General features: G+C 39.9%; 4 protein-coding genes and 1 long non-coding RNA gene across 8 annotated transcripts; 1 reads left to right on the forward strand and 4 right to left on the reverse strand.

Annotated features, from left to right (window-relative positions):
* Positions 1–10489: 10489 nt before the first annotated feature.
* LOC135463649 (double-strand-break repair protein rad21 homolog) lies at positions 10490–23962 on the reverse strand. 4 transcript variants are annotated; one of them, XM_064741011.1, is made up of 13 exons: positions 23818–23962; positions 23022–23188; positions 21116–21345; positions 20285–20391; positions 19117–19497; positions 17065–17274; positions 15611–15679; positions 14919–15026; positions 14396–14569; positions 13752–13975; positions 13360–13474; positions 12671–13023; positions 10490–12025 (listed from the first exon to the last, which is right to left on the reverse strand). In XM_064741011.1, the coding sequence occupies exons 2-13, from the start codon at positions 23163–23165 to the stop codon at positions 11729–11731; spliced, it is 2412 nt and encodes an 803-aa protein (XP_064597081.1). In that variant the 5' UTR covers positions 23166–23188; positions 23818–23962; the 3' UTR covers positions 10490–11728. The 4 variants fall into 4 exon arrangements, with proteins under 4 accessions (XP_064597081.1, XP_064597083.1, XP_064597082.1 ...); XM_064741013.1 differs by lacking the exon at positions 19117–19497; XM_064741012.1 differs by lacking the exon at positions 15611–15679.
* A 548-nt stretch (positions 23963–24510) lies between these two features.
* Positions 24511–46210, forward strand: LOC135463348 (uncharacterized). The gene is made up of 12 exons (XM_064740608.1): positions 24511–24668; positions 27632–27741; positions 28584–28730; positions 34370–34440; positions 35833–35934; positions 36522–36606; positions 38252–38348; positions 39970–40138; positions 40892–41028; positions 41502–41629; positions 42437–42553; positions 44512–46210. Exons 1-12 carry the CDS (start codon positions 24611–24613, stop codon positions 45397–45399), a joined length of 2109 nt encoding a protein of 702 aa, XP_064596678.1. The 5' UTR covers positions 24511–24610; the 3' UTR covers positions 45400–46210.
* Positions 46211–53468: 7258 nt separating this feature from the next.
* On the reverse strand, positions 53469–88232 carry LOC135463349 (uncharacterized). Its single transcript, XM_064740609.1, has 27 exons — positions 87845–88232; positions 86395–86496; positions 85531–85896; positions 84767–84889; positions 82073–82168; positions 81136–81292; positions 79378–79562; positions 78115–78492; positions 77428–77514; positions 76716–76889; positions 74419–74736; positions 72932–73057; positions 72223–72330; positions 70969–71091; positions 69576–69704; positions 68771–68884; positions 68289–68408; positions 67224–67349; positions 66218–66328; positions 65341–65448; positions 64490–64603; positions 62976–63111; positions 62576–62683; positions 60450–60890; positions 59412–59716; positions 57828–57970; positions 53469–56444 (listed from the first exon to the last, which is right to left on the reverse strand). The coding sequence occupies exons 1-27, from the start codon at positions 88230–88232 to the stop codon at positions 56259–56261; spliced, it is 4872 nt and encodes a 1623-aa protein (XP_064596679.1). The 3' UTR covers positions 53469–56258.
* Positions 88233–88364: 132 nt separating this feature from the next.
* Positions 88365–105847, reverse strand: LOC135463350 (uncharacterized). The gene is made up of 10 exons (XM_064740610.1): positions 105137–105847; positions 99122–99467; positions 98052–98382; positions 96475–96593; positions 92438–92505; positions 91834–92024; positions 90821–90979; positions 89656–89715; positions 89011–89169; positions 88365–88387 (listed from the first exon to the last, which is right to left on the reverse strand). Exons 2-10 carry the CDS (start codon positions 99155–99157, stop codon positions 88365–88367), a joined length of 1146 nt encoding a protein of 381 aa, XP_064596680.1. The 5' UTR covers positions 99158–99467; positions 105137–105847.
* A 21161-nt stretch (positions 105848–127008) lies between these two features.
* On the reverse strand, positions 127009–129714 carry LOC135463621 (uncharacterized). Its single transcript, XR_010443562.1, has 3 exons — positions 129639–129714; positions 128231–128293; positions 127009–127257 (listed from the first exon to the last, which is right to left on the reverse strand). It is a non-coding gene; the product is annotated as an uncharacterized LOC135463621 (long non-coding RNA).
* Positions 129715–144179: the final 14465 nt, after the last annotated feature.

The raw sequence follows: 144179 nt of genomic DNA on the forward strand, positions 1-144179 counted from the left end.
ATTATAACATAGGGCGTGCGTTATTTCGAGAGATTATACTATTAGAAAAACTCGTATGTTGTCTAAACGCCGCTTATTTTTATTCCTCTTGTCGAAATTGCTTCGTGTAAGCGCCTCTTTATGTATTATCACGGAACACGGACCGCGAAGATGTGTTACCTCTCCATCTCCGATTTGGTCTGATACTACAGACCGAGCTAAGGTAACTCAAGCTAATACATCTTCACGGATCACATATTCATGCACGCTCATTCGACGGCTATTTTTAAACATATGTAGACACATAACAAGCGTAGAGATCTGAACGTGTATCGTTAGATCAACGTTTTAAAGCTAACGGCATCCAATGCGTAGGTTTTGTCCTGTGCTTAGAACTCTTGATAAAACAGCTGATTGTAATAAAGTCTCATTCCAAGTGGAACGGACCGTGACATATAGCAAAAAAAAAGAAAGTCAACGACATATTGTTCACTGGTGCCTAAGTACTGTGACTACTGTTAACGTGTATTCCAAGTTGAGGCATTAAGTAGTCGTCATTAAGTGAGTGTACATATGTTGTGTAATACTGTATGATTTATAATTGTGTTCAGACAAGTGGATACAAGTTAGCAGTTACCAACAGACCAAGTCCTATGCGTAAAAGCGAAAATATTTTATTTTATTTATTTATTTGATTGGTGTTTTACGCCGTACTCAAGAATATTTCACATCCGACGGCGGCCAGCTTTATGGTGGGAAGAAACCGGGCAGAGCCCGGGGGAAAAGAGAAACGACCATCCACAGGCTGCTGTCAGACCTTCCCACTTACAGCCTCTGAGGAAGCCAGCAGGTGTTGGACTTGAACTCACAGCGACCGCATAGGTGAGAGTCTTCTGGGTCATTATACTGCGCTAGCGCGCTAACCAGCTGAGCCACGGAGCCCCCACCCCAACCACTCAGGACATTTCGAACTATCGACCAGTATCTCTACAACCTTCGCTTTCTAAAGCACTGAAGAAAGTTGTGTATAAACACCTGTATGAATATTGTGTCAATAATGATCTTCTAATACCGAATAACTCTGGATTCAAACAAGGGGACTCTACCATACATCATTTACTGAAGATAGTACATAAAATATATCAAAGCCTTGACAACTGAAATGACAGGTGTACGGTCATTTGATAAAGTCTCGCATAAAGGTCCTGTGTTTAAGTTGGAGCAATTTGGTACTGGAGATTCATTACTTTCTTGGCTGAATGACTACCTGACAGATAGAAAAACCAAGGTCTGTATTAATGGTACTGAATCAGATGCCAAACCTATTTTCTGTGGACTACCTCAGGGTTCTGTACTAGGTCCATTACTTTACTTAATATTTGTAAATGATATTATTACAAACATTGAAAGTGATATTAACATTTTTGCCAACGACACGTCACTGTTGGAAGAGATCAGTAATTTCAATGAACCAGAGGCTAAACTAAATCGAGACCTTGATCGTTTATCAAAATGGGCAAGTGAATGGGTTGTTAACTTCAACGCTCTTAAGACTGTTTACTTGATTATGTCCTTAAAATGTAACCCTTGTCATCCTAACTTGTATTTAGACGGTGTTAATCTAAAGAGCGTTCGCTCCCACAAACACTTCGGCATTATTCTGCAATATAATGGTAAGGGGAACGAACACATTCGAGCTGTAGTAAAGAAATCAAAAAGGACATTAAGCACTTTCTACAGAGCAAAGAAAACCAGAAAAGATCTTGTCAGTCTGTTCAAAAGCATAGTAAGATCGTCAATCGAATATGGCAATGTTCTGTATGACAAGTGTAGCCTTAAACTAACAAACTCTCTTGAAGCTATCCAAAGACGCGTGGCATTACTCTGTGCTAGAGGATTACGTCAGACGTCATATAATGGTTGATTAAATGACCTCAAATGGGAATCTTTACATAGTCGACGTCGATGAAATATAATTCTATTCTTCCATAAAATTGTAAATGGACTTTCTGCGCCTTATCTATAAAGGATATCTGATGGCAGAAATATCAATGATACAAACACATACAACCTTCGAAACAGGGACAATGTTCGACTTTTTTTAAAAAAATCGCATTCAATTATTTTCCTCGTCTTTCTTCCCCAAAACTGTCAAAGATTGGAACATTTTCCCTTCTCATATCTGCAATGCCTCAGATGGAATAATAAAGCAATTTCTATTTTTCAAGAAAAATAAAGGACTCGCTCAACTGTACAACATGTTTGATTCCTACCACTCTGTTATTCAATTCCGAATGAGAATGTTTCATCTTTTAGACGATTTTTTAACCGATGACAGGCCAGATAATAAAGATGAACGCTTCCGGGCACTGTTATCACTTTTATTCAACAGATATAGCATACCCATAGCTACACACAAAACATTCGGTCCTATGCACCAATGTCCGACACGGCGCAAATGCAATCAAAGTTAAGATTAGACAAAGTATCGGAGATAATTCACATTTTAGAGAGTTTTATACCTCATGTCAGGTCAGCAGAGCCCCGTGCTCCACCAGAGCACTTGTCCGTCCTGTAGCGTACCTGAGACGATGCTACAACTATATACCACCCTGTTGTGTTTGCTACACATTAAATGTGCTGTAGGCCTACATACGCTCCAGATATAAACATTAGTTGGAGGACGGGTGTTTGTGGAACACCCTTTATGCCAAAAAATCGTTAAAAATTTATTCCTTCAGTTTGTTGTCTTTAGAATAGATTAATTAAATATGAAATATTCTTGAGTATGGCGTAAAAAAGAAAACAAATATATGAATCCAATAAACATATAAAATATAAGGCGGCAAGATTGTTAAATTTTTCTTGCGCTGGTCTCATGTACAGGTTTCCTTCGAATATCCTCTCACGATCGGAGAATACAAAGCAAGTTGAGTTCGACTGCAGCTGAACACATCCTGACAATTTCTCAAGTGTGAATTTAAAAGTTATAGCTTCGTCAGGTGTACAAATACACGCTATGAATATTATTTTATGCATCACTAATTTTAAGAACTGCGCAGTGAAGATTTTGTTTTCCAAGTTATTTTGTTGGTTAAACATGTTTACCATAATATTCAGGCCATATATTTTTATACACCGGTAACTCCACAGACCGCACACGTAGTTTAATCTGCATACCGTTAAGGAGACATACCAATTAAATTATCCATGTGTAGCCTGTACAACATGTTCTCCTCCAGACTCGCTCAACAATAAAGTTTCGAGGATGTTCTCTCTTTAGACTTGCTCACTGGTCAGGCTTTGAGAATATTGTTCGTACAAACTGGCTGTCTCGTCGAGCTTTGAGATTATTGTTTGTACAGACTGGATCACCAGTCGAGCTTTCAGAATATTGTTCATTCAAAGCTCCTCACCCATAAAGCTTCGAGGATATTGTGCATTTAGGCTTTCTCACTATTCAAGCTTTGAGAATATTCTTCCTACAGACTGGTTCGCTAAGTCGAACCAATCAAGCTTTGAGAACATTGTTCATACAGATTGGCTCTATTGGCTTTCATATAGACTGGCTGACTAAATTGAGTTTTGAGAATGTTTTTCATTCAGACTTGCTCAATAGTAAAGCTTTGGGGATATTGTGCATTGTGCTAATGCGGCCTGTTTGAACAATATCCACAAAGCTCGATCAGTGGGCCATACAGTCTTTTCGAACAATATCCACAAAGCTCGATTAGTGGGCCATACAGTCTTTTTGAACAAAATCCATAAAGCTCGATTAGTGAGCCATACACTCTGTTTAAACAATATCCACAAAGCTCGATTAGTGGGCCATACAGTCTTTTTGAACAATACCCCCAAAGCTCTAATAGGGAGCCATGCAGTCTGTTTGAACAATATCCACAAAGCTCTAATAGTGAGCCATACAGTCTGTTTGAACAATATCCACAAAGCTCGATTAGTGGGCCATACAGTCTTTTTGAACAAAATCCATAAAGCTCGATTAGTGAGCCATGCAGTCTGTTTGAACAATATCCACAAAGCTCGATTAGTGGGCTATACAGTCTTTTTGAGGAAAATCCACAAAGCTCGATTAGAGAGCCATGCAGTCTGTTTGAACAATATCCACAAAGCTCTAATAGTGAGCCATGCAGTCTGTTTGAACAATATCCACAAAGCTCTAATAGTGAGCCATACAGTCTGTTTGAACATCCCCAAAGCTCGATTAGTGGGCCATACGGTCTGTTTGAACGATATCCACAAAGCTCTAATAGTGAACCATGCAGTCTGTTTGAACGATATCCACAAAGCTCGATTAGTGGGCCATACAGTCTGTTTGAACAATATCCACAAAGCTCTAATAGTGGGCCATGCAGTCTGTATGAACAATATCTTCAAAGCTCCATTGGTAAGTTGCTTTGTATAAACATTATCTTACAATTAGTGAGACAGACTATATGAACAATATCCTCAAATCTCGATTATTGAGTCAATATGTATAAACAGTATGCTCAAAGGTGGATTAGTGAGCCTTTCTGTATGAACAATATGCTCAAAACTTGATTAGTAAGCTTGTGTGTTAGGAACATTATACTCTAAGCTGGATTAGTGAGCTTATCTGTATGAACAATACACTAAAAGCTCGATCAGTGACCTTGTCTATACCAACATTATACTCAAAGCTCGATTAGTGAGCTTATCTGTATGAACAATGTACCCAAAGATCGATTATGAGCTTGTCTGCATGAAGAATATACTCAAATCTCGATTAGTGAGCTTGTCTCTATGTACAATATACTCAAAGATCGATTAGTGAGCTTATCTGTATGAACAATATACTATATATATATATATATATATATATATATATATATATATATATATATATATATATATATATATATATATATATATATATATATGGAATATAAAGAATATATTAATAGCTCGATTAGTGAGCTTGTCTGTATGAACAATATACTCAAAGCTCGATTAGTGAGTACGCCTTATGTACAATACACTACAGCTCAGTTGGTGTAATGGTGTGCAAAATTGATGTGAACAATATCTTGGGATGCCAGTGCTAATTTTTTAAATGGCTCCACTTCACTAACACTTGTGTTCATACATGCATGGATATAAGCATTCTTTTTAATAAGTCGGAAAAATAAAGGAACCCAACACTGAAGTGTGAAGCATATTTTAACTTACATAAGAATATCGATATAAGAATGGTACAGTCTTTGAGATTGGTTGTGTTGGACTCTTCCAGACTGAATAGGTAGACCGTGCTATGCGAAAATGGAAAATGACATTCGAGTTCTTAGACATGGATCGACATGGCTTCCTCAACACAGCAGAATTTATGGAATTCCCTACCGAGCTTATCGAACGTGGAAAAGTTGACTTTGGCTCACATTTGGCTAAAGTCTACAAAAGCGACTTGAACAAAATTTGTCAGGCTGTAAATCTTCCACAAGACCAACAGAAGGTTTATCAAGACGATTGGATAAAGGGATTCCATTTGATGAGCAAATCGAATTGGTTTCAAAATGAATTTATACCATGCAACCCCGTCTAAAGCTTTCTTTGAAACCAGGGACGCGAACGGGGACGATCTGATCTCACTGGATGAATGGAGGAAGTATTTATCAGTTACAGGATACAAACGATGAGGAGTTCACTGAGACGGTGAAATATCCAGGGAGGAAGTTGATGACCCCATGAGCTGGTTAAATAACTATCACGGCCCAGACAAGGACTTTTCCTTTCTTTACCACAAATTTATGTAGACGGAGAGTTTGATATCAGCCTGCGTTTTATAATGTGATCCAGAAAATAGGAACCTAGATCAGCCCCCCCCCCCCCCGCCCTCCTCCCCCACAACCCTCTGATGCTGTTTTGAATAATGTCTCGGACAATATTTCTGTTGAGGTATTTCCCTTAAAAGAAGTAGTTAATATGTGGAGAAAGCAAATATAAGAGAAATTGATCGCCTCTCCAGCAGCGGAGTTTCGAGTTCAACCACTTTTGTCGCTAAAGATAAAAATAAATTTTGCGTATCATGTGATATGTCAAAATGTTACATTAGTTTAGCGATTACCTGTCTCGCCGTGCTTTTTTTATCGTTTTCCTTCAGAAACTTCCCAAGTTCAACACCTCAATTCGTCTACTGTTCGATTTCAAATAAAATTTGGATTTGTTGATTTGAATGTTGTCTTTGGTTTAACGACACTATTAAAAGTTAACAAATGCTGTTTATACGCGATCCGTTTGGTAAGAGCTGGATTCTAACACGCGTTCTTCTCCACGAGCTAATAATACTTTAAATGGATGTAAAACTCTCGATCAGTGAGTTCCACTTTCTCAACACTTCGTAGAAAATTCTTTCGTGGCTTTCCTTGTAAAGCACTATATTCATACAGATCGTGATGTTATATTACCAATTCAAGAATTGTTTACCTCAGAAGGATTTCTTCAACTAGATCGCTGTTAGTTCTTCCAGCTCATTCTGGCTTCCTTTACGGTCGTCTGTCAGCAACTTCTACGGGTACTTTTGCGGGATGATAATAAATATTTCCAAATCTGACGCAAGGACTTCCAAGCTTTGCTGGTACAGTGATCTTCAATCCACAAACCCAGAAAGCCAGGAGTTCGGAGCGCCGTTCATCGCTCGTTGTCGCTAAGTGCAAGCAGGGGAGTGTAGAAGCTGCTTATCCAAAGCCCGCGTCGAGTTCTGGGCTGGAATCCCTTCTATATTCTTTGAATTTGATAGTTGCATGGCCTGTCTGTTCATATCATAGTTAACAGGTTATGAGTGTTAAACATCGACTGTCCCATTCTGGTGCATGTGTCTGATTTTGCCCTGCAAGCCAAACGTTTAAAGATATAGTACAATATTTTTCTCCAAGAGCACCCATTTTAGCTTTATATGACTGCCTGCATGGCGTTCTTCTCTTAACAGTTTTGGTAAATGGTTTTTACGCGAATAAGGAGGCCTACATCAGTAATTTTGGTAAAAAAAAAAATACCGCTATCTTCAAAACCATTTTATATCTTAAAGCGGAGGCTGCAGAAGTTCTTTTATACCTCTACATGTTGCGACATGACAAAAGACGACGTGCCAAATTCGAACTGTATAATTAAAATAGTACACGTGCTTTTTCGTAAGATTGTATCATTCGAAACATCGTATGTTGTCTGAACGCGACCTATTTTCATTCCACGTGCCGAATTCAACAAGTGGATATGACAAACTGCATTGTGGAAACGCAGTTTAATGGTTAATCATAGCGGTGTGTGCAGTCCGCCAAGCTGTATCTGCTCTCCATTTTGGCTGATACGACAGGCAGAGCTATGAGACTTCTCCAACTGATACATCCTCAGGGATCACAGATGCAGGACTGCTCCAAAGCGCATGTACGCATACCGCGCGCAGTGGTCTGAAACTAAGTGTATCGCCAAACGAACGTGTTAAAGCTAACGGCATCTAAGGTATATTCTGTCCTTTGCTTTGAACTGTTGATAAAGCAGCTGAACATATATGACAGTGCAACCGAGTGCAACACACCATGACATATAAAAGCGAAAAAAAAATCAACGACATGAATAGTGACTTTCAGTCAGTAGCAAAGGCATGCATATCGTACAGTGGTAAACAACTGCTGCGACGCTTAGTGTTAACGCTAGTGTATTGGAAGGTTAGGAAGTTAATTATCTGTCACACACATATTGCACATATCAGTGTACATATGCCGTGTATTACTGTGCGATTTAGACAGATTTTCAATTAAGTGGTTGTAAGTTACCAATAGACTATGACCGACAGGTTTCAAGTCTTCTACCTAGAGGCTTTGGCAGGAAAAAATAAGCGAGACCACCATCGAGCTTCACCAAGGATGTCCGTCGTTGATGAGTTTCACAGAAAACTAGAGTGTTTGTCATTTAATAGTTTTTGAGCAATGTTTGCTGGTATCAGGACAGTGTCAGAAAGGCCATTTAACCTAAATGCCTGTTTTGCTGTATTTACTATAAAAACGACAAACATGACACGTCCATGTGTCGAAACAGACATTCGTATACCAGCCGTCAACCAACATAGACACTCCAGGACAAAAATCGAAAGGCCATTTCTCAAATGAAAGTGAACAAAGCACGAAATGAGTATATAAGATTGTGAAGATAAAATCTCAGCTGCACTTTGATTGCAACTGTTTTTCACGTGTACATGTACCGGTATGTTATCTTGTTAGATACCGGTAACGATGGTTAGAACAGTATTACCTGACTGAGGTAAATTGACAACAGGCCTGTATTTTATCGGTTACGTGTGATCATTTGCCAGCCATCACACTGTCTTCGCTGCCCAGATTTTTTGTCTCTGCTGTACGTCTTGTGCCATATGGTCTTGTCCTATTAATTACATAGTAAATCTAGTGATCATTTTAGCCTTCTTTCCCTTTAAAAGTAACCACTTTTATCTCGCTTTGCTGTCATTTAACCCAAAAGAAACATGTGAAATAAACACTGTGCGCAGTTTGTGGAATACAAGTGTAGACCGGATTATACGTCTCGGACAAATGCACCGATTTCGGACTCACTTGACATGGAGACTGGAGTTACTTTATCTTTTGTAAATAAGTTTAATGATTCAGGGGATGCTTAGTTCACCAACAGAGTTTTATTCTAAATGTTCATGTAATTTCTTAATTAGTGGCAAATTGCACCTCTCATAGCATCACGGCTTAAGCAAACGTAGGTGAAAAAAAAAACGCATTGACGATGATTGCAATAGTGGATGTGACTGGTCTAGAATTGCTCAAAACGCTGTGTTGTCAACACATTTAACACACAGTAACATAAGAATTGTGCAATGTGTTCGGGCCTCGAGATGCTTACACATAGTTCACCAGTTGATCATTTCTAGGAATCGTTCATAATTGTTGATCTCTAATCCAGATTTTTTGTGTGAAATAGCTGGGATTAAAAATTATCATGCAATTATCTCTACAGCTTGATTAGTGAAACAGTCAATATTCACAGTACCCTCGAAGTTTATGATTAGTGAAGCAGATTTTATGAACAATATCCACAACACTTAATGAGTGACTTAGTCCGTATGTAACTTCCTCACTTGGCGTTCAGCGTAAGTGGATAGTGCAGTGACGACTGGTTGACGTGTCAGTATAATGGCTCGGGCGGGGTAGCTTACTTGCCTTCGGGAAGTCGTCTCAGTGAAGCAACACAGGATATAAGATGAGTGGAAATCGTCCCGCAACAAGGAGGCATATTACATGCACCATAAAAGACTTCTTCGTCGTCATATGACTGAAAAATTGTTAAGTACTACGTTAAACCCCAAGCACTTACTCACTCTCTCACTCCAAAACCCCGAAGTTAGAATGAACAGTTTTTTCAAAGCTTTATTAACGAGCAAGTGTGACTGACCAACCAAACTGAATAATGGGCCAGTCTGCACAATTTCCTTAAAACTCGATTAGTGAGCTAGTCTGGACAATATCCTTAAAACTCAATTAGTGAGCCAGTCTGGAAAATATCCTTTAAACTCTATTAGTGAGTTGTTCTGGATAATATCCTTAAAGCTCTAGGCAGTCTATATGAGCCAAATCCTCAAAGTCCAATTACTGAGCCCGTCTGTATAAGAACAACATGCTCAAAGTTCGATTAGTGAGTAAACCTGTATGCACATTATCATTACAGCTCGTCTGGTGAGCCGGTGTGTAAAATTGAAGTGAACAATATCTAAGAGTAGTAATCTTCACCAATACTCGTGTTCATAGACGAATAACCCGTCTTGTAATTTATCTAATAAATAAAAGAGACCCAACGCTAAAGTGTATAGCACTTCATAAGTTATATAAGAATATCAGTATAAGAAATTTTGTTGTATGTTGGGACTCTTTCAGGCTGACCATGAAGACCGTGCTTCGTAAAAATGGGAATTGGTATTCGAGTTCGTAGACTAGGATCGATATGGGTTCCTCAGCATGGAAAAATTCATGGAGTTCCCCAATCAGCTTATCAAACGTGGGAAGGTGGACTTTTGCCAAAAGTCTACAAAAGCCACTGGGTTTGCCCAACTTCAAATCGTCCAGTAGAACAACAGACGATTGGTCGGGATGATTGGATTAAAGGATATCAAGTAGTCAGCAAATCGAAATGGTTTCCCAGCCCCGTCTAAAGCTTTCTTTGACACCATGGAATGGTGTCAAATTGCGAATGGGGACGATCTCATCTCACTGGAGGAATGGAGGAAGTATTTATCAGTTACAGGGAACAAACGATAAGGAGTTCATCCGCAACACGTTCGCCAAGATGGACGAAAACGGAGACGGTGAAATATCTAGGGAGGGATTTCAACACGCTCTTTACTGGTTCACCAACACGTCATGCGTGACTGTTGTCAGCCGTTTGTCCCCAAAGCCAGACAGTGACAGTGACTGTATCCATTAAAAGGTGAACATGAATTATTAATGAAGTCAAAGTCAAGACATAATTACGTGCCGATGGCATGAAAATTTATTGTACAAAAATGATGCTTTTGAAGAATGGGACATTGCATTAAAATCATACTGAGTGACGGTTGAAAAATTGACAAATTAACTAGTTCCATTTTACAGGTCTAGAAACTAGACAGTTCACAATGAATAGACGTTAACGTTCTATGATGCTTTTGGGAATGAATTCTTAGGATACAATCTATCTTGTTTCTGTTAAAACAGAATTTCTAAGAACGGACACTTAAATCAATCAGACATAACGGATTTCCCAGAAATTCGGGGGCAGACACAACCATGTTTTGTTTTTTTCAATAAGCTGTCCCTCATAAAACCAGGGATTATAGTACTTCTGTATTGAACAGGAAATCTGTCGCTGGTTTTCAGTGCAGTGAGATAAATCCTAAAACGCCTAGAGCCCCGAATACAATATTACTTCCCTGAAGACGTGCTTTAGTATACCTCAGCTGCCATAAGTTTTTACAGTAAGACATTTAAAAAAAAAAAACAAATGTATGTACTCTGTGAACGCATATGGTTCAACTGTGTTATATGACAATTTCTGTGTGCTTTTGACGACTCAATACTGAAGAATTGGAGCTCTTGCCCTATTTTTCACGACACCAACTATGGAAATTAAGAAAATATCACGGTATCCTTGAACACCTAAGGATATCTGAATATGGTCATTGTCTTGCCTTTAAAATAGTAGCAGTACACAGAAAAAAAACTGGGCTTTTAAGTTCTTGTACAAGAATATTGAAACTAATGGCAGTGACACGCCATCCCAGTCGTAACAGAATAATCCATCTCTCAGAGACAGTCAAGTTTCAGTACGGTTTGTAACAGCACAGGGAACACACGCAGTATAACAAACAATTTACAATGATAAATGATCAGCTATAGATGGTCTGAGAATGCCGATGACTATCGCTATGTACAGTGGGATATAATAGAGGATGAATATTCTGCAAGGTAGAAATAACATGAAATAGCACATATGGGGATATGCATGTGTTCCCAACGTAACAATGACTTCTGTAAACACCATCAGAGAAAACAAACATGAACAGCTAAATATTATTTCACAAGGGGGGTAACTCTGAAATGTCCACAAGCCAGCTCGAACATAAACCCAGGTTATGTTGTGGACCAGTTCCAATGCTATGGCGGACGTTGGGCTTAACCCCCCTACAGTATGTGACAGCAACAATGAGTCCGGTGATTGAGTGTGGCTACACGGCCGTGCCAAATTTGGGACCTTTTGTGAGAAGAATGTCCCCAAAAGGTTCATCCTGCTGTAAATGCAACACTTGTAGCTTCTTGAGAGTGAGAAGCGTGTAGAACTTGGAGCACACTTGCTTCCGATTATGTCTGCGCGTCAAGTCCTTAAAACTCTGCACATCATTGTACCTAAATGCAGTTTCCAGTGCCATTTGCATCTGCTGTGAGCGTTTATTGAGACGCCTCTCCTCTTGCTCTTCGGTCTCAGGCATTGCGTCTGTGACATCTGGCTCCAAATCCTCGAATGCCTAAGAGTGAAGAGAACAGAAAATGATCAGGACTACTGGGCATATTAAGTGATGCATAAAGAGCGATAAAAACTGCAAAATGTATTTATCAAATATAATAGCATACCTATCAATTCAGTCAACATGATTTCCCAAGGATCCCACTGCCGCAATTTATGGAATATTATTGATGTAGAGAATACCATAATTGTATCAAAAACGGCCAGTTTCACAGGCGGGTTAAACGATTGAAATTTTCTTTCCACTAAACTGACCAGTCTATATTTTAATAATGTACAGGGCTGAACCAATTTCAAAGTGTAGTCTGAACCTCCACCCAACTGAACTCCTTCCACTCTGATATGAATATATGTATTGTGCTGCCCATCAAACAAAATTTTATCTATCTGATGTTGTTTAACTACTTGTTTATTTTGACAAGTAATTGTACACCAGAGGTAATACTCCCATCTTGTGCCATTTAGCACACATATCGTCTAGGGATCACCTTCACAATTCTCTGTCGAAATGGACTTGACTGTTTTCATAAATGAAGTAGTCTAGGCTAAAAGCAATCGGACCAACAAATAACAACAAGTTTTGAAATCTTGCGCAAATTGGGTCCAGGTTTTTGTTAATGGTGAAAATCGATGTACATTTACTTACAGGCGCGACTGAGGGAGGTGCCACAGAGGGAGGAGCGACTGACGGAGGGGCTACAGAAAAGGGTGCAATTGAGGGAGGCTCATCATCCAGGTACTTGGGTCCCATGTCAATAGGCTCCAGGACACTGGGTTCTGCAGGCAGGTCCACCAGGCCCTCGCCTATGTTGCTGGTGGTCAGCAGATCTGTCGTGTTCAGGGAAGGTTCTTCTACAGGGAGCGGCTGTGCTGGCTCTTGACGCGGCGTTTCGACTTCCCGTACAGAGCGGTTACTCCTCCGTGACTGTCTGGAAACGTCTGCGATAGATGGCTCCTCAATCAATGTGCTCTGGTCCTGTGCAGGTAAGCCCAGCTCATCTGTGAAAATGCAAGTATTCATTTCTTCGTAACACTGTCTCAAAACTAAAAAAAAAAAAAAAAAAACAAGTGGCGCAAGAGAGAAGAGAAGACAAAACGGCAGAAAATTTAAGACCACAGAAAATTTGTTTTTACTGAAGTATGGTCAGCAGAATTTAAATAATGTCTCAATGATGCCCTTATGAAGGTTTTCACTTATCTACAGGAGATGTAGGTGTAGCCTACGACTGCAGACGTCAAAGTACATAGAAGGTGTCATTGTGTACACAACATGAAGATGATTACTTGCCCTATCAGACACTAGACTTGCTAGTGTAAATGGAATATGCTACTCACCTTGCATGGTTTGTTCAGCTCTAGGAAGTTCTGGAGATTCAAAGTCTGGCCTATCCTCCTCGAAAACAGTCGCCTCTTCCTTCATTGGTTTTGTCACAAGGTTCCTTCCATAAAGCTGACAAACGAAACATAGAAATTCAAAAATAAGCATCAGTGTCCGGGTCATATGCACATTGCCAAGAATTCATCAAGTGCAACCTTCTCTATCTCATCCATATTATTTCTGTCAGAATACAGTGTCTCAAAGCCATCCCCTTGATAAACCTATGGCTAACCTTATTTTGTACAGGCCAGCTAAAAAAAAGCTAACCTTTATGTGAAATACAGTATACTTCACTTATCAATTTGTTCCAGATTTAAAGTAGCTCCTAGGACAAAATGACACATTTTACCTTGCATGCTGCCTTAGAGTTGATTGGTCTTCCAGGAAGAGCGAAGAGTTTTTCCACACCACCTGTCTCTTTCCAGTGCATCAGCTTCTTGGTTGGAGGAGCCAGGTCTAGTGTGGTAACAATGTCTGTGGTGTCAGACAGCTGCATCTTCATGGACTCACTGGGGATACCCTTCTGGTCATCCACAATCAGCTTTCTCTTCCGTTTCCCTTTCTTTTCAGCACCTACAATATCAACCCCTTTTCACTTGAAATTACTGACGATTATGTGGGGAAATGTTGGACACTGGCCTACATGTATGCACTCAACATCATCAACTGTCACTAAAGTGTTGCAACTGGAAAACTCTAAGAGAGGTGAAATTTGCACATACTCCTGGTATGTTAAATTTCTTCTGGTTTTTTGCTGTTGTGGTAGTTTATGGAAATATGATTATGGGATTTTTTAATAGTTGTCCCTGTGGCAAGTGGTTCAAAAAAGTTAATTCAGGCTTCTGGCTGTATCTACTGCAGATTCTTTATGTTTTTCAGACAGGTAAAATGAAAATGTACAGCAATTCTTCGTACTCTACACGACACAAAAGACCAAGTAAATCTTTTATTATTGCACATATTAAGCTGTCCATCTTTAGTTTGGAGACAAACCTTGAACACTTGTGACATCGATAGGCTCTAGGGCAAACTCCTCTGCTTCATTATGAACAAGAGTTGTCTGCTCATGGGCAGGTGGAGCTGCTGCAGCTGCACCAGCAGCTGGTTCTGGTCTGGGTGCTGATTCGGCCTGCCCATCCGCCGCAGGGAATACACTGTCTTTGGTTACTGAAAAAAAAAAAATGCACACAAATCAATGACTATTTACTTTATTTCAATGGCTCGAAACTTCTGCAGAAATTTCAACATGGTAGCTAAATTTAGTCATCACACCCCTAAAACTGTAAGGCTAGCTACTTTGGCTTATGCAAACCCTATCTAAAAGATTATTTTTCTCTGAAGTATGATAAAAATGTAAATACCAGAAACAGTCACTACTACTGATCTTGGGAAATCCACTTCTTCAGTGTTTTCTACTTCAAATACGGGGTTTAAACCAGCACATTTTCTGTAAGAAGTGTATGTATTTGGGGCAGTATTATGTACATCCCATTAATTCCAGTAAACAGCAACTTACCAGGTTCTGTGCTGCCTGATGTACCCTGGGCTTCTACTTCTGGGGGCATGGATACTTCGGCCAATGGAGGGTCCTCAAACAGACCTCCAGCATCCATGAAATTACCACCTGTCAGAACAAAGCAGTGATTACATTGGGTTCAGCTCAAAGTGGAAGCAAATACATCTTTCTGGTTTAGTTCCATAGACACTAACCACTTGACAGGCTTCTTCAATTTGTGTGTGAGAGCATGTTTTGATCTAGTTTTAATATGACATTTTACACACGTTCTCCATTTGGCCGCTTACTAACATTTATATACATGTACATGTATCAAAAACAGTTATGCTGCAATCTTGCCAGACAGGCTTCTAACTTCTCAATCTCACTAGATCTAGCTGTTATACTGACTTCTCAATATATCTGATACAACACTTATCCCCACAACAGTATGCTATTCTTTAATCTCATTCTCACTTTACACATCTAGCACTGAGTACCAAAGTTTTGATGTCTCTATCTGAACATGGGTTAGCAACTTATCACACTGACTGGAAGCAAGTGTTACCTTAAAACTTGTACGCGAAATGTCACTGAATGGAGAGGCTACAAGACCTGAATTTAGTGAGACTGTATGAACAGGGCCAAAATTAAAATGTGATACTTGGTGCCATGTCAATTCTTACTCAACTAAATGCAAGGTTATAACTCACCAAAGAACTCGTGATCTACATCTCCACCAAAGTTGTCATCGTCGTCGTCATCATCATCATCTGCACCACCTACCCCATCAAGAAAATTCAACAATGTTAGTTATCAACAGAACAAGAAAACAACACAACTGAGTCAACAGGGTTAGTGCTACATACTTACCTTGATTTTTTTTTTTTTTTTGATTGGTGTTTTACGCCGTACTCAAGAATATTTCACTTATACGACGGCGGCCAGCATTATGGTGGGTGGAAACCGGGCATGGCCCGGGGGAAACCCACGACCATCCGCAGGTTGCTGACAGACCTTCTCACGTACGGCCGGAGAGGAAGCCAGCATGAGCTGGACTTGAACTCACAGCGACCGCATTGGTGAGAGACTCCTGGGTCATTACGCTGCGCTAGCGCTTTAACCGACTGAGCCACGGAGGCCCCATACTTACCTTGATGAACTGGACACAAAACTACACTGCCGTGCAGGAGAAGTATATATGTGCAAGATTTTCAACTGTCTATTAATAATTTGTGGGCATGGAACTGATGACCAGAAAAAAAGTCTGAAAATTCTACAGAAAATCTGAAAATACCCCAATCTACCTCTCAATTACATTAGCAATCACCTGTTCTGACAACATTAGCTGCTTTTGTTTTTTTTTAATTTTAAACAAAAAAGTCTGAAATCAGCCAATTGGAGGAAAATCCCCATGCTTGATTTTGGTACAATTTTATTTTATGCAGATGCCTGCTTTTCAGATTTCACTCTCTGTAATGTGCATTTAAATACTAGTATAGCTTATGTTTCAAAATATGGGGCATACCATGCATCAGTAATTGGTATTAGTAACCTTCTGTAGCCTTGGTAACTACCAGAGCGGGTAAATTTAGTATTGCTACAATAAGTGCGATTGAAATGCTATGAGCAACAAGTTCCTACTTCTTGCATTTATGAGTGCTACTCCCTTCATGTATTTGTGTTTTGTTTTTTAAATTAAGGGATTCAGTGAGATTGGAGGTTCATCACCTGAGAACTGAAAGCTTTCAAGCTACACAAGCTTAATCAGAAGTGCCACACTTGAAAAATAAAGCCAACAAAAAAAAAAACAAAAAGAAAAAGAAAAGAACAAGAAATTCTGTAAGTGTTAGAAGAATTTAAAACAGATGCAGGGGTTAGTAACCTTACCTGTCCATAATAAAATGCACAAGCAATGCCCTCTCTACATGATTTCACACTGCAGTTACGTTGTCAGTGCAAACATTTTAGTACAACACACAAGAACAATCGAAACATACTATACTCATCCAAAGAAATCTTTCTGTCACTACATCATCATTTGGAACATTTGTTAATGGAATCAATTAACAAATGGATGATTATAAATAAATGGTTGAACAATTTAAAACTACGTTTGGCATCTTTTACACTAACTTAGTTGAAAATGACAATCAAGAGCACTCACCGACAAACCCATCATCCACAGCTCCTCCAAAACCATCATCCATAACAGGTGGTGGCAAGTCTACGTCCATGGGCTTCTCCAGACTCGATTCCAAGGACTTGTCATCTTTATCTCCAAGCTGTATGCTGGGAGGCTCAGGAGATTTGTACAACGAGTCGTCCATGTGCGACACATCTCGTAAGATTTCTCGGTCATCAAATCCTACGTCACCTGCAACCGACAATATCAGAGGTCAGCGCAAACTAAAAATGTTGACGTACCCAACTGGCAGTCCAAGCACCAAATACAGTCCTTCAGGTGGACAGGTCTTAAAACGCACTCCGGTACACCACTGCAACCTCCTAAACTTTTTTGTCAAAGCATACCTTCACCAATACCTGATCACGCTTTTAGGCGATTCTGTTACCTTTACAGAATGAAAACATGCACTGCATTTACAACCATCACAACCGGTGTGCTTATTTACATTCACACAACACAAAAGATAAATTGTGAAGAGATTTACTTGAACAGTATAGTTACTTAAGTCAATGCTTGTGTCCCAGCTGGAATATGCAGACACTTAACATATATACTGATTTTGGATGAGAAAAGGTAAATGTAAAAATATCATTCACTTAATCAAACTGGAAAATGCGATGCAGACAAACAGGCTACAATTATAAAAAAAGTCCTCGTAATTCTTTTTGCATTCAAAATTTTTGTCAAGCATTAGTCATTTGAAATCTCTTATTCTTATTGATGGGATATAAAACATCTTCAACACTGCTGACCTAAATTATGCAGGCTGTTTTCTAAAAGCATTATGTTAATCAAAGCAAGCAAAGACGACTTGGGTTAAAGTCAGTGAAATAACAAAAGAGAAATACAAAGTTCAGGGGAAGGCATACAGTAGATCACAGACTAAAAGGGGGACTAAAGATTCTAGTGACTCAAGAGCAAAGACTTTATGAAATGTTCACAATAAATGAAATAAACTTAGCAACTAATTTTAATAATCATGTATAATATCAATAGTCATGCATGAACCAACACCTGTTCCTCTGATCCATACACACACGGTACGTAATTTGAAGCCACAAGGTTTGCACAAACTGACTAGGCATCTAAAAGAATGTTTATTCAAAAAGTTAATCTACACAATTCAATATGAACAGAACTGTATGCAGATTAACATGTTAACATAGCAGTTAATTTTGCCTCTGACTGTCAAAAACCCACAGGTTAGCAAAGTGTTTGGTCCATATTTACATACTGTATGGAAAAGTTCTATACTTGTAGTTAATCAGAAGAGGTCTTCATATAGCGACCAAAGCAGGAATAAGGCAGGCAGACATGCACACACTGTTAAGACTGCAGGTGATAAAGCGCCGACTACAAGCAAACACAAAATTCCAATTGGAGTCAGCAGCTGACGACAGCTACAAACACAAAAGGCTTCTCAAAATATTTTCCATCCCACTCCGTTTCTCGCAACACTCGATTTAAACCACATCGTTCATATACTTCAACAAAAAAAACACTTATTTGTGAGAAAAGAAGCTGCCAATACTGGGGTCATTTAATAAATTTTCAACCGACACTCCACCATACAGTTGAAATTTCAAAAAAAATTCAGAGGCCCAGCAGTGAACAGCTGTCAATGTTACATCTCCACAAACTTGATTCCTGAAGTAGCTAGCTTATGCGTTTAAACTTGTTTTTATTTTTAGCCGTATTTATGAAAAATGATTAAATAATAGGCAAAAAGCAGCTCTTTCTATTTAAACTGTACCTATGAATTCCCAGGAGTTCAAATTCTGTTTCAAAACTACTGATAACAATTACTCTTTGCATTATTACTATTCTTTAATGAAGCAAAATTGTGCTTGTTTTTCATAGGTATATCATCTAATTGTTGACTCCAATTGGAAAACTTATGCACTAACTGAGAGTTTAGAAGGGTGTTTTTGACGGGAGAACTGAGCCAATGCTGATGTGAGACATTCATCAACCGTTTGCTTCCACACAGAAAAAAAAAAAAAATGACCCCAGACATGGCAGACTTCTTACCACGGAGAGATCCCGAGACTGAACACTGTGGAGATGCCCAATTGGAACTCATTTCGTCATCAGACTCCACTTCGCTCCAGTTGCCTGGATCACTCTCCAGTCCTATACCACTGTCCACCTTTTCCAAATATGGCTTATCCTGTTTATCACTTTTGTTGCTGCTACAAGTTCTACCATTATCACAGATAAAATTATTGTTTTGAACGTCTTTGTGTTTCTGTTTGTTTCCTTTGGAACAGAATTTATCGAACGTCCTTTCGAGACAGTGCACAAAAACAGCTTCCCAATCTATGGGAACAACTGTAGTCCTATAGCCATATATAAAATAGAATATTTCTTCATCATCAACTTCACCACCGAAGTCTTTAATCCCTGAATCACCTAGAGGTGGAGATGGAGAAAAATACCAGCAGTCATACAGTTCACGCATGTCATTATGTAGAAGTATCTCAGCCTCTAAACATTATTTTAGAACTGTGTAACAACTGCTACACAAAGTTCTGTCATGCTCTTCCATGACCATATTAAAGTCTTACAACTTTCTCAAATTCTGCTTTGTGCAGACTAGACGCATGGGCTCAGTTCGCAAGGTTTCCACTTGATAAACTCGTAGAAAGTTTTATCACTTGGACATCATTATCACTAATGAGAACCATTTTCACGGATTTTAAATCGAATAGGAGTTGATGGGTATGGTGGTCAAACATCAGCTTATCACCTTTACTGGATATGACCATGTCACAATACCATAACATTTTGAAACTTGACTGGACGGTGCTTGTGCATCCACACTTGTAAATAAATATTTAATTATTACTAGTCCACACAAACTCAGCTTGATCTTCATCGATGTTTCTGAGTGCTTTCTAGCGTGAAATTCAGAGGCTGGGAGTAATCAGGGAGAGAATTTGAAGATAATAACTTCTTCAGATGATATGGCTAATAGTTTTGTCACAGCCCAAATAGTGATAAACTATGTGGAAACAGTAATTAAACCATTAACCATAAACAGCTGAAGAATAGTTTATCCCAAAAATTCACTCAACACAAATAAGGTTAGGAGAAGACACAGAATATATGGACAAACTTTGAGAGTTGATGTTTTTGGTTTTGCCTCAAATGGAGTTAAAGCTGCTGGTGGTATCAAGGAAAATATGCAAGAACCTACCAAATCCGTCATCCCCAACAAGAGTTATATTTCCCAAGTCCTCCCGCATCGTAATCTCTTCAGGACGACTCTGGTTGACAGCAAACTGGGCTTGAACATCTATATCACTGCAATTTACACAAAACAAGCAAGAAATCCATTAAACATTTATTAATATAGAAAAGACACTATAGAGTGTTCTTACAGCTTGACTAACAACCTTATTACCACACCAAAGCAAAATGGTGATACTAATAATTTTATCTGATCCATCTTTCCATAAAATATAGGTCTTGCTTATTTCCTAACCCAGTCCTCCACGTTACACTATCTGCCTCACCAGACTTAAAATACAACTATTCTCTCACAACTTCTTTTTGATTTTGCCGAGCATTATTATAAATACCAAGTCAAATAACTACTTTATAACATCACTGGTCATCACTAAAATGTGGCCATTTTAATTATCACAGTAGGTGTAACCTATACTAGGCCTTTTCAATAACGGCAAATTTAAAGTTACACTTCCACGAACTGAAGCATTGGCAAATAAAGTTAGCTATATTTTTGAAAGTTTCTTTAAGCAGAAGACAGCCAAGTTATCTGTTGGTTACTAAAAGGTACAAGGACAACATATTACTAGCATGATACACAATTCATTTCCAGTTATTCAGAAATGTATGTGTAAATAAACCTACAACAAAGCTCTGTTTGCTAACAATTTTCTCAAGACAAGGGGCGATCTGAAATATCTTCTGATGGATTATCATTCACTGTTCTGATGATTATAGCACTGCCAACTCCGGTAAATCAGACTAAGCCTCTGGAAAACTGTTCAGCACATGTACTTACTTCAAGTCTGCCAGTGTGGTGTCAAAATCATGGAAGTTCTCCTGCAATGTGATAGCTGTAACAGCAGCCTCTCTATTCTCCTCTGGAAGGTCCACCACACCAGGCCTAAAGGCCATCTTGATTTTGACGAAGGCTTCATTGCAATCTGCTAGCAGGTATTTGGCCTTACGTGAATATATTCTGACAACACCCAGCAAGAGATGACCAGAGGTTCTCAGAGCTAGTTTCACCTGAAGTAATGAAATTCAGAAAATAAGACATGAGCCAACTGCAGTCCAATAATATTTCTAACATGACAAGTCATGGGGATAGAAAAAGACACCATCAACACCTGTCTGATATAAAATTGCAGGGGAGTACAATTACTGCACATTGATACATGGAAAATGAATGAAGACACAAACAAGGTTGAATTAAATGTTTGATTTCAAATACTTGACGAACTTGTATGCTCTGGTGTGTCCAAATTTTCCTTTATCTACCAACTGATTTAACTGAAAACTCTAGGAAGCTACACCTCAGTCTTAACTAGGTCACCCAAACTATTAGTTCTGAACCTTTTGGCCAATGGTTAGACACTTTGAAAATCCTGAATTAATTCCCTAAAAATCAGCTGATAATTCTCATCCCTGTTCTATTGCTCACATCATCTCCTTTGCTCTGGCACTTTATTTGTCAAGATGTGTTTCATGTATTTGAACTCAGCTTGAATTTCCCATAAATGATGCCAGTCAGCCTTTATGGGAGTGGCATAGCGTTCTGGTCAATTTGTGTATGTCTAGCCCCGAAAGACTCCAACTCTTTTTCTTATATTGGCCTAGCGTTGTTGTACTCAATAAAGGTTCAGGTCGACTGTCTTTGTTATCAAACAGGTCTCGCGCAAATGAGAAACAGCATTCTAATGACCTGCCTTCCGCACAGCCACCATATGTCCCTAATCGATTTAGATTAGATTTATTTTAGCCATGAACGGTTCCACGCTGTACGCCCCTCGACAAATGCCGCCAACTTCCCACTAAATCTATTCTAAATCAATGGGTGTGGAAAGCAGGTCTTCAGGTTGGTGTCTTTTCTTTGCGCAAGGCTTGTTCAATAACAAAGACAAAAAAAGATTAACATTGTCGAGACTCAGATGATGCTAGGCCAGTACAAAAAAAAATGAGTTGAAATCTTTCAGGGATAGTGTTTGAGTTTCACGGGGATCAGGTCAAAACGCCCTCTAAACGCCAGGGGTCCAACGTGTGTGCAGTCAACGGTCTACAACAACAATACTGTTCAGACAGCGAGCACCCTGTACGAATCTCTGTAAGTCTAGGTATTTCTGGAAGTAGGTGACAAATATCAGTAGGTCTAACTGTGTAATCTTTGTCAGAAATATCAAATATTCCCTGTTCATTTCTCTGTACAACATCAATCATATTCACATACAATCAGTTTACAAACTCTGAAGTCCAGAAAGAAATAAAGAAATAAATTAAAAATGTGTACTTTACCATAGCATTTATCAGCCGTACATACAGAATCCATACCATAGGATCAACGGCATACATGGAAGCCAATGCCACTATCTTTAACATACATTATATATAGAGGGCGTTCTGACTGTAATTCATTTGATGCATATATTTATATGTTATATTCAAGCTGGCAGTCAGTCTTGTATTATTCATTACTTGTATTAATTTCAAATATGTTAAAGTGTGTAAAGAGAATGTTTTGCCATCTGACAGTAGACCCATTATAGTTATGTCCAAAAAATATTTTGGAATTTCCTTTCAATGGGACTGTCAACTTATGCGGAATTTCAGAAAACTGCCCACACGCCACCAAACTTCATTTGTTTCACATATCTGTTTGAATAACCAATATTTATTACCTAAGAAATTTTGTTCTTACAACACTTTACCTTTGGCTGGAGGATTGCATCCACACTGCTGTCAATGTTTGTTTCAAAGACATGTGCTTTTGTCAGCTTTTTGTCCCAGTGAGCAGCAAGCCATATTCGGGCCAAGGGCCCCTTCTTACTAAGCACAAAATGTGCATAAAACATTGTGAATTCTCACTGTCCCAGACCTGTGAAAATATAAGATACAGTCGTTAAATGATTGGATGACCATTAGCATTATTTCATATAGGAAGGTAAGGAAGGTAATGAAGGTGTACCAGGAAAGGAAGCGTATCCATAATAAAATAAAAATATATAGGCCTATTTATATACATTTGTCATTAAAAAAAAAGAAAAAAGAGCCGACTTTCATCTAATTCCAACAAAAAAAAAAACAATTCTTAGAATGAACAGTATCATTCGCCAATGAATTAAATGACTACACAAAATTGTACGCCTGAAAAAAGAGGGCGGTCAGTGCTGACACGCAGGTGTTGGATCATCGAAGACTCCATGTTGTTGTTGTTATTCAAATCACATTTCACCCGGTGGAATAACCCGCTTTTGTGTATACAGAACAAGTAGATTTGCGTGTACCGGGAACCCAAATCACTATATAAACCATCAAGAGACATCAGAGTAAAAATAAGCCGAAACATTAATCAAAGTAGTTTACATTTAGTACGGTACGGCGGCCTGATCGCGGTAATTTCTTTGAGAAGAGCTGGGATTAGAAAGCTGCAACGTCAAATGATTATGTGGGTCAACTTGATATCATATTCAAACCCATTTCCTGCAAAATTCCAACAATACTCACCGCCAATATATGACCTGTTTGATGTTAAATTACATAATCTTTAAATACTGCATAAATCGCCAATATGTATGTCTTTCACGTGCCACAAAATGAGTGAAAATTTCCTGCGAAATCCATCGTCCGCATCTCACAAGCTCACAAAATGGCGTCACATACGCTTCCCGCTCAAACAAGCTGTTCAAACCAGACCACCGCACTACATTTTCCTACCGCATAAAAATGTAGTTTCCACAATGAACAACAGATATCCTGGCCATTATTTTCAAGAATCGCACAATTGTTTGAAAATATATACGTATATTACATAAGTAGCTATCTTTCATTTACAATATGTAGAATATGGTAACTGCGGATGAAGATGGGTGGTAGGTCTGCCAAGTGCCCTCATGAATATTAATTAGGTTAGTATTTATTCATAATCCGCACCATGGATCACTGCATGGAACACATTCCTTTGGGAAATCCCTGCATGTCTGTACAAAAACAATCCGAGAAATCTCTGGTCTTTTATTGAAATGCACGAAACGTAGTATTGTTGTCATTTTCACGAATACATTAGGTGGGGTTTTATGTATTTTCCCCACCCAGACCGACGCTATCACTCGTCGCGTCTTTCCATTTGACCTTCGGCCTTGTGGAGTTCACATCTTTTGACGTAGGCGCTTTATCACGTGATGCAACCAACATGGCTGAAATAGCAAAGCCAAGCAAATTTTTCCACGCGACAAATTAAGTTTGTGGTCTTTAAAGTAGGCCAGGGCCCCAGTATATATTCTGTCCTGATGCAATAACCATGGAAGGTTCTGCTGAAGGAAACAGCGAGGAAGCCTTGAAAGAGGACGGGGCCATGGGTAAGTATGACTGAAAGAATGGCGGGTTTCTGGTCACTTGTGACGTATTTTGTATCTTGTTTTGTTGCAGGGATGTCACAGGCTTGCACGGCCTTTTAACTCCTATACATCGCCAGGTTTCCTTTTTGCACATGACTTAGGAGTGACTGCTAGCAAAGTGATGCTGTCGTTGACACAAGACGCACTAAAGATTGAAATATCATGTGAGATTCTCTTAAAAGTGTAAGGCTTTGTGTAGACATACAGTCTGTAGATTGCATGTAGCCTATATCATTGGTATTATGATCTTACATGTATCAACTGCACAAAGTCTTTACTTAAATATTATAATGGTGGCCCCAGATGACATTTCAGTGTGCATCTTTTATCTGTATGGGTCAGGAATGATGTGATAATTTTCTGGTGCAGTTGATGGTTATTTTAGCTTTGTTAAAACGCAAAAAAATGTTGAAAATTAACAACCTTTAGTAAAGGTTTCACCAGAACATAAAACATAACATGTATCATATACATAAATAATAATATCAAAGCATGTTTTGATGTCAGAAGCATGTGTACCAATTATGCTAGAGATTGTCTATTATTGTTATAATATAAAGCAGGACATAAGTGACCACGAAAAGTTATGCAAAAATCAATTAAAGAGGAACAGAAATGGGTCGCCATGTGTTGCCAGAAATATAGATAGATTAAGAATTTATATTAGCCAACTGAACAGCAGTATTAAGTTTATACTGGTTGTAAGAATTAGTGGATCAGCAGATTGACAATCATATGTGCATGTATTATTTCCATGTGGTGTCCATGTGAGAACTATTTCATTGCTCAAGTTTGAGGAAGATTGAATGGCTTTTAAAATATAAATTTGATAAATCTGGTCAAGACTGAGATTATGTAGATAATTCCTCAGCATAGGAATATGTTAAAGAGCAAATTTCCTGTGCAATTTATGTATATTTTTAATCTGATAAAACTACATTGGTTGGACTGGCCATAATCATGTTTTCCCCATATTGCTTCTGTATCTCCCCACATTGCTTCTGTATCTCCCCACATTGCTTCTGTAACTCACTATGAATGAATTATCTTCTAACTGGGGCCTAATAGTTAGACATTTCACCTCAATGTTGGGAAATCCAGGGATTAAACCTGGGTCATTCCATACCTAAGACTTTACGGGTGCCTGGCTTGGCACTCAGCACTGAGAGGTTAGACTAAGGAAACAGGCCAGTGTCAGTATGGTGTGACTGGGTGGGGTGTCATGTCTGGTGTCTTCAACATGATACTTCAGTGACATATCATGCCACAAGATGACACAATATATGTACACAAACCTCACCTTATGACTCCTCCTCGTCACATGGTTTAAAAATTTTTAAGTTGCAACACTAAACCCCAAGCAAACATGTACATGTATACATATGAAATACATGCATCTCCATCAGCTCAACTTAACTGTTGGATCAGTTGCTGCTAAATCTGATCCAAATCTACCACCACAAATCTGTGGCGGCAAGGGAAGGTTTTACTACATATATGAATAAAAGTAAACTGATTTTGTGGACAAAGATAGGAAAGTCTCATAGATACTTGTTTAAAAGTTGTCAGGGTTGTAAGTTAATTTTTGGATATTTGAGAAGGTGTTTATTTATTTTTTTTTCTTTTATTATCTTTGTGTCTGTATGGGAATCGGCTTAGACTCGTTTGTCGTTTTTGTTGTTGTGAGTAATGATGAGAATGGGATTTCTGGGTTTCTGTTCAAAGTAAAGCCCTTATTTCAGCCTGTCATATCTTCACGACCATAAGTTTTGGAGCTACTGTCATCCCCAACCCCAACACATCCCCTAAAAGTGCAAGTGTCCTTATACACATCATGGTGTTTGTTTTTTGGGAAGACTATGTCCCACAAAAATTGCAAGACTTTTAAAGTAATGCATTATCTGAAAGTTCAACTTTGATTTTGTAACCTACCTGTATAAAATGCAATAGTGTATCAAACAACATCGAACATTTGTTCTAGAATATCCATATCCTGTTCATAGCCATGACCTGTTATACAGGATAGGGCGGATATATTAGCCAAGCTAAGGCTCTTATTCAACCGGAATATAGCCCTTTTTTAATGAATTTTTTGTTTTTCTGTTTTAAGAATATTCATGTTTGCTCAGCTGTTTTTGGGGAATAACTAATTCTTGTTTTTAGTTCAGTGTGATGTGTATTTATATTCCCATGGTTTTCGAGGGTTTTCAACACATGGATGTATTTAAAACACAGGGCGGCTCTAGTTAGATTTAAACACCTGTTTTTAGCAGTAAGTTAATGTGTGGACATCAAGAAGATAGACTAGATTCTTAATTTTCAGCTAGCAAGTTTTATGACATTTATAACTTTGGTACTGCTGTGTGTTTTTGATTATCGCTTCGATTTATATATTTCTTTATTTGATTTTTGTTTTTTATATGTTACTCAAGAATGATTCACTTAAACTCGACGGTGGTCAGCATTATGGTGGAAAGGACACTGGGCAGAACCCAGGGGAAACCCAAGACCATGTGTAGGTTGCTGCAGACCTTCTCACGTATGGCCGGATTGTCACTTAGATTTGAATATTAGACATGGGTATACAATGTATGTAGTCTAAATCCTCAATAAATTCAACCACTAAAGTATAACTTCACATCCAATTGGAAAACATAATTCATAACATTTTGGAGACTAAAATGTATTTTTTAGGAAGGAGCACATATGATATGAACATATAAATTTTAAAGTAACCTATCAAGTTCAAAGACCGTTTGTCTTGTATGCCAAAACATGCACTACAGGTACATCAGTGGTCAAATTTGTTGAGGATTTACGGTAACTTTAAGCCATTCAATTTTTCTTCACCAAATGAAGAAAAAGAATATTTGATTTTGGAATGTGTGTTAATCATACTCATGCTTGTGTAATATAATTTTCAGGGGATGACTTGGAAGAAAGTCTAAAGAAAATGAAACCTCCGAACAGAAAGAAGTTTGACGAAGAGATCGAGAGCATTTTGAAGATAATACGAGAGAAAGAGGCAGAAATAGTATCCTTCACTTTGTCTAGTTCATTTTCACAAAAGAGCTAGATCGTTGTGAAAATGTATGTTTTGGCCAGGCTGTTATGCTTTTAAATGCAATTTTTTGGCCTTCATTTGTATCTCTGGATGGAGGATGCTATCCTTATGCCTCTGCACAATTCCCCGTTCTTTCCCTCCTCAGACACTGTGTACAAGCGAAATGTGGCTCGTTTGGCGTGCGACTTTTAATCCTGGATACGCACCAAGACATCTTCAGATAAACAAAAGACAGAAATGTCAGGGAGCAGAATTTATAGCTGATTGGCCGATTTTAAGAGAAATCAGGATTTGAGAGGTATCTGATCTAACCAAGTGAACAAAACTTTTTTCATCAGCTGATTTTGATGGAGAAAATTCTCTTCAGCAACTTTATTGGTAAAATGATAATAAGTGGGGTTTTTTTTTTTTGTAAGTTTGTAAGCATACATGTAGTCATATATGACGTGGCTATGAAACCAACATCCTACATGCTGCTATATAGGTGTATAGAACAAAGGGAGGGCCTTCATGGCTTAGTTGGTTAGCGCGCAAGCACAGTGTAATGACCCAGGAGCCTCTCACCAATGCGGTAGCTGTGAGTTCAACTCCAGCTCATGCTGGCTTCCTCTCCATCCGTACGTGGGAAGGTCTTCCAGCAGCCTGTGGATGATCGTGAGTTTCACCAGGCTCTGCCTGCTTTCCTCACACCATAATGCTGGCCGTCGTCATATAAGTGAAATATTCTTGAGTTCGGCATACAAACGCCCATCAAATAAATTAATTAATTAAAAACAAAGGAGTCTGTGAATTGGTCTTGACTACCACCTCAGAAGGGAACAAGTGGGAAGCCTGATGACACAAAAGGCCAGACGCTGGCAAGACTTCGAGCCATTCGGGCGGAGAAGGAAGCCACTATTGACCAGCGCAAGAAGATAGACATCTCACTGAAGGCTTTGAACACGGAGATTACAAAAAGTGTAAGTGATTGATTGTAGTAAACGACAACAAATGTAAAGTTTTACCCCGAAAGAATTGTTTTTCAGGGCAAATATATGTCCTTAAAGAGGGCATGTAGATTTTGGCAAAAATTGTAAATCCAATTGACTTTTTGGTATTATTTCTAAATCGCCCAAATAATTGGATTTCACAAACTAGGAACCATATTTGTGCACGTGTTACCTTCCAGAATAATTAATACTGTGTATAGTAAAACTTACAATGTGACCCTTTAAGAACATTATAGAAACCATTTTGACACTTCAAATAAATGTAGGACAGGTGTGATATTTTCAGAGAGGCAATAATCTGAGCTTTTCTCGTAAATGGAGGAAATTTGATTTAATTGGCGAGTATGGATTTTTTGTAAGCTATTTTAAAATTTCTTAATTTGGGGCAGAAACTTACATTTTTCCATTATTATATCATCCCACCTTTCCACCCAAAATCCAAAACACCTTTTTTAAGATCAATAGAACTCTCAGAACCTTTTGGCTTCTTTCAGAGGCATTTAGGAATTGGGATGGTATAGATTGACAGAGGCATTACTTATGGATAACAATTCCTGGATTTATTGTGTTGGTGACGTTTCGATGTAGGTTCTTACATTGTTATCAAACCATATGAACATACAGAGATACAAGACAACATATATACAGTAAGAGAGTGAGTGGTGTCAACAACAGGCAACAATGTAACATAGATTGTAGCATGTACATGTATAGATTCCAAATCATCAACAGAATAAGTGAGTTATAGCTAGTACGAGTTGACTGTAAGCGGCCATTGAGGCTCGGATGAGCACTGGTCTTCTACAAATATCAATATGGTGAGATTAGTTGTGTGTCGCACACAGGAGAGTTTGTGAGTAACTTGCCAAAGGTATATGTGTTACACTAGACCTTCTGGCTCCTCCACCAATAAAACTGACATTATGCGGAAAAATATTCAGTATGTCGTTAAACAACAATCGTATAAATAAATCAGGTGTACGTATATGTAGTGTCAAGCCAACTGTTGTGCATCACATGTTCATCACTGACAGGCGATGCAGCACATGTGCAGCACTACCAGGTGATGCATCACATGCTCAGCACCACCAGGTGATGCATAACATGTTCAGCACTACCAGGTGATGCATCACATGTTCAGCACTGCCAGGTGATGCATCACATGTTCAGCACTGCCAGGTGATACATCACATGCTCAGCACCGCCAGGTGATGCATCACATGTTCAGCACTGCCAGGTGATGCATCACATGTTCAGCACTGCCAGGTGATGCATCACATGTTCAGCACTGCCAGGTGATGCATCACATGTTCAGCACTGCCAGGTGATGCATCACATGTTCAGCACTGCCAGGTGATGCATCACATGTTCAGCACTACCAGGTGATGCATCACATGTTCAGCACTGCCAGGTGATGCATCACATGTGCAGCACTACCATGTGAATGTGTCGTACATGTATGGTTAAACACTTACTGCACACAGTGCACAATAGGTTTTGTAGAACATTTTTACACATGAAGAAACATGTTAATGTCTTTATAGCAAATTAATGATGTCTAAAACTACTTCACACATATATGTAAACATATTGTTTCAAACATTTAAGATAAATTTCTTAGGCAATATGCCCCATGATTTTGGAGCTTTTTCCAGACATGTTCCAACTTGGGCACCTCTAAAGAGTATCTGCAAGTTCTAGTACTTGGTTTATTTATTTACTTGATTAGATTTTTATGCTGCCTTGATTCTCAAGCATATTTTACTATATTAATTACCACAAGGATTATAATTTGAAAAAAACTGGGCATAGCCCAAACACACTGTGATCACATCAGTGATAGTCTAATGGGTCCTTGGATTTAGTCTTCATAGATGTCTGGAACATTCCAGATTAAGTCTACCAGGAAAAAGACTGTTGTGCTCCTTTTGTGTGTTTGTGTGATATGACTAGTTTAACAGCTGCTCAATTTTTACCTAGAAACCTCTAGTGCATACGTATGATATATATTTACCAGTACCAGCATACACTTGTGCTGTATACTAGATTGCTGTAAGTGGTAATAAATACAGTGAGAATCTTAATTTGTTAGTTTGAAAATATTGTGTCAGCACATTTTCACAATCAGATAATAGTAAAGTGTTTTCTGCATCATTTTCACGATACTGATGCTTCCTGTGTTTTTTTTTTTTTATTTTTTTATTGTTTTTTTTTTCTGCACTGTTGATGTAGTATTTTCTTGAATAATGTTGTCAGCTTTTAGCTTGAAGTTGATGCATTTCTGCAAACTTGTCATTAAAGTACATCTTATTAATTATCTACATAGCAAACTTCTACATGCAGTGAAACTAGCCTATCATACCGACAGAAAGCAGAACTAAAGCTCATCGGAACTGAGAGGGGGATTCCCCTCCAACCATGTGACCTGGTTCTGAGCCAACCATAGATCTGAAAAAAGGGTCAGCTGAGTCACTGCTAGTTTTGGCATCAGACGGCTGCAAGCACCTGGTGTTGTTGTGTAATCCACTTGATGGGTTTTAGTCTCAGCATTTGCAGCCCTGCATTTAACTTGAGGTTAACAAATTTCAAAACCCGTTTTATAAAAATAGTGTTTTGAACATCCCCCAATGTTATTTACATATATATGCATGTGAGGTTTGTCAGTCACCACTTCATAATACATGTAGTTCGTATGTACTGGAATTCTTTAAGCGTTTCACAAGTTTACCAGGTGTTTATTCTAGCAACTTGCTAAGGCATTATTCTGTGTAAACTGATAAAATTATGCGTTTTGTGAAGTCCTGAAATTGGTCGAGCCAGCCAGTGTAGATTTGTCTCTGAAAGGAAATTAAAGTGGTGTATAAATCTCACTGAAGTTTGTTCTTTCATATCCGAAGATATTGAGGAATTAACATAAATGTGACAAGATGTGATTTAAAGCCTGACAATGTTTTCTGTCTACTTGAGAAGGTGTACATGTTGTTGGCGCATAACCACTATTGTCGTTGATGGTGCACAACCACTATTGTCGTTGATGGTGCACAACCACTATTGTCGTTGATGGTGCACAACCACTATTATATGAAAACACAATGGAATTCTCACTTTTGATTATTATCCTGACACACCAATGTTGCGTTTTTACTGGAATTAGTCCGCTATAATTACCCTCCCTTCTGCTCTCCCCTCCACCTTCTCCAGGATGAGGTTAGCCATAAGCAGGCCTAGCGACAAGCCCTGCCCAGAGGGCTCATGCTCGTGCCCTTAGTACCACTCAGGTGTTAATCACTACCTGAAAAACTTATTTTCAGGTAGTGAACTTCATGAATAAGTTCTTGAACAGTTGAGGCTTTCTATTTTCACACCATATTCTCTTCCTTCATGAGAAACACACCCGTGTAATCACCTAACCATGACAGACACTGTGCTTTACATTTGATGGTGAAATACACTCACCTGAATGTGAAGGATGTGTGTGGGATTAATTCTTTTTTTTTTAATTTATTTTTATGCATGGTTGAACAGCAGTTTAACATCTGGTCATTGATCTCCTCTTACGATCTTCCTGATGTTAATTTCATCCAGCAGACGGATATGTACAGAAAAACATTTGTTGACGGCATTGATCTGCACATTATTTCTCTTTTCGATACATGTACATGTAGCCTACCTATAGGATATTTTGGATATGTCAGTGTAAACCCACCAGAAAAGTACCAAACCCATCATTACTAAAATGTGAAACTTGCACAAATCAAACTTTTCTGAACACTTACTGGCATCATGAAAGAGGAGACAGGCAGGGTTTTACAGTTGTCATCTTCTTTTACTACAGGTACAGTATGTGTAGTCAGAGATATATTTTGTTTAATAGAAGAATTGATAAGTTGGACAAGACATAAAGTTGTGTGAGTGGAACACTGTTATAAGTGAATAAAACAGAGTGAGAGAGTGAGTGCTTGGGGTTTAATGTTGTACTTAACAATATTTCAGCGATACGAATAAAACAGAACTGCTAGGCACTTAAAGAAATTAGAACAAATGGCCAACAAAGAAGAGCATTCTGTGATTTCTTTCTCCTCAGCTTGGTAAAAACAATCTTTCCTCAAATAATCTTCAACAGCCGAGGTATGGCCTACATGTATATGATGTACATTGGACACGCATGAAAAAGGGTTTTTCAGACTCGTTTTTCATAGCTTTAATATTTCAACTCTCCGACCGTACATGTATGTGGAAAGGTTTGACACCTACCTGTGGATGGTCGTGAATTTCCGCTCGGGCTCTGCCCTGTCTCCTCCCTCCACATTGTTGGTCCCAGTTGTTAGGGGTGAAATATTTCGCATAAAGTACCAATTAAAGAAGTAAAATAAATTAATAAATTAATATTTCAAGTATTTAGTATTAATAAATTAGTATTTCAAGTATTTAGTATTAATAAATTAATATTTCAAATATTTAGTATTTATGGGTCCTTCAGATGTAGGGAATTTGGAATTGGTTATAGAGGTCTCACCCACTCAGGCTTGCGCTGAAATCTTGAGAATCTCCTCTGTAACATGCAGACTGTGTTCACTTTTGACTATACCACTGCAGACTGTGTGTAAGATTTTTTTTTTTTTATTAAAAGGCATCAATCATCTTTTTTATTTTACGTGAATTTTACTGATCGTTTCTCTGACAGATCAGCTTTTTGTTTTATGACATAGATGAAGTTTACATGTATATTTGAACTGTTCAGTTTTACATGTCTACTGTATATATCGACTAGGGAGTGAGCAGTGGCTGAGAGGTTTATGCATTTGACTTTCACTCACTGGGAGGCACGAGGCGCAGGTTCAAACCCGGTCCTGTGCAATGACTCACTTTTTGTTAGGCCTTGGCCTTTTCAATATTGACAGTAAATTTGTAGGTCCGTTTTGTTCAGAACTTTTGTTTATTAATGACCACTTACCTTGCACTGGTACGGTGTGCATGACTGTGTGTGACCTGTTGGGGAAAGTTTGTCGACAATTTGCCAAAGGCTGCTGGTTTACCCCATGCACTCTTTTATCCAATGGGCAAGTTAGTTTTGGGCGAAATTTATGGTCATTTAGAGTATGTACATGTATATCAACAGCGCCTTTGACATATTACCTCCTTTCCCATAGCAACAGGTCATTTCACAAATCGACTTTTAAACATTGATTTCTCATCTCATTTACAGTAATGCTAAAGTGCCATCAAGTCATAATCGTAGATTTACGCAGAACTGAAAATCTGGCCTGAGACACCCCCTTCGCTAAAGCTATGGCCTTAACTGTTCATTCATTTATAAATCAAGTGTTTTGGGCCCCCCTGTGGTCGAGGTGTTTAGCACACCAGAATGGCGCAATGACCCTGGTGCCTCTCACCAATGCGGTCCCTGTGAGATCAAGTCCAGTTTGTGCTGGCTTCCTCTTGACAGCATGCAATAACCTGCATGGTTTCCTCCCATCATAATGCTGACCGCCATGTAAAATCATAAAATCATAGTGAAATATTCTTGAATACAGTGTAAAACACCAGTGAGATGAATAAATTAAAAATGTTTCTGTTCTATATGGACCTTTTTTTTTTTTTTTATCCAGATGGGGGCATTATCTCGCCTTCAGTCCAATCTACATTACAAAAGTGAGGAGAAGATAGAGGAAGCCATTAGGTGAGTGCCACTAAACCAGCTTGTCACCAGAAGCTTGAATGCATGTTAGAATTGATTCACATAAGACGCCCCACCCAACAGTTCTTATCCACTGTTACTGCTCACTTTGTTCTCTGTCCCCTGGAGACTCATTGTCCGGGAACGTGAAGTCATAGCTTTGGTTTTAAGACATGTTTATTTCATGGTTAACTTGAAGTATGAAAGACAGCAGGGTTATTAGTGCTGTGGAAGCATACTACATCAACATCAAGAACTGGAAAAAGACAGATACATACAGGGATTGCCATGTTCCTCTCCATTTAGGATAACTCAGAAGTGAATTTACAGACCCCCCCCCCCCCCCCCCCACAAAAACTCCAGTGTCACATGTACATGTATAGAGTCAGGGTTAGGGTGAGATGTACTTGCATCTAGGTAAGAAATGTAAGAATATTATTGTGTCTTTAATAGGGGGAGAAAAAAGTATTTATTTACTTGTTTGGTGCTTTACGCTGTACTCAAGAATATTTTACTTATACGACGGCGGCCAGCATTCTGGTGGGAGAAAACCGAGCAGAGTCCAGTGGAAACCCACGACCATCTGCATGTTGTTGGCAGACCTTTCCACCTCTCCCCGGAGAGAAAAAATTGTGAAATGTTGATATTTTCAGCTTCATATAATATGTATTCAAATTAATATAATAATGCCACTTGTTAACATAAAGTGGGTCAAGAGATAGCTTTTTGTTTCTATGTTTGTTAGCAGAGACAAGCAGCCTTTTAAGTCTCTCTGATGGTTTCTCGGTCAGTTTTTTGACATCCTCTCTGAGATCATTGTTAACCTGTGGATGGTTTGTTGGTTCCCTGCCTCGCCCCCTACGCACCCCCCACACCCCGGTTGGCTCTGCGCATTCTCCTTCACTATAATGCTGGCCGCCATCGAATTAGTGAAGTAGTCTTGAGTACGGCGTACGACACCAAACATATTAATTGGAAAAATGAAATAAGGCTTTTCAAAATTTTAAAATTCATTTTTCTTGGAATTTACGTAACTTTCTCCGGGAATTCAGAAACATTTATCTCGGAATTCACATACATATTTTTTCACTGAGAATTCATGTACTTTTGTCGTGAAATTCATGAACATTTTGTTTTAGAGTGAATAATTGTGATTAATTCACCATTATCACACTTAGCAGGTCTGTTTTCTCCAACAAATTCATCAGAAACAAACACAGAATTAACAGGGGCTTTATAACATGGAACATTAACTTAGGGAGGGAGAGTCCCATTCACTGTAGATGGCACAAAACCCCTTAGGTCATGGGCACCTGTGTGTGGTTGAATGTTTGCGGATAGTCTTAACTATTGCAAATTAAAGCAAATTAAAATTGTTTTTTTTTGCTTTTCTAGGAGATTAGATTATCAGCTGAAGAACCAAAATTTCCGTCTGTCAGAAGAGAAGAAAATTGTGGCGGAAATAGACAGCTTGAAACGCTCAAAAAAGGTTCTAAGGTTTGTACATGAGTTGTCTCCAAGCAACAGGCAAGTGGTCTCTCACTTTTACTCTTACTGTATTTCACTGCGCAAATAAGTCAAAAAAAAAAAAGAATCCTGTGTGTGGCATTAAACGATGAAATAAATAGGCATGGTTGGTGAAGATCATGACTGATTCAAACATGCAAGCATTGGGTACTTCCACGTTATATGGAAATGACAGACTCAAGACAGGGGTTGAAATAACGATAATGTGTCTTGGACAGGTACATGTGTTTGTAGTGAGTACTACTCACAGAAATTTCTGAAATTAAGTAATTAGTGTTGGAACTTCTTTTGTATGTATTTCTTTAGAAAGGAGCAGTTATGTTTTACCCCATAAAATATAGACATGCCTATGCGTATGTGTTCAAAGAGAGAGTGTTGAGAGATAGAACAGGGCAGAAAAAATGAGTATTTCATGCACTGCAAGCCCATCACATTTCTACAGAATTGTGTAAAGCAGCCTTCACACACATGTAACTTGCTTTTGGAAACAACAAAAGTGTTTTTGTTTGCATGGGGTTGATCTTTTCTTGATTTCTCTGTTTGTCTGTTTTCTATAGCCAGTTCTTGGCACAGAAGAAGGAAGTGGATGAGATGAGAGCCAAACAGAGGAAGCTCAGAGAAGACCGTGAGGTAGACTATCCTGTCAGTTACACAATAATTAAGAACATTGGATTAGTCCAACATTGAAAATATGTTCGGTGAAATTCGACTGATCCTCCACAAAAAGTACGTGTAGTTTTAAATGAGATTTTGTTTTTAAGTTTTGGGGTTTTTGTTTTAAAGTTTTAGCTCACATGTATGAAGTATGGAGAGGTATTGTGAGGGGGAGATCAGAAGCTGGCGGTGGCAGCGTCAGTGTCCAGTTTGGTTTTTGACCAATCATAGCGTTACAGTGCCCACCCATAGTACACAGATAGCCAATCATAAGGTTGCAGTGCCCACCCATAGTACACAGATAGCCAATCATAGTGTTACAGTGACCACCCATAGTACACAGATAGCCAATCATAGGGTTGCAGTGACCACCCATAGTACACAGATAGCCAATCATAGTGTTACAGTGCCCACCCATAGTACACAGACAGACAATCATAGGGTTGCAGTGACCACCCATAGTACACAGATAGCCAATCACAGAGTTGAAGTGGCCACCCACAGTACACAGGTAACCAATCATAGCGTTACAGTGCCCCACCATAGTACACAGATAGCCATCATAGGGTTGCAGTGACCACCCATAGTATACAGATAGCCAATCACAGAGTTGAAGTGGCCACCCAACAGTACACAGGTAACCAATCATAGCGTTACAGTGCCCACCCACAGTACACAGGTAGCCAATCATTGTTTGAGATTTGCTTATCAAAGACCAAGAAGTTTTCTCAAGACAGTCACAGGGTTGGAGTTGCCAGCCATAGTGCATGAATTGCCAAATGCAGTCACGATTTGCATATCAAAGACGTCGGCAGTAAATTTGTGCATGAATTCCCCACAGTGTCTTTTACCATTACAATGATTTACAACTCCATAACGTATGAAGCCACGGCTTTGCAATCCTTACATATATTATAACAGTCATAATTGTGACGATATAATAATACTAACCGTTTCTGTTGATTTAATTTCAAGATCTGAGCCCTATCTAATTAGAGAATAATATATGTCTGTGACAGTGTCAATTATTACTTTATTTTGGTTTAGAGGCCAGTATTTAAATGTATTACATAACTTGAACATTATCAGGTGATCTACTGCTAAGCTGTGAATGCCTTGTTTCATTGTTAGTTTCGGTTAAACCTCTTTCATCTTTTTCATTAGACAGAAGAAGATATAGGGAACAATAGACTTTCCTGTAGACCTACTTTATTCTTTAAGTAGGGCCAGGTTGTGTACAACAAAGAAGTTTGTTAGGATGGCCTCATAATTGCCTGATAATACTAGATGAACTTGGCACACCCCCCAAGCTACTCTGTTCGGAAAGCTTACTCATCATTGCCCATAAAACGTACAACCTGGCCAATTTTCTGCCTTCACCTAAGGGTGTCTCACAGCAGAGTTTTTTTTTTTTAAATTTTGGGCATAAACTATAAATGTACAAATCATGCATTTGCTTAGATACAGTCCCGTACAATTTTACACTACATGAATGGAATTGGTCTTTATTCTCCGAGCTGCTCATGATGGGGATTGTTTCAGTTTGTGTCAGATATATCAAAGAAATGAAATAATTAGAAAAATTAATTCATTTTGTAATTTAATTTCATTTTTGTTTTATTTTCTTATTCAGCGATTGTACAAGCAGGTATCAAGCCTGAAGAGCCAGGAAGATGATTTGAGAAGAAAAAACTCTGTCAATAAGTCAAAAAATGAAACAGTGAAGAAAGGTAGGCTTTTTGTGCAACTCACTCAACTTTCTCAAAGTTTTACACATCAGAAAGGCTACTAATCCTGTTGTCCTACTTTTCTTTTTACAGACATAAATAGAAAACTTTCCCTATTCTGATTGAACTTAAAACTTTCAAAAAATGCATTGAGAATTCCAATTGATGGCATCACTAATGGATTCCTCATTGATTCATTTGCCGTACGTGGGAAGGTCTGCCAGCAACCTGTGGATGGTCATGGGTTTCCCCCGGGCTCTGCGCGGTTTCCTCCCACCATAATGTTGGCCGCCGTCGTATAAGTGAAATATTCTTGAGTACGGCGTAAAACACCAGTCAAATGAATAAATAAATAAATCATTGATTTATTCAAGATTTTCGGGGAGATATTCATGATGGGAGTTTTGAAATGTTCGATCCTTTGCCCCTTGTTTCTGGTGGCCAACATGTTCTTTAAAATGACAAGTCTTGCGTGATGTGTTGTATTTATTATTTTTTTTTTTTGATTGGTATTTCTGCGGTATTCAAGAATATTTCCCTCATACAGTGTAGGCCAGCATTATGATGGGAAGAAACTGCATTAATGAAAGGCTCCTGGGTCATTATAAGTGAAATGAATGTATGAAGTTTGTTAGCTGAGATTTCGACATATATAATATAGGAATAGACATCACAGCATTGATAAATATCTGGATAAACAAGTTCTTGGGTGTAAAAAAATTTACGAAATCTGAAGGTTTTCTGTACAGCATGTCGTTTGAAATTATGACATGTGGGCAACAATGATTTTGTAAACAATTTGCTGGACACATTTGTGACTGTCTTATATTAAAGCCTGTGTTATAAGGAAGCATGTTACTATGGGAGAGAGGTGACGCTACTAAATGTTACCTTTTACCTTTTGAAGAAAGTTAGTGATGTAAATCATCAAACACAGAAGTTTTGTCATCTACCCTAAATACAAAGAACTCTGCAGCCATATGTGTAAAGGCCTTGCAGCAACCTGCAGCTGGTTGTGGAGAGCCCTGTTTCCTCCCACCATGGTAGTACAAGTGACGTATTGTTGAGTGTAGCGTGAAACACCAAAATCAAATAAGTAAATAAATACTCTGCAAATTTGACCACAAACGGTGCATGTTTTCTCCATGACCTGGCAATTAACATGCTAGTGCAGTGTAGTATAACAGAGCCTCTCACCAATGCGACAGCGGTGAGTTTAAGCCCAGCTCATTCTTGCTTCCTCTGTGGTCGTTATTGGAAAGGTCTATGAGTAATCTGCGGATGATTGTAGGTTTCCCCCGCGCTCTGCCCAGTTTCTACCATAATGCTAGCCGCCATCATATAAGTGAAATATTTTTGAGTAGAATGGAAAACACCAATCAAATAGATAAATAAATAAATAGATAGTGGACTTTTTTCATTCGTTATTTAATGTGAGCAGGTTACTTTTTAAGTTGTCAAGTCGGTGTGGTCAACTACGTGAACTGTACATTTTAGTTTTCAAAACCTTGTGAATTGTGTTTTCGAGTTTCGTCTAAACCTACTCTTTGCTGGTTGAATCGGTTGAGCATTTAATTTAATTTATTATTTTAGCCCTGTTTTAATTCATCCATTTGGATTTCAGAGTTGGATGAACTTTATGAGCAGAAAAGGCATTTGGTGTCAGAGTTCAAGAAGTACGAAAAAGAGTATTACGGGTTGAAAGACGAGGTGCGTAAGAAACAGCGTCAGGAAAGCTTGAAGAAAAGAGAAGAGGAGAAACGTGCCCACGTGGAAGCACAACAGAAAGAGTTGTAAGTTTTGTTAAAGTGCAAGTTTCTGTCTGGAAAAAGGGAACTATCATATTTTCCTAGACAAAAAATTACTAAAAGAAAAAAAATCATGAAAACGAACCCTTTCATAAACTCTTCCAACAAATGTAAATGAACATATATACCTTAGCAGGTTTTGAATTTAATTTAACTTGAATTCAAGTTTACTGGCTCTGACACAAAAAGATTTGTGTTGATCTGAATTGGCCTAAGAATTATTACAAATATGTAGTGGTCCGACAGAAAATCCACGGACCTTGAGAGCAGTGCTAATTTCGAGCCCTGCGGAGTTATTGATGTGGCGAGGCATAATTTTTGGGGATTTTGTGCAGAGATAAAAGATAACATGATTTCATTTGTATGGAGCATGTACATGGGTATCAGTGGTTACAGTCAGTGTACCTTGTCTTGTGGATACAGTTTTGTGACAAATCCTGACTTGTGCCCATGCAGGGCTTTCATTATTTTTTTAACCCTTGAAAGGTAACCAGCTACCTGACCAATCATTGAATGAAGTAAATTAGGAGCTTCGATTTAAGTGGATGTGGTCATATGCGGAATTGTGTTATAAAAAAAATAGCGGGCTGCTGTTAACTGGTAACCCCCTTCTAATAAACGCCCTGTTCATGGAAGCACAGCAACAGAAGCGCAGAAAATGTTAAAGTTTTGTGTATCATTTGTACATGTATTTATAAAAGAAAAGAAAAAGAGAATACCAGGCAGTATTGGTTTCAGGGCTGAGTATGAATCCCAGAAAGAGCCATTTGAGGATGAGAAGCTGCTGTGTAACACACTGATAACATACCTCCAGAGATTCCTCACCACTGACCTTGACCCTTCTGCTGGGGATGAGGCTAGCCCCTCAGCACCAGGTATGTGGCTCGCTGAGTGATTTCCAGGTTGTCATAATCCTCCCTAAGGCTATTGCTGTGTCATACATTTTAATGGCAGATAAAGGTTTTTAAGGTGTCCAAATTTTTATAGATTCCTTAAATTTGGTCTGCACAGAGCTCAAATCAATTTCCAACACCTTCCCTGATCCTTGAAGACATTTTGCATCAGACGTTCTGATTGGTCTTCATGGAATTTTTGTTAAAATTTTGGCGTGCATATTTTGTAAACTGTATGTTAAAGAATTGACTCGGTTGTACAGCTCATAGATAAGTCTTCGCATACATGTATTCAGTGTGGGATGTGAATTCATTAGCAGCTGACATACATGTAGGTGTGAGAACCTCACCGTATTACGCAGTTACTTCCCTTTATTATGGGTGCATCTAGAAATTCTTTTCCAGCTTTTTTTTTTTCTGCTTTCTCATGAATTGTGTTTTGCTTGTCCCCTCAGGAGGCCCTGCCCCTGCTATTTCACACCAAGACGGCATGTACGTCCTCCTCAAGAAACCGGACGAGGAACTCTTTGGAGGAATTTCCAGAAAAGGCAAGAAAGGCAGTAAAAAGAAGAAGCTGCCAATGGTGAGTGTTGTTGTGCGTTACTTGGTGGCCAGCATAGAGAAAGAAGCTGTGTGGATGGTGGCAACTGTGACAGAATGTGGCAGAAAAGTCTTTTGTGTCACTTTTTGACAATTTCACCCACACTGTAAGAGTCTAACTAACAGCCTAGTGCTTGTGAATTGAAAGAAATGTTAACACCAGGCTGAATGTGTATATGAAGCTGGTAAAGTATCCCACATAAAGATTAAATGGCATACCGTTGCCTTATTACTTTTGTGATGTGCTGTGAGTTCAAATCCAGCTCATGTTGGCTTCCTCTTGTGGGAAGGTCTGCCAGCAACCTGCAGATGGTCGTGGGTTTCTGACCGGGCTCTTCTCAGTTTCCTCCCACCATAATGCTGGCCGCCGTAATATAAGAGAAATATTCTTGAAAACGGTGTAAAACACCAATGAAATAAATAAATAAATATTTTTGTGATGTTTCATAACAGAGATATTGCAGTATAAATTAAGCAAAATCATTATCAAAAACGCAGCGACGTTAATAATTTTATCCAATCAGGCGCAGGTTAATTCTGTGACAAAGTTAATTCTGATGACTTCACATAAACGCTGCTTTGCCTTTCAGCCACATCTGTGTTGAGTATGTGTGGTGCGACATGGTTCTTCAAATTCCTCTGACATGGTGTTTCATATTGTCTTTTAAAAATGCCAGATTAAAAGTTAAATTTGTAGAATATCATGCAGGTCAGAAAATACCATGTTCGTAGGGATATTTGAGCATTAGAGGAACGCTGTGAAATGTTAACTCCGATGTTGTTGTTCCAGCACAAGCCTGTGACGCACACTCCTCAGATCTTCTCCCAGTTCTCCAGTCTAGCGCTGAGCGCCCCCTCCAACATCTCTGAAGTGCCTGCCTGTTTGGAGAAGCTACAGGGCCGCAAGGTGAGTGGCTAATAGTCTGTTTTCAGTCTTCAATGCATCAGGAAGTAGGCAGTTTTAGAGTTATGTCCTTACAACTAGATGACATCTCTGGGCAGTACGACATGTTTATCTTTTAACATTGCAGTATTTGTGTATACACAAAACTAAACACAAGTTGTCGTTGTTATTGCAATATTTGACATCCATGCCCACCCAAGAAGATAATTCACAAAATTAATCTGATCTTGTCTTGTGCGTTTTCAAAATTATATGTGTCTCCCCATGTTAAAATTGACAGGTTTCCACTGCTGTGCTGTAAGGTGACAATCACCTGTCTAAAATGATGTCACTCTAGTTTCCTGGCTGGTCATGCTTGAATAAATGTATTATACCTAAAATTCAACTTAGTCGAGGCATAGCCAGGGCTTGCCTATCTCTTACACCAGCCAATCAGAATCGATTCTGTATCCCTCTGAAAGGATACTTAATACACTGATTGGCTGACAGTGGAGATAGGGTTTTCTGGGTTAAATCTATGCAGCCTTGGTCATGCTTGATTAAATGTAGTATACCTAAAATTCAACTTAGTAAAGGCATAGCCAGGGCTTGCCTATCTCTCACACCAGCCAATCAGAATCGACAAGACATAGCTAGGGCTTGCCTATCTCTCACACCAGCCAATCAGAATCGACAAGGCATAGCCAGGGCTTGCCTATCTCTCACACCAGCCAATCAGAATCGACAAGGCATAGCCAGGGCTTGCCTATCTCTCACACCAGCCAATCAGAATCGACAAGGCATAGCCAGGGCTTGCCTATCTCTCAGACCAGCCAATCAGAATCGACAAGGCATAGCCAGGGCTTGCCTATCTCTCAGACCAGCCAGTCAGAATCGATTCTGTGTTCCATAAGCTGAATTTCAGCAATGACAGGTTTATTCTAGCATGACCAAACTGCAGAGTTTAACCCCAGAGACCCTGTGTCTGCTGTGTGCATAGATTCTTTATCCCTTTGAAGAATCAGTCAGGTCTCCTTAAAAATACTCTTAGCCAGCTCAGCTTTTTTTTTTTTTTTTTTTTTTACATCTTTAAAATATGTCTGATGGGTGTAACCTGACCGAAATCATGCATGCTCCTCACTTTATTTTCATTTGTAGAGACTGTTAAAAGCCACACTGTTTTATTCTGTTAACTTGGAAAACATATTTCTGAGCTATTTTGTTCTTACATAAATGTCTTTGATGATATCTGATTCCGAAGTCATGGAACTGCCAAAAGACTTGTTGATTTAAAGAGATCTGTGCCAGTTTTTTCCCCAACAGACATTTTTAGTTCACCTGTAAAAAGTAAGGAGAGGTATTTTTGAGGGGGATCAGATGCTGTCGCTGGCAGTGTCCAGTTTGCTTAAAGTTTTTGGCCATCATAGGGTTCCCAACCTCCAGTACTCCACCAAGAGCCAATCGTCTGTAGCGATTTTCATATCAAAGACCAAAGAAGTCTTTTAACTCGTAGCTCAACATTTTACTCAGCTATTCACAGGGTTACAGTTGCCTCCCCAAGTGCATAGACTGTGAAATGCAGTTTGCGATTTGCATGTCAAGGACCTCTGTGGTAAAGTTGTGCGCTAACTCCCCACAGTGCCTTTTACCACCACAATAATTTACAATTCCTTAACATATGATGTTACTGCTCTGCAATCCTTGTGCATAAGATAAACAGACACAGTTGTGACAAGATAACAATTTTGGCCTTTCTAGTTGACAAGATCTTAGCACTATCTAAATTCAGAATAATATCTGTATGACAAGTGTCAATCAATTTACTTTATTTTAGTTTAGAAGTCAATATTTGAACAAATTACACTATACAGTTTTATGAACTGCTCAATCAGGAGAGCTGCTCGTATTCTCTGAATGCCTTGTTTAAGGTTGGCCTCTGTTTTTTTTTTTTTTTTCTTTCTTTCTTTTCATTCTGCTTTTAGGAGTATTATGAAAACTTTGTGGGGCAGTCCTCGTTCCTTGAGGATCAGTCGCTCTCCTCTCTGTCCGTCAGTGTGTCTGACTATGGCGGGGACTCCTTTGCTGAGAGTCTTCAGAGTGAGAGCGGTGTGTCGACGACATGGAGCCTTCAGAGTAACGACGACTGCGAAGAAGTGGAGTCTGCCTGTGAGAGCTTCGCGTCTGAGATGAAGCGCCAGACAAGTAAGACGGAGAGCACAGGCAGCACTTCTGAGACGGCAACATGTGACAGTATTGTAGAGGCGCTGGCCACACAGGGGCACGCCGATCCTGTTGTTGTTGTTGTTGCCCCCTCGCCAAGTGCCGACGACGACAACTCCTCGCCAGAATGTGATATGGGTAAATGTGATAAACAGGGTTTGGCTGACACCAAAGACAGCTTTAGTACCACAGGGGACCTAATCGGCAGAGTCATGCCAGAACCTGACCCAGAGAATGGACCCCCTACACCAAAGAAGCCACAAACCACTGACCTTGAACCAAACACTGGAGATAAGCAGGTGTGGAGCAATGTTGTGAATGAAAGTGAAAGCAAAAGTACAATTTTAGGTGAGGAAGTGAAAACAAAGGGGGATAATCCCAAAGTAGTTAACTGTGCTGATGATGTCCAAGAACCTGTTGAGGAACAGGATACCAGCAACTGTGACGGTGATGTCTGTGTTGGGTGTGGGGGTGACGCAGACTGCAAAAAGCCCGGTTGTCCTCACTGGGGCAACTCTACTGACAACACTGACCACGAGAAAGAGCCTGTAAAAGGGGTACCTGTTGTTATAATTGACACCTGTAAAGAGATACCTCGTCCCCATCAAGCTAACATGGAACGGGCACCAGATATAGCAGCAATTGAGTAGGCTCAGTGTATTCTTAAATCTATATAGTTGTTAATTATTTATTTTGCTGTAATTAAGCCAAAAATATATATGACACAAATGGTGTGCTTCTACATTTCATTATTTTTTTTTTTTTTTTTTGGAGGGTTTTTTTTTTTCTAATTTTTCTAAGCCCTCTTGACTAGGTATCTAACCAGGCACAATTAAAAAGGAGAGATCTCATTATTATGCAGTCATTTCCAAAAGTACACAGATTTGAAGCAATGAACCAACCCTGTTGACAAGTCCATCACCGATACATATTCATGACTAAGCTGCCTCATCCTCAGTGGTTGAGGAGATCAGGATATGCTTTTACCCAAGTAAAAGTGATTGAACTTTCACCGTGTATTGTAATGCAGACAGAATGATACCTTTCGTATTTTATCATGAAATGGTCCACAATACCCTTAACCTGTATGTGCATGTGTACTGTGTTTTAAAAGTTATCTAACAATCTGCCTATTTTAACATACTTTGAGAAAAATTGTGGGACTGATGACACAGATAAAATCAATAGTTCGGTAATTTGCTGAAGTTGGATATTAAAGAGAACTTAAGTTTTTGTTTATGTTTAGTGCGAGCTTTGGAAAAGTTTTTTTCGTCATGACAGTTTTTCAACTGTAATGTCTGTCTGTCTAAACTCTAAACTTAATGTGGGATCATTACTATATTTGACATCAATAAAATGGTGTCCAGGGTCCTGCTGGTCGGATGTATCATAAGCAAGAACTTTACTCCGCTAACTGACTGAGCATTTCTACAGCCGGCGTATAGGAACTCACTTGACACTGCTGCCAACCCCCCCAACCCCCCAACCCCCCCCTGCGTAAGCCACCCTTTATGCCATTGTGGTACAGCATGTATCGAAGTAAGTCCACAGGTTAACAACATAAAATGGCTCTTACACGGACTCCGTCAGCTACAAATTTCCCTTCCCTTTCACCATGAACTGTATAGCGATAGATCACAACATGTAACAGTGGCAGCTGTCGTAGATTCCTAAATACAGTACAGAAGTTTTGTAGGAAAGATGTGTTTTCATAATTTGAAACTTTTTTGACATTATTCCAGAAAAACAGTGAGACTGACAACCTAGATAAAAGCTACATGTATATTTCTTTAACAGGATAAAGTTGGAACTCAAGAAAGTTGCATTTTTTGGTTATGTTTACACATCCTTAGAGGAATAATGTAGAAGATACCATCAGTAGGGGAATAATTTAAGAGATATATACTCCTAGTGGAATAATGTAAGAGATATCCATCGGTAGTGCAATAATGTAAGATATACCCATCCCTAGAGAAATAATGTAAGATATCTATTCCTGGTGGAATAATGTAAGAGATACCCATCCCTAGTGGAATAATGTAAGAGATACCCATCCCTAGTGGAATAATGTAAGAGATACCCATCCCTAGTGGAATAATGTAAGAGATACCCATCCCTAGTGGAACAATTTAAGAGATATCCATTCCTAGTGGAATTATGTAAGATTTTAGTAAGTTTAATTACTGAACCTTTCAGGTAAATTTGTAAGGCAACCTGAAGCACAGTAATCATGCAGTAATCACAGTTGCTTTCATTTGTGAACTTCGGCTTGAGTTGAAGTACACACTTACAAATACATTTGTTGTTTGTTGACTGCTTGTCAGTATGTTTTATGTTCACTGAAAATCCTAATTTTATAAGTGACAAATAAGTAAGAGCATGTCTGTACAGATCGTTATGTACAAAATCCTGAAACTCATCCCTCTTTTGTTTTTCTTGTTTTGTTTTTTTTTTATTGTTGTGATGAGACAATGGATGAGTGAGGTTGGGATTTTACATGGGGATTAAAGAAGTGAAATTTTACACGGAGAAGCTGAAAAGTTTATCTTTATTTTATTGAAATTACCGAGGGGGATTTGGCCCAGCTGCCAACCTTTATTGTGAAGGAGAATTTTTTTTTTTTTTTTAATTCTATGTCCATTGTCCAGGAAAGCATTACATCACACTGTAAGATATTATTACCAGCCTATAACCACTGCATGTGTAATGGATACATACATTGGCTATTAACATGAAGTAAAAGTGACTTGTAGAATAAATATTAACATTTCAAAGCGGGGCAGCCGAAATGTGAAACAGTGTCTGAACAGTTCTTCTGGAAGCCATTTTATTTGATCAGGGTGTCCATATTTTAAAAATTTGTTCCTACCTATTCCATGTTTAAAGTGCTGAAAACAGGGTTTCCAAATTATAAATATGTTCATGTAGCACTACTTTTCTATTTCGCTTGTCCACTAGAGGGTTAGCTGACAGACCATGTGCTATAGTAACCAAGTGAACTGAAGTTACAAAAATGAAGGGGCTAAGACACCTTCGTTTAGTCACCAGCATCTGGGACTAAATGTAATGGACCTGTAACTGTTACACTAGTCCCAGCCTGCATTTATGTTCCGTATTAAACTTGAATAAGCTGCCTGTAACCAATGGTACATTGTGCCTGTCCAGTATATATTTTGAAACAGTGTCGAAACTTGTATTTTTAACGTTACGATAATTCCTATATGAAGACGTTGGTTTTTGCAACTCCTCAAAATGCGAACTCGATGAATTGACCAACCGTCATGTATGATGGTATGATTATCCTTGATATATATATATATTTACTCGTATTTATTTTTACTTATATATGACTTGTAGCAGGTAGTTTTGATAATATGTTTTTCATTTTATGTTTGGGGGGGGAAAAAAACAACACAAATCATATATAAATATCTGCTGTTGAAAAAGATAGCGTTATGATAATTTTTATCGATCACATGTACAGCTTGAGCGGAATAACGGAAATCCAAAAGCGCCACTCGAAACTTTCTTAGAGCACCAAAAAAAAAAAAAAAAATTTACCTGACGAACATTAAAACTTAGCAAAATGCATATTCATATACTAGTATATTGCTGTTGCTTTATATAGGCATCTTGTATTGTTTTTTTATCCTTTTCCAAATTCTGAACGAAGGACTGCCATCAAGTTAGGGCAGTGTCTATATGCAACTTGTGACCAGTTCTGTGACCAGATTGAAAACAGAAAGTAGGCTGTAACTTTCAGCCTATTTGTGAACTGATCATTGACTACGAAAAACGGGTGTCTAATTTCTCACCCCATTTTAACGCAAATGTGATTAGTTCTGTGCGATTTAGTTATCAATATAGCATTATCAGCACTGACTGTATCGTAGTTATCCTTGATTGTAGGCCTAATGTCCTAATTACTCCCGCTTTAAAGCTGTGTTATATTAATTAGATTCGTCTGATTATACTGATGCCTTCAACTAAAAAACTGAAAATCAGATTGAACTTTTTCCTGATAAAGACAGAAGAAAAAAAACCCCTACATTACCCAGTCAAGAAATCTTTTTCAGAGTTGACTGATTGGCAGAATTTTGTGAAAAATTACAACTTCATGTAATTGTTACATAACACAAGGGATCAGTGGTTGAATTGATCTGAACACTTTGTCTGAACACTCAGACAGGTTAATGTGCTTACTAACAAGCTGAATTGATTATTGTCTATACCGTTTAATCAGATCATTATTCGGAATCCGGATATTTTAAGTGCAATTATGTTGGAAATTTAAAAGGATACAGAATCGATATTGATTGTCTTGTTTTAGGATTTCCTGGGTTAAAGTTTTTAGCCATTGTCACTGTTAAACGTATCTTACCCTCAAATTCAGTTTCGCATAGGCGAAGTCTGCTTGTTTCTATCCCTCTCACATTGGTCAATCAGTGTAGACACACCCGACTGGCTGCGAGAGGGGGTAGATCTTCAAGACCAGAAACACAAAACACAACCCTCAAATACACACCATGATGAGGTGTAATGCTTATATTTCAGACAGCAGGCCATCCATTTTTCACTTAATTCCCTTTTAGCTTCCAAACTTGTCTGCTGGTTGGAATCATGATTCTATACCCAGACTGATAGCTGTTAACATGCTTCTTGTATACTTGATGGTTGCTTTCGCTACATATTACAGTGTTCTGTATCTCTTTTAGTTGAGTTATTTTAATGTTTTCTCAACAATAAGATTGGGCATTTGTTTATAGAAGGTTTTCGACATTGGTTTATGGAAGGCTGTAGTCATTTGGCATTTCTTTATGGAAGGTTGTTGTCATTTGGCATTTCTTTACAGACGGATGTTGTCATTTGGCATTTCTTTATGGAAGGTTTTCTTCATTTGTTTATGGAAGGTTATCTTCATTTGTATTTGGAAGGTTGTCGCCATTTGGAATTTGTTTAGGGAAGGTGTTCGTCATTTGTTCATGGAAGGTGTTCGTCATTTGTTCATGGAAGGATATCATTATTTGGCATTGTGTATAAATAATTCGGTGTTTTGGAATTTGAGATTCCTACAGTGTGTGTGTAATTCAGATTCAGGGTGATCACCAGCTTTGTCTTTACGTGGTCTTAATGTACATGTATACTGAATTAAACAAGCTTCGTTTTTACCTTTATATTTTAGCCTTTATGATGTATTTCAGTTTTTTAAGGAGAGGTCATCACGATAAGTCAAGTCGTGTTACAGCGTAAACCTTGTGTATGGTTAAAGCTTGTGCATTTATTGCATCTTAGGTGAGATTGGTTTTTTCTTTTGTCATCTTTTATGGGTATATATTTCTTAGTGGACCTTATTTCTGAATTTTTAATAAGTCGTATATGTTCATATTTCATAGTTTTATTAACTATATTTATTAATATAGTTAATATAGCTATAATAAATTATTGTTTATTAAACATATTTGCATTGTTTTAATGAAATACTTCAACTATTGCACAGTTAATGGAAACAGCTGTTTTTAATGAGTAAAATCTATGCGGTGACATCCATATTTTTATTATTGTCACTGAAAATGTGAATAAATGGTGTAATGACCGTCCTGATGTTATGAATTATGAATTATTAAATTATGAATATAAATGTTGTTTTAATTGATTAAATACGACAGATACACATAACTGTATGTTGCATCAAATCAGCGATGAATGTGAATTTTAAGCATATAATTGAGTTTTTTGCAAGACAGTATGCAAATGATGCATACAGTGTATATGGGTTGGAAGGACTGCTTACTTTCATGCGTGAAACGTCTTTTGTTAGAATCATGAATAGGAAAGCTTGTACAAATAATGAAAAAGAGAAACAGAATAACGACAGGGGTAACCTAAATAAAGCTGGTCTATTGAATTGTTAAAGACCATCAAGTTTTCATCATTATTGTTAAACGATTATTGGATTGGTCACACAAGGTATGAATTAGGAACATATCAGGGTTTTTCTTCAATTTAACATCGCACCTGTATTGCTCGGCATCTGCTATTTCGTAATCAATGAAATCAGTTTGCAGTATCGTGATTTTTTTTATATTTTAAATCAGATCATTGACAGTTCCGAATTGCGAGGACGCAATACAATCGTAGAAAACGAAGCACTGGCTGGGAGGAATATGATATTGAACACGTGATATTACGCGTTGAGTCGAGTAGAGTTGAAACATCTTCAGTATTTTTGTTGTGCGTGGAGAAAATAAAATTGATGTGGATGTCCTGTAGGTTTGTTTCCGAAAACAAGGGTGATAAAGAAAAGATAATCAGTTGTTTGTGTATGTATTAGAACTTGACTTTGGCGTCAAACTTAACGCAGGGGTTTTCTCCTGACTATATTAAGACGTGTTCATTGTTGCTATGTTTGCGTTGCCGGTCCATGCAGTAAAATGGCTTCGCATCCGGCCATTACTGGTAAGAGCCTTATACCTTGGTAGTTGTGTATTTGCCACATTGTTGTGATATGTCACAACTACCTGTAGATCGTATTGTATAAATAAACCCCAGTATGATTCAACTGGAGCAATCCAAAAAGGCTGGCTGTTTTATTTTTAATATGGTATGTACATGTAAGTAAATATGCATGCTCTTGGTGGCTGTTATGTATGACGACACCGCTTCTTTGGTCTAACGGTTACGGTGTCCGCCTGGAAGACGAGATTAAAACTCCTTGGTAGATGGTAGTTGTTGCTGCCTCGCCTGAAGCTCAACACTAAGGGGTTGGAACAGGGGAATGAGACTGGTTGTCCCGGTGCCAGTATAATGTGTCTTCCACATGATACTTGAGTAGTGGCAGCAGTTTGGTGGCATGGACTGGTCCTACTGATGACACAGTATATGTACACACAATTAATGACTCCTCGTCGTCATGTGACTGAAAAAATGCGATTTTGTTAAAACCTCAAGCATATAGTCCGCTTCGGGACCGGTAGATCCAGGATCAATCCTTGATCGAGTCACACCTAAGACTTTAAAAGAGGAAGTTGTAACTTCCTCGTTTGGCGTTCAGCATGAAGGGGAGAGTGCAACGACTTGTTGGCCCGTATCAGTATAATGACTCGGGCGGGGCATTATACTGCTGTTGTATACTGCTGTGTACCCAAGGAAGTGCAGTATCCTTTACTCCAAAAATTTGCGTGTGCAATGATGCCGTCACAGATGAGCAATGCACTAGGGTGCTTTCCATTGGCCGATCTGACAAGCACGGGTGGCAAATTTAGTGGGCACCCAATGTTCCGGAAGTCGCATGAGTTAATATGCTACCACACACGCCACCGACTCCACAGACGTCAGACTGTCATGCAAAGGCCTCCTCTGGTGGCTAGTGGAACGACATGTCAGTGGTCGTGAGAATCTTGGTAAAGCAGAAAGTCTCATGCTTGCTGGGTTATTTCTAGTACATTGAAATTGGCTGTGTGGATACCTTTTTGCTTAACATGGCATATAGAACAGATGGGGATATATCATGCAGTCACTGGTCAGTTTGCTGTCCAAATACACAGTAATGTGTGTTTATGGGATGGGGGGGTAACCTTCGTGTCACTTGCATGAAGTTCACGTTTCTCATAGCTCTGTACATGTGGCTCTCCTGTCGTAATCGGGAAGGTTCATCAGCAACCTGCGGGTGGTCGTGGGTTTTCCCCGGGCTCTTTCTGGTTTCCTCCCACCATAATGCTGGCCGCCGTCGTATAAATGAAACATTCTTCAGTACGGCGTAAAACATCAATCGCATGAATGGATTTAAAAAAAAAGCTTTAAGGTAACAAACGTGAACCGATATCTATGATATGCATACATATCTGCTGTATTCCACTTATCTTTTTTGACTGATTCAATCGATAGACAAGGCTCGTATAGCCGTTTTCGCGGTCTAAGTAGCTTTCGTTCAAGGCCACTTGTATGGTCACTCATCAGTACTGCGTACAATATCTGTACGTTACTTTTGAGAAAGTCTGTCCGATTGCCCCAGGTTGGTTGTTTACCTGGGGCACTCCCCTTTCCTCCACTGATTAAAATCACCACCATCGTACATGTAGGTACTGTAAGTGAACACTTTTTGATTAAAGCGTCAAACAACTTTGAAATAAGACGTGTTGTCGTACATGTACCTGGCGAGTTGATTACCGGGGCTCAACATGGATTCTTCTAACGTTAAACCACGAGGCCAGTTAATAGTATCCTGAATTATTTCTTATATTCACACACAAAAACAAAACAATGTCATAAAAGTGGACGAGCAGAGGAGGTTTGAACACTTTATCACAAAAATATACATTGAAATAGGCCTATATATGATATTAAAAATAAAACATTTGAATTAAAGAAACTATGCGATTTTTTAAATCGTTTTAAAATGTATACATATAAAATAACCTTTACGACAGGATCATTGCGTGATTTAGATATATTATCAAATATTACACATTGTACCCCATGACCTTTCGCCCCAACTTGATCTTGGAACACACGTAGCCTACATATAGACATAAAGCGTGCAAGTAGGTTAGCAGGGACCACGAATACACCAAGTGTACACATAACAGAACAAATGTGTACCGGTATATTCAGCAATTCAGAGACAACGTTTTGAAGTACGACGAAAAACCCCAAGCATACACACATACACACATGCATACACACACACATACATACATACATACATACATACATACATACATACATACATACATACATACATACAACGTATTAAAGTTTTCACCGATATTAACAGCAGTGGCAACAGAAGATTTGAAAAAAAGAAAAACATAAACATCATACAACAGCACTTTTATATATTTTTAAGGGTTTGGGTTAACGGTACCCAAAGCGAAGACATTTCATTGTCACGGTCATGTTTCATAAGCACAGGAGGTAAACACCTGCAGATGAAATCCCGAAATTCTACACACGCGGATTAAGAATCAGTAGTACAATAGGTAAACACCTAAACCCAAGTATTCCAAAGTTCTACCCACGTACATTAAAATCCGGTAACACAGAGTGAAAAAAAAAACAATGTAAACACCTAAGCACGAACATCTCAATAGTCTACACGCACGCACAGAAAAGTAATGTAACATGGATCAAATGGTAAACAGATAAGCACGTCATCCCAACGTTCAATACGCACGCACCGACCCCGATGGCTCAGCTGGTAGAGCGTCCGCTTCAGAGGCGGTAGACCCAGAGCACATCCTGTGAGTGAGTGCTTGGGGTTTAACGTCGTACTTACCAATTTATCAGTCACATGACGACGATCCTTAAAAGAGGGAGTTGTAGCTTCCTCGCTTGGTGTTCAGCAATGAGGGGATAATGTAACAACTGGCTGACCTGCATCTCAGAGTAATGGCTCAGGCGGGCGACTTGCCTTCGGTTAGTCGTCTCAAGTGAAGCAGCACGAGACAAAAGAGCGGTGGAAATCCGTCCTTCAACAACGAGGCACATTACACGTACATGCGCTCTAAGCACTCCTTCGTCGTCATGTGACTGAAAAATTGTTAAGTACAACGTTAAACCCTAAGCGCTCACTCACCCTATACTCACGCGGGCACGCGGAATCAGCAGAGTCTTCATGAGTGGATAAAAAAATTGATAGGGACAATTAAAAGACTATAGCTTTTTGAAGTATAAACACGCACGTTTTACACCATGACATGTATAATAAAAATATTGGCATAAATGATATAAGTAACTTTCACTTTAAACAAACTTTAAGTAGGTAAACTTAAAATCGTTCGTTTGGGAAGCGTTGTGCACACTCCCCCTAAAAACATATAATGGCCATTATACACCTGGGATTTCGCCACGTATGAAAGCACAACAGCAATCGACACAAGTCAGATCACTGTTTTCACCCATGGATTACACAATGCACTATGTTAAAATTAATTATAAATGTGAAGAAATACTTTGAAATAACGTTACTGTAAAACAAATGAAGACACATTTTGTTTAGCGGCACCCTCTAAGAGGAAACCAGGAGACACGAACATGGTCAAATTTTCACGGCTCTAAGAAAAGTTCACCGTAAAGTGTCAATATCCGTTTGTAACAAATACTCTAAGAAATTTGTTTATATTAACAGAATGTCTGATTACCGTTAGACTTTATTTTGTTATCGCAGCTGATTATTCTGTTAAATATATAGAACATACATAATAACAATATGCTCTAGCATCACTCAGACAACAGACTTATTTTTTTCGGTAGGCAGGTGAAACCTGTTCGTTTTGATCATTTGGACATCATATACATACATATACACAGAGCTCCTTTAATCTACCTATTAGATTAAAGGATAAAACATAAAAATGACACAAAATAATGTTTGCATTATTTGCATTATTTTTATAATGTTCGTATAATGGAAGTTAACATACTAGTATTTATACATAATATGATGGGATGCCTGTCAAATAAATTTAATTGAATGTAATTTTTTTTTGTACAAACACATGCGTTACATCTGACAATTATCACAATATTTATGAATATATGAAACATATAAATATACAATTACCACCCTCCTATATCGCATTCGTTAGAAGAAAAAGCACATATTTACACCTATTCATACAAAGGAGTTTGACTTCCCTTATACTAAGAGATGGCCCTAGGTATACGCAGAGCAAAAAATATTTCAAATGTTCTTCTCTCGTTTTCTTGGGTATGAAAATATTAGGGTTTCATTAGTTTTTTGGCAAAACCGTGTGTAGTCAAACTAAGACAATTTGTCCACGAATAATCACAGAACATCGAAGAGCTTGAATATGTAGGCCTACCAAGTCTGTCATTGCTATGAATGACGGCTGTTTTTCTGTATACGCCTAGCTTACATTCAATTGTTAATTATCCTATATTTTATCGTTTTTGACACTCACATTGTTGCGCTGTCAGTGTGCTTTAAAGAAAATACTTGTCAACATTGAACAGACCGTTATCTGAAATATCTGGTATATTTGCATTTAATCACGTGGTTTTCTTATAAAGAGTACCAGTAGTACCCATGTTGATAATATCAGATGATGTATTTTGTGGCCATCAAATGAACATTAAATAAAAAGAAAAACGAGTGAATATTACCTCTTCACAAAAACAAGATTTTCATAATTATTTAAGTAAACATGAGCAAATTCAAGACTTTCTGGCACTTAACGTTGTCTTTAAAAGAATCGCCAATATAAAAAGATGGTGTGTGAAAACGGCTGACCTGCAGAACGAATCGGAACGAGTTGCTCATCACAGCTGAGTAGTCCACGTTAAATCTTTTTCCTTGTCCAAAATTTAAAAAACTATACTTAAACTGTCATGTCCGTTAACAAAAACGGTACATATAGCTTCAGGTATGCTAGTATATGTTGCTTTAGTGGTCTTTCTGGTGATTACCACTCCCAACTTGTCTTTCCCTGTGAAAAGTCTTGTATAAGCCGTTAATGTCCGCGGATGCATCCATGACGCTCCCGTCACGTTAACTAATTTCCCGTATCTGTCGGTCTATCCATTCCCTGTATTCCGCCACTCGGGTGAAGGCGCTGGGTCGGACTAGCCCAGTGCTAGGGTCAGGAGCACACATCTGCGCGCCGAAACTGACCACACCGTCGACGCGCCAGAGTCCATCGGGGCTCAGGCACATGAGAGGTCCACCACTGTCTCCCTGTTGACAAAAAATATGCACAAGTTTGCGTTCTATATGTTGAATTGAAATACCAATGGAAGCTCATGGTTTCAGACACCTTTTTAAATTTTCCATAAGTGATAATGTTAACCTTTAGTGCTGAAGCTCAGTCATAAACACTATGTGACCCAAAAGCTTGGGTGCATACGGCTGTGAGAAGGTAGCCCTAAAAACCTTGACAAAAGTTGACCGTCAAAATCTGAACCTTTCTATTCCAACAGCTGGAAGGGGTGCCTAACAACGCCAACCGGACGTCACCCCCAGTTTCATAGCCACATGTCGCCTTTTATTCTCTCGTTCAGAATTTCAAACTTTCATCTTTAAATCTAATACCTTCCAAAGGTTTAGACAATTTTCATCAGTTTAATAGCTGGCATGTATGCATGTACACAAAAAAAATGGCCGGCTGTCAGCAAAAAAATCTTTATACTCTAAAATACTCAGAATTACATTCGTGCTAATATATGTAGCGTACTGATTCATTATGGCGGGTTATATAACGAGATTGAAATCGCAGTAAAAAGACAGTTTTCTGCTGTGACGTTGCACTCCTTGTGTAACACGTCACTGTTTTATGAGCACACAGGCACTGAAAAGTGTGACGTACTAGAGGAAAGGCCAAAAGAGTACACAGCCCTTCTGTTCAGAGCGAAAGCGAATTTTTCGACCCATCCTGGAAAAGAAGTCCTCAATGGCCCTTTACTCTCCAGTGACTAGCGTCTTTCCCATTATTTGTTGATACTTATATTCACGCCTTGAATCGATCCCAAAGACTTATATAACTTACCACTCCACTTTGCTATAACCTACCTGCTCAAACATTAGCTACTAATGACTGACTGATTAATGCTACCATCAAGGATTTTTTAAACTCCATTTGATAAAAATTACGCTCATCATCTTGCCTATCAGATATTTGACAGTGGCAGGTTTCATGAAGCGTACTTGGTGTTAAGTTGCGCTTAGCTAAGTGCACTTTATATCTCTACAACATGCGTTGTAATAGTAGTAAAGGTAAACTTAGCTAGGTGAGCTCCATGAAATTGGCTCCAGGTTTCCATAACACTACTAAAATGTCAAGCAATGCTTGCAGATGTTAGACTTAAGGTATCATGCGAAAAAAAAATGTCAGACCTAAAGGTGACAGCTGTCCACAGAGACAGTGTCAAGTATCTGATCGCCGTTACAGTAGTATAAACCTCTTGAATATGAGATTTAAATACCAAAGTCAAATAAATAAATAAACATCAGACTTGTACGTGACAGTTGTTCACAGAGTCCGGTCAAATGTCTGATCGCCGTCACATAGGAGATTTAAACACCAAAAAATCAAATAAATAAATACGTAAATGTCAGACTTACGTGACAGCTGCCTACAGAGTTCGTACCAAAGCCAGCACAGATCATACTGTGAGTTGAGTTGAATGCGTCGCTCCATACCTGTCGACAGTCGCTGTCATTCACTAGACGTACCCTAGCGTGGTGAAGGTCAAGGGTACGGGAATCTGAAACAAAAGGTCAGGCCAATTGCTAGGTCAGGTGTTTTAGTATTCCGGAAGCTTAAAAGAAAGGACAACAAATAATCCAACGAGAGTTATTTAGGAACAGTCTGATTGGGTAAATTTGATAACATGGAGGCGCCTTCTACTGTCTCAAAATGCACGATTTTGCTCACTTTGAACTGTGATACATCGGTTGTACATTTATGCTCATTTGTAAGAGCTGGAGAGCTTGTTGGTATATGTGTGTATTCGTACTTCATGCGCGCTTTTTGGCGATCTCATAAGCCATACAATTCAAACGCGTTTAAAAGTACTAAGTACTTATAGTTTAGGTGATATACAGCATATACAGAGCATTCATAGTGCTTTAACTTTGTGAGCCATTCTGTCGCTTTCATTGGCTGCGGTCGCCGAAAGAATCGAAGATAGGCTACAACGCCGAGAGGATTGAAGCTATGTACTGAAACAGCAATAAAATTGAAGGTAAGAGATAAAAACACCGAAAAAAGAGGGTATCCGCCAAAAACGACGAGAGAAAAGGAAATATGGGTTACTACCATAGAATTGAAGAGATCCGTTAGGAACGCTAAAAGAATTGAAGGTATGTAATAAAAATGACGAGAGAATTTGATGTTTGCGCTAATATCGCTAAAGAATTGAAGGTAGAGTGTGTAAGCTTAAAAAGGTGAGGAAAATTGAAGGTATATGCACTAAAAACAATGAGAAAATTGGAAGGATGCAAACAAGAACGCCAAAAGAATGGAGAGTATGCGCTATGAACGCACACAGAATGTCAGGTATGCGCTAAGAACGTCGATAGAATGGCAGGTATACGGTAAAGGCGACGAGAGATTTGGGAAATATATGGTAAAACGACCACAGAGATGAAGTGAATGCGTTGAAAACGCTGAAAAAGTTGAAGGTGTGATATCAAAATGACGAGAGACTTTCATGTTTTCGCTAGCATCACCGAAAGAATAGAAGGTACGGTGTGTTCGCTGAAAATGACAAGAAAACTTAAAACACTAAAAACGACGAGAAAAATTGGAAGAACGCATGATAAGAACGTCGAAAGAATGGGGAATATGCGCTAAGAAGGTCAACAGAAAGTCAGCTTTGAACTAAAAAGGTCGAGAAAATGGCAGGTATGCGCTAAGAACGCCGACAGAATGTCAGGTATGGGTTAAGAACGCCGACAAAATGTCACCTATGTGCTAACGTCGACAGAATGGTAGGTATGCGTTAAGGACGACGAGAGAATAGAAGGTTTGCACTAAAGATGACAAGAACATTGGAAGTATACGTCACAAGCGCCACGAGAATTTGAAATGTGCTCTTGGAACGACAAGGAAACTGAAGGTATGAGATAAGAACGCCGAGTGAGTGACGGTTTGCGCTAATTCAGTTATAACCCCATTGCTCACTACGCCATTGATGTACTTGCCTGGTTGTCCCGGGATTGACATTCCCCATCCGGCCACGAGACACACCGTATTGATCGGAAGGGAACTTCCGTAGTCTGCCAGACAAATCGGCCTGACGTCAGGGCCCGTGAAGTACAAGGGTTGTAGAAGTTTAATAAGAGCGATATCGTCGTCAGGTAGTTGCCTTCTGTCGAGGTCAACGAAGTACCCTTCGTGGCGGATTACCCGCTCCACCCGCCGGATGACTGAGCGGCTGCTGTGAGAGGTGGGACGTGTAGACCCTATGATGACAGTGTAATAACTGGCCACTTTGGGGAACGGCAATCTGTACGATAAAGACAATGGCTCAGATGATACATTGCCTGTTAATGATTAGTATGCAATGTCTATGTTAGATAAAAGACGATGCACATGTACTATATCCAGAAAATAGGGATCAGAATTTTTTTTGAATCAAGTTTTTTTAGAATGTTTTCAACCGACTTTCGGTTGAGTACATTTTATTATACTGTGGACTTTTCTTACCGTTTGGTTCCCGTTGATGTCACATCATGATTTTGCCACAGCACCTATAGGCTACTAGCCATAATTTTCTGAATACATATAGAACTACTAAATATCGTTGAAATAAAGTATTTCAAGCAAAAAAACTATATATGTGACGTCAATGATCATCGTCGGCTGGTTCAGACTGTTACAGCGCTTGGTCACTACGACTGTGAAGTCCTTTACCAAAGCGATCGTGTGTTCGAACCCAGTCATCGCAACTTTGATCGAGGTTTTCAGTCAGGAGGTGTGTCAGGTATACTTTTTTCACTTTTAGTCGGGTACATTTCTTTTGTGTGCGACCTTAACAGATTTGCTTTCAGAGTAATTCTGGAATATTTTCTATTAATGTAGCGGATTATTCTATCAATTCAACAGAATTGTACTGCTACTATAAACAGGATCTCATGCTGAATATGACACGGTATTGTATGTTAACATCATACAGTCTAGCATCACTCAGAATTACTCTTGAAAGTAACAGAATATTTTTTGAGTGTACGAATTCTGACCTTGTATCTTGGACACAGTGCGCCGCTGTGAGGACATAGTTCCGGTTGATAACAACTGCCCCACACAGATGACTGCCTAGGTATCGTATCTCGGCCATCCAGGGCCACTCCCCAGCGTCAGACTTCTCACCGCCGATGATGAGTGGGGCCCCTGGTGGCGGGGACGGGCGAACACCACAGGCTAGGACAAACAGGTGCATAAATATAGCACACGTAGTGTCATAATGAGAGTCGCAGTCTAAATTCACTGAGGATGAACTAAAAGCACGCATCAAGGACTGCTGAAAAAAAATTACCCTTAAGGAGATTCGGAACTCAATCAGTTCATGGAAGAACTTTTTCGCGCCGTCTACCGAGAAGATGGAGGGCCAAGTGATCACCTTTTCAAGTAAAACAAGGTAGAGCATCATTTTGAAATGTCCGGAACATGCGTTTTTGACTCTATTTTGATTTTGGTCCGATGAACAGAAATCTTAAAGGATGATATTGAAATTTGGTGTGTATACTTAGGACATAATGGTTTTTCAGCGTGTAAATTTTTAGAAGTTGACGAAAGATGGTGTCGGAGATACTGAGTGTCAACGTACGGCTCAATTTTTATGCCCACCCGATATATATTATGCAGTGATTGTACGTCAGTCATATGACGACGACCATTCATCAGCCCCAGGGATCGTGAAGAGATCCTAGACTTTAGTCAAAACTCCAATCATAAAATTTGGTATGTTCATTTTCATTATTTTAGCTGAAATTTGCTCTATAAAAACTTACCCAGAATTTACTATGTCAAGCAAAACTCTGACGTAAGAAACAATAATTTTAAAGTGATTTGAAATTTTTACTTAAGCCTAAGTTCGCTTTGTGATCCAGGGGCTAGGTGTGCGTACATATATACTGTGTTTTCTTGTGGCAGAAACCATGCCACTAAAGTGCTGTCTCAAGTGAAGTATTATCCCAAAGACACCAGGCATGACACCCCACACTTTCACATTATATTGACACACCAGACCAATCAGTCCTGTTTCCTTGTGCTAAGCCCCCACTGTTGAGCTCCAAGTGAGGCAGCGACAAGTGCAGTACCATGTTAAAGTCTTTTGTATGACCCGACCCGGGCTTGATCCTGGGTCTTCCGACTTCGAGGCAGTTGGTCTAACCACTAGGCCACCGAAGCGGTTTTCTAGCCCTTTTCTCACACTGATATAAAAAGAGCCACTCCATACAACCTGCATTAAACGGGCTATTATTGGGGACGGGCTATTATTGGGGACTTCATCACAATGAGTAAAGCAGACAAAAAGTATTTGTATAGGGTAGGCAGATTTGAGAGAAGCAATATTGGCCATTTCTCGTGATATGTAATATATCTTGGCTTAAAATAAATTCTGTTAACTTTCAACACAAAGTCTTAACTTTCAACACAAATAAAATATTTGTTCTATATTTATCAGAATAATCTGCTGCTAGATAACAGAATAAATTCTAGCATCACTCTGACAACAAAATTTCCGTTAAATTTAATGGACTGCTTTTTGAGTGTTTCCTTGAAGTTTCTTAAGGATGCTGGAATATATTGACTTAAAGGCCTTTTTTGTTCACTACAGTACCCATACACAATGATTGGCTCTTTCGAACAATGTATCCTCTAAACAAACCCACTAAAAGGCCCTTTTCTAAATTAATACTACAATTATCACGTAAAAAAACGAAGCTTACCTGATTTTTGGCAAGTCAAGCGCACCATACTTCTACTTGCACACTCCCCTCTGTGAAAAGAAACTCTTTTAGACAACATACATGGGTATGCAGCTTCAGATTTGGATAACTGAACTTCAGGTATTCCACCCACAGAATAGGATATTGGTCGCTATGGAAACTGAACAGAAATGCCTCTTCACAGAACAAATATCCACAGTGTTTAGTAATTACCGCTGGATACCCCTGGAGAAAGGACACTTCACAGAGCGAAAATAATCGGCACCCGGCAAATACCGCTAGGTACCCGCTCAAAGAACAGAAATGGACAGAAGGAGGTATTTCCCGCTAGGTAATTAGCAAAAAGATTCTCTTATTGCAAAAATCAGTCAGAACTCGACAACTGGGGCTGTGGGACCATGTAGTTTACTTACACATCGAGGAATGACGTCAGTGGGCCGCTCTTAGCGAGGTTACTGGTATACACGAGAAAGTCCTGGGTAAGAGACGTCACAAAAACAGACTCCGCACGAACATAACTCCTAGTGGAAAGAATAGACAGATTGAAAGCAAAAGACACTTGGCCAATGGATATCGTTTACTCTAAGCGTTTATCGTTTGTGACTCTTATCTATATATGCTAAATGGGCTTTTGCGGTGATTTTACGATGTTTTGGCTTTTTAAAGAAATTAAACAGCGTCCAGAAATCATTGGGCGTAATCGAATAGCTCCACTCGTGGTGATTCCACACGATAACGAGGTTTCGAATTCCAAAGTGTAACACAAAATCACTCCAAATTATTGCCGGCAAACACAAACAGAACTATACATACCCACTTAGGAGATAATGACAGAGGCTCTCCATGACATGTATATTAGAGACGACATTGTCTGCGCACAGCGGGTAACGGGTTCCACTCTTGTTGAAATACACCAACCCCCGGGTTTCACTTCCTGACAGTAATGCACCTTGGGAAAGAAAACTGCGATAACGAACATGTACGCTGAGGACAGAAAAACCTCCTGACTGCAAACAGTGTAAGGTGAATACAGTTATACGGTATACGGTATACAGTATACGGTTAAAACATATACAGTGTACCGTCAACACACAGATGCCGGTGAACACACAGTGTACGGTTAACACATGTATAAAAGTATACGGTCACACATACTACTCTCTACGATGGCTTTATATCACTTTGAACAGGGTTCCTCACTAAAATTGTTTCAGGAATCCTACTGAACATACTTAGGATAAAGAATGCGTGTATGTATGGTTAGGGTTTAACGTCACACTTAACAATTTTTCAGTCATATGAGCAGCAGGAGTCTGTAAGTGTGTGTGTGTGTTTTTTTTTTGGGGGGGGGGGGCTCCTTGTGGCAGGGCCAGTCCATGCTGCCAAAATACTTTCGCCTCTGAAATATCATGCTGAAGACACCAGACATGACACCCCACCCAGTGACATTATACTGACACCGGGCTAAGGCCCAAGTGAGGCAACAATATGTATCATTTTTAGTCTTTGTATGATCCGACCCCGGTTCGATCCTGGGTCACCCGAGGCTGACGATCTAACCATTAGGCGACCGAAGCGGCCCCTTTGGATGAATAGAACACAGTGGTAATAAGTAATAAATAAACATAAACAAAGATTTAGGCATACCTTTTTTGATATCATTTCGTACTCGTACGTGGGAAGGTCTGCCAGCAGCCTGCAGATGGTCGTGGGCTTCCCCCGGGCTCTGCCCGGTTTCCTCCCACCATAATGCTGACCGCCGTCGTATAAGTGAAATATTCTTGAGTACAAAGTAAAACGCCAAAAGAAATGTAAATATAGCGTAGAGAGCGGCATGCTCGTGTCGTTACATGCTATATCGTGATACAATTATGCTAATTAAGGTAAGATTATTCCTTAATCTCTGAATTGCTGATGTGGCGTTAAGCCATAATCATTCATTCATTCATAGTGACCACATTGCCGATGTGGCGTTAAGTCATAATCATTCATTCATTCATAGTGACCACATTGCCGATGTGGCGTTAAGCCATAATCATTCATTCATTCATAGTGACCGCATTGGTGAGACTCTCCTACATGTGTCATTCCCCAGCGTGCTTACCACTTCGGCCAGGTAGCCCCACCTATAGTTAATCGAAATGCAATATAACACGTCAGAAGCAGTGGAGGTATATTCTTCTAGCCACAAATGAACAAATAAGGGTATACAAAAACCAGAATGTTCTGCGTCAGAATTCCAAGGTATAGCGTTGTAGTCTCGCCATGACAGTTGGAAACCGGAACAAAGAAGTCGATACCATGATGTGCTGGGGCATTTGACATACCACAGTGCATTTCATCCGTCTCGTCTTTACAGTGAAGTCGACCATCGCAGATATCCCTTTCATTCAGACATCTATGGTTGTTACAGGACGCCACCTGGCCAAGTCGGCATTGTACTGTAATATGGAGAATCATACAAAACAGTTAAAACTCAAATTTAACTATTTGTTTTCAAATAATATAGGATTGAAACTAAGTCAGTATTTAATACCGTGCATTGTGACACAAAGGACCGTTTTCCGGAATCTCGCATGCATGGAAATACTTGTACACCAATGTCTTAGAAACAGCGTGTCTCCTGTACTAGAATCTGTTCTTTACGAAGCAATTGTGAGCTAAATTTATGTTCAAACTACCATGACATCATGTTTCTTTATCATACATTACTAAGAAAGTTACAGTCAGCTTATTTTACGATTACTTTGTGGAAGTGGAAGCTGGGTGGAGAGCATGGCGGTATAAAAAGTGACAGTTATGCTCCCACAGGACGTCATGAACCCGGCAATGGGCTCAAAAGTTCTTAAAAAATCACTGGCGTATTACTACTCCGCTTGGCTGAATTTTTTAAAATTTATTTGTGTTTGGTGTTTTGCGCCGTACTCAAGAATATTTCACTTATACGACGACGGCGGCCAGCATTATGATAGGAGGAAACCAGGCAGAGCCCGGAGAAACTCTACGACTAAGATTGAAACTGACAGGCAAGGAGGCTGGCCAGGTACCATAACAAAGAATTTGGCGTATCAGTTACGTACGGCGAAATCACGCTTTATAGCGAGATTTGCAGGTTATTGGATAGACTCGTGTTAACGTATCAGTCCTATCATCTTGAATATATATCCCAGTAACTTACAGCAATTGGTTTCGTCCGACCCGTCGTCGCAATCCCGGTAACCGTCACATCTAAATTCCAGATGTACGCAATGGCCGCTTCTACATTTCCAGTAGTAGGGAGGACACACTGGGAGCAGTCAAAGATATTTGTTCATTCATTATTTAAATAGCAATGAGATACCGACAGAAATCCGAAGTGGGACGTATTACGTCATTTCAGTGACGTTGAACATTCCACTGCTGCATCAACAGTGCGACGTCACAGTGGATAGACCATACACGTCACATATAAAACAGTAGCACGCAACATTGTTTTGCGTCGCGCTACAGAACGCTTGTGACATGCAAGTCCTATGTTACACTAGCGCCACCTGTTGTGAGAGGAAAATCTGCAGTTACCCTATTTATTTGACGTTCGTCGCAAAAGACGTCGTTATAAGACTGGTGATAAAGTGATAAAACTTACGGTCGTTATCGCACATTTTCCTTCAGAACAACTTGGTTTCAAACCCCATAAGAAACCTCATTTTCTCCTCCTACGCTGAAGAGCTTGTGAACTAAATATGTGCTTGAAGAGCAGAAACATAATGTTCATGAAAAAGTGAAGAACCGATTACACCAAGTTACAGAGAAACAATGACGTATTACAGAGAAGAACAGAAAATAGTACATACATTGGACATACTCACAGAGAAACACTGACCTATTACAGAGAAGAAAACACAAAATAGTTCCCCAATTGGACAAACTTACAGAGAAACACTGACATATTTCAGAAAAGAACAAAACATTGTACACCGATTGGTACAACTTATTTTGGACGATCAGTCTTCCTTATTGTGTGAGTGTAGTGTAAAATCTTATAAAAATGTGTGATATGTAAAGTGAAATCTCACCGTCACAGTAGGTTTCGTCACTGTTATCGTGACAGTTGTTGACTCCGTCACACCACTCCTCCTGATAGACACAGGCGCCATTGTTACAGCGAGTCTGACCAATGGCACAGACTGTGACAAAAAAAAAAAAATGATTTGTTGGCTAAACATTTAAGAAATGTAGTCAAACAAACCGGAAAGAGTATAAAAACCAAAATTATGAATATCAATGAGACTGTTGCAAAAACGCCTGTCCATATAATTATCTTAACCAGCATGTCACACTCACGTCCTTGTGGAACTGCGAAGCTATATACAGTCGTTTTTAGAGAGTAAGGAAAATAGGTAAATTATTTAGATTTATAACTTTAATAAGAAACAATCACGAATGCACATTGGAATGTCAACTTCCATCAACTGTGGACAAAGATTTGCAGATGTAGGCCTACGAGATGTAGGTAGCGTCATTTATACAAGTACATTTAATATCTCCATGGTACATTTTCGGAGGCGTCCTTGGTCGAATGGGTTAGCACGCCAGCACGGCGCACTGGACCAGGTGTCTCTCACCAATGCAATCGCTGTGAGTTAAGTCCAGCCCATGCTGGCTTCCTCTCCGGCCGTACGTGTGAAGGCGTTTCAGCAACCTGTTGATGGTCGTGGGTTTCCCCTAGCCCGGACACTGCTCGTCTTTCTCCCACCATAATGCTTCATGGCCGCCGCCGTATAAGTGAAATATTCTTGAGTACCGCGTAAAACACCAGTTAAAAAAATATAATACATATTTTAGCTCTCTCAGTAGATCCGCCTTACGTCCAAACAGAAGTTTAACAGAGTGGATAAAAATGTTCTATTTTATGAATGTTGATTCCTCCAATATAGGCATATCGTCACTTCATTTCATGGCCGGATTCATGCGACACACGGTCCACCCAGTGAAATGCTCCTGCGGTCAAAGTTTTCACCTTTGTAGGTCCCACTTTTGCGTACGCGTGCACTTATTTCATATCTCTACATATGCACTTACCACAATTGGCCTCATCGGATACGTCATCCACCGTACTGGTCAAGCAGTCAAACTGACCATTACATTGTCGATATTTGTTGATACAAACCCGGCTGGTCTCACACCGGAAACCAATTTTGGAGCAATCTGTAATACACAACAGAAATATTGTTGATTTAGTTACAAATGTGGTTCAGTTAACACATACTTAACGTCAAGCTGGTTCGCCTGCCGCTTTCAGTCAGAAAGATGGTCAGGCTGCTAGACAAGGGCAGTAGTTTATTCTTGGACAGTCAAATTTCTTTCGTGCGGACTTAAACCGGACCGCCATCATGTACATAATGTTTTTTCGTTAAACACCAAAGTATTGAGAGAGCAAAACGAAAGTGCGATCCTCGACCACAGCTAAATGCAGAAATTCATCCGCTACAAACAACAGGAAAACTCTGCACATCCATCTATCTGTCAGAAATGACGAAACGTTTACAGAATTTCCCGATTCAGATTCATTCCAGATCTAAATCGCCGCAAAAAATAAATGTGTTTATGCTTCGTGCTTGGCCAACGACCAAATTGCGGACAAAATGTCATCAAAAGCAGTGCATTAATTTTCCCGTAAAGTGTATGGCCAACATGAGATTAAAGGGCGGCAAAAAACATAACCTTCTTGACGGAGTTGAAAACACCTATAGATAACTTGCACTCATTGTGAATGTTTAGCAAAGGAATTTCATTATGCAGTGCGCATAGTAAACGCCTTCTCCAGACTAGACCATTATATTCTTTTGTTAAGGACGTAAGTCACATAGAATTAACTGATATACGGGGCTGGCAGGTAGATTTCATGTCATGTAGATCATGTAGATTTACTTGTGCGTGAGATACGGAGATTATAACATCTAGACTTCCAGACATGAGATAAAGGATACAGGGGTAATAACATCAATTTATCTGAGATACAGAGGTGATAACATCAACTTACCTGAGATACGGAGGTGATAACATCTACACTTATCTGAGGTACGGAAGTGATAACACACAGAACACACTGACAGATACGGAGTTGATAACACCTGGCCTCCTCACCTGAGCAGTTGTCTTCGTCACTATTGTCACCACAGTCCCTCATCCCATTACACACCTGTGACTTCTTCACGCACAGACCGGTCACTTTACACTTGAACTCCGTGTTCTCGTCACAATTAACTACAAGGAAATATAAATCAGCATCCTCAATACCTGAGTGGAAGCCTTCAAGGTCAAACCAGATTCGACTGTTTCTGGTGGCAAAATGTATGTGGGGAAAGACTGAATAAGATATTTTCTTCTTAATGGTGTGAAGGAGGTATTCCAGAGGTATGTACCAAGAATGCTCTGTTATCTGTTTTGGAAATGGGTTACTCTTTGCCATGAAATGGGGTGTCGAGTACAATTATCTATACTGTCCGATTGCGTTGCATTACTGGTATGCTTCGAAAGCGTCGTTGCAAAGGCTGGTTTGTACAAAAAATTACAAGACATTAGCAACTTCCAAATTTACAGCCTTTCCACAAAGAGGAGAAACTCACAGCAATGAAGACCTTCATCTTCTCCATCCGGGCAGTTTTGTATCCCATCGCAGACATGCGCAGGTTTGACGCACACTCCAGAATTTGGGCACACGAAATCATGAGCTCGGCAGGCTATGCAGTGAAAAACTATTTAGTCATGCGAATATTCGTCACCGATAAGGACATAGAACAAAGGTATTTGGAATCTAACTTGTCGCCAATAAGACATGACGTAATAGCTGCGTAATTCACTTTTTGCTTCTAGTGCGCTGCTTGACAAAACCATCTCCTAGTGATGATCATGACAAACCCCACAGTCTTTTATTTTTGGTTTAAAAGAAAAGTAGGCATCGGGGTAATATACATTTCATATCACCGCACAATGCTCTTTTGAAATATGTAGTATTCAAATACCTTTTCACGATATTTTTCTACGGCAGTGAACATACCTTAGTTCATAATGAAAAACTAGCTTTTGCAATAATCCAGGTTTATATGTGTATTAGACTGGAAGTAAATGTAGCCAATGAAATGCTCGTGCAGATATATACTGGGTCGGATATGCACGTCTGGAGGGTACTGCATAGCCCAATTGATATCCTTCAGATACGGCTACTTCCAAGCGTACAAAGGGTAACTTCGGTAACATCTTGTCATTATTCAAGTGCCTTCTTTTAAAACAAAGAATTACTTTACTGACATTAACACAAATTTAATACGAGCAAAGCTATAGATATTTCAGAAATATATAGTCTTTATTAGGCCATTTTTGCAAACGTGAAGGTGAAAATGAGTGTAAAATGAGACACAAGAGGATACTTACTGCAGTTGACTTCGTCTGAGGAATCTTTACAATGAATAGCGTAATCACACCTATAGAGGATACTAATGCAGTCCCCGCTACCGCATATGAAAGTACTCATATGGTCACAGCACTCTCCCTCTGATATACCTGAAAAGACGAAACAGTGTGTCAAAAAGCGAAACACACAGAGCTCCCCTATGTATAATGTGTGGACTACTGGTGCTGGGAATCGAAATGAGGCAGTCTAATTTAATAAAAGACGGACAGCACAGAGAGTAAGCCAAAGCAGCGACGACAGTGTGGCAACGGGCAAAGGATGACACGTGCACGTGAGCGGTGAAATCCGGCCTCTTGTCAATTTACTGCATTTTTTCCAAACTGTTTATGTAATGATGACATAGTCGCAAATTACACGCCTATTCGAGACCAATCAAAACTTTTCTGCACATTAAACGATTGATTTTCTCGGAAAAATACACAGATTGAGAGGGGACGTCCTATTTCTTAGAACAGAGATCACCATCTTTGTTCTGTATATTTAATTATTTATTTATTAATTTGATTGATGTCGAGTATGCTCAGCGAGTATACCCAGCGAGAATGCCCTGGTAAGTGTCCGGTTTTGTTAAGGTGTACATTAACGAATTGACAAAGTCAGTACTATTCACACCTCCGGGCAAAACTATACCAAAATGTGTTTTCTTCTCGGATTTTTTGATGCCCCATAAAAATATTTAAATTAGGATAAAATACGGTGGACTTTTCGGGCCACATCTAAATCATGTGACGTCAGATCGCTTTCGTCGTAAGAATTTCCTTTATTTGTCTGCGGAACATTTTGAAAAAAAAGGTTATTTTCTTTCACATCACCTCTTATGATCTACCTTAGGGTCATTCTAATATGTCTCATTTGATTTTTAGGCGTCTTAAAATAATGTGAAAACATTTTGGACAATATGGTCTCAGAAAACCGACATTAGGAAAAATAGATTTTTGTGGAATTTCTCGGGAAGAGAAAACGTAAAAACGATAATCTGAAACATTACTAGGCACAATTCGGTGTTGCCTCTCATTTCAAGCACTATGTATTTTTGACTTCATGTACCCTTTAAGAATTAACATGCAAAAAACTGTCAGAAATTTGATTCTGAAAGACCTCACTAATCAAGCCTTTATGCTAATCTGATCATGTATAACCTTCCTGGCACCCTAATGCTGGCCTCCGTCGTATAGGTGAAATATTCTTGAGTACGGCGTAAAACACCAATCAAATAAATAAATAAATGAATAATCTCAACATTTATATTCATGTCTGTCCTTCAATTTCCTCCCCAAATACCATTGCCAGATGTATTGTTGATAATTGAACATTAGAGACATCATAATCAGGTAATGCACTCTGGACACTTACCTGCACAGCAGTCTTTCTCCTCATCACACCTTAAGGCCTTATTAATGTGGCAATATTGCGAAGCGGACTTACAGGACAAATGGCCATCTTTTGTGCACGTGTACGAAATGTTCTCAGGGCAGCCTGAAACATTCAGTACAGAACAGAAAATTGAAATCAACAACAGGAGACAAAGAAACAACAGAGAACATGCGATAGAAGGCACAGCAATACACACCACAAAACGGTAGAAAACGCAGTATAGAACACAATACCAAACATGCAGTACAGATCACTATATAAAACACGTGGTGCAGAACACACTAAAAACCATCAAGTGCAGAATACAATACAAAACACCTAGTATGGAACATTATATAAAACACGTAGTATAGAATACAACACAAGAAACGCAGTGCAGAACACAATACAAAACACACAGTACATCACACTTTATAAAACACTGAGTACAGAGCACAATACAAAGCACGCAGCGCAGAACACAATTTCAAAATCACAGTGCAGAATACAAACAAAACACACAGTTCAGAAAACAATACAAAACATGCAGTGCAGAATACAACACAATACACGCAGTACAGAACACAATAAGAAACACACAGTGCAGAACACAACAATTTAGAAAACAGCAATATAGAATGCAACAGTACAGAACATGGCACACAACAAATTATATACAAATGAAATAGAAATAGAGAAAGACAGAACAACAAAAGGGTGTAATCTCATCCTGTAAAGCACTATGAAAACAACGCAATACACTAAAAGTGATAAATGACAAGAAAAGCGGATTAAACGGAAGTCGACAGCAACCTCGGCGTGGAAGTCGACGTAGATTTATAATGATCAAAATTTTCACCGAATTTTACTTGACAGCCATTAGCATCCTGTCATGGGCATATGAAGAATCAACGATGAAATGATGAGGTCAACTAAGTTTATTTATTTTTTTATTTGTCAATGATCAGAGTTTTAGGCCCTACTCAAGAATATTTTATTAATGCGACCAGCATTATGGCGAGAAAAAAACGACTGGTCGAGAGATTCCCCCGGTTTCCTCACACCGCCATCGTATAACTGACATATTCTTGAGTACAGTGAAAAACATCAATCAAACAAATAAATGAATGAAAAAAAAACAGAAAATAAAAAAAAAACTTATAGTACATGGAATTTTACGGTAACACAACAGTCATGGCTGCGTATATTTGTGAAACTAGGCAGAATTTCCTTTGTTTCGAGGTGGAAACGTACCACAGTCCAGTTGTTCATCCGATCCATCTGGGCAGTCCTCTTTACCATCGCAGAAGAGTTCTGCATGACGACAAAACCCTCCACACGCCACCTGATTCGAGCGACACCCTGAAAAATATAACATATACACGTTACATGTACACACGTATAATGTTAAAGGATATACATGAAAACGAACCCTAATTTAAAAGAAAATGTTAAAGGATAAACATGAAAAGGAACCCTAATTTAAAAGAAAATGTTAAAGGATATACATGAAAAGGAACCCTAATTTAAAAGAAAATGTTAAAGGATATACATGAAAAGAACCGTAAAATAAATTTAAGATTATGGTTTAAAGGGAAATAATGAGTTACCAAAAAAATCAATTTGAGGTATATTTTGTGTATCTTATCAGGCCCTCTATTTCATGCATATTTTCCGTGAATGGTTATAAATAATAATAAAAAAAACGTGGTCGATTCAAAACGGATTAAATTTTTTCCTGTGCATTTATAGATTTACACATTTATAGACTTACAGTTGGTTTGTACGTGTATATGCGAAAAGCTGATTTAAATAAGGTGTTCTTTAGTTGCGACGAATAGCTCTATGGAAGGACAGTGATGTTGACGTTGTAGATGGTGTCCCTCTACTTGGGCTGCAGTTGTGAAATGCGCATGCGTCGCAGCCTGTGACTGAACGTCGGCCATGTTTCTTGTTTACTTACGACAATCTTTCTCGTCTGAGTAGTCCCCGCAATAGTTCCTGCCAGAGCACGTCAAATGGCACGGGATCTCCCTACCATTCTGACACAGGAACGTGTCACCAGGCATACAATATTGTGTTGTGGTCGCTTAATTGACAGAAATTAAGACATGCCGGTTAATCACAGGCCAGTGGAACATTGTTACAAAGGAGAAAAATAATGCATGTATACCAGTACAAAAGCAAGCTATAACATTTGATCTATCTGACAGGTCTTTAATACGACGGCGGCTATCATTATGGTGAGAGGATACCAGGCAAAGCCCGGGAGAAACTCATGACCATCCACAGGTTGCTGACTTCAGCATTAAAAACAAAAACACTACATAATACACACAAGTTAACTTCGAGCTCTGAAAATAAAAACCAATAGCCATTCAATGTTAGACTGTTATGGTTGTGAACTACCGCTTTTCAAGTACAACTATAGATATACCTGTATATAGAAAACAATTCGTGATCAATATATTCCTCTTCGGAAATGGTCTATGGCTTTTTCAATATTAGCCAATCAAGACATGCATTAGTAGATGTATGCAATGCTTCACGTTATGATTGGCGTGCATATGGCTTAGATCTTTACTAGTATATCTTCATTCAATAAATAACTTTCTTTAAACAAATAAATAATTTTTGCTGCCTCAGTGGAACCCAACCCTAAAAACACTAGGGAGTAACAGAGGTTAGCACTTTCAAAGTACTAGGCCTGAATTATGTTTGCACCCGGGTCTCTAGCTTAAAACAAGCGTACAGTTGCCATGGATTCGACATATCGCAATCACCCGATGGACGTATTTCCTTGTGTTATATTCCTTATAGTAGCGCATGCGCGCGCTGTACGCTCACTTAAAGGAAAAGATTTTCATACTTTCAGGGTTTTTTTTCTTTAGATTTTTGTGAAGAGAAATATAAGCGTTCAAACATTTGAATTCTAATGTGGGATTACCATCGGATTTTAGGAACTCTGACGTCACATTAAGTTTTTTCAAACTCTAATCTGGACACTGAATGTTGGAATAACTATTTTTAACCATGAATAAAAGATTACTGATAAAGTATTCACCCAAATCCCTTTCTTCTGATGAACATCGGGAAAAAAGTTAATGTGACGTCACAGTTCCCAGATACCATCAGTATGGCTCATAAAGCACACCATAGTATTCAAATATTTGAATGCCTTTCCACAGTCTTGAAAAAATATGAAAAAAAAATACGCTGGAAGGAGTAAGATATGTTGTTTTTCTTTCACTCTGGCCTGGTGTTAAAAGTGGCCTGTGTCAAGAGATGTTTTGAAAAAAGTAGGACCAACCGACGTACCAACGTACCAACCGACGAGTTTTATGGTTTGTCTGTGGTCAGCTATTATAACATTGTTATCAAATCTGTCCCCCGCTATTATGCAATTTAGACAGAGAACACTGACAGGGTTTACATTTCCGGTAGACTTACAAGCAGCAGGACATTCTCCGGGGTTAAAAAGAATCTCGTCAACAATCATGTGACCCGCCAGACAGTCGACAATAAGGGACAACGGCCCGGTGCCCGTGGGTATCTTGACCCGTGTAGTTACCCAGGAGATTGTGGACGGACCCCGCCCCTTCACGTGGTACAAGTGCCCCTCCGGTGACGTCAGGGTGAAGTTTCCCGAGGACGAGTGAACGATTCTGAGACACCCACCCTTGACCAGTTCCGGAGTGTAGGGGAACAGCAACTCGTTGATGGCCAGGTTCGTTCTGCAGCTTTGTGGAACGAAGTATAGCATGACACCTAGAACAGAACATAATTACAGACTTACAGCGTAAAGAGTAAAACTTGAGTGTAAAACGACAACAGTGTGATAATTGCTAAATGGTCACACCTAACCTGTGAAATAGGGCCTCCTGCTAATTTAACTCAGTTATAGTTTTATTCTAACTGTTCATGTAAATGCTTAAGTAGCAGCAAACTCCACGCCTCCTAGCACCATGGCTTAAGCACAATTAGATAAAAAAAAATTGTTACCAACATCAAATGAACAGCGGACTCAGTTATTTATTTATATATCTATTATAATATCTAGTTACTGATTGATTGATTAACTGATTGACTGATTTTCTTTTCTTTATCCAATCGTTGTTTAACGCCTTCCCCAAGAATGTTTTTTCACCTACACGATGACCGTTAGTTTTATGGTGAAAGAGTTCCCAGGGCAAGTAAACCACCCATCGACCTTACGCAAGGTACTAGCCCACTTTTACAAGTTTGACGTAAAGATCAGGGCATCGCATTGGTGTAAAAAAGTAGTCTTTGGTGAGACTGTGCTGACTGTCGCATGAGCATCGTCGACAGCTTTTTGTTCCTTACAGCATAAACAGTGAAACCAGAGAAATGATTTTTTTTTTTTTTTGATTGGTGTTTTACGCCGTACTCAAGAATATTTCACTTATACGACGGCGGGCAGCATTATGGTGGGTGGAAACCGGGCACAGCCCGGGGGGAAACCCACGACCATCCGCAGGTTGCTGGCAGACCTTCCCACTTACGGCCGGAGAGAAAGCCAGCATGAGCTGGACTTGAACTCACAGCGACCGCATTGGTGAGAGGCTCCTGGGTCATTACGCTGCGCTAGCGCGCTAACCGACTGAGCCACGGAGGCCCCCCCCCCCCGAGAAATGATGAAAGTGTGACAGTAGGTATATGATGAGATCTGACATCTTGTTAGTTTACCTAAGTTACAGTTTTATTCCAACAGTTCCTTTAAAATGTTTTTTTAAAAGCTGCATCGTACACGCCGCCAAGCACCACTGCTTCAGCAGAAACGGTTATTAACAAATTATTTATCTGATAAGTGTTATACGTCGTAATCAGGAATATTTCACTTCTTGAGGGTGGCCAGCATTATGGGCAGAACCCGGGGGCAACTCACGACCATCAGCAGGTTGCTGTACGTCCTTCACACATACGGCCAGAGAGGGAGTTGAACTCTCAGCGACCACATTATGAGAAGCTCCTGAGTCAATGTGCCGCGCAGAAGAGAATACAGTGGGCATCAGAATCCATTATTGCACGAAGTACTTTGAACGGAAGTAATTATTAACACAATTACCTGATTGTAATTAACCTTAAGCATGCTTAGATTATAGGGAAGATGCATGCGAAGTTTCATGGTAATCGGTTCAGTACTTTTGAAATTTATTTATTTATTTGACCGGTGTTTTACGCGCTACTCAAGAATATTTCACTTATTCAACTGCGGCCAGCATTATGATGGGAAACCCACTGCCATGCGGACGTTGCTCGTACACCTTCGCACTTACGGCCGGAGAGGAAGCCAGCACGATATAGACTTGAACTCACAGCGACCGCATTGGTGAGAGGCTCGTGTGTCATTGGGCCGTGCTGGCGTGCTAACCCCAGTTGCATGGACAAAATCTGAATGCATGCAAAAGCACTATTATGCGAAGTCCTAAAACAGGGTAGTTATGAAAATATGTAATTATTTAAGCTGATACATGCACAAGTTCAGATGAAAGACAAGAGGTGTGGTAATTTTCATCAAAGTCGGCGCAGTTTTTTGGTAGATGCATGGACAACATCGTGTCTACAGACAGACGGACAGACAGCGTGATTTCAGTAAACCCCCTCAAACTTCGTTAAGTAGGGTATAATAAGAAATTGTGACGGATTCATGGATCACTCTTCATGCTTTTCCTTTAAGGCAGGAAAAAGTGTGTGAGAATATACCCATACTTGAAGCGTTGACTTACCGCTCGTATTGTACTTGTGGTCACTTCGCGGCACATTGAGCCGGAAACTCTCCTCCCACGTAAAGTCTGTCTGTATCTGTGAGGCGTTACCTCGCTTCCATGGGGAGAGCCTGCTAACGCCCGCGTACCCACATGAATGATGGTCGTCAAAGGTGCACGAGATGCTAACGTTGCCTAAAAAAGAAGAATTAGCATATGTTGTTGACACGTAGGTCAAGCAAGCAGACAGAAAGATAAGTCACGGTAATGTAAGATTATTTTGCATCAGGCAGTTTGATATATAGTTTTCAACGATACTGTGCTTATACCAGTGCTGTAAAGTTTATTTATTGACAAAACTCCCACAGTTAAATATACAAGGATCTTAACAAAATCTAAGGCAGAAGCAGATCTGATCAAAAAACATTTGTCTGGGGGCAATTTTGTCCTAGGGAAGAATACATTTTTGTGTCTCCATTTATTAAAATAATGACTTATTACCAGGAAAACTGTGACTCTTATTTGCAGATACCATGAAAAAGACATTCAGTGCATTTTGGTTCAATTTAAGAAGAGTAGGAGATTCTTCTAATAAAAGAAAGGCTTTTATCAACAGATCTACTTGCTCAAAACGTGCAAAACTTGCGTGAACTAAAATGCCAGGTAAGAGTGCCACGAGATCTGACTTAACCCAAATCGTTTTCGCGAAAAGAATTGGGAAGAAAAACCACACCTGAACAGAGGGCGCTCCACTCGTCACTGCCATCAGGACAATCGGCTACACCGTCGCACATCAAAAAAGGGTCAAGGTCAGTGCAGCCTGCATGCGGATAGGCATTGCAACAAGTTAAAACCTTTACCTGCCTACATTACGCGTGATGTATTGTTATAATTTTTATTAATTTTGGCACGAGCCAATTTATAAAGTTCGTCCAAGACGAGGACTAGAGAGCCATACTTCTTTCTCTGAACTGTTAAAGACAACAAGAAAACTCTCAGATCATTTATCCAGGGAACATAAGTCCATTGCCGACATAGCTAGCATTTTTTGGGGGGTATATGTGAGTACAGCAAAAACAGTAAAACCAGAGAAGTGCGACAGTGTGAAAGTTAACAAATGGTGACAGGTAACTGTTGAAACGCGACTTCTTGCCAATTTACCTCAGTTAGGGTTTTATTATGATTAATCATGTATATTCGTACAGTAGTAGCGTATACATCGCTCAGCACCATGTATTCAGCGGACTTAGGGTATGCAGTGATATTAGCTGCAATTTATTAGACGCCACTGGTCTAGAATTTCTCAAATACTGTGTTGTCATTACATTTAATATACACTCACATGGAGACCATTATTGAATGGAGCTAATGAAATAAGAAACATATGTTTCAGTGTTGATAAGAAATAGTGAAGACCTACCAGGGTTTGACACACAATCTGTTTGTTCTTCAATCCGCTTTATTCTGATGGAAGCCTTGGCTCTCAAATTGAAATATGACAAAAAATGCACCCTCTGCAAGCCTTTGGAAGGTAATATTACAGATATGGCTTCGGAATTTGCAGAATAGGCTGACAATGAAGTCCACAGTCGTCGCCTTATGCCAGAGGTGTCTTCCCCAAATATGGCCAGTGGTGTGTGCAAGGGAGACAATCCGTCCATATCAACCTTCAAGCATGTTTGCGAACAGCCACCCGAAGTCTGCAGACAGTCTAATGGAGGGGAGACCATGTGAGCTATGTCAGTGAAGTCACTCTGCAAGCTGAAAACGCTGGCAATACCCTCGAAAGATTCTGCGTCTGCAACACAAGGAAATGGAAATACAGGTGTAAAACGAGTTTTGAGCCGGTATATATTAACGATTTGACATCACGAGGAAATACATGACAATTATGTGTCGAAAGGAAATAATCTTACATGCCTAGATTTTTTTCTATACATGTACATGTATGGTGCCGGGTACACAGAGCCCGGCTGATTCTAATCAAAATTTAAGTTCCTCGTCACAATGCTCAGTTTTTCAAGTGGAAGTTAAATTTTTTACAAATAAGATAGCATTTATCAGGTGGTCAAAGCTTCAATTTCTGGCGCCCAAAAAATAAGGTCGGAAATCATACTTTCAATTGCACAAATTATTTCTTTTCTTGGTGATAAAGTATGGTATAGAGCATTGTTTAACTTTAAACAAATGCGCGTTTGAAATGGCAGCCTGTGGAATCCTTAAGACCTAGGCCTACATGTTTATTCTCAATGGCACTTGTTTCAGGTTAACGTTTCACTGGATTAAGCGTTACTTTCAGTAACCATTTTACGACATTATGCCAGTCTATTTTTTCAGTAAGCCTATCCCAAAGCCTTTTCATAAAGAACAGCATATCCATGTTGACAAGCGAAGTTGAGAATATTTCTTCCAGACCGGTGAAGTTGCTGTCAGACAGGCAGGTAAAATAAAAGCTGAATAAAAAAACATCCTTGGCAGAACTAGTGATTCTCTAGATCTTGTAATTTCAACATTGTTCACAAGATTTTCGGAAAAATAAAATGTAACGATATAATCCCTATAACTGTTTTAGAGGCCCAAGACTTATCGTTATTAAAACAGCTGAAACCCACACAGAACATAAAAATGTCATCTAAAGCTTTATAAGGGGTCAGTCAGCTTATCTGTAGTTCAGGTGCCTTACCAGGTTCTTCTCTTTTCCCTTCACAAGTGAGTCCCAGAACGCTAAATTCACCACAGTTCCCGACATCCCACAGGTTGTCCGAACAGTCAGAGACGTCGGATTCTGACCCAGAGCACTGAAGCTTGTAGATCAAGAATCTGCCTGTGCCACGCCCATATAGGAGACAACAGTGAAACTGTACGAAACTGAAAGGAAATACGAAAAACGCAATACCGAAATGTTGCGATGAAATACGCTTTGACAAGGAATTTTTCTTCCATAAGAAAATTCCGTAAAACGGTCCTGAAACTAGATATCCTTAGTAACAGACGTCGTGTGTAAAAATAAATTGTCCTCCTAATGTTACAGCATTGGGAAATGACTATTTTTGAATTTTTGTCAGCGTAAGTGGTGTATTCATTTGAATTTTCAGGTTTCCAGATAGTGTGAGTATTTCTGTAGAGTTTTCTTGAAGTTGTTTTATTTTTATATAACCAGGGCGTACTGCTCACGGACGAAGTGGAAAAACAAGCGTCTTTTATGCTTCAATATAAGACTGGTCATGTTTGTTTCGCAGACCATAGGGTGATCACGTGATGTCCAACTTCCGGGACGTCTGACAGAATATGAAATGCAACGTTTCATGAATTATATATTACGTTTATTTCGTGTCGTAACATGAACGATTAGAAATAAGATTTTCGGCTTCCTCGTCACGGAAGTTTAGATTATTTAAATATAAGTAGGACTTTTATCATATTTCAGCTGTCAGTCCTGCAACATTTGCAAATGATCGTTTAACAGTTACCTCCCCTGAGTCCATAAGGACGTGACCGGGAGGTGTCAGTTGTGACATGAACTCACATAATTGCTATATTTGTTTTGGTTTACTGGTTGCTTGGTTTAACTTTGGAGTAATCCGTCACATAGTGCAAGTGTTTTTTTTTTTCAGTTTCCAGCTCACCAACAAATCTAAAGTGTGAACAGCGAAGGTCAACCGAAATGACAATAACAGGATTGCGCCATTTTAGGCCTACTGGTTGAAGAAAACAAATTCGAAACCAGTTGAGACGACAGAAAAAGCACACACATATAAAACACAACTGGCTATATGTCAAGACGATACCGTCGATATGCCAGTCACGACAACCAAGTCAGAAATACCAAATTTCACTTATACGACGGCGGCCAGCATTATGTTGGGAAGAAACCGGGCAGAGTCGGGGGAAACCCACGACCATCCGCAGGTTGCTGGCTGACCTTCCCATATAAGTGTATTAGCGTCAGGTTGATGCTTGTGCATTTAAATGGCATGTTATTAGACACGGATAGGATTTCATTTGATTTATTTATCTAATTGGTGTTTCACGCCGTACTCAAGAATATTTCACTTATACGACGGTGGCCAGCATTATCGTGGGAGGAAACCGGGCAGAACCCATGGAAATCCACGACCATCCGCAGGTTGTTGTCAAACCTCCCCACGTACGACCGGAGAGGAGATACAGATATGACGCAGAGCGCCAACGATAATTCCCAGGAAGTGCATATTTGCAATAGATGCGATAACATATTCGAATTTTGTGCGGGACTGTGTTTAGGTACCCTCGCTTAGTGAAATAGCTGGGTTAACAGTTGGACAATAATTGCACCAACCGACAATCAAACGACAAAGGTACCTTTATAGCTTTTTGTCGCAGTTTACAGCGCAAAGAAAAAAAATCTTTCAAGAAAAGATTACTAATATATCAATTTTGCCAAAATATGCATGTAGCTAACCTCTGGTAACCCAAGTTTCGGCAGATAACCGTTGCAGTTGTAGCTGTCATCCCCGTATCACAGATGTTTCCCCATCTGCCGTTGTGGTACACTTCTACCCGCCCAGACGCTGATTCTTCTGACAACCGAGACCCCACCAGACGCATAAGTGTGGGTTCTGTGCGTGAATAAAAATGACAAAACATAAACCCTCAACATTTTCATGAAATCGAGAGATTATCTACTTATAGACCAAGAAAGCAAATCGTGACCTGCCTTCGTCAGGCACATGTACCTGACAAACCTTCTAAGTAAAAGCCATAGCTGTGTCAGCAAGAACTGGATTCGAACACGCGACCTCCCTAAAGGGCCGACAAACGCAGTGAGCTTTAATGATCTATGCCAGCGAGGCCCACTGTTGACTTAATGCTCCCATTATTGGTTTAATGTTCCCATTATTCTCTAATGCTCTCATCATTGGTTTATGTACCAATTATTGGTTTAATGTACCAATCATTGGTTTAATGTATCCATTATTGGTTTAATGTTCCCAGTATTGGTTTAATGCTCTCATTATTGGTTTATTGTTTATTGTTTCCATTATGACCTTAATTATTGTATAGACAAATTACATATTACCAAATGCCACATGACATGCATAATCATGTTACATCAATAATATTTACCAATGCAATATCGACATTTACAGGTGGCTATAACAAAAGGTTGTAGTTAATGTGTAATATACTAGGTTTAAGGAATACTTGAGTCAAACATGACAAGCATAACGAAAGAAAAGATAACCCAAATAAAGTATTATTAAAACCTTAAAGTATTCCACTGGACAGAAGTGTTGTGTAATCGATCGATAACACATGCTAAAACCATAACTATTAATATCAAAGAAAAATCAAAGGAACTAAAAATTATAGACATTACCTTTCGTTTTTGATATTACCTTTGGCTTTCCATCGTACCCAGAAGCCTTCACTTCCGGTAGAGTTTCTGTATCCACAGGCGAACCAATCAGAAAAAGCACATTTCGTTGTTCTTGCTAAAACATCAAATTAACTTATTTACATAGGTATTAGCTATGTAAGAACTGTCATGACGTCAAGCAAAAGTAAAAAGCTTTAATTGAACCAGTCACTTTTTCCAACTTGCCATACATGTATATGACGAGGTGTCATCTACCAAACTGTCATCATAGCACAAGTGTTTATTTATTACTTTTTTCTCTTTATATTCTCTTGGTACCGCTTTGGTGGCTTAATGGTTAGAGCTTCTGCCTTGAAGTCTGGGGGGTCATACCAAATACTTTAAAAATGGTACTTGCTGCTAACTTGTTTGGCCCTCAGCACTGAGGAGACTAGAGCAAGGAAACATGACTGGTTGGTCTGGTGTCACTATAATGTGACTGGGTGGGGTGTCATGTCTGATGTCATCGGCATGATACTTCAGTAGCGGCAGTAGTTTGACCGTATGGGCTCGCATTGCAAGTACACACCTAATGACTCCTCGTCATCACATGAAAATTGTTAAGTACGACGCTAAATGCCATATATATATATATATATATATATATATATATATATATATATATATATATATATATATATATATATATATATATATTCATGCATTCTCCACACAGATCGTGGCTTCTTAACGCTATGATATTATATGATATACTACGACGGCGGCCAGCATTATGGTGTAAGGAAACCTGGCAGAGCCCGCGGGAAACCCATGACAATCCGCGGGTTGCTGGCAGACCTTCTCACGTACGAAAAGTAGCTTAATGCGACTGTCCAAATAAACACTGGCCTCGTTCTATTAGTCGGTATCTCCACAATCCTTAGTTAGAGTTCGACCTGACCGATGGGTAGAAGTCCAAATAATCACTGACAAAGTTATACTTACCACAGTATGAGCTGGCCTCATACGACTGGTCGGTGCCCAAGTAATCACTGACAGACTTACACTTACTATTGTTGGAACTGGCCTCAACCGATGGACTGGTGTCCAAAGAATCACTGACAAACTAAAACTTACTATTGTTGGAACTGGCCTCAACCGATGGACTGGTGTCCAAAGAATCACTGACAGACTAACACTTACCATTGTTAGAACTGGCCTCAACCGATGGATTGGTGTCCAAATAATCACTGACAGAGTTATACTTATCACACTATGAGTTGGCCTCGTCATACTGATCAGTGTCCACATAACCGTTGACCGTTGAGTTATATGTACACTTACTACAATTAGAGCTGGCCTCATTTGACAGATTGATGTCTGAGCAATCGTTGACAGAGTTACATTTACCACAGTTAGATTTGGTTTCGTCTGCCAGATCGGTGTCTGTGCAATCGTTAAAAGAGTTACACTTACAACAATTAGAGCTGACCACATCTGACAGATCGGCGTCTGAGCAATCGTTGATAGAGTTACAATTACCACAGTTAGAGTTGGCTTAGTCTGCCAGATCGGTGTCTGTGCAATCGTTGATAGAGTTACACTTAGCATAATTAGAGCTTGCCTCATCTGACAGATCGATGTCTGCAATCGTTGACAGAGTTACACTTACCACAATTAGAGCTGACCTCATCTGACAGATCGATGTCTGAGCAATCGTTGACAGAGTTACACTAACCACAATTAGAGCTGACCTCATCTGACAGATCAGACAAAGGTCTGAGCAATCTTTGAAAGAGTTACACTTACTACAGTTAGAGCTGGCTTCATCTGACAGATCGGTGTCTGGGCAATCGTTGAAAGAGTTACGCTTACCACAGTTAGAGCTGGCTTCATCTTCCAGATCGATGTCTATGCAATCGTTGAAAGAATTACACTTACCACAATTAAAGCTGACCTCATCTGACAGATCGGTGTCTGAGCAATCGTTGAAAGAGATACACTAACCACAATTAGAGCTGACCTCATCTGACAGATCGATGTCTGAGCAATCGTTGACAGAGTTACACTAGCCACAATTAGAGCTGACCTCATCTGACAGATCAGACAAAGGTCTGAGCAATCTTTGAAAGAGTTACACTTACTACAGTTAGAGCTGGCTTCATCTGACAGATCGGTGTCTGGGCAATCGTTGAAAGAGTTACGCTTACCACAGTTAGAGCTGGCTTCATCTGCCAGATCGATGTCTATGCAATCGTTGAAAGAATTACACTTACTACAGTTAGAGCTGGCTTCACCTGACAGATCGGTGTCTGAGCAATCGTTGACAGAGTTACACTTACCACAATTAGAGCTGACCTCATCTGACAGATCGGTGTCTGTGCAATCGTTGAAAGAATTACACTTACTACAGTTAGAGCTGGCTTCACCTGACAGATCGGTGTCTGAGCAATCGTTGACAGAGTTACACTAACTACAGTTAGAGCTGGCTTCATCTGACAGATCGGTGTCTGAGCAATCGTTGACAGAGTTACACTTACCACAGAGTTGGCTTCATCTGACAGATCGGTGTCTGAGCAATTGTTGAAAGAGTTACACTTGCCACAGTTAGATCTGACCTCATCTGAGAGATCGGTGTCTGAGCAATCGTTGACAGAGTTACATTTACCACAGTTAGAGCTGGTTTCATCTGACAGATCGGTGTCCGAGCAATCGTTGAAAGAGTTACACTTACCACAGTTAGAGTTGGCTTCGTCTGACAGATCGGTGTCTGAGCAATCGTTGATAGAGTTACATGTTTCTTCTTTTGGGATGCAGGTCAGCGTGGACGCGCATTTAAATTCGCCCAGACCGCACTCTGTGGAGAAATAAGTGATCTATTTAGAAATATACAGTTGAAATAAGCGAGGACAGTATTCTTTTACGATGTATATATTTATTTGATTGGTGTTTGTATATAGCTGGTTTGAACAATCAGAAGAAACAAATCACAAATTACTGGCACCACTGCCAGTTTAAATTCTTATAAACCTCTGCTACATAGTAAGGGTGGACTATACTTTCCATACTTTTGGTTGTTTAGCTTTCGTATTACTAACCGATCTAGTACCGTCAGCAGCTTCCGTTGTCTGGATATCTTATGCTTCTGAGAGCATTTACTTATTCCTGTGTTAACTCTGGCTGTTTGTGTCCTTTCCTTACTTTCTTCGTGACTTGGTGGACTTAAGGGTATTGTTACTTTCTATGTATAACTTTTGGGGCTTAATACTAGTTTCCTATTGATTCCTGCGTAGTAAAATATTAGACAAAAAAAGCAAAAATCATTAATTAACAGATGAGCTAAAGGAGAGGGTGCATCAAACCAAGCATCAGATAGAAATATCCTAAACCATGTGCATAAAGTCTTTATATTTCTCAGTAAAATGTCGTTAATACTCCGGAATAACAACTTATTTTATGATGAATAATAATAGTAATCATAATAATACTACTAAATACCTATTTCGTCGCAAGCTTGAGGATCAAGAATGATATTGTCAACTCTGATAATGTCGGATTCCTCATCGCCAGCTAATCCTTCAAAGACAATCGCGTATCCGGACGTTCCGTTATGGTTTACCGGAACACGGACCGATCTCCAGCTCTGGTGAGCAGACGACGTTAGACTCCACAACAGTTCTCCCTGAAAGTCTGACTTCTTCTCTGCCATCTCTCCCATGACCTTGTACACAGCCAATCTCCTTCCATGGACTCCGTCAAATTCGTAGTCAAAACTGAGACAGCTTGACGTTGGAGTTTGTGGGATGAAAGGACTTGTAATGTAACCATGGCCAAGTGTGACGTCGGAGAACGTCAGATGACGACCTGAAGAGAAACGTTTTCGAAGCACAAAACATTTTTGGACAAAGAGAGGAGTAAGTTTAAAGGAGTAAAACATCTGTAAATATACGTGTATCAATGGTAAACACTTTGCTGTACAATATGACAATCAGAGCGCACTTCTCCTCTACTTCCCAAAGTTCAACGTGGTTGTTTGTCGAGCGTGTGGCAAAAATGTAACAATTAAACCATTCACAACAGATCAGGTAGCAAATGAGTTTTTTTTACTTAAAGATGTAGACTCAAGGTGATAAATCTAAAGGAGCATGTCAACACTACACACTACAGTTATCATTCTGTCTGAACAAACGGGTACATTCATATATAAATTAGTTTACATGGCGATTGAATGATTTGCGCCAAGGACATCAGATGTGTTTCAGGCATTTAGACTGTTTAAACAAACGGGGAACAATCCATGTAATATGCAAATGAGTTACCACATACATCAAGCTGCTTTACAAAATGGATAAGTTGACTAACCTTCATTAGTTTCGTTCAGGTGGCGAGGTTTCCAATTTGATTCCATATAAGGGTCCGTGTATCCACACATTCCAGGTTCACTGAACGTGCAGTTAACTGATGCTAGGAGACAAGACAGAATTTAGTTATTTATTTGATTGCTGTTTCACGCCGTACTCGAGAATAGTTTTTCCTATAAAACGGCGGCCAGCATTATGGTGGGTGGAAACAGGGCAGAGCCAGGAGGAAACCCACGACCATTCATAGGTTGCTGGCAGACCTTCCCACGTACGGCCGGAGAGAAAGCCAGCATGAGCTGGACTTAAACTCACAGCGACCGCATTGGTGAGAGGCCCCTGGGTCATTACGCTGCGCTAGCGCGCTAACCACACTGAGCCACAGAGGTACGTTGCAACACTAAAATATTTAAGGTGTGGTTTACACATGTAACATAAGAGACCTTTATAATTAAATGGAAAATACCTGTCTATGCGTGTCTTAAACAGAAATACCACGTGTAAGGTAGAAAGACCAATAATCGTTTGACATTTATGAGTAAACTAGGGGAAGTAAACAGGTAAGGCAATAGTACCCTGTCTATACCCTCACATCCAGACCCGTACGTTGACTGACGTAGCATCTAGAAACTCGGTGCTGAAGGTGCTCCAGACACATATATGTTTACAAGTAAAAAATCACCGTGATATGTGTATTATTGATCACAGAAAAAGATCAACCACAAGCACTCCAACAATGCAACAAATACTTCCGTTAGAGACAAAGGGAGAGTACTCTCCAATCGTGACCAATCTAGCAAAGGTGAAGGATGGTTGAAAGAAAAAATGCTTTACACCACTTCAGAATCAGAACAGCTCCAAAATTATTTGTTTGACAGATGTTTGACCTGTTCACACAATTGTTAAGTAATGTTGTTGACAGACAGACTAATTGACCAGTCTACTTAAATACACAAACACACAAATATTTGTTTTCGGATCACTTTCAGACAAAACGATAGAAAATGAAGAATTATATTTTTTATAACATAGTGTTTTGCTTTTCACCTAATATGCTTCAGTTATACTATAGCGGTAAGATTCCGACCCTTGCTCCATGTAAGCGTGGTCTATTCATGAATATTTATGGAACACGTCTATCCGTAACTCTACCGCCTAACACCAACCCTGAAAAAATATTGCCATGCCAGTATTGGCGTGTTTCATTAATATTCATGAGTACGCCACGTCTACCTGGAGAAATGGTTGGAATCTTACCACTAGCCATTTATACAAATTCCACGAACTCAATCATTTATTTATTTATCTGATTGGTTTTTTACGCCGTACTCAAGAATATTTCACTTATCGACGGCGGCCAGCCATTATAATGGGAGGAAACCGGGCAGAGCCCAGGGGAAACCACGCCCATCCGCAGGTTAGAACTGAATCACAGATGATAAATTGGCTTATACCTTGACGGCAGATGCCCGGAGTTAAGAAAATGTCGTCGATGGCAAACACCAGGGTTTCTTCAAACATCTCCACTGTGGATAAATCAACTGTTGCAACCTTCATCTGTAAGTACACACGGTCTGTGCCGGCTGGTATGGTGACAAATACGGGGGAGAAGTGGGTAACGTTCTTCAATGAGGCCGTTGCGTTGATATACATGTAGTCAGCTGGATGAAGTTGAACTACAGGTCTGCTGCGGCCGTTGAACCTGGCGTGGACCAGTAGGATATGCGTGCGATCACGAGTACTGGAGTGCCAGTAAAATGTGAGACAGCTCATTCCAGGAAATGGCGAGAATTCTGGAGAGGCGAGGTTCGACCAGCTTGGGTAGTAGGCTTGAACAACCATAACATGCCTGGGATGTGAAACAATTTATTTAAATTTTATTTGTCAGCACGCCATTTATTTATTTATTTATTTATTTGTGTATCATTTGTTTATTTATTTAGTTGTTCCTTTTACATCATGCTCAGAATTCTTTCACTTAGTCGAATTCGAATAGCCTAATGAAAATAAAACAAATACGATTTGACACAGTTTGTAAATTTCAAATTTCATTTATAAAATAAATGCAACGTATGTATTATAAATGTGATGGATGCTGCCTTCCTCTCCGGCCGTCAGTGGGAAGGTCTTGCAGCAACTTGCGGATGGTCGTGGGTTTCCCCCTGGCTGTGCCCGGTTTTCCACCCACCATAATGCTGGCCGAGGTCGTATAAGTGAAATATTCTTGAGTACAGCGTAAAACACCAATCAAATAAAATAAATAAATAAAATAAATGTGATGGCAATACAGTATTTTGAGTGATTCTAGACCAGTGGCGTATAATAAATCACAGGCAACATCAATGCATTTTTTAAAAGCTAATTCTGCTTACGTCGTGGGCCTAGGGGGATGCATTTTACTACTCTTCAAGCATTTACATGAATTACATTCAGTATAAAGCTCTGAGGTAAACTGAAAAAAGAGGCTGTATTTCACCAACTGCCAGTTATCACACACCTCCGCTGTTCTGATTTTAGTCTTTGTGGTGTGATTTTCATTATATCGAATGCAGACTAGTTTTAACAGCATAGTTACCATGGTTACACATAAGACAAAGTACAAAAAGATTATGATACGCACCTCCCTCCGCGTTCGTGGTGTGGTCTGCGTTGGGGAGTGCTGTGTCCGAACTATTCCCTTCCGTACCATACCACACCCACTGTGATCCGCCTTCATGGACTGGACGAACGATGCTGTACCCACAGTCACCGTCCTCAAATGTACAGTTCGGGGATCTCCCTAAAAATTGTGGGATCAATCTTTTATAGTGTACCTTTTTAAAACTTAGACGTCATCATCATTGGATTACGTAGAAGTGAAACTGGAAACATCTCAGCCAATCTCAGGGTAATGAAGACAAATACTTTTCCCAGAGGGCTGTTTTATTTATTTATTTATTTTTTTGTTTGTTTATTTATTTGACTGGTATTTTATGTTGTACTCAAGAATATTTCACTTATACGACGGCCGTCAGTATTATGGTGGGAGGAAACCGGACAGAGCCCGAGGGAAACCCACGACCACCCGGTGGTTGCTGTCAGACTTTCACACGTATGTCCTGGTGGGTTATAAACAGAGGATGAAGGGATGTGCTAGCCACCATTGCTATGATCTGAATTGTATCATTTAACGGAATTTTCGCCTCTCTTTCGAAATTTACATTTTTATCATTTTTCAGAATATGCCAAAATATAAGTATGGCACATTGCTCAGGTCAATATTTACCATCGACGTCGCCTGAAGATTTGGTTGTTAGAGATGATAATGAACTCATGCTGCTCGAATCTGGGTTAAAAACATAAATCCAGAAAAATGTTTAATATTTTACACATTCCAATAAAGTTGTCTAGCGATCAACTGGAAAGGTGCAAGTTGAAACACTTGATTCATATTCATATTAAAAGTTACATGCAAAGTTTCATCAATGTAACAAAAGCATTAAAAGAAAAGAACCTATTTATGCAACCGATACCTTTACTCACAGGGGTATGCTTAATGTTAAAGACAGTATCTCAATATTCTGTCGGCAGTGTTTGTTATTTGAGTATTTGATAGTTAAATATCGAAGTCTAAGAAATTCCCTTTTGGCCTCCATTTTAACAGATTACATACATCATCGTGCTTGGCTTTGCCGAGTAGCCCTTCAGAGCACGGCATTCTAAACACATTTTGGCGGCCTATAGCTACGCATGTCGGCACGATGTATCCAAGTACACCCCGACCTCTTCCTTTTGAGAGTTGGCTTTTAGAGGCCTTAAAATGCTGAGACTGGAAATGCACGTTAATCATATGGTAGGAGTAAAACCTTAAATACAGTGACGTCACCATGAATATTCGAGAGGAGGAAAGGAGGCTTTTCATTGGACAAACCCAAAATCTCGCGGAACTTTTAATGTGCCTCGTATCGGTGGAATTTGTAGAAAATGTTTAAAATCGTTTTGCTCCATTACAAAAATTTTACAAAACCTAAAAAAAAATTTGTATAGATCTTTATTTTAAGATATAGGTTGTATACATGTGTTCTTTTCTTTTAAGGAAAACAAAACACAGTGGAACTGTGTAATAAACTAGTGCATCTCAGTGACGATTTTTGGAAGTTTTAGGGTAAACTTGAAAGGTTTTTAACAAAAACATAATTCGAATAAAAATGCCCTAATTTATTCCGGAAGATAACGCCGTTGTATTCTTTCTCATTATCAAGTGTGATATACCTAATTTTACTTGACCAGCATAAGTGTTACAACAACAAAAAAAGACCGCTTCGGAAATATTCATCAAGGAAGGGGAAAATAAAGAAAAATGGTGTTTATATATAAAAAATGGTGGAACTTCATGTTCCACCGCGCATAAAGTAAGGCGATACAGTTCAGAGAGAAACTGAGATGCCTACCAGTAGGTCTGATCGGAGGCCTTGTATTCTTGGTCGTCTCGGGAGTCGGGTGTCCATGGCCTGTTGTAGAGTGAGCCGTGACTGAAGGCGCTTTTGTGATCTTTCCATTCGGTGGACCTGCTGTGGTAGATGATGGAGAAGGGTTGTGTGTCACGGAAACTGATGGGGGGAAAGAGATGAAAATTAACAGAATTATAAAATCAAAAAAAAGCCGTATTGCCGATATTGCAAAAATGGATTTTGGTGAAAGAAACCTTAACAATTTCATGTTTGCATTTGTGCATATCTCTAGCACCATCGGGGGAAGCAAAATATAGTTAAGAATTTTCCTAACAGTACCGAATCTATGAGTCGAAACTGACATTTGCATAAAAACCGTCAACCACAATGAATGTTCTGTGCCAATAATCGCATTCCAATTCTCAAAACGACTTTTATCACAATAGTAAGAGAGTAACACAAAGTTTGATTTATTGATTCATATATTCGATTGGTGTTATATGCCGTACTCAAGAATATCTTACTGATACCACGGCCGAAAGCATTATGGTGGGGGGAAAATGGGAAAAGCATGGTGGGGGGGGGGAACCCATGACTATCCGCAGGCTCCTGGCAGACCTTTCCACGTACGGCCAGAGAGCAAGCCCACATGAGCTGGACTTCAACTCACAGCGACCACACTGGCCACCGCCAAGTCTGAGAATCGTTGCGTCGCTCGTACTTCACCGTCTAATTGCTAAAAGCCAAAACAGCGTTGGCGTGACGCCAGCGGAAGGCCCTGAGATGTCGGTTGACAGAAATTTCTGGCGTCTGATTGATTATAATTGATAACATTACGGCACTTTCGATTTTCCCGTGCGTGTTGAAGTGACTTGGAAAAGCAATATTTCGGTTATGCCACGTCATGAAGATAAAACCTCGCGATTTTTAAACTTCATGTGGGATACTTTATCGATGAAAATGTATTCATTCGGTTCACTGTTGTGTTTTCTTTTAAGCTTGACTCAACTTACCAGTAATGGAGACAGAATCTGTGTCGATGTTCAGATTGGCGGTGTTTTTGATAGAGTCTTTGATCACAGCCGTCACTTTCTGTTTAGCGTCTGCACCTTCCACAGTTACCATAACATCTCCGTTTTCCTCTGTCTTGGCGTCAGAAGGCAGAGTTATTACTATTATGAAATCCACGATAATACTCCCGGACCTGTCAGAGGAAAACACGTGACCTAGTTATATCACCAAGTAATCGGTAGGTTACGAGTAGCTGACATGCTCAACAAGTATTTGTTAGCTACCATGCAAGTACATATACTCGGTACCTCACGAATTTCTCAGCTGCTCAACAAGTATTCGGTAGCTCGCCAAGTACTCGATTAAAAATTATTGAGCTGTTCACTAGTACCCAGTTACCCATCAAGCACTCTGTAGCGGACGAATTACACTCCTGCTTAGCAATTAAAAGTGATCTGGTCTTTAAATAATTAATAAACCTCTTCAACCCAAAGATTTGTGAAGAATTTAATTACAAAGTAAAACAACATGATCTTTCACTGGAGAGAATATCTTACCGTAAGTTTATAAAAACAACATGATCTTTCACTGGAGAGAATATCTTACCGTAAGTTTATAACTTTCACAGCTTCATATGACAGTGACAGCTTGTCGTTCTTTAATGAAGATTCAAGCTGTAGAAAAGGAAAAAAATATGACATTTGTCATGCTGACAGTCATTTTGAATCAAATTCAGGGGATGCATGAAATAAGATAGATTCGATACCCATAGATAATTTTAAGCAGACTTAGAACGTACTCAAGTCCAGCTCATGCTGTGGCTTCCTCTCCGCCCGTAAGTGGGAAGGTCTGCAGCATCCTGCGGATGGTCGTGGGTTTTCTCTGCCCGGTTTCCACCCACCATAATGCTGGCCGCCGTCGTATAAGTGAAATATTCTCGAGTATGGCATAAAACAACAATCAAATAAATAAATAAATAAACTGGAACGAACCTAATAGTTTAGCATGTTTTACTTAAGACAAAGAAAAGAATGAAGTATAAATCAATAAACAAACCAGGACGTTAGTTCCACATGTGTCAGTATTAATTGTTTTTCAACCGCGTGAAATGATTCTAAAACATTGGATTCTACGGTGAACCGTTGAAGCCAATTGGGTATAAATTACGTCACATCCATACTTTTTGTTTAAAATAGTTCGCATACATTTATGCATTTTGAATACAGAGGTTTAGAAGAATGTGTGTAGAAAACTGTTAAAACCTGACGTGATGTCACCAGTCATAAAATGGCCAGAAAAGGCCACCGTAGAATGCCTTGTTTCAAATGCATTTTTAATGTGATTGTGTGTTAAACGTGATGACAATACAACATTTTGAGTAATTCTAGAGGAATGGCGTCTCACAAATTGCAACTAACATCATTGCATTTTGTTTTCTTTTTTTTTTTATCTATTTCTGTTTAAACCATTGTGCTACGGGTTCTGTTCGATGCTACTTATGTACATGAACAGTCGGAATAAAATCCGGACTGACTTAAAGTTGCAAGAGGCCAGATTTCACCGGCAATAAGTGTGACCATTTGCCAGCTATCAGTATATGTATTATGTAATATATATATATATATATATATATATATATATATATATATATATATATATATATATATATTTCACGTCAGTGATTCCTTTTTTGGTCGTTTTATTTAGTGTTCAACGAGCGTCATGATGTTTGTTAAACGCCCCACGAGAGCCATCGACCGGTCGTGTATATGTATATTGATGTATTTATTTGTTTATTTATTTGATTGGTGTTTTACGCCTCACTTTACGTACTCAAGAATATTTCACTTATATAACGGCTGCCAGCATTATGATGGGAGTAAGCCGGGTAGATCCAGCTAGAAACCTACGATCATCAGCTGGTTGCTGGAAGACCTTCCCGTGTACAGCCGGAGAGAAAGCCGGCAGGAGCTGGACTTGAACTCACAGAGGGCGCATTGGCGAGAGGCTCCTGGGTCATTACGCAGCGCTAGCGCGCTAACCAACTGAACCACGGAGGCCCGTATATGTATACAGACAATACTTTGCTGTATTTTAAGGAGTCTACATCACAGAGTTTTGGATAAACAAAAAAATCGATGAGCACAAATCCAATCGAAGTTTTGTGATTATTTTCGAATTTTCCAATTAAGTTGGTATTTTATTTCACAAAATATCAGCTGCCTTTTCTGTGCACGTATTACCCTTCGAAATCGGTAAATAAGCTAACATTTAAAAAGTGGGTTACATTATAACTTTTTTGAGATATTACATTCTGGGTAGATACATAAAAGTTTCTTCACAGATCTCAAGTATAGCCTACTTTAACGATATTCAAAAGTGCTGCATATATTTTATAATCACAAAGGAGAGTAGGTCTACAGAAATACTCGGTTGGAGAATTTTCACGTGAAACACCTGACGCGAGAGTAAGTGGTCATCATACGTGATTTATTCCTGCGTGTCGCGTATTTTTGACGGATACGAGGATAAACCGCCGACCATTGGCAAGTTACTTATAGACGTCATACTGCATGGTGGAAGACAAGGCCGGAATTGAACTCACACCTGGTTTCGGGCCTAACCCTCTGAGGCACATCTCGCATCCACAGGCACGTATGGAATTTACAACATATTGTATACATGTTGTAAAACAAGTGCATTTTTACTGTTTACCTTACCACCCCCTCAATGGCTTCAATGTAAATGTTGCCAATCTGATATATCTAATATATAAGGCCATCTGGAAATATACATAACGGCACGAAACAGACCCCGGTGCGCTTGAATAAATGCGACTGAATCATTGTCTGCTTTAGCAAGGCGTCATTTCCTTTTGACTGTTTGCTAACATGTGTACCAACAATAGCATGGAGACACAAGAGGAACGCATAACTGAATATATAGTGGGCGTCTAGATTGGAGATGTTCAGTACGCGAATTTTGTACATGCATACATTTGTTAAACGTATGAATTTCAATTAGAATTCATAATAGCGACACATACGTGTGCCAAATGCATGCAAATCCCTTTAGCATGTGTTACCTGCTATTAACATGCATCGGGCCTCATGTATACATGCATATGGCACAGACGTGGTGATATGAAACATAACGTACGTATTTGCTGACAGATGAGAAAAGACATGTAACGCGTATATGAACTCACGTGTACAGATGTTTCATATGGTGCTAAACTAGAAAACGTTCTACATTGTATTATGTGATCTGCCAATAATATTAGTTTATTTTGTCAAGATTAGCTTACCAATCAACCTGTCTCACCATCCATCAGAGACACAAATGACACCCCTTTCTTTCAAGAACTTCTTGCGTTCAAACATTCAGGTCTTCCATTTACTCCATCGTTTGTCTTCTCTAAATAACTAAATTTCTTCTCTTGCACGTGAAACTTTGTTCAGATGCGCATTGTTTTAATGTGATAACAATACAGCATTTTGAGTAATTCTAAACCCGTGACGTCTACTATATCGCAATTAACATCACTGTATATCTAATTTACCTAATTCTGTTTAAGCCATAGTGCTGTAAGGAGCAGGTGATTCGCGTCCATTTAAGCATTTACATGAACAGTTGAAAATAAATCGGATTTTACGGGATACAAGTGCCCATTTGTCAACTATAGCACATTGTGTATGGTCGCTGCCTTGGTTTTACTCACTTTGCTGTAGTTTTTTCATCTTGTATTCCTGCATACACTAGAATTCTGCTGATGAACTAAGCCTGTCCCAAGCCCTTGACCCTTTCAGATGTTATGACGTGATTGTGCATTAATTACAATGGCAATACATCATTTTGAGAATTTCTAGATCTGTGACGTCTAATAAATTCAATTTAACATTTTTAGCGTGATTTTTAAATTCCTACTTTTTGTGTATATACATTATAATTAAAGACTTACAGCATAGAGAATAAATCCAGAGCAGCGACGACAGTGTGATAAGCGTACAGCATAGAGAGTAAAACCAGAGCAGCGACGACAGTGTGATAGACGTACAGCATAGAGAATAAAACCAGAGCAGCGACGACAGGGTGATAGTCGTACAGCATAGATAATAAATCCAGAGCAGCGACGACAGTGAAATAGACAGGTGGCAAATGGTCACACGTAACCGACGAAATACGACCTCTTGTCAGTTTACCTCCTTGAGGGTTTTATGCTAACTGTTCATGTATATGCATGAATAGTAACAATTTACACGCCCCCTTAGCACAATGGCTTAAGCAGAACTGGGCAAAAAAATGCGGTGATGTCAATTGCAATTTAGATGTCAGTGGTTAAGAATCACTCAAAATGATGTGTTGTCATCACATTTATGTCATCACATCTATGTCATCACATTTATGTCATCACATTTATGTCATCACATTTAACACACAATCACATTACATGAACAGTTACAAATGAAAACCCTAACTCAGTTAAACTCACAAGAGGTCGGATTTTACCGTTCACGTGTCGCCATTTACCGACTATAACACTATCGTCGCTGCTCTGATTTTACTCTACATGCACTTTTTGAGGCAACTCAGGAACGATGCATACTCCCACATTGCAGATGTTTCGCTACACATAACTTTACCTCTTGTTCTATCCGGGACACTGTCTCTCTGTAATCCGCTGAGGTAGAATCGTTCAGGGTCGGGGACCAATCTTCTAACAGCACCATCCTCCCGTGCAGTTCCATTAGCATATCGTTTCCTGTTTGAAGTGGAGTTTTGAAAAAAAAATTGGGGGGGGGGGGGGAGGGGGTAATAATACTAAAGCTTGTAAAGTTACCATAGACTTCAGTGGAGATTCAAAAGACTATACAGTAACGTAAATCCTGTTTTAACGCTTGAAGAGGGGGTGGAGTGCTATAATTAATTATTTGCCGCTCAAGAGTGTCTGTATAACTGGACATTTCTGTGAACAATTTAGTCCCATAAAAAGCAACAACATAATACTGTAGACAAAAACAATTATTGTACAGAATATTTCATTCAAATTTTATCGCTAATGTTCACTGTGGCATCATAATGTGTGACTGGCTAAAAGAGAAACGATGGGGAAAAGTTCTAGCTATATTCAAACCACAAGAGAGCTAAGTATATAAAGTATAAAACTGATACGGAGTTTTACAGTTTTCAACGACGTTGGAAAGACGGAAGAAATGTTTTAGCAATACGTTCACCATACAGGTTGCTGATGATAAAAATATGTATCCCATACAGTTTCGGTGTGATGTATTGCAACTATTCGTATATGCAACGTTACGATCTAATTTAACACGACGAATAGACTGCCCCTATTCAGAGTGCATTTGTCAGTTGTTCGATATTCTTTCGTGCATTCATAACAGGAAAACGTTGTGCAGATTCGTGCCGATGACACCAAGAACATGTTGTTGCGATTATGTGCGATTCCAGGGGCCTACGTAGCTCAGTTGGTTAGCGCGCTAGCGCAACGTAATCACCCAGAAGTCTCTCACCAATGCGGTCGCTGTGAGTTCAAGTCCAGCTCATGCTGGCTTCCTCTCCGGCCGTACGTGGGAAGGTCTGCAAGTAACTTGCGGATGGTCGTGGTTTTTTCCCCCCGAGCTTTGCCCGGTTTCCACCCATCATAATGCTGGCCGATGTCGTAGAAGTGAAATATTCTTGAGTTCGGCGTAAAACACCAATCAAATAAATAAATAAATAAATGTGCGGTTCGCTCAAAGACTTCGACAGTAAACGATTCCAAGCTAGTTCTGCTAAGAATTTCCACACAAAATAAAGGTAATAATCATTACTGAAGATCATGGAATACTAAAATGTTGTTATTATGAGCATAAATGATATCTTTCTTCTGTTTAGAACTACTTTTTGATACAAATTTATTTATTTATTGATTTATTTGATTGGTGTTTTACGCCATACTCAAGAATATTGCACTTATACGACGGCAGCCAGCATTATTGTGGATTGGAACCGGGCAGAGTCCGGTTGGGGGAACCCACGACCATCCGCAGGTTGCTGACAGACCTTCTTTTACATAGAAATCAACTGCTACTACTACTACAGTCTTGCAAGGCACCTCAATTTCCTCCATCCATAAAACTCCATGCACTATTATAGTACATGTATAAGTGAAAAAGTCTTCAGTATGGTGTTCAAAAGAAGTAAATAAATAAATTCTTACCCAGATAGCTTGATTTGGTGAAAAAAATGGCTGCAAATATGACCACCCCGATGACGACGCCGACCACAAGGCATATCGGTATTATAAATCTCCAGTTCTTCTTCCATCTGTTTCGGTTCTCCTTGGCAGTGGGATATTCCGGAATTTTTGTTTCGTATGTACCAGTCTTGAGGTTCGGTTTGTCATTGCTCATACCGTAGGCCCCCACACTAATGTCTGTCAAGTCGCCTTGTACCAGTGAGGGTGGCTGGGAGAGCTTACCTGGTAGGGTAGAGCTTTTACCCCATGGTGGCTCTTGATGGTCATTGTCCAAGCGAGGATAACTTATACCCTAGTGTGTGGGAATAAAAATCAGGTTAGTAGGACACTTTGTATTTATTTATTTATTTATTTATTTATTTGATTGGTGTTTTACGCCGCACTCAAGAATATTTCACTTATACGACGGCGGCCAGCATTATAGTGGGTGGAAACCGGGCACAGCCCGGGGGAAACCCACGACCATCCGCAGGTTGCTGGCAGACCTTCCCACATACGGCCGGAGAGGAAGACAGCATGAGCAGGACTTGAACTCACAGCGACCGCATTGGTGAGAGCCTCCTGGATCATTACACTGCGCTAGCGCGCCAACCAACTGAGAGTACACTTTGCATATTGCCATTTACGTATTAGACTGTTGCTTATCCGCATTATTTAAACCTCAAGTAAAATATACAAAATTAAATAAAAAAAAAATTATAAAATAAATAAATCAATCAGTACTTATAGAGCATGGCTGACATTGCATGAAAGGATAAGACCAGTGATTTCTGGCCTCATCGCCCGAAAGTGTATGCTGACATTAATATTATGCTGTTGTTGCACGGTCTATTTGCACCGCAAGCGTCAATTCCGTTTCAGAAATGACTTCCTTAATAGCTTAGAAAGTATTTATGAGAGTGCGGGTCTCATGTTTATCGAAAAGTATCTAAAACAACTGAAACCCAGTCAAAAATCGTTGGTCTTGTCCCTTAAGGCTACTCAGTCAGTTATACTCAGTAAATCAGTCTGTCATTTCGCCGCACTCTTACCTCAGGTTTATAAGTGTAGGTAGGGTTGAACGTCATAGCTGGTCGTCATAAAGTTTACAAGAGAGACATCAGGCAATGGAGGTCCTCTCCCGCTGTACACATGATGGGTTGATTCCCACGCGGTGGGTGGTAGGTAATTCCCACGGGGGTGGGTAGGTGATTGCGACGCCGTACACGTATTGGGTAGATAATTCCCTCGGTGTACACGTGGTTGGCAGGTGATTCCCACTCCGGACACGCGATAAATGGACGGGTGATTCCGAAGCAGTACACGTAGTAAATGGGTGGATGATCCGGTACGATACACGTGTCTCACTGATCCTGGCACAAGGCGTACCTGCTGATCCTGGCAAGACAAACATGTAAAACTGATCTGGACACGATACACGTGCAAAGTTAATCCTGGCATTACTGACGTCAGCAGCTGATCCCACCAGATCAATTTACCCTCGATGTGATCACTTTAAATCTGATTGTATGTAATCAAACGCCACTGGTTTTTGGCTTTGAGAAAAAAAAACAAACAAACATGGATTCTGTTTCAAGTGCTTCTGCATTTGTAAACGTTCACAATATCAACAAGACTGTTTTGCACTGATACCGGAGGGGCCTTTGTGCACATATAGCTTGGCATTAGCCCCTCCTTATGTACCGGCATCCGGGTGGGTTTCTAAACGGACAAGGGTGCATGTAAGACAAATCTCTCATGTTACTGTGGCACAAGGTTGTAATCTCTATACGGTAAGCAGGTGTGGCTTGCACCAGCTAGCTCATGTTTTCCCTCCCCGATTCAAGTGTGTTTAAACTCGTTCAACATGTATCGTGCAACTGAAATCTCCGTCGATTATGTACATGTACGTACTCAAAACACTCTCTGAAAAGCAAGCCGGTTTTACTCTTCCACTGATTTGTATTCACCTAGGTTGTCCGATTAAAGCTTGCTTCTCTACTATTGTTACTCTCTCCACATGCATACTGTATGGCAAACTGACAAGAGACCGTATTTCACCGGCTACTTGTGACCAATTATCATACTATCGTCGCTGCTCTGATTTTACTCTCTATGCTTACGGCATTTATACGGTGTGGTCCATTAGTAATCACTATTGTTTTGGGTTTCTTTATAATCTTAATCAAGAGTATATGCTTACCAGAATGTAACCTTCGTCAGTCAAGTGTGAGCGTGTCAGTACATAGCCAACATAAACATGTAGCGAAGACTCACTTCCTTCTTTTAACACAGTGCCTACAGGCACACCTAGGACACGCTCCCAGCTCACTGTTGATGGTATACCTTTACCTTTAAATGGTATTCACCTCACTCCAGTAGATAGTCTCCCAGTTTGATCACGTGCATCATGCTTCATTGAACCTCAAAGGGTCACGTGAGACAGCCACACAGCAAAATTGCTTGACCCAATTCCTCAGAAGCGATCCCTGTCCCACAACGTCCGGCTAAAGCGGCCCCGCCTGTGTACTTAGCCAAACGACCGACATACGGCTAAATTTCGACATACCTTCATACCGACTTTGCCAATGTTTGCTCTGGCGTTGTATTGTGATCTCATTCAAAAGAATATGTGCGAGAAAGGAAGTAGTCTACTATTTATATACATAGAGTCCTCTTATTGGTTCATAACAGTTCGATTATATTGTGTAAAGGTACATTACATTTTATTCACAAAGTTTCTTTTTTTTTCAGCTGTAAGTTTTGTTGATTCGTCTCCGTGTTGTGTTCACCTTGTTTCCGGCCCTATGCTTAGTCCATCAGTCTTTTGTTTTCGAATATTTGCTATTTCTCCCCACGTGGTATGACAGTGGGATTTGCAGCCGTTAAGAAAACAGTACATAAAGCTTTAACTTGATGGGGTTTCCGTGGCTCAGTTGGTTAGCGCGCTAGCGCAGCGTAATGACACAGGAGCTTCTCACCAGTGTGGTCGCTGTGAGTTCAAGTCCAGCTCATGCTGGCTGCCTCTCCGGACATAAGTGGAAAGGTCTGCCAGCAACCTGCGAATGATCGTGGGTTTTCCCCGCGCTCTGACCGGTTTCCTTCCACTATAATGCTGTCCGCCGTCGTATAAGTGAAATATTCTTGTGTACGGCGTGAAACACCAATCAAATAAATAAACAAATAACTTCATAACTTGATTTATTTGTTTCGTAAAATAGTTTTTAGTTATATAATTTTCGGTGAATTGATGCGCTCCCGATCAGCCTCCATACCCTTCTTGAGAATATGATTTGGGTCTTTCTTGTCGTCGTCGGGCCTATTTGTTTCTCCCTCACAGGTGTTTTTTACAAGCTTTATTCAGATGTAAAGCTATTCAGTTATCAAACGACAATCCTCCGAGTTCTGTTTACAGTTATTGGTATTTATCTTGTCAGCGTGTCGTGCAGAAAAGATAAACATGGTTAATACAGCTGGTCAGTATCTCTTCAGCATTTTGACCTATTTTGTCAAATTTTCATTGGCCTGTACTTGCCTAATTTGCATACTGACGAAATTCTCTTAAAACCTAATTTTTGCACCTTATCTTGGACTAATCACATCTTAAATTTCAAGATTCTGATCTGGCGTAAGTAACTTGACGATGGGTGTTCGGTTGTTTTTTTTTATGAGCAATGTAAGTGGTGTAAACTGGCATGTTCAAATGGCCAGCTGATGATTACAATGGTAGAAAGTAAAGATCTGTTACAAAGAGAGACCCTTTGGTATGATGGGTACAACTCGGGTTTCTCAGCTGTTACACTCACAAATTTTTCAATATGTAATTCTTCACCAGTGGCGTTTAATAAATTAAAACTAAAATCACTATGTTTTACCTAATTCTGAAAAACACAGTGCTAATAAACAGTTTGAATATAACCCTGGCTGAGATAAAGAGGTCGGATTTTACCGATAATACATTTGACCATTGGCAACTATCACACTGTTGTCACTGCTCTGGTTTTGAGGCAAAGGGCGCCCACCAGGGTTTTTCATAACACGTGAAAATCTGTAACTGGGCTATTTAGTAAGAGGAGGCAAGATGTGTGAGATGAAGGAACCCAGCCTCCACTCACTAGTTTATTCCATTTGTTCACAGTGCTGTGTTTGGGAATTACAACTTCTAACAGTCAAATTCCTCGGGGATACATTTACAATGTGGATAAGAGGAGTTCAAGGTCTGAAAGCGAACAAAGGACCTCGTAAGGATACTGTAGTAGTTTCAATCTTACGTATGGTGGCCTGGTACTTTCGTCTATAAGAAGAGCGGTCATGGAAAAATTCCAAGAGCCGATGTTCAACACCACACGATCCCAGAGAGCTGGTGTTCAACACCTACTAATCTAGGACAGCTGGTGTTTAACGCCACCCAATCCGAGAGGGCCGGTGTTCAACACCTTCCGATCTTTAGGAGCGGGTGTTCATCACCTACTGATCGGTAAGAGCCAGTGTTTAACACCACCTATCCGGGAAAGCTGGTGTTCAAGACCGCCTAATAGGGAAAGCCGCGCATGTTCAAAATAATGCCGACTTGGTGCACTTCATAAGCGCCCATATACCTCGTATACACAGGGGTCACAACAGTCACTGACTGAGCTCAAAGATGAGCCAGTATAACGGTAACTAAATGCCTCAACTATCTCAGAATTCGTGTAACACACATGGATTGCTAAAAGCTGACCTGCACTCAACCTGCAGAACTGAAGTGTATGACGAATACATGTATGTGTTCTATTCATTTATTTTTATTCATAACACTCGTAAGGAATTTCTGTTTACTGTGTATTTGCATTAGTATATGATTATTGCCGTTTAATTTGTGTCGAAAGTGCGGCTAAGAAAATATGGTTGTTGTTCCATGAGCCCAGACAGTGATCGTGTCAAGGTTACACATGTGCAGTTCGTGCTACTGGGTCCACGATTTGCCTCCGAAATGAACAGTGAAGGGGCACTGATTGCAGAATACTACCATACAGGCATTTTTGGGGAGTTGATACACTATAAAATTCTGCACTGTTATTTTGCACCTGGTTAAAATATATCAGATCTCAGTGGGTCATTGAGTGAATGCTTGGAGTTTAACGTAGTACTTAACAAGTTTTCAGTCATATGACGACGAACGAATCCTTAAGAGTTCATGTAATGTGCCTCCTTGTTGGAGGACGGATTTCCACCGCTCTTTTATCTAGTGCTGCTTTACTGAGACGCCTTACCGAGGGCAAGTAAGTCGCTCCGTCCGAGCCATCATACTGATACGGGTCAACCAGTCGTTACACTATACCCTTCATGCTGAACGCCACGCGAGGAAGTTACAACTTTCTCTTTTAAAGTCTAAGTTGTGACTTGACCCAGTATCTACCACTCCCCCAGCGCACGCTCTACGAACCGTGCTATCGGGGCCAGTAGATGTCAGTGGAGGTTACAAAGGTAACAAAATGCTATGACTTCACTTCCAGCAACCACAGCGGCAAAAATGGTGGTTATGATAAGTTGATTTTTATTATATGTTGGATAGAATAATACGTTGCATGTAAGATACACAGTTAGACATACACGGGTTGATTATAAGTAGATTTATTCCCCCACCTCCGTCCCAGCGCAGCTAGCAGCGCCTCCTGTTCAGAAGATCGGACGGCCGTGTGCTTTTAGGCTCGCCATCAAGCCCACAAATAACGCCACGCAGATGCACTCTTCATGTATAGGGATAGCAGTTTGTATTAGTATACTCTTAGGATAATAATGTAATTTATGTTCAATAGCTTTGAATTTCCAATCGGGTAATGTTTGTGTAAGGTTTGTTGTGCGGTAATCGTTTTATTTCTTTGGGGGTAAATTACAGTTCATTGCTGTGAAAGAAATGTACATGGGTACTGAAGTATAGCGCACTGAAAACAGAGCAGGGAGCGGAGTTGAAGGCAATACCTTTTAGTATGAGCTAATGTGTTTGGGTGTAATGTGAACAAGGACTCTTCGTGCCATAGTTATTTCCCTTGATTCGGTATTGATAAACAGCTCATTTCATAGTGCATTCTACCAGTTTACATAACAACAGTTAGTTAGTATATGAGGGATTCTGTTGTGACCAACTGCAAACTTGTGGATTTAGCATTGTTATTCGTGAATTCATAAGGATAAGCCCATTAATTTGTGAGGTTGTAATGATGTATACATATGCATGTACAAATTTACAGTTCATGGCTAATTACATGAGATTAACTGTATTAGGTAATGTAGGGAACAGACAACACGAGGTAGACATGAGTGTACGTGTATGTGTAATATTGCAGAGTTTTATTACAATTTGTGGAATTTGATTTTTTCAGAACGCAACTCAGTTCATCTCAGGTATTCACATATATGAATTGTCATCATGGGAAGCTCAGTTGGCTAGCGCAGTGTAATGACCCAGGAGTCTCTCACCAATGCGGTCGCTGTGAGTTCAAGTCCAACGCATGCTGGCTTCCTCTCCGGCCGTATGTGGGAAGGTCTGCCAGCAACCTGCGGATGGTCGTGGGTTTCCCCCGTGCTGTGCCCGTTTTCCACCCACCATAATGCTGGCCGCCGTCGTATACGTGAAATATTCTTGAGTACGGCGTAAAACACCAATCACAAAAAAAAAAAATCATCATGGGAAACCTCACATGCATCAGAGACTGTGATGTTAGAATACAAGGAGTGTATTCTTCCTTAAGTCAGACATTAAATTGTGTTACTGGAAAAGCTGTGTAGGCGTGACTGAGTATATATAAGGTTAATAAATTTACTGCATAACTAGTAAGGAATATAAATGCGCTCGCATAATCAATCATTACTGGCGCTCAGGAAGCGTTTACATGAAATGACGGATTTACTTAGCCAACTGGTTTATATTCATTATTAACTTTTGTCACGTGAGCGCATCTGCAGCTATTCTCTTGTCTCTGCTTTGCTGATCAGACTTTTGTTCATTATTCAAATAGCGTTTAATATCCGTAAAAAGTAACATTTAACACAGATTTGTATATACTGAAAATATCCAGTGTTCTTACCAATGACGGGGAAAATTAGTGCTGGCTAATTCGAAGATTTATCATCATTTCAATAGGCGGTGATGAGGCTAAGAGTGACGTCCCCTTGACGTTGCCAGGCACCCCTCCCTGCTTCCGTTCCCCTCGTGGATGTAGGCTGACGAGTACTGTTGCCTCATGGACGTGCTGCTCATGGATGTAGGCTGCCCAGTGCTACTCATCGAGTTGCATGGATGTCCATTGTCCTGTTGGGCTGCGGCTCAGCACTACTCAGTTAGCGTCGACATGGTTGGTGTCTTTCGGGATTACATTTGCTGATACCCGAGTACCGGTATTGCGAGTTGGGCATATTCCGGGCCCCCATTGCAAAGGCGAATGTTTCGCCGATCAGTAGAAGCCTGAGATGCGGGTCGTAGCGACCATTTGACCTAATAACAGGTTTCCGCCATCGTGCCGTGTGGAGCTGGGTAATTAGGTGTAGCCCTCATCAATTGGCGGGGTTTTTTTTTATGGTGACATTTTACCCACCTGAACCTGCTGGAAATGAAGGGTCCCCCCTACAGTCAAGGTGATTGTTCCCTGGACTATACGTTAGAACACACTGTTGCACTGTTGAATCCCTACAATTCTGTCGCTGCGGCGGGATGTACACAAAGTTAGCGGTCATGGCGCGCACGGATACATTTACGGGGTGGATGAGGAGGGTCCAAAGGCTAACACCGAAAAATATTATCTCGTAAGTACACATTGTGATTTCAGCCTCATATAACATTAGCTCGACGGGTGAAATGAGCTGGTGTTCTGATACTTCGGGGTAGCTGTATCCCTTCTGCACCAAACGGGGCTATGGTTATGTAGATACATATAGCCATACATGCCAGCATTGACTTACGCTCATTTCTCATTGAGTTGACCTCATCTTACTGTTGTCCGCTTTGGGGTGTGTTTGTTCGTAAACGCTGTCCATTTCTGTGTCTGACGCATGTCATTTCACTGAAATGCTTCGCATTACAAGCGTGCATTGGACGAAAACTTCTCAGTTCTGTAAGACCAGTTGGAAATTGGATGTTACTTGACCACCAATACGTGTGTTAAAAAAAATAGCCGTCCATACAATGTTAAGGCATTGGGGAAAAGGTCACTTTTTGCCACTTTGCTAGTGACCAGTAAGGCCTTCTTGTACAAAATAACGTCACGAAAGGTGGAAAGCTAAACATTATACAAATCCAACGAATACCATTGAAGGGTAGTTAAGAGATTCAAAACACTGAATACGGAGATTAAAAAACTGAAAAATATGCTATTAGCTAGAGAAAAACTGAAGATATTTTAGTGAAACGCAATTCTGAAAAAGACACTTCTTGTGAAATGTGGAGCGCAGGACGTCCGAATCAGCTCTGTCTGCGAGTTTTGAGTTGACTATACGTGTTCAACCCACACTCTCCCGCCGACATGACAACCGTCCTGTTAGAATCTCCGCTGCAAGTCGTACATCAGCCACGACTTTTTTCTAACTTCTGTGAAATCTGGGGAACGTAACCTTCTACATAGGTGTTTGCATGTATCATTAGTCCCATATTATACGTGCGTCATCTGATTGCACCGTGAAGCTTACCGTGTTGTGGTTTACTCTATATATATATATATATATATATATATATATATATATATATATACAAACAGTATACAGATAGAGAGCTCTAACATTTTACAAGCTACATGTTTTCTTCGTTTTAAAAGTATCAAGTTTTATCCCATTTGAAGGAAAAATTCGTACAGAGAATTGCCATATATATATACTGTTTTTATTAATATTGTTTGATTGATGATAACAAGGAAATAGTATTAATGAAGATATTATTCATTAAATTACATTTGATATTCTTTGTTTATGTATTATGTCACAGATATAAATAGTTGACTGCGTCGAACCTGGATCTCATTGCTAAAAAGCAGAGACTACCGACTGAGCTACTGGGCAGCTGATAATTCATAAGTTTAATGTGGTGGGACAGAAGTAAATATTATTTTGTCATATTAATTCTATAAGACAAAACAATAAATAAAGCCTTTTTTTGGCACCGAATGTTTGAGATGTTACTCGGTTTATACAGGCGATGGGCTCTCTTTCAAGATATAAAATTTCATTTTCCGCTGTAGGGCAAAGACGGCCTTAAACCGCTCCCTATAGCGGCACCCGTAGATCGAGACAGGCCTATACATTTTAAGTGTTTTCGCCCGTATCCACCTGGATACCCATAATAGAGTGGTGTCATATTTTCCTTACCTTACTGAACTGATGACCATGCAGTGTTATTGTGTTTCCATAGGGAGTCGGGATTTCAAATCAATTACTCATGTATAAGATAGTCATTGTAAAATGTTCAAGGCAATCTTGTAAACAGCCGTTTGCGTCTTATGATGGCAAAACATGAAATTCTCCGTGATCCATTTCTTTTCGCCACGCTATACCTTAAACACACACCACATTTCGTGAACTTGAATTGTTGAGAATTGTGGCTGGTTATAACCGGCGTGAAATGTTTACCAACACTAACCAGACATGGACACTGGCCTATATACTACCAAGGACAAGTTGCTCAAGCTATAGCTGTAGTCCACTTACGTAGATCCCATAGTTTATTTTTTGTGAATTAAATTAATTCAGTCATGGACTGGTATAACCACGGCATGGTTCTCGCCAAGAAAAAAAGGGAATGTCCGTTTTACTGACAGAACGTTCGCGATGCGGGAGCCGGGGCCAAAACGCCCGAGGAGGGCGGGGTTGGGGGGTGGGGGGTAGATGGTGCAGGAGCGGGGTGTCGCCCTTTTCCGTGCTTCAGTGAAATTGTATTGATTAGCTGTTCGTTCAGGGGCTGTTTTACGTATCCTGACCAAAGTTTAATGCAAAAATTTATACTGTTACCTGTCGGCAGAAGTTTTAAACCCCAACAGAGCCCCTTTTATGTCTTGTGTTAATTGATTTGGTGTTTTACGCCTTACTCAACAATATTTCACTTTTACGACTGCGGCCAGCATTGCTGTGGGTGGAAGCCGGTCAGGGCCTAGGGGAAACCCCATGACCATCCGCAGGTTACCGTCAGACCCCACGCACGGCCGGAGATAACTTGAACTCGAAGCGACCGCATTGGTGAGAGGCTCCTGTGTCATTACGCTGCGCTTGCACGCTAAGCAACTGAGCCACGGAGGCCCCGCATGGAGCTGGGATTATATCGGTATAATTTCCAGAACCGTCATTGATATCACAATAAAATTATTGCCAGATGCTTTGGTGGGTAGAAAATGTATCTGTTTACTGATACATTGTTTTGAAGTGGAAACAATGGCAGTGACAATAGAAATGGCAGGTGCGTTTCAGATGCAGGAACGTTGACATACAAACACAACGCTGATATGTTCCAACCTTTAATCTTCATGCGATACAACATGATTTTGGCTCCCCTCTTCCTTATGTATAAATGTTTTAGACAGTGTAAATTAGGTCAAAGCTGGTGATCTGAGCTGAGGCTCACTTGGGTGCTTACACTCTTCATACTTTTAGACAAGCATGTACATTGAATGATGTAATGAGGACATAATCAGTGTTTGATCCTTCGCATGATCTCCACATAAATTTCACAGTTTAATTAAAATTAGGAAACTTAGGAAAATGTAAACAGATTTCTCTATATAGATCTTATTTTACTAGGTGATGGGGTTCCACTTCACTCCATCAAGAGTGTCACTGGGATATAAATTTTGGTTATATCTTCACCAAATATTTGCCAGGTATTGGGTGACATGGTTTAGTATTGTGTTCTGATTATTGTGGATGAAGTTTAATTGAGGAAGATTAATTGAGGAAGTTTAATAACCTAGATAGATATTTTAAAAAATCTCAATATGGCACTATTACAGGGCAGTTAGAGCTGAAAAAAACAAACAAACTCAAAACAACCTTGAAAAAAAACCCTTATATTTCTGATGGGTAGTTAGAATTTTGACGTCAATGAACCCCTGCATACACTGTTTTTATTTTCCAATAAAATACAACTATACCATTGCATTAGCATGTCACTAGGTCAAAACTGGGAGCTGACCAGTCCCTTTTATTATGGCTGCCAGGCATGGCTAGATCAGTTGTTATTCACACTGTATACTATCTCCAGCTGTTACAAGCGTCGATGAATAACGAGTATAATACACACACACACACAAGACAAATGACTGTCACAGTATTCTCAAGGTATACCAGGCTAAAAAGATCAATGAGTTCCGAAATCAATAGGTAGCAATGTCTGAGGGAATCGAAGTGTGTGACATGGAGTAGCACAGCTGCATACATTTGCTATATCACTGCGTATCCGTGGATACGCCAAGTTTTGAACGGATCCTTTTGTAAAAGGCAACCTAGTTAAACGACGTCTTGCCCTCCTCAAGACACCCTTGAGTACATTCATTTCAGTCCCCGCGGCGGAATGTACGGTACACAACGTTAGAGGTCATGTTGTTCGTTGTGGTGTGGTGGAGAAGCGGCCGAAGGCTAACACAGAAGAAAACAATATCGTAAGTACACTGTTGTTGATTTCATCCTCATATAACACTAGCTCGATGGGTGAAATGAGCTGGTGGGCAAGCTGACACACGAACGAGAGAACTGAACAGGTTGGCGGACGTACATGTGCAGCTCAGAAGAAAACTCTGGGATGGCATCGGCCTACACCCTCCGTGTTGTTCGGTACTATACCCACCTGTTTTACTCTGCCACTGAGACTGCTTCATATATAAGTGTACATACTATACTGTTTGTGTATACCTCTATGACTGTAATATATATTTGTACATTTGCGCACGCCCAATTTTTTTTTGTTTATTTATTTTGTATTGTATATATACTTGCAGTGTGTGGACACTGTTGGTGACTAAGTTGTAATTATAGTGTAGTGTGGAGAATATTCCGCAGTTGTAAATTTTGCTGTAATTTAAATAGTGGTAGATATTGCTTAGTGTAGGGCTATAGTTCCTAAACCTTTGGTATAGTGGTAGGATTGTATGCAGTACAAATCCTGTACGTGCATGTATCCTGGGATTTCAGTCCTTATGTAAACTCAGTGGGTCACCCTCACAGATGGAGCATTAAAAGAGCAAACTGGGGGCTTTACCAAAGAGAATGTAGGAAATCCTTTAATTGTGAGATTTTCGATGACAATGTGGATGTATTGTCTGACAACATTGTGGACGCCATTAACTCTGCCGCCACCAAGACGATACCTAAATCTTCTGATGATATGAAATATAAAATGCCAGTTCCGTGGTGGAATACCGAATGCTCTGCTGCCGTTAGGGAACGTAAACGTCTCAAGAATCGAGCATGTCGTACACGACATTACGATGATATCATATTGTACAAGAGGGCGAAGGCTGTAGCTCAACGAACAATCAAACGAGCTCAGAAAGATCACTGGCGGCAATTTTGTAGTAATTTATCCGAGAATACACCAATCAAAAACGTTTGGGCTCAGATTAAGTCCAGTAATGGCAAGGGGAAATCTAAAGCTATTCCCACCATTGTTCATAACGATTCTGAATATGTCACCAATTCAGATAAATGTAACATTTTAGCTGACAGCTTTTCCTACGTCTCCAGCTCGAGGAATTATTGCCCTGAATTTATCTCTCATAAGGAAGAAATGGAGAAAGCTCATTCTTTTGAAAATATTGCATTTGATGAAATGCCCATCAATGATGATTTTTCTTTAACAGGGTTAAAGCGAGCTCTTTCAGTATCCATTGACTCGTCACCTCGAGAGGATTTGGTTACTTACTCTGTGTTGTGTAACTTGCCTTACGGTGTTATTTATGTTATACAATATGGTATGGACCCAAATGAAACTTCAATTTAAGTGGAAAAGTGCTATCGTCATACCGGTGCCTAAACCCGGCAAGGACCTAACTGCCCCTTCATCGTACAGGCCCATCGCGCTTACCGTCACTTTGTGTAGAGTCATGGAAAGGATGATTAATGCTCGCTTGGTGTGGTTTTTAAACAAACACAGTATTTTCAGTCCAGTTCAAAGCGGTTTTAGAAACAAACGCTCTACAACCGATCATATCATCACTTTAGAATCTTCTATTAGAAACGCCCTGTGTAATAAGGAATATTTGTTTGCTGTGTTTCTAGACATAGAAAAAGCTTATGACATGGTGTGGCAAACTGGTGTCCTTATGAAAATGAGAAGCATGGGAATTGGCGGAAAATGCTGGGGTGGGTGAAAAACTTCCTTTCGGGCCGTTTTATTAAAGTAAGAGTCGGTCGAGACTACTCTAGACCAATACCTGTCGAGAATGGGGTGCCCCAGGGTAGTGTTTTATCTCCTACTCTTTTTAATATTGCAATAAATGACCTACCGGACGCACTGTCACCAAAACCGACATGCACATTATTTGCGGACGACAAAGCTGTATGGTATGGTTCCAGGAGTCTTAAACTCTGCACCAAGTACATTCAACAGGGCTTGGATGACATCATGAAATGGAGCTTAACATGGGGCTTTAAGTTTTCATCAGTTAAAACCGAGGCTGTCATCTTTACACGAAAAGCTATCAAGCAGGTATCTGTTTCCCTTAATAATTCTCCCGTGAGAATATCCTCGTCTTTCCGGTATCTTGGCGTGATATTTGATAGGCGCCTTACCTGGTCTAATCACATAGATTATACGATTAGTAAATGCAAGAAAGTTCTTAACCTGATGAGATGTGTTTCCGGGCGAACCTGGGGAGCCGACAGGCAATGTCTTCTGCTACTCTACCGGTCCTTAATTAGGTCTAGGCTTGACTACGGCTGCGAAGCCTATGATTCAGCGTGTGCCAGTCTCAAAGCTAAACTTGACTCCATCCAGTGCGCCGCACTACGTATTTGTACTGTAGGCTTACGCTCCACTCCTCTCAGCGTATCGCAAGTCTTCTGTAATGAGTGGCTGTTACACTTACGTCGTCGGTTGCGTGTCCTAAAGTTTACTTTCAGGCTAAAGTCTGCCATTAATAATTCGGCAACGTCTGTACTTAAACCCTCATATTATGATCAGTTATATAGTAAAGACAGTAAGAAAGCCTTGCCATTTAATTTACGGTCGAACGAAATTTCTGACTTCTTTCAGGTCAGGGGTATTTCTATTCAGCCTGGTTGTGTTCCTCATTTTCCTCCCTGGAAGTTATCGAACCCATTTGTCTCTGTGGAACTACATTCTAAAGTTAAAAAGACGGATAACAGTAATGTATCGTTGTTATGTGTCAAGGACCATATTAAATCAAACTGGAACGAGTACTTACAAGTATTTTCGGACGATTCCAAATGCCCCGACACTAACAAAGTGAGCGCATCAGTGTGTATTCCAGAAATGAGGTATAAAAAATCTTTCCGCTTGTAAGGTTATGTTTCCGTGTTCACGGCAGAGCTTATCGCAATCTTTAGTGCTCTTAACTATCTACTCGAGATCAGACCGATTAGGGCTGTTATTTTCACAGACTCCTTAAGTTCTTTACAGGCACTTGGTAACTTTATTTGGAATAAGTTGGCAGCGCTTGTGTATGAAATACTGTATATCTGTACTATATTGGGCTATCAAGGTGTATCTGTGGCGTTTGAATGGGTGCCGGCCTACATTGGTGTTGACGGAAATGAGTTGGCCGACAAACTGGACAAAAACGCCCAATATAAAATCTACCCAATATATCCCACACCATCCCGTTGTCTGTACAAGAAGCTATTAGTTATGTCAAACCGAAATTTATACCAGTATGGCAAAATGAATGGGATAACTCTGTTAGAGGAAGATTCTTTTACTCTCACAACCCTCAAATCTCTGTAAGCTACAATCTCTCTCTCAACTGTCGCTGTGACGAAATACTCGTATTTAGACTCTTGTCTGGTCACATTAAAACAAACAGCTATTTGCATAAAATCAATCTCCATGATACGGGTCATTGTGAGGAACGTTTTGTAGAAGGTACTGTTGCGCATGTTCTTTTTCGTTGTAGACGTCGTATTGACGCCAGGCGCGTATTTTACGCAGAATTAACTCGTGTGGGTGTTAGGAACCCGTCAGAAGACACGGTTTTAAAACCGGTGAGAAATCACAACAAAGTTTTTCAGGCTGTTGCCAAATTTTCTCACTCGCTGCTACATATTCTAACACCTAAAATGTGTACTTAACGGTGTACCCAAGCATGTCTTGAAATGTTATCTATCGGTTGTTTGAACATGCGTAATTTGTCAAGGGTCAAAGCCTAGCATTTTCTGTGGATTCAATGTGTTTAACATTCCCCCTCCTTATACCATAGTTGTTCTTGACGACAGCTGTGTAAAGGCTTAGTTCTGTTGGGAAAAATAATTTATTCAGCGTTCCGTTATTGGCGTGCATCATTCAACTTGGATGGGGAAACGCCACTACAAATTAATCTCTCCCCCCCCCCCCCCCCCAAAAAAATGAAGTGGTGTGTCTGATACTTCAGTGTAGCTGTTGCCCTTCTGTACCAAACTCCGTAGGACTGTGTTTATGTAGATACATATAGGCCATACATGCCAGCGCAGGACTTACGCTCAGTTTCTCAATGAATTGCCCTCATCTTAATGTTGTCCGCTTTAGGGTGTGTTCCTAAACGCCCTAGTCATTAGTATACTATCATTATCCTGCAGAGAATAATAAACTGTTACCAGGGTGTATTTATCATGTAAGTTAATGTTTATTATTTGTATACAGTTTGTTCAAGAAAGATACATATATGATAATATTTCTGGCGCATAACATAAACTACCAATATATTATAAGTATCCTTTGTATTAACTCGTTAGCTACTGCTATGCTATCTGCCTGCTTGTACCAGCAGCCTAGGCCAGTCAGTTGTCCCACCCCCTGCCAGGAAGTAGGTCAAATCTCATGGCATGGTCATGCATAACAAATTACACATTGATTTGCCTTTTTTCAATTCACTTTCACCTAGTCTTCCATTTTATAGGTGGTATTACATATAATATAATAATAAAATTTCATTTTTTATACAATTATCTGCAAATAAAATGACATCGGGCACATCTTTTCAGACTTCAACACTGTCAGTGTTCAAATATATATATATATATATATATATATATATATATATATATATATATATATGTATTTTTTCATAGTTCGTATCTTTATTTTTTAACTTTTACCAGGGTTTTGTAAGAAATGTCCAGTTCATATGTACAGTTGTAATGAATATCAGTTCATTATTCTTCAGCAGACTTGACAGTGATGCAAGGTAGGGTTCAGAGCGTTTACACAAAGGTTTTACATCACAAATTCTGCATCCATAGGTGGACTGTTTTCAGATTTTGGATTTAAAAACTTCGTTGCATCTCCTGGCTTTTGGCATGACAGCTGGCCAGTTGGATCTTCCCATTTCATCATTCGTGGTCAGGTTGGTAGCGCCTTTTCTCAAGATAATTACTGATGATGGAAGTAGCAACAGATCTGTTCTTGATTTTAGCTGGTGATTCGGGGATTCTTTCGTTAGGATATAAGCACAAGAAATACTTGTCAATAAGAAACCAAAATATGTATTTCCAATACTTCCCAGGCCCATGGACAGGTTGGATATTGCATTCTAAGCTCATCCCCCATGATCCACACCGTTCATATGATCTGAATAATGTTTCACAACCTGGGGAGCTGGTACATCTAATCTTGAACTGTCTTTCTGTTCCGCTCCATTTGTACATCAACAGTTGGGTCAGAATTTGTGCTATGGGAAATTTACTTGTCTACTGTCCATCCAACAGGTGGCAACTATAGGTTTTCCATCTTGAAGTGACTTGCTAAAACCTTTATCTTTGACAAACATCTTGGGTGAAGTTGCTGTGGCCATCATTTACGATTCGTACGTATTGTCTCAGCTGCTTAAATTTTGTCAGCTAGTAAACTGGTAAACAAAGCTGACTGGTGAAATAATTGCACATATAGACATGGTGATTTTTTCCTACTAGATCTGTGGTCAGATCGGTAACAACTCTTGACGCCAGACCATTCTCCATACGACCCGCTTCACTTTTCCCTGTATACATCTCGTACACATATTCATTTGTGCTGTCCGCCAATTCCCACACCTTGATGCCAAATTTGCAGGGTTTTCGCCGGCAAATACTGTGGGTAACTGAGTCGACCCTAAATGGTACCACTGCTTTGTCGACAGTCACAGTTTTGTGCAAATTGTAATCAGTTTTCAAATTTGCTTGCACAGTTTCCAAAACTGGACGGATGGGATGCTTTTTGTCATGACCCGGCTGTTCTTTCTCTGGGGTTCATCGTGTTATCATTACAGTGGGTACACTGCAAGATTTCTCAAACATGATCCTTGACATGATGAAAGGAATGGTTGGGGGGGGGGGGGGGGGGGAGGATTCTAAACAGTGGATTAGTTGAACCAGTAATCCCTGTATGTTGGCAGCTGTAGGAAAGACATCAAAATGTGAAGACTCGGAGCATCACCTCCGCCGATAAAGCGTGATTTTATCCTTAATTCGCCGAGTGGAATAGATTCATTTTTCATCTTCACTCGAAAATTCAGATACTGAATACTGACAGATACTGAATTTTCGAGTGAAGATGAAAATGAATCTATTCCACTCGGCGAATTAAGGATAAAATCACGCTTTATCGGCGGAGGTGATGCTCCGAGTCCTTCACATTTTGATGTCTTTCCTACAGCTGCCAACTTACAGGGATCAAGATTTTTTACATTACGGAATATTACAAGAAAAGTGTATTTATGTTAGGTCAGTTACGGTTCGAGGGTTATATTGTGTTGACCTCAGCCTGATTATACATGCCTGTGCTATAATAAAGTGAGACAAGTCGTTGAAAAGAAAAATATAAGAAATAATATAACCAAGGGTTTTGAGGAAGAAGGGTAGAAAAAGACCTAAACACCCAAGTTTCCCATGTAATGATGATTCAATAAATTATCTTTCAATCTGGAATTGTTTGGAGGAAGCGAACATATGACTAAAAGCGAAACCAGGGTTCAGATGACGGCAGTGGAAACAGCTGAACTCCCGGGTTACATAGACATAACCCGCGCCTGATTGATCAGATTTGAGAACATGGTAACACATTCAATTTTCTCAATGTGTGCGATTTTCCCCACTTTTTCGATAGTATTACAATCGTCTGGTATACCTTTGCACTTCAGTTTATTTATTTATTTTATTTTATTGGTGTTTTACGCTGTACTCTAGAATATTTCACTTCTACGACGGCGGCCAGCATTATGGCGGGTGGAAACCGGGCAGAGCCCGGGGGAAACCCACGACCATCCGCAGGTTGCTGAAAGACCTTCCCACGTACGGCCGGAGAGGAAGCCCGCATGAGCTCGACTTGAACTCAAAGCAACCGCATTGGTGAGAGACTTGGGTCATTACGCTGTGCTAGCGCGCTAACCAACTGAGCCACGGAGGCCCCCCTTTTTTGCACTTAGAGGAAAATAAAATATAAAAAGGATGAAAACATTAGATGAAAAAGCATGAAATGTTATTTGCAAATACGGTCTGTAATTTTTTTTATTTGTTTCTTTAAGGATAAAGAGGTATTTGAAATATTTATGTCCGGTGAGTATTTGGGACCACCTCTTGGTAAATTTAGTCTTATAATGCATTATAATGGTCTAAATCAGGATGTGGTGTATGTCTAATAACTGTGTTTCAGTGTAAATTTGGTGTTTATATCCAAAGACATGGATTATGACAAACTTTATGAATATATTAAAATTATAAATATGATTAAAATTCCTGTTGAACAAGTGTGTTAGCTGAAAAGACCAAATTCTAGCACAGATATATTTTTAAACATGCGTTACATGCTTTTTTGGGAAGGTATTGCGCAAAGACAATGCATTCCAAGAAGTGGTTCGAAATGCCCCACTGCACAAAAATTAAATCAAATGTCTTTTTCTCATTAATAAAAAAGCTAACTTTTCGAACTCTTTCACCTGAACTTCTGTTTGTGTTTTAAGGTTCTTCTTATTCTTAGTGTTATGATGTTAATATGAGGAAAAAATATCATACAAACTAATTTCTACATCCGTAACTACTGACTTCTGTATTGGCCTATATTTCATCAGAATAAATTTAGAATGTGGCTGACAGCTCGGAAATGAAGTTAATTTTGCTATAAAATAGTAATGGTTTCTCAAATGCAATATTTCTACAATCCATTACAAATTAGGAAGTAAATTAAAGATTTGGAATTATAATTTATAGACGCGTTTACAACAAAGGGTCTTGGAACATTTCTGAACTAAAGTTTATCCTCAACTACAAAGTATGATTACAAACATTTGAATGGTTAACCACGGCAGTTAAAGACAGAAAAAAGCCTCCATCGAATTGGAACTTAATTTGGTCTTGATATATTTAAGAGTTGTTAAAAACTCTTAGCTTGTCTGTATGCTGTCAGAAAATTAGTTCTCTCGAACACAGTCCAAAGCGTTTCATTCGAAAGCAAAGTTGAATATTTTTTTTTTTTGGTTGAAGTTAATGATGGGATATACATTGTTAAGGTTAAACTGTAGATATAAAATGGAATAGGAGTTAGATGAGCTTGTTCGTAAAGTTTGTAGATCAATAGAACATGCCATTTCCCCGTAAGGTAGTTTTATAGTATAATCCCTATTTAACAGAATAGTTTTCAGTTAATGTAATCTAATCTCCTAAACTGAGACTTTTCAGAATGGTAAAATTAGGACTAATCATTACACTAAAATATATAAGCATACAGTTCTTTACTTAAGCTCTGCTTAGTTTATTTGGTTTTTGTTTTACGCCCTATTGACCTGAAACGTCATAATTGGTTGACGGCTGGTGTACGAATGTCTCTTTCGCCGCATAGATCCAAGAATATTTCTCTTATACCACGACAGCCAGCATTATGGCGAAAGCAAAGAGAGCAGAACCTGAGGAAACCCAAGCCCATCCGCAAGTAGGTCGCACAACTTCCCACGTACGACCGGAGAGAAAGCCCGCGTGAGAGGCCGTTGGGTCATTGCACGGCGCTGGCACGCATACCACCCCGGTCACGTTCGAGCATGCATGATCGGTGATATTTATAGCATTGCAGCCACAGGGTATACAAATTTGACAGACTCACAGGGCCTCTCTTTGTCATTCTTACTCTACCTCTTTATAGCTCCATGGCTACACAGAAATATTGTCAGATCCCTTTGTACGAGGTAATCGGGTAAAGCGCCATTGGCCTCACCCACTTTTGACTATGCGCGGTCATTCAGTAAGAGCCTTCCAGGTCAATCATCGCACGGCCATAAAGCCCACTGTTTCTCTGTGCCAATGACCTGGTAGCCTCTTTCCAATGTGATCGGTGTGTATTTATGTCCAGCTCATGCTAGCTTCCTCCCCGGTCGGGGGAGGTTACCATTTAAATTTGCTACCATTTAAATATTTACTTGCCAGTTAAAATAAAACCCTAACTGATGTAAACAGACCTGGGGCAGTATTTCATCGGTTATGTGCGACCTTTAACCAATTATCACACTGTTGTCACTCCTCTAGTTGTACTCTCTTTTTTAAATTATATACGTTTAACATGTACACTTGTAAGCAATTAAGGTGTAATTAGCAGTCCAGAAATAGTTATGGGAGTTCGACTAAGATCTGCACTGGGTCCGTTTGGTTTTAATATATTTTTACCGATATCTTTATAGCTTTGTTATCACATCAACATTACACAGCTGTGCCGACAGTAATATCCCAAATAAACAAATCTTGTCTGTGATACCTTCAAACTTTATGATTTCTTCGAAAACAAAGCTTGTATATGCTCCTTTGAAAACCAAAGAAGCTGTCGTTAAATACCGAGATCTTGTTAAACCTATATGTGCATGTAAACTGCAATTACTCACTCAGCTCTGAATCGCACATTTCACATTATGTATAAAGCAGAGGGCCTCCGTGGCTCAGTTGGTTAGCGCGCTAGTGCAGCGTTATGACCCAGAAGCATTTCACCAATGCGGGCGCTGTGAGTTCAAGTCCCGCCGTACGTGGGAAGGTATGGAGGCAACCTGCGGATGGTCGTGGGTTTCCCCCGGGCTTTGCCCAGTTTCCTCCCATCATAATGCTGTGCGCCGTCGTGTAAAGGAAATATTCTTGTGTATGGGGGTAAAAGATCAATCAAATAAACAAATAAATAAATTAATAAATCAGACCATTGGCTAAATATGTCACTTGTTGCCTGTGCAAAGGAAGAATTGGAATCACAAATTCAGTATTGTTTCATGTTTCAATTAGTACACAAATCACTACAGTTTGAAGTTTTTTTAGTAACTGCACAGTGCCTCGATATGGAGGGATGGGTTAAGATAGTCCTAAAAACTCTAAATGATGTTTTCTGAGCAACTGTTTTACTCTTTTCCAATTGAAGGTTCATTATATTGCTGGCTGCTCCACGCTAACCATCGTCTTTGCCACGAAGTTCGTTGCACGCACTAGGACACCGTCGACAGTCGAGGAAACAGTAGAAAGTGATATGACGAGAAGAGAAGTAGATAAATATATCCACAATGATACTATTATTGTTCTTGACTGGACAGGATATAACATGTATGGCCCAAAGACTTATTTAGGTGAGAACTGTATTGTTAGTCGTGACCGCTCTCTTCTTAACAAAAGCCACGCCGTCTTTATACCACACAGCCGGCAGCGTAAAAGGGACTTCCCCAAATTCCGCCGCCCTGAACAACGCTGGATCTGGTTCATGGATGAAAGTCCAGTGAACAGCTTCTACATGCATGAATATGGTTACGAAGCTATCAGGGATATGTTCAACTGGACAATGACTTATCGCACCACATCGGACGTGTATATACCGTACGGGTGGACAACTCGTCGAGAGACACCAGCACCGATTCCTAGCTCAATAGGTAACCGATCTGGTGTCGCGGTGAGCATCATATCGAACTGTGGTAGTTTAGTTCATAACAATCGATTTAGCTATGTGCGCAAATTGCAAAAGTATACAAGCGTGGAAATTTACGGCAACTGTGTCAACAGACTGTGTGGGGGAATATCATCGTGGGCTGTCAGTGGGTAACTGCCAAGAAGTCAAAAACTTCTTGTTCTACTTGTCTTTTGAGAACAGCAACTGCAAACAGTACGTAAGTGAGAAAACATTTGCTCATGGTTTCAGTATGGGCACAGTTCCGGTGATTATGGGTGCACCCAAATCGACTACATTGTTGTTACTCCGCCAAATAGTTTTTATACACGTTGATGATTTTTCTGGTCCCAAAGAACTGGGAGAATATTTGACATATTTGTCGAAGAACAAAACAGAATATATGAAATATCACGATTGGCGAAGGCATTATATAACGTCGTACAGGACACAGTATGTGGATGACGAGCCTGTGTGGGAGGCTTTGTGCAAAGCCCTTAAAAATGACACAGGTATACCGAAAAGATATGGAGATATGGCTGAATTTTGGACAAAGAAAGAATGCCAGCATGTACAGACAGTGCTTACTTGATTTCCATCTCATATCGATAATTGTACCTCATCATACTGTCTTTGTGACTTGCTAAATGAGATATGGCCGAATTTTGGACAAAGAAAGAATGCCAGCATGTACAGACAGTGCTTACTTGATTTCCATCTCATATCGATAATTGTACCTTATCATACAATCTTTGTGATTTGCTAAATGAGATATGGCCGAATTTTGGGCAACAATAAGAATCCAAAATGTTGCAGCAACCTGCGGATGGTCGTGGGTTTCCCCCGGGCTCGGCCTGGTTTCCTCCCACCATAATGCTGGCGTCCGTCGTATAAGTCAAATATTCATGAGTATGAGTAAAACACCAATCAAATAAATAAATAAATCAACATTCTATGAAAATCGTCCTTGAATTGTGTTCTACATTAACACCAGCATGCATCCATACTGAAACGCTTTATGCATTCATTAAAATTGTCTGCATGTACAGCTGTGAGGTTAGCATCATACATCAGTGTACAACATACCAGCTGAATGCTGGCTCACGCGTTAGGAATATGCAAGGTTTGGAGATTACTCGATCGGTCACACCAAGATTTGAACTCGGACATCCGCAGCCGTGCTTCAGAGTTCTTGCAAGTGAACTAAATAGAAATTTCCATTAGTTACTAAATTTTCGCTAGCACAGTTGGTAGAGCAGCCCCTTCTGGAGCGGTAGATCCAGGGTCAATCCTGGGTCAAGTCACACCTAAGACTTTAAAAGAGGAAGTTGCAGCTTCCTCGCCTGGCGCTCAACGTGAATGGGATAGTGCAACTACTGGCGGGGCGGCTTACTTGCCTTCGGTAAGGCGTCTCAGTGAGACAGCACCAGATAAAAGAGCGGTGGAAATCCGTCCTTCAACAAGGAGGCACATTACATGCATTCTAAGGATTCTTTCGTCGTCTGAAAGAATGTACGACGTTAAACCCCAAGCACTCACTCACTCCATTGGCTACTGCTAGTATAAGCTCTGGAAAGTTGCACTGGTCAGAACTACGCGTGTGGATTAATCCGTCAACATTATTTACCATTTCAATGCACTGGTTTTAATTCATCCCACCTTATTGGATTTATTGATTGATTGATTGATTCGTTGCTTTATGCTCTACTGAAGAATACTTTCATTTTACGACGAGAGACTCCGGGAATAAATCACCACCATCCGTAGGTTGCTGACAAACCTTCCCATGCAGCACAAGCTAGATTTTAACACTTTTTTGTGAAGGGATCTATTGTGCTTCACCTGGATGCCAACTACTCGGTGATCTCCGAGGCACAAGCGTAGAGTAACTGATCTAACGATGCACTGACGCACCGAGCATCACTCAGCCACATTGGCCAGTGGTATTAAACAGTAGGTCCAGCTGATCTGTGACTCCCGGCTGAAAAACATTAGGTTTTAAATGATGCCATTGTTAAATTTTTAAGACCTACATTGATGGTGTGAAAATGAATCTGCTGTAGCGTAGGGGGTGAAATGAATTTTCTTCTGACTCCGGTGAGAGCAAACATGAAATATTGAACCTAATTTGGGGTAAATCGGAGCTGTGCAGTAGTTTGTGTTCTGCAAAGTTTGTCTCCTGAAGAAAGAAATTCTCATATTTCCCCCAAAAACAATTGAGTCTGTTCGCAACAAATCTGTTTTTAATCATGGCCTGGCCGAATCACTGAAAATGCGACAATTTTGTGTCATACAGCTTGATAGACAAGCTAGCGAACAGACAACAATATTTTCTTGTAAAAACACATAATCTGACCGGTATTTTGTGAAGAAAGTAAGTTGCTTCACAATAACGACGCTCTCGGCGGGTTTACATACCCACATAAAAGAAAATCTTACGAAGATAATGATGTCATGTAATGTAGACGTATACAGCACAGAAATCACGCCGCGGCAGAATTTCGGTAAATCGGTGACAATTTTCAGCTCCTCAGAAATGCCCTCTTGAGACTCTGCCCGCTTCGCTTCCAGAAGCCAGTTATAATTAAAGGATTAGTGTCCAGATTTAGCTGCTTGTCCAAAATATAAAGATTATAACCTATTTTAGCAGTATGTTACACGGAGGGCCTCTGAGAAACGTAATTGTGACTTTAAATCCACTAAAAATAATAGATTTACTGATCTAGCCCATCTCCAGCCTGTCGGCCGATACAGTTCAGCGGTTAACATCATAGATGGCTAACCCAAGTCTAGCTGGCGTATTTTACCTGGGAATTCATATCAACACGATGTCATTTTCGAGATGAATTCTAGCTAAACAGAAGCAAATATGCCGCCTATCGATTTGAACCCATAGTGAACGACCTGGAAGTTCCCATTTATGACATTGACGTCTCTAGTCAGACTCCAGATTCCGAGTTTTAGACGCTGAAATTGATCTTTGTCCAGGCATTTTCCAACCGCACTGGCTATAAGGACTGGTAAGCTGTAGCTTTAACCTATGTTACACTGTAGGTCTACAGTTCGTGTGTAATATCAGATTTAATGTTTACTATTCTTACCTTTTTGTCCGATACATATATGAAGGTCTTATTCGTTCACGGTTAGATTATGGATGTGAAGCCTACGATTCTGCCTGTGCTTCAGTTAAAGCTAAGCTTGACCGTATTAAATGTTCAGCGCTCCGTATTGCAACAGGGACGCTTAAAACAACTCCCTTAAATGTGCTTCAACATATGTGTAATGAATGGCGTCTTTTTGTTCGAAGACAGTTTCGATCACTGCAATTTGGATATAACTTAGCAACTGACAATTTCAGACTATCCTATTATGATATTCTGTTTGAAGGTACAAGCAGAAAAAGAGAGTCCATTAGCACACGAGCGAAATGTATATACGACACAATGCAGATCGCCAGAATTCAAATCTGGTACAATTTTATTCCTGCATTTCCTCCATGGAAGTTACGTGTACGGAATATTTCACAAGCGTCACACAGAGAAGCGAGAAAGTCAGATAGCTCAGAGTTTGTTTCCTTTTCTCTAGGGACTATATTGCCAGAACTTGGAACCACTATCTACAGGTTTTTACAGATGCCCCAAAGTCCCGGATGCTGAAAAACGGGCCGTGCGTTTTGTATCCCAGAAATTCACCATGGTAAGGCGTTTAGGCTTACGGATGCAGTATCGGTATTTACTGCTGAATTGACTGGGATTCCGTGTGCGTTGCATTTTTTTACCAGATTTTAAGGCCGCAAGAGCCTTTATCTTCACGGATTCTTTAAATGCAATACTTGCTTTACAGAATTTTACGCCAAGGAAAGGCACTCCAATCATTTTTTATATACTTCATTTATGTACCTGTTTATTCTCCCAAGGTATGGAAATCTGTATTGAGTGGGTCCCAGGTCATTGTATTATTGCAGGTAATGAATGGGCGGACAGGCTAGCGAAACAAGCGCTGTCTCATTAACATATCGCTCAACATGTGTCTATCTGTTTCAGAAGCATGGATATATTTACGCGGAATTTTATTTGAATTTGGCAAGAAGACTGAGACACGTCCACTAAACGGGGATAGTTTTATAATTTTAATAACATTGTTTCTAATTCTCACCTTGTTAGTCTTTCTTCCAGGCAAACAGAAATCCTATGCAACAGACTGAGGACCGGGCATATTCAAACGAATTCTTATTTAAACAGATTTCATTTACATGATACGGGTGTTTGTCATCATTGCTAGGTTGAGGAAACAACTGAGTATATGTTGTTCCGATACCCACAATATACTCTCCAGAGGACGTCGCTATTATGCGGAACTGCTCTGTGCTGGCATTACAGACCCTCGCCCAGTCAATGTTTTAAGGCCTGGCAAAAAGTCTGGTAGAGTCTTCGTAGCTACAGTAAGGTTCTTGCTTCCAGGTGCTAGCAGGTTTAGAGAATAGTTCATTCTCACCTCTATGTTATAATGCATTAACGTGAACACTACTTGGTTTCAGCACTGATCATGGCGTGCATCATTCATTAGAATGGAAACGCCACTCAACAAAGTACCATCACCACCACCACCTTTTTTTGTCCGCTTCACAATAAATATCATTCTATTCCCCGAGTGGATTTATTTCAAGAATGGGTTCGCGGGAATTAATTTTTGTGCATTTAATCTAGGCAACAATGGCAAAAATATCTCACAACTGTTTAAAGTTTCCTGTTTATATTATGGCCGGGATTACTTAAGCACGTCATACATATATTGTGAAGGACGCTTTTGATCTTCTTTCGTTTCCTGTAGTGTCGATAACCTGTATCAGAGATTGAAACAGTTTTGGATGAGTTATCACTATGTACTTTCGCACCTACCCAGAGCAGTGCCTGTATTCAACGAGATTTTAAACGGCCATTGCGTTGTTTTTAGACAGTTCATAGTTTGCTAGAAGCTTACTCACAGGTCCACAGGAGAGAACAGCCAATAGTGTAACATGTATCAAAGGGACATTCATTTGAAGCCATAACGTAGTTGTATCTACTTATCTTTCACTTCAGCGGCATACCGAAGATTGATCGAACTAATGACGAATGAACTCCCGCTATGTTTTACACCCACCAAGCCATATCACCAGAGTTTACATACATATATTTAAAGCCTAATTCCCCTGCCCCACCACCTTCTCCGCTTTTAAAGCTTAGCTGCCCACCAGGATTTCTTATCCCAACTCCTGCCAGCCCGGCAAAGATTTGGCTTTGTTGGGTATAAAACCATTCCGTCTACTGCTGTGAATCCACACTTTTCTGAGGGTCAAATCGTCTGGGAACTTGAAAAAACTAACTCCATAGTTCTTCAACAAACTGTTTTTGCAACTGTATGCAGAACAGCAAACTATTTCGTGGAGAAATTCGATATGTTTGTCGAAGCTCTGACAGCTCGTACAGGTTCGACTTATATGACGTCATTCGGCGGGGACTATCGAGTGTTGGCGTAAAAAATGCATAAAACCAGTATCATTATCTAGTGATTTTAATACAATATTACTCAGTTTACTGTACTTTTTCCATTTTTTACACCTAATTTAACAATATATACAGGAGTAGCTAATTATGAATATAACTATAACAATAGTGAAAATTGATTTAATTGATTGGTTGATTGGTGTTTACGCCGTACTCAAGAATATTTCACTTATACGACGGTGGCCAGCATTACGGTGGGAGGAAACCGGGCACAGCCCGGGGGAAACCCACGACCATCCGCAGGTTGCTGACAGTCCTTCCCACGTACGGCCGGAGAGGAAGCCAGCATAAGCTGGACTTGAGCTCACAGCGATCGCATTGGTGAGAGACTCCTTGGTCATTACGCTGCGCTAGCGCGCTAACCGACTAGTGAAAACTGAAAAGTTAAAATTAAATATTTTAAAAGCAGATCAGGCCGTCAACGTGTAAATTAATGAACAGGTCTAAATTACGCACGGATTAGTCTCATTAATAAAACAAGCCTCATAGTTTCTTTAAAAATGTACATAATTTTAGCGAGGAGAAGAAGTTAAGATTTTACAATGATGTCGGAGAGTCATACGCGTGTAATATATCTCTAGGGGCGTGTAATTTTTGTTACTAATGAAATCGATTAATATAGGGGTGATTTTCTTTTAAATAACATAAGGACGTTGTGTTTGTTTGCTGCAGTTGAAAAAGGGGTGTCATTCGAACGGTAAAAATCATGTGCCAAAAAAGCCGTCGTTTGTTCATTGTCCCAACTTTTTAAAGAGCGTTCAGCTCTTCGAAAGCGGAGCTGGTCAGCCAGCAGATCAACGCCAGAGTGACCAGCATAACTTTGCCAACATGAGCATGATATTTCACGGCTTTCTATTAAGAAAACAGTGAGTAACTCTTGTGCCTCCACCCCCACAAGTTTATCAATTTCAACAACACAACAAGTCTCTCGTTTTGTAAAAAGAAGTGTCATGTACATTAAATGTACGTTGAGGTGACGTCAATCACATTTTCGAAAATGCGCCATGTTTACATTTCAAACTTATCTGTTGGTTGAGGAACCTCAGCGACTGAGTAGTTGACGTCCTAAAATAGCACAACAAATCGTTATCCCCACAGATGTGAGTGCAAGCCCAGACCATGTATGTATGCGTATATGTGAGTATGTTTGTAAAGGTGTCACTACTGGAGAGGAAAAAAGCTGTAAAGAAATGGCTGGTTCAACTCCCGAACAGCAAACACCATCAGGCAAGGTCAAAAACAGAAACACGAATTCTCTCCGATATATTCAATACATATAATGGAATAATTTAACATAAACAGTACACACCCAATATACAGTTATACAAATAATGTAAACAAAGAACAAGATTCAGGAATTACAGCCGATAATTCTGGTCCAAACACACGGGGTCTCAGTGGCAAGCCTCAGCCCACAGATATAGGTAAATACACTTTTCTTCAAGTGAAAGATAACACTGGCACTCAGTTGGCAATCAGTCGTGCAAGCAAAGGACGCAAATGGTTGATGTTCAATCTCCCTGGCAGTCATCAAATTCCTTCGGTGGCTATAAATCCAGTCATCAGGTCTTGAAGCACAATGACCACCAGGGCAAGGTTACCTCCACTGGAACTGACGTAAAGGTGGGTCGACACGATGAGCAATATAAACTTTAAAGTCTCAAATACACAGATAGAGGAGGACGAAACGCTTACTCAGTGTGTCGGCGTATAATAAAAATAGAGCTTTCACAACGACAGCGTCAGACAGCACATATCCCTACACTTTCAAAATGGACTTTTCCGACAGGACTGCTCGATGCAAGCTCGCACTTGCCAGCTGGGTTATACATACACCCGAACAACATCTTCTAGTCTCCATGGACATAAACAATAAACATGTTTACACCAATTCACAGTTGATTCTACAGAGGACAACCTTTTTACTTTACAGAGAAATGGTAAGGAGATTGACAGCGAACATCCAAAAAGATCGCTCGGGTTAAATATACCCTTACCACAGGGTCAGGCTTTACCCATAAACGGCGCAAATTCTAGGACAAAAGCGCTGACTCCTTTAGTTTCTACCTGGGAAGGTCTGTCAGCAACCTGCGGATCATCGTGGGTTTTCCAAGGGCTCTGCCCGGTTTCCACCCACCTTAATGCTGGCCGCCGTCGTATAAGTGAAATATTCTTGAGTACGGCGTAAAACGCCAATCAAATAAAATAAATAAATCCTTTAGTTTCAAACACAAACATAGTGTTTTACATACTGGGTCATGGCATAAACGCTTGGGTGTTAACATCTTACTCAACAATTACTGAGTCACATGACGACGAGGAGTCATTAGGTTGTGTACATACTTGTCTTGTGGAATTTCGAGTTCATGCCACCAAAGTGCTGCCATCACTGAAGTATCATGCCGAAGACACCAGACACATTATACTGACACCGGGCCAACCAGTCATGTTTTTCTTGCTCTAACCTCTCAGTGCTGAGCACCAAGCGATGCCGCAGCAAACAACATTTTCAATGTGCTGACAACACAGGAGTATCATGCCAAAGACACCAAACATCACAACCCGAACAGTCACATTATACTCACACTGGGTTAACCAGTCCTGTTTCCTTGCAATATCCTCGCATTGCTGAAGGTCAAGTGAGGCGGCTACAAGCACAATTTTTAAAGTCTTTGGTATTTCGCATTCAATGATTTCCTGAGGGACGAATTATTTAAATACTTAAGTACTACACTGTACTTCCTGAAGAAATTCTAAGAATCTGCATTATATAAGACAGCTGTATTTTTTTTTACCTATTTCTGGGGATGTAATTAGCTACTATTTAATTATTTGAATGGACACTTAAAATAAAACCCTAACTGCGTTAACTTGACAAGAGGTCTTATTTCTCAGTTCAGTGTGTTCATTTGGCAATTATCACACTGTCGTTGCTGCCCTGGTTTTACAATAAGTGTGTGCTGGAAGCCTTTATTATACTACATAACTGCCTTATTTCAAGCCAGGTTTAGCTTCAGGTTGCTTTTAAACGGCTCTTGCTGTTCAACGTGTTAACAGTTTCATCCCAACGCGGCGCGATGATCCACTCACCACTGTGGTCCCTTTGAGTTCAGACCCAGCTCATGCTAGCTTCCTCTCCGGCCGTGCATGGAAAGGTCTCTCAGCCATCTGCCGGTGGTCGTGCTATTCCTCCGGGATCTGCCAGGATTCCTTCCGAAAAATCATTTATTTGGTGTTTTACGCCAATATTCCATTATACGACGGCGGTCAACATTATGGCGGGAGGAAGCTGGGCAGAACCGATGGGAAACCTACGACCAACCACAGGTTGCTGGAGACCGTCCCACATGCGACCACAGAGGAAGCCAGCATGAGCTGGACTTAAACTAACAGCGACAGCATTGGTTGGAGGCTTCTTGGTCACTGCCCCGCGATTGCACGCTAACCACCTCGGTCAATAAAGTGACGCGAATAAATTAATAAGATAACAAATCTATATGAAAACTAGTAAGAAATTCGGGAAACAAGTAAATAGAATGGATTTGCGGCAACCATGCGTCACCTCCCTGTTTTGAGTAGGAAGTTGACCTTTCTCAGGGGCTCGATCATTTGTTGATAGCGGAGAAGTGAATATAGCAGCGGAGGGAGAGAGGGCTGTTCAATTTGTGCTCCATTTGCTCGCATTTTCCGTGTAACGAATTTGTGAAAGTTTAAAGAAGGTATAACATCATAGAATTAATGCGGATTCTTTATCTAGTCATTGTTCTTCAATTTAGTTCCGTAAATGTTCAAGTATTATATAAAAGACATCTCGTTCTAAAATGTCTTCCACGTGTATTTGCTGTACTAAAACGAACAACGACGGTCAGAATCACTAATTCCTCGTCGATTGTAGCGTCGATAATAGTGCTGTAGGGCTACAATTTAACCTTAGCATACGAGTGAGTAGCTCTGAATATCTACATGAGACTGAAACTAACTCAGCTTACTTACAAGGCTGGCTTCCTCCATGTCAGCCGTCAAAAGGCTCCTATCCACAACGTATCCGTCAGCGACTTCACCGCTAATGTTGTTAACAGCCAAGGATAGCCTTGTGATTGGACGACAGTTCTAAATACATGAACGAGTGGATGCAGAGGCAATGGCGCATGCTCATTGCACAGTATTAACCTGGTGTCACATGATCTCTCCAAAAACGACAGTGGACCCAGATGTGAACGCACAGAAACCTCCTTGTCAAAAGGCTGATAATCACGACGTCACTCACTCGAGAAATTGATCCCACACGAGAACGAGGCTTCCAGTGCCAGAGGGCGTATTCGAATTGGTGTTCTCGTGTTGATCTCAAAAGAGAACAAGGCTTCGAATGTCAATATTTAACACAAGATCACTGTTTGCTAACACGATTTTCGCTATACATTTCTTCGAGGGTTGAGCGGGACTCAATTAGGACAATATTGAAATATATGCAGCACTGTGAGATTACTGTTCGCGAACGAAAGTTTCCTCTCCATATCTCTGGGGTTGGAACCTGGTGCAACAAAAATGACATGGAATAAAGTGCCCTCAGCGCTCTTTTTTCACTGATACATTTGTATCAGCTAACACGAGAACCCTCCGCTTGGGTTAGCCACTTATGTGAATTCGAATACAGCCAGAGGGTTCTTATGGGAACTTGGTATCGAAACCAAGCTTACGGAGATTAATATTATGAATTAGAAAAATTATTTCAACTGCATTTGCTTTACAAAAGTATGGAAGTCCAACTTATCAAGGTGTAGATCATGTGGTGTTAGCTGTCACTGACATACTGCGATATTCATACCGAATACACTTCTGAATATGTTTATTATTTATTTCATTTGACTGGTGTTTTATATTGAATATTTCACTCATACGTTGAAGTCAAACCACTAGGGAGCGTCGATCTATAAGAACACACGCGGATGAGTGTGGTGGGTGATTTTAATGGTAAGTTAGTCAGTCAAACTACGTCTGTATTCCCTGCAGCGGTTCAGATCAGACAAAGATCGCACTGTGTTGAAGCGAAAGAGAATCGCTGACATTGTGAAGGTGACGATAGCTGGGCTTGACGGTATTTCACCTCTGCGAAAAAAATACACCCGAAGAGTCTCCGTAATCTAGTGTTTTCTTACTCATTTATTTAGTTGGTGTTTTACCAAGAATATTTAACTGTATGACGGCGGCCAGCTTTTTGATGGGAGGAAACCAGGCAAAGCCCATGGGGGAAATCCACCGTAATCTTGTAACACGGTGTCACTTTGTGCTCAGCAGTTGACCTATATCAAAACATCCCGGTGCCCATATCTTTTATTGTAACTTTATAATGCAGTAAGCCTAGCTGTACAGTTACCTCTTAACAATATAATAACGGTGCGTGGAACTATTTTATGTGTTAAGTTTAAAAAGTTTGTGCAACAGAAATTTCGTGGGATATTTTCAGCAAGTGAATGATTCCGAGGATAAGCCGGCGTTTTCAGCTACAGTTGATCACAGTGAGAGTAATCACTTACACGTTTACAGCAAAAGACGGACGACCCAGGATCAAACCAGGGTCAGGTCATATCAAAGACTTTGAAAATGGTACATGTTGCTGCCACGTTGGCGCGTATCATTGAAAGGTTAGAGCGCGGAAACAGGACTGGCCGGCCCGGTATAATGTGACCAGGTGTGGTGTCGTGTGTGGTAAAATGTAAAGATTAAAAGTTTGAACTTTGGTTGTGTAGAACAGGTCCGAAGGGTTACAGTATGCTCAGTTTTCGGTGCTAGATCATATTCACCCAGGGGTGAAGGCTGGAAGTAAGCCTACACATAGCCTCTGGTACAGCATCAGACTGGTCTGACTGCCTTAGATAGGGCTGATAGCCACAGACCTCCATTAGTTTTCCATAAGCGACAATGTTAACGTTTAGCGCTGTCCCAAACATTCCGTGGCCAATAAGCTTTTGTGCATGCCTGACCCAGCCTGTGAGAAAGAAGCCATTAAATTCTTGACATAGGTTGACCGCCAATATCTCGACCTTTCTATGCCGGCAGCTGCCAACAGTACTCGTCAGCTTACGTCCACGAGGAGAACGGAAGTACATCCACCAGGAGAACGGACATCCATCAGGAGGACGGTGTAGTGCGCATGACCACATATATGGCGCGAAGTGCAAAGTAGTGGGATATAGTTACACATTTGTGTTCACTAAAAAGACATACGGATTATATCACTGTATATCTCATACCATTAACTTAAATTTTATTTACTACAGCGCTTCTCCAAATTATCGAACTATCGCCGACAGATGATGAATAAGACAAGGTATAAATTATCGGTATAAATTATCGAACTATGGACGACAGATGATGAATAAGACAAGGTATTCTATATCATGAGGATACAACAGCCCACGGCCTCTCCACACCCGTTTTCCCGACATGGGGTTCATAGGCCTATAGGACTATACAATATACAGGTACTTGGTGGCTAATTTAACTTCCTACAGGTATCAGGTACAACGTCCACGAGGAGGACGGTGATTAATTTAGCTCCCTGTAGGTATAAGGTACAACATCCACGAGGAAGACGGTGATTAATTTACCTCCCTGTAGGTATAAGGTACAACATCCATGAGGAGGACGGTGGCTAATTTACCCTCCTGAAGGTATAAAGTACAACATCCATGAGGAGGACGGTGGCTAATTTTCCTTCCTGCAGGTATAAGGTACAACATCCATGAGGAGGACGGTGGCTAATTTACCTTCCTGCAGATGTAAAGTGCAATATCCACGAGGAGGACGTTGGATAGTTTACCTTCCTGGAGGTATCAGGTACAACATCCACGAGGAGGACGGTGATTAATTTACCTCCCTATAGATATAAAGTACAACATCCATGAGGAGGACGGTGGCTAGTTTACCTTTCTATAGGTATAAAGTACAACATCCATGAGAAGGGCGGTGCCTAATTTACCTTCCTACTGGTATAGGGTACAACATCCACGAGGAGGACGGTGGCTAATTTACCTCCCTGTAGAAATAGGGTAAAACATCCACGAGGAGGACGGTGTCTAATTTACCTTCCTGCAGGTATCAGGTACATCATCCATGAGGAGGACGGTGGCTAAGTTACCTCCCTATAGGTATACAGTACAACATCCACGAGGAGGACGGTGGCTAATTTACCTTCCTGCGGGTATCAGGTACAACATCCACGAGGAGGACGGTGGCTGGTTTACCTATCTATAGCTATACAGTGCAATATCCACGAGGAGGGCGGTGGTTAATTTGCCTTCCTGCGGGTATCAGGCACAACATCCACGAGGAGGACGGTGACGAGTTTACCACCCTATAGACATAAAGTACAGCATCCATGAGGAGGACGGTGGCTAGTTTACCTTCCCGAAGGTGTCAGGTACAACATACACGAGGAGGACGGTGGCTAATTTACCTTCCTACTGGTATAAAGTACAACATCCACGAGGAGGATGGTGGCTAATTTACCTTCCTGTAGGCATAAGGTACATTATCCACGAGGAAGAGGGTGGCTAATTTAACTTCCTGCAGGTATTAAGTACAACATCCACGAGGAGGAGGGTGACTGATTTATCTATCTATAGCTATACAGTGCAACATCCACGAGGAGGACGGTGATTAATTTGCCTTCTTATAGGTATAGAGTACAACATCCATGAGGAGGACGGTGGCTAATTTACCTTCCTACAGGTATAATGTACAACATCCACGAGGAGAACGGTGGCTAATTTACCTTCCTACAGGTATAAAGTACAACATCGACGAGGAGAACGGTGGCTAATTTACCTCCGGTAGGTATAAGGTACAACATCCATGAGGAGGACAGTGGCTAGTTTACTTCCTGTAGGTATCAGGTACAACATCCATGAGGAGGGCGGTGCCTAATTCACCTTCCTGTAGATGTAAAGTACAACATCCACTAGGAGGACGGTGGCTAATTTATCTTCCTACAGGTATCAGGTACAAAATCCACGAGGAGGACGGTGGCTAATTTACCTTCCTGCAGGCATAAGGGACAACATCTATAAGGAGGACAGTGGCTAATTTACCTTCCTGCAGGCTTAAAGTACAGCATTCACGAGGAGGACGGTGTCTAATATACCTTCTTGCAGGTATCAGGTACAAAATCCGCAAGGAGGACGATAGCTAATTTACCATCCTTTTTTCCCTCAGATGAGTAAAGCCCAACATTAACGAGGACAAACCCAGTTTGCCTTTCTCTATATGTATGTATATGAGAAAGGATTCACAGTACCTTAGAACATAATCCACGAATTATCCAATATTAGAAATCCAGTGACTACCAATCTCGGAGAGTTGAATAAAAAAGTCAACAACCACATTCTAGTTTAAATATATATGTATTTTAAGGAGCCCTGGTGCAGTGCCATAACCCACCGCCCATGGAGAGTTTGCAAACAGAAACTCTAATTAAACAAGTTGGCTTTCCTAAAAATGTTACAGTATTGTATTCATCCGGTTTGCAAAAACCTTTACAGAAAGACTATTATAAACTGAAGAACGCATTACTGGGATGTACGGACAAAAATTGTGCTTCAATACATTTGCTGCAGTACCCTAGGCAAGTTCATTAGTGTATAAACTCTCTTGTACATTCTAAGATTCTATACACATGTAAGCGAAGCAATGAATGGTATGGAGGTGGAATGGAAAATACATTATAGGTGTAGGCTATATGTACAAGGCATATAGCCATGATACAATGATAACAATGATATAAAATACACATTGTCAACCCATCAGTCATCTATTATTTACGTACACAGCATGCCAGTTAGGATTCAGTACTGCTGATTAAGCGTGTGCTCTTAATTGTTCATTTCTTTTAAGTGCCGTGTGTAACGATGAATGTTCAGTTTTTCAGCATCTTCGCCTTGCTTCTGGTAAAGATATGCGCAGTTTGTTGGATACAAGTAGTGCGACTACATCTCGAACCAAAGCTTCCTTACATCTTCTATTCCTGACTGTCCCTTCGTACCTTCAAAGCCAAATATGAACCGAATGTAATCCTGTCAAAGGTTTCCTATTTATTTGTAAAAGATTGAAATCTGGAAATGTATATAGATTGCTACTAATTAAAAATATATGCCTGCGCACTTTTAAGCAAGTCATGCGCAGAACAAAATTATGAAATTATATTGATAAATAATTAAACACACATCTAAATGTAAATGACTATTTGGTGACTTCAATATTCTAAGTTACCTTCCTTGTTTTTTATGGCTTTAATCTTGTCAAATGTTTATACACATCTGAACAGTCTGTGTATAGACTACTTGATTATCAAGCTGGAAAGCCATTCCGATACTACTCCATGCATAACTGGAGCCATAATAGCCATATCTAATTATACGAAAAAAAAATAAAATAAATAAAAATAAAAACAAACAGATAAAATACAAGGTAAATGCAAACCCATCCACATTTAAAATCTTCCGAATTCCCTCGGTTCCTGGTAGCTGGACTAGCTTGTGTACAAATCCAAATGTAGCAGGGCGCCTGAAGCAATGTTTCACACAAGAACATAATCCCACAGTGAGAGATAATCAGGATCCATTTCCAATGCACATATACAGACAAGGTATACAAAAGTACATACAGATTGTTTCGCACAGTTTAATCACGCTCCATGTAAGCAGCACTGAATCAGTCACTTTCTTCTTCACACTTGAACCAAATTAAGCTGTGACAACAAACAAACAGAACATCCCAGTTCTGTTCTGTAAAAAAACCCTTATAGGCATTATTATTTGAAACATGCATGCAGTAGACCGGGATTACTGGTAACCACCCTACCTACATGTACCTATTCGTACCTTTTGTCCCTAAGCTTCATTTTGAAGAACTTTTTTCCACATTAGCTTCGAGATATGTGTAAGCCTAAAAGAGAAAATCTTATTAAGTACCATACACATACCCAAAGGAAATAACACCCAAAATGACCATAATTTACTCACAAAACATTTACAAAATTCCAAACTCCTGCAGAGTTGTTTTTGGTAAAACATACATAAATATAGTAACAGGGCTTAAGCAATAAGCTTAGTAATAAGCAAATGTGCTTTCAGCCAGAAGCAGATGAAGATGAAAACTGGATGAAGCGTTAACTTGACAACTGGCCTTATTTCTCAGTTGAGTGTGTTCATTTGGCAATTATCACACTGTCGTTGCTGCCCTGGTTTTACAATAAGTGTATGCTGGAAGCCTTTATTATACTACATACCTGCCTTATTTCAAGCCAGGTTTAGCCTCAGGTTGCTGTTTTGAGTAGGAAGTTGACTTTTCTCAGGGGCTCGATCATTTGTTGATAGCGGAGAAGTGAATATAGCAGCGGAGGGAGAGAAGGCTGTTCAATTTGTGCTCCATTTGCTCGCATTTTCCGTGTAACGAATTTGTGAAAGTTTAAAGAAGGTATAACATCATAGAATTAATGCGGATTCTTTATCTAGTCATTGTTCTTCAATTTAGTTCCGTAAATGTTCAAGTATTATATAAAAGACATCTCGTTCTAAAATGTCTTCCACGTGTATTTGCTGTACTAAAACGAACAACGACGGTCAGAATCACTAATTCCTCGTCGATTGTAGCGTCGATAATAGTGCTGTAGGGCTACAATTTGACCTTAGCATACGAGTGAGTAGCTCTGAATATCTACATGAGACTGAAACTAACTCAGCTTACTTACAAGGCTGGCTTCCTCCATGTCAGCCGTCAAAAGGCTCCTATCCACAACGTATCCGTCAGCGACTTCACCGCTAATGTTGTTAACAGCCAAGGATAGCCTTGTGATTGGACGACAGTTCTAAATACATGAACGAGTGGATGCAGAGGCAATGGCGCATGCTCATTGCACAGTATTAACCTGGTGTCACATGATCTCTCCAAAAACGACAGTGGACCCAGACGTGAACGCACAGAAACCTCCTTGTCAAAAGGCTGATAATCACGACGTCACTCACTCGAGAAATTGATCCCACACGAGAACGAGGCTTCCAATGTTAGAGGGCGTATTCGAATTGGTGTTCTCGTGTTGATCTCAAAAGAGAACAAGGCTTCGAATGTCAATATTTAACACAAGATCACTGTTTGCTAAAACGATTTTCGCTATACATTTCTTCGAGGGTTGAGCGGGACTCAATTAGGACAATATTGAAATATATGCAGCACTGTGAGATTACTGTTCGCGAACGAAAGTTTCCTCTCCATATCTCTGGGGTTGGAACCTGGTGCAACAAAAATGACATGGAATAAAGTGCCCTCAGCGCTCTTTTTTCACTGATACATTTGTATCAGCTAACACGAGAACCCTCCGCTTGGGTTAGCCACTTATGTGAATTCGAATACAGCCAGAGGGTTCTTATGGAAACTTGGTATCGAAACCAAGCTTACGGAGATTAATATTATGAATTAGAAAAATTATTTCAACTGCATTTGCTTTACAAAAGTATGGAAGTCCAACTTATCAAGGTGTAGATCATGTGGTGTTAGCTGTCACTGACATACTGCGATATTCATACCGAATACACTTCTGAATATGTTTATTATTTATTTCATTTGACTGGTGTTTTATATTGAATATTTCACTCATACGTTGAAGTCAAACCACTAGGGAGCGTCGATCTATAAGAACACACGCGGATGAGTGTGGTGGGTGATTTTAATGGTAAGTTAGTCAGTCAAACTACGTCTGTATTCCCTGCAGCGGTTCAGATCAGACAAAGATCGCACTGTGTTGAAGCGAAAGAGAATCGCTGACATAGTGAAGGTGACGATAGCTGGGCTTGACGGTATTTCACCTCTGCGAAAAAAATACACCCGAAGAGTCTCCGTAATCTAGTGTTTTCTTACTCATTTATTTAGTTGGTGTTTTACCAAGAATATTTAACTGTATGACGGCGGCCAGCTTTTTGATGGGAGGAAACCAGGCAAAGCCCATGGGGGAAATCCACCGTAATCTTGTAACACGGTGTCACTTTGTTCTCAGCAGTTGACCTATATCAAAACATCCCGGTGCCCATATCTTTTATTGTAACTTTATAATGCAGTAAGCCTAGCTGTACAGTTACCTCTTAACAATATAATAACGGTGCGTGGAACTATTTTATGTGTTAAGTTTAAAAAGTTTGTGCAACAGAAATTTCGTGGGATATTTTCAGCAAGTGAATGATTCCGAGGATAAGCCGGCGTTTTCAGCTACAGTTGATCACAGTGAGAGTAATCACTTACACGTTTACAGCAAAAGACGGACGACCCAGGATCAAACCAGGGTCAGGTCTTATCAAAGACTTTGAAAATGGTACATGTTGCTGCAACGTTGGCGCGTATCATTGAAAGGTTAGAGCGCGGAAACAGGACTGGCCGGCCCGGTATAATGTGACCAGGTGTGGTGTCGTGTGTGGTAAAATGTAAAGATTAAAAGTTTGAACTTTGGTTGTGTAGAACAGGTCCGAAGGGTTACAGTATGCTCAGTTTTCGGTGCTAGATCATATTCACCCAGGGGTGAAGGCTGGAAGTAAGCCTACACATAGCCTCTGGTACAGCATCAGACTGGTCTGACTGCCTTAGATAAGGCTGATGGCCACAGACCTCCATTACTTTTCCATAAGCGACAATGTTAACGTTTAGCGCTGTCCCAAACATTCCGTGGCCAATAAGCTTTTGTGCATGCCTGCCCCAGCCTGTGAGAAAGAAGCCATTAAATTCTTGACATAGGTTGACCGCCAATATCTCGACCTTTCTATGCCGGCAGCTGCCAACAGTACTCGTCAGCTTACGTCCACGAGGAGAACGGAAGTACATCCACCAGGAGAACGGACATCCATCAGGAGGACGGTGTAGTGCGCATGACCACATATATGGCGCGAAGTGCAAAGTAGTGGGATATAGTTACACATTTGTGTTCACTAAAAAGACATACGGATTATATCACTGTATATCTCATACCATTAACTTAAATTTTATTTACTACAGCGCTTCTCCAAATTATCGAACTATCGCCGACAGATGATGAATAAGACAAGGTATAAATTATCGGTATAAATTATCGAACCATGGACGACAGATGATGAATAAGACAAGGTATTCTATATCATGAGGATACAACAGCCCACGGCCTCTCCACACCCGTTTTCCCGACATGGGGTTCATAGGCCTATAGGACTATACAATATACAGGTACTTGGTGGCTAATTTAACTTCCTACAGGTATCAGGTACATCATCCACGAGGAGGACGGTGATTAATTTAGCTCCCTGTAGGTATAAGGTACAACATCCACGAGGAGGACGGTGATTAATTTACCTCCCTGTATGTATAAGGTACAACAGCCATGAGGAGGACGGTGGCTAATTTACCCTCCTGAAGGTATAAAGTACAACATCCATGAGGAGGACGGTGGCTAATTTTCCTTCCTGCAGGTATAAGGTACAACATCCATGAGGAGGACGGTGGCTAATTTACCTTCCTGCAGATGTAAAGTGCAATATCCACGAGGAGGACGTTGGCTAGTTTACCTTCCTGGAGGTGTCAGGTACAACATCCACGAGGAGGACGGTGATTAATTTACCTCCCTATAGATATAAAGTACAACATCCATGAGGAGGACGGGTGGCTAGTTTACCTTTCTATAGGTATAAAGTACAACATCCATGAGAAGGGCGGTGCCTAATTTACCTTCCTACTGGTATAGGGTACAACATCCACGAGGAGGACGGTGGCTAATTTTCCTCCCTGTAGAAATAGGGTAAAACATCCACGAGGAGGACGGTGTCTAATTTACCTTCCTGCAGGTATCAGGTACATCATCCATGAGGAGGACGGTGGCTAAGTTAACTCCCTATAGGTATACAGTACAACATCCACGAGGAGGACGGTGGCTAATTTACCTTCCTGCGGGTATCAGGTACAACATCCACGAGGAGGACGGTGGCTGGTTTACCTATCTATAGCTATACAGTGCAATATCCACGAGGAGGACGGTGGTTAATTTGCCTTCCTGCGGGTATCAGGCACAACATCCACGAGGAGCACGGTGACGAGTTTACCACCCTATAGACATAAAGTACAGCATCCATGAGGAGGACGGTGGCTAGTTTACCTTCCCGAAGGTTTCAGGTACAACATACACGAGGAGGACGGTGGCTAATTTACCTTCCTACTGGTATAAAGTACAACATCCACGAGGAGGATGGTGGCTAATTTACCTTCCTGTAGGCATAAGGTACATTATCCACGAGGAAGAGGGTGGCTAATTTAACTTCCTGCAGGTATTAAGTACAACATCCACGAGGAGGAGGGTGACTGATTTATCTATCTATAGCTATACAGTGCAACATCCACGAGGAGGACGGTGATTAATTTGCCTTCTTATAGGTATAGAGTACAACATCCATGAGGAGGACGGTGGCTAATTTACCTTCCTACAGGTATAATGTACAACATCCACGAGGAGAACGGTGGCTAATTTACCTTCCTACAGGTATAAAGTACAACATCCACGAGGAGAACGGTGGCTAATTTACCTCCGGTAGGTATAAGGTACAACATCCATGAGGAGGACAGTGGCTAGTTTACTTCCTGTAGGTATCAGGTACAACATCCATGAGGTGGGCGGTGGCTAATTTACCTTCCTGCAGGCATAAGGGACAACATCTATAAGGAGGACAGTGGCTAATTTACCTTCCTGCAGGCTTAAAGTACAGCATTCACGAGGAGGACGGTGTCTAATATACCTTCTTGCAGGTATCAGGTACAAAATCCGCAAGGAGGACGATGGCTAATTTACCATCCTTTTTTCCCTCAGATGAGTAAAGCCCAACATTAACGAGGACAAACTCAGTTTGCCTTTCTCTATATGTATGTATATGAGAAAGGATTCACAGTACCTTAGAACATAATCCACGAATTATCCAATATTAGAAATCCAGTGACTACCAATCTCGGAGAGTTGAATAAAAAAGTCAACAACCACATTCTAGTTTAAATATATATGTATTTTAAGGAGCCCTGGTGCAGTGCCATAACCCACCGCCCATGGAGAGTTTGCAAACAGAAACTCTAATTAAACAAGTTGGCTTTCCTAAAAATGTTACAGTATTGTATTCATCCGGTTTGCAAAAACCTTTACAGAAAGACTATTATAAACTGAAGAACGCATTACTGGGATGTACGGACAAAAATTGTGCTTCAATACATTTGCTGCAGTACCCTAGGCAAGTTCATTAGTGTATAAACTCTCTTGTACATTCTAAGATTCTATACACATGTAAGCGAAGCAATGAATGGTATGGAGGTGGAATGGAAGATACATTATAGGTGTGGGCTATATGTACAAGGCATATAGCCATGATACAATGATAATAATATAAAATACACATTGTCAACCCATCAGTCATCTATTATTTACGTACACAGCATGCCAGTTAGGATTCAGTACTGCTGATTAAGCGTGTGCTCTTAATTGTTCATTTCTTTTAAGTGCCGTGTGTAACGATGAATGTTCAGTTTTTCAGCATCTTCGCCTTGCTTCTGGTAAAGATATGCGCAGTTTGTTGGATACAAGTAGTGCGACTACATCTCGAACCAAAGCTTCCTTACATCTTCTATTCCTGACTGTCCCTTCGTACCTTCAAAGCCAAATATGAACCGAATGTAATCCTGTCAAAGGTTTCCTATTTATTTGTAAAAGATTGAAATCTGGAAATGTATATAGATTGCTACTAATTAAAAATATATGCCTGCGCACTTTTAAGCAAGTCATGCGCAGAACAAAATTATGAAATTATATTGATAAATAATTAAACACACATCTAAATGTAAATGACTATTTGGTGACTTCAATATTCTAAGTTACCTTCCTTGTTTTTTATGGCTTTAATCTTGTCAAATGTTTATACACATCTGAACAGTCTGTGTATAGACTACTTGATTATCAAGCTGGAAAGCCATTCCGATACTACTCCATGCATAACAGGAGCCATAATAGCCATATCTAATTATACGAAAAAAAAAAAAAATAAATAAAAATAAAAACAAACAGATAAAATACAAGGTAAATGCAAACCCATCCACATTTAAAATCTTCTGAATTCCCTCGGTTCCTGGTAGCTGGACTAGCTTGTGTACAAATCCAAATGTAGCAGAGCGCCTGAAGCAATGTTTCACACAAGAACATAATCCCACAGTGAGAGATAATCAGGATCCATTTCCAATGCACATATACAGACAAGGTATACAAAAGTACATACAGATTGTTTCGCACAGTTTAATCACGCTCCATGTAAGCAGCACTGAATCAGTCACTTTCTTCTTCACTCTTGAACCAAATTAAGCTGTGACAACAAACAAACAGAACATCCCAGTTCTGTTCTGTAAAAAAAACCCTTATAGGCATTATTATTTGAAACATGCATGCAGTAGACCGGGATTACTGGTAACCACCCTACCTACATGTACCTATTCGTACCTTTTGTCCCTAAGCTTCATTTTGAAGAACTTTTTTCCACATAGGCTTCGAGATATGTGTAAGCTTAAAGGAGAAAATCTTATTAAGTACCATACACATACCCATTGGAAATAACCCAAAATGACCATAATTTACTCACAAAACATTTACAAAATTCCAAACTCCTGCAGAGTTGTTTTTGGTAAAACATACATAAATATAGTAACAGGGCTTAAGCAATAAGCTTAGTAATAAGCAAATGTGCTTTCAGCCAGAAGCAGATGAAGATGAAAACTGGATGAAGCGTTAACTTGACAACTGGTCTTATTTCTCAGTTGAGTGTGTTCATTTGGCAATTATCACACTGTCGTTGCTGCCCTGGTTTTACAATAAGTGTATGCTGGAAGCCTTTATTATACTACATAACTGCCTTATTTCAAGCCAGGTTTAGCCTCAGGTTGCTGTTTTGAGTAGGAAGTTGACCTTGCTCAGGGGCTCGATCATTTGTTGATAGCGGAGAAGTGAATATAGCAGCGGAGGGAGAGAGGGCTGTTCAATTTGTGCTCCATTTGCTCGCATTTCCCGTGTAACGAATTTGTGAAAGTTTAAAGAAGGTATAACATCATAGAATTAATGCGGATTCTTTATCTAGTCATTGTTCTTCAATTTAGTTCCGTAAATGTTCAAGTATTATATAAAAGACATCTCGTTCTAAAATGTCTTCCACGTGTATTTGCTGTACTAAAACGAACAACGACGGTCAGAATCACTAATTCCTCGTCGATTGTAGGGTCGATAATAGTGCTGTAGGGCTACAATTTGACCTTAGCATACGAGTGAGTAGCTCTGAATATCTACATGAGACTGAAACTAACTCAGCTTAATTACAAGGCTGGCTTCCTCCATGTCAGCCGTCAAAAGGCTCCTATCCACAACGTATCCGTCAGCGACTTCACCGCTAATGTTGTTAACAGCCAAGGATAGCCTTGTGATTGGACGACAGTTCTAAATACATGAACGAGTGGATGCAGAGGCAATGGCGCATGCTCATTGCACAGTATTAACCTGGTGTCACATGATCTCTCCAAAAACGACAGTGGACCCAGATGTGAACGCACAGAAACCTCCTTGTCAAAAGGCTGATAATCACGACGTCACTCACTCGAGAAATTGATCCAACACGAGAACGAGGCTTCCAGTGCCAGAGGGCGTATTCGAATTGGTGTTCTCGTGTTGATCTCAAAAGAGAACAAGGGTTCGAATGTCAATATTTAACACAAGATCACTGTTTGCTAACACGATTTTCGCTATACATTTCTTCGAGGGTTGAGCGGGACTCAATTAGGACAATATTGAAATATATGCAGCACTGTGAGATTACTGTTCGCGAACGAAAGTTTCCTCTCCATATCTCTGGGGTTGGAACCTGGTGCAACAAAAATGACATGGAATAAAGTGCCCTCAGCGCTCTTTTTTCACTGATACATTTGTATCAGCTAACACGAGAACCCTTCGCTCGGGTTAGCCACTTATGTGAATTCGAATACAGCCAGAGGGTTCTTATGGAAACTTGGTATCGAAACCAAGCTTACGGAGATTAATATTATGAATTAGAAAAATTATTTCAACTGCATTTGCTTTACAAAAGTATGGAAGTCCAACTTATCAAGGTGTAGATCATGTGGTGTTAGCTGTCACTGACATACTGCGATATTCATACCGAATACACTTCTGAATATGTTTATTATTTATTTCATTTGACTGGTGTTTTATATTGAATATTTCACTCATACGTTGAAGTCAAACCACTAGGGAGCGTCGATCTATAAGAACACACGCGGATGAGTGTGGTGGGTGATTTTAATGGTAAGTTAGTCAAACTACGTCTGTATTCCCTGCAGCGTTTCAGATCAGACAAAGATCGCACTGTGTTGAAGCGAAAGAGAATCGCTGACATTGTGAAGGTGACGATAGCTGGGCTTGACGGTATTTCACCTCTGCGAAAAAAATACACCCGAAGAGTCTCCGTA

Source organism: Liolophura sinensis, chromosome 3 (genome assembly GCF_032854445.1).
Source record: "Liolophura sinensis isolate JHLJ2023 chromosome 3, CUHK_Ljap_v2, whole genome shotgun sequence".
NCBI classification, from domain to species: Eukaryota; Metazoa; Mollusca; class Polyplacophora; order Chitonida; family Chitonidae; genus Liolophura; species Liolophura sinensis.

Coding starts and splice junctions, on each gene's coding strand:
- LOC135463649 (XM_064741011.1), bottom strand. CDS start 23,165: ATGTTTTATGCACATTTTGTGCTTAGTAAGAAGGGGCCCTTGGCCCGA. Junction 19,498..20,284: donor TGTTGGGGATGACGGATTTG/GTAGGTTCTTGC, acceptor CTCCACCTCTAG/GTGATTCAGGGATTAAAGAC. Junction 14,570..14,918: donor ATCAGGCAGCACAGAACCTG/GTAAGTTGCTGT, acceptor TTTTTTTTTCAG/TAACCAAAGACAGTGTATTC.
- LOC135463348 (XM_064740608.1), top strand. CDS start 24,611: ATGGAAGGTTCTGCTGAAGGAAACAGCGAGGAAGCCTTGAAAGAGGAC. Junction 35,935..36,521: donor CGCTCAAAAAAGGTTCTAAG/GTTTGTACATGA, acceptor TGTTTTCTATAG/CCAGTTCTTGGCACAGAAGA. Junction 42,554..44,511: donor AGAAGCTACAGGGCCGCAAG/GTGAGTGGCTAA, acceptor TTCTGCTTTTAG/GAGTATTATGAAAACTTTGT.
- LOC135463349 (XM_064740609.1), bottom strand. CDS start 88,232: ATGGTTGTTCAAGCCTACTACCCAAGCTGGTCGAACCTCGCCTCTCCA. Junction 84,890..85,530: donor TCAAGCTTGCGACGAAATAG/GTATTTAGTAGT, acceptor ATTTCTCCACAG/AGTGCGGTCTGGGCGAATTT. Junction 71,092..72,222: donor GGATGAACAACTGGACTGTG/GTACGTTTCCAC, acceptor TGAATGTTTCAG/GCTGCCCTGAGAACATTTCG.
- LOC135463350 (XM_064740610.1), bottom strand. CDS start 99,157: ATGACGTTCAACCCTACCTACACTTATAAACCTGAG. Junction 92,025..92,437: donor GTGAAAGTTATAAACTTACG/GTAAGATATTCT, acceptor TTCCTCTGACAG/GTCCGGGAGTATTATCGTGG. Junction 89,170..89,655: donor ATCTTCAGGCGACGTCGATG/GTAAATATTGAC, acceptor CACAATTTTTAG/GGAGATCCCCGAACTGTACA.